We start from the raw sequence: 140,919 nt of genomic DNA, 5'->3' as shown, positions 1-140,919 counted from the left end.
CACACAATGAAACAACAATAAATGAACTGTGTGTTTTTTACATATGACCAATCTTCTTTTTGTTTTTTGGTGGAAGAAGTTACAGAGTGCCTCAAAGTTCTACAGGAATCTACTATGTTCAGAAGCAAGCATATTCACTAGTTCAGTGTCAACCGAATGTATTTCAAACATCATACAGAAATTTGGTCTTGATATCTACTTATCTAGTAAGCTCTATTCCTTCTGAACCTATTCATTTTGTATTAAATATATATACCTGAATATTATTCCTACTACTCATAGATCACAACTCATAGATCACAAGTCAATTACTGGTGCTGCAGTACTCTCTATCAGATTAGGTACAAGAGTGTTGGAAATCAGTGTGGGCAAATAATTAGTTGTACCATATTGTATAACTGATTCAAAGGGGCTCAGTTACCTAAAATGTAGATTTCTTGTATTAGTCAAGATATGTGTGATTTAGATCATGGTTTTGAGGAGCCTATTAAGGCACTGATGTATAGCAGCTCATGGATAGAACTGGCACTGGCACCTAATAGACATAGCTTAGCCTAGAAGACTATCTGATATTCTAGTAAAGGTTTGTACTTCCCAGCATTATATCTAGTCCTCGACACTGTGTGGTTTCTCCTTAATAACTAACAGGAAATCAAAGCAGAATCGATACACTAACAGGTATAAGAGAGCCTGAAATCTAGAACTCTAAATGCAAGTGTAGGCCTAAAAAAGGTTGCAATCTAAATAAAGCTATTATACTTTGAAGATATTGAATGTTTGTATATAGGTCTCAAATAAGAAAAAAAAGTTTACAATATAAGAATATTTTACCCTATGGGTAATCCAGTAGTGCCTCTCCCTCATCTCTATCACAAAAGGAAAAGTGGGAGGAGCTTTCCTCTCAAGAATGCTTTTCTTGCTATTTCTGCTTCGAGCTTCTAGATCGCCTAAGGTCACAGTTTGTACTCCTCCAATCTGTGTTTTTACAACAAATGTTATCAGATTCACACAATTTGCACTCGACAAAGCAGAGAGACAAGCTTGAATATTTATGAAACTGATTTAAAGTAGTTTTCTTACTGGTCCTGAACATTAAATGTACAAAAGCAAGTCAAACAGTTAGTAGCGTGTTGTTTGGAAATTCTGTTAGTGGATCAAGATAGTCTATGCATTTTCTTACGAGTGGGCTTATGTATCCCCTCATTAGAGTCTAATAATTGCTCGCAGTATTATAAATAGCCTTGTTATGTACTGGATGAGATGAGCAATGCAATCAGAGAACTAAAGTTTTTTTTATATGTCTTCATTTTATATTCTCTTTTCCTCAACAGAATATGCACGACAATAAACACAACTTGATGCTAATATATAACATTAACATGATTCTGGGTAGTGATGTTGCATGGATCTAATTGTGCTTCACCATTACATATACAGATAATTGTAAGCGAAAGAGAAAGGAACTGTTACAAGCATTTGTTAATCAATCAATATACATAAACTCTATCTAATAAGTTGTACATGTATGCACTGAGTTTTGGGGTACACTCAAAACTGTATGTTATTTACAAGTTCACACTAGTTTTCTTTCCGGATTATAGTCCTGATGGCGGAAAAGAAAGATCTGGACAAGAAGACAACATATGAATACCATCACAAGTAATTAATTAACTCTGACAAGTTGGATGGAAGAATTGGATTATTAAGATTTTCAAAAGACCTTGTAATGTGTCATAGCTCTTGCGAATAGAATTTAGCAAGATTAAACTTTGTGACAGTCTAGTACATCATCTTGATGCATCAGTAACAACGGTAGCATGGTGAATAGTGTATTGGTTGGTCTGGTTAAAGGCAATTATATTATTTAGCAAATAGAGTAATTATTAAGATGTAGCAAAGTCATGTGTATTCGAGCTTGTCAGCGAATGCAAGATATTCAATTAAAAATATGATCTAATAGATTTTGATTCGACTTCAAGTTGGCAATTAACTTCTGAAGACAAAGAAGTAAAAAACATAATGAAATATATATTTCCTATTTTTCGCTAGAATGGTTTCAGCAGAGATAAAAACCAACCAGACTAGACAGAGTAGGATTCTTTATTATATTTTCTAGCTGCTCTCCATGAGCTGTGCCAATAAGCATAACCCCTCTCTCAGCAATTGATCTACAAGCTTGAACTTCAGCTTCTGTACCAATCTCATCAACAATGATGACTTCGGGCATGTGATTCTCAACAGCCTCAATCATGACTTTGTGTTGCATCAATGGTGTTGGAACCTGCACTCTTCGAGCCCCTCCTATTGCTGGGTGAGGAATATCCCCGTCACCTCCTATTTCATTGCTTGTATCAACAATAACCTAACCAAGTTGTCAAAGTAGTTGTAATTTTTTATTTTTTTTTGGGTTGGGGTTGAGGGGCGGTGAGAATGATGCCATAAGCAACTAACCACTCTTTTGTGATGCTCGTCTGACAACACACGAGCAATTTCTCGCATAACAGTAGTTTTGCCAACACCAGGCCTGAAAATATATGGTATGATATAAGCTAATATAGTAGAAATGAGGTGGTGAAAACACTAGAACGCAATTAAACAAACATCTGTAAATCCCTTCTGTGAAATCTAAAATTCTTGTGAAAGAGGGGGCTGGATTTAGATGCAAGTTTATATATATTTTGGCCTTTTATATGTCTAATTGGTGATTGCTACTTGCTAAGGTTAACATAATGTTGTTACTTGCATTCATCCCATTTTATTAATAATTCAATCATGAGGTAAATACACTCGCTGGATCAAGTTTATTATATATTACCTGATATACTTTCAATTGTGAAGGTGTGGCAGGTGATGTGAAATTCCTTCCTTTATATTCCAATACTTGCATAGGTTCATGCCTTTACTTAATAAATTCAAAAGGAACTATGCAATTACTAACCTTCCGACAAACAAGATGCTTTCTCCATACTGAAGAAGATCTTGGACCATAGCAATATGACCCCTGACAGCCCTGCCAACTCGGCAAGTTAAACCAACTAATGAACCATTTCTGCTTCTAATTGCAGATATGCGGTGCAAGGTACCAGTAATTCCAGCTCTATTATCTCCCCCAAATTCTCCAACTGCATCTTGAGCATGCTCCAACTCTTGTAATGACACCTGACTAGTCGATATTACATGAATAAATTATAAATCCACTAACTAGTTCTTGGAGATTACCAGGTCATTAATCTCCATGTCCTTCATGCATGGCCAAGGCCCGCAATTACCCAAACAGTGTCATTTTTAGTTGGAATAAGGAACAAAAAATGAGCGAGAAAGGACATGATTTAATCTGTCTACACTTGTCTCTTATTTCAAATATTTGAAATGAAAGAAAATAAAATTGGCCTTTTCACAGGCTCCCTATAGTAAATGGTTGACTAGACCGGAAAAGTATATAACAGATAAAATTATGGTACAGTTGATTTTATACATTAACAGACTATATAAGGATACATTTGTAATATTAGGTAGAACTTATGTTATTTCCTCTGCTTCTGTTTTCACTTTAAATGGAAATAAAACAAAATGAAATGTGTGTGGTTATTTTTATATTTCTCTTCCATGCAGCTATCCAATTTTTTCTTTCATTAGTTACAATTTAAAAGGATCAGAAGGCAGACGTAAACATGTAACCTAATAGAGAAGGGATCACACATTAATACTAGTTAGGGGATGTGACACATTGACACCATGACAGAGGTGAAGTGAACTTCATGATCCACCAGGAAAGCAAGTGGAACTGCTCCAAAAGGGAACAACCAAGACTCTTTCTAAATCAAAATTCTAGGTCATGGTAAGTTTCTGGATACCAACTTAAAGCTTGGATTGTTAGAAAATGGACAATGACTTAATGAGCACTGTTGCTGAACAGAAAATTATGCGCCTGTGTCAATATTTAGTTATTATAATATCAGAAAAAATATAAAAAGAATAGCAAAAAAAATCACCTCAGAATTTCTTAGATACTGTCGACCAGAAACACCTAGATAGTGTGCTTGTGGTAAACGGCCTAGATCCAGTACTACCTACAGATACAAGAATAAATTGTAGGAAAATTAAAATTATAAAAATATCATTTTGAAGATTCTCAACTTAACAGAATGCACTTTGAATAGAATCCAGCACATAAATATATACTTTAACTAAAAAAATGTGTTTCCGTGTTGCTTTGAACTTTTTGAACTTACATTTTGACCCCATATGGCCATATGTAAACAAAAAAGCCAGTTTTAGATGCCTTTGAGAATTTAAGGAACTTAAACAATGGGTCTAATTTTCTGCATCCATAATAAATGTAGATTTCATCCAGATTTTGATTCCCCAGCCGACAAAAGCAAAAGTCTGATATAGACCAACCCTTGTACAAGGGTGGTCGAATGAATCCATCTCAAAAATGTAAATTGTTGGAGCAAAAAACATGTCACTGGTGTAAAAGATCACCTCTAAAACAAAACCAAATATTAAATATTAGGATATGTGCTATATCACTAAAATTTAAATATTAAAATCTTAAGTAAATATTAAAAGAATCACATGGAATATAAGCTAGTACTATTAGTCAAGTACTAAAACCCAGATACCAACCGACTACCAAACTTGCAGTACTATTAGTGAAGTTCTAAAACCCAAAACCGAGCAACAACAAACTTTGAATGGTAAAAATAAGATAATATAGATATATAGCATAAATACACCATCATTCACCTCTAAGAGTTGAGCTTGATTCGATCCCAAACGAATATTTTCATGTATATCACGTGGAAGAATCTGTCAATAAATAAAGAGAAAATAAATCAGAGAGAATTATCAAAACATATGCCCCAGAAAAAACATAGAGCCCGAGCAAAAGAATCCAGATTAACACAACATAGTGCAAATTGATATCACCTACCTATCTACACACTAGGGACCCGTCGGGCTAGAATCGCATCTTTTATTAAAACTGAACGTGCAAAATCAGTTTACCATTCTTATATCGAAAACAGGATTTCAACTTTAAAAAACATATAAAGGGTCTGTAATTAGAAATCATGAAGAGCTACTAAAGTTCAACATACCCGAGTGTAAAACACACAAGTTTTACCTAATGACAACAATCATCCAGTTAAAAATTTGGGTATAGAAATATCAAATTACTCGATTAATACGTGTCGGGTCAATTCAAATTAAGGTATAGAGCTACTAAGCTTTAACACATGATCATGTACTGTTGTCATTTTTATGTGAACTACAAAGCTTCAACAAATTAATCACACAGGCATGTAATTAATAGGAGTAAAAGATAAAAAGGAGGGTGAATTATGAAAAATGGGTGAAAATGTAGACCTGCAAGAGGGAGTGTAAATCATAATCATCATCTTCATCCTCCCCCATGACTGCAGCAGCTTGGGCAGTGAGAGACACACAATGAGTAGGTGAATATTTGTTCCATTTGCAAATAGGACCACCAATTTCACGTAGAGATGGAATTGGGTTTCTTGATAATTTTGAGCAACTGAAGAATAAGAGAGATGTGATGCTCATTCTTTGTTTCGTTTCAACCCAACATGATTCAAGATAAGTTTGGGTTTAAGAATGAGAGGAAAGGACAAGAACTTAAAATTTTCTTTTCCATTTTTTTTCCCTTTAACGGACAGAGGTACAGTTTTCAAGCGAGAAAAAACCCAAATATCACAAGTTAATGACATAGAAAATAATCAAATATCGACGCTGCATTGTACGAAAAGGAGGAAGATCCGGAAGCAATGTCAAGGAAAATCGGGTGAAGAAAATTGTAATGCAAATTTTGTTCTCAATTTTATTTTAAAAATAACTTTGACAGATATATGCCTAATTTTAATTAAGTGGTTGATGTGTATACAAGGATTCTCATTATTATTAGTGTGAGGAAAGTGACACTAAATATTCGTTAGCAATGTCTAGAGTAATGTTCAGAATAACAGAGTTAAAAAAATCCGAAAATCAGTTATTAACGTCCGATAATATAACGTCTTTAATTTGTGGAGAAAACGCTAAATCGTGTAATGTTTTGTTGTTTAAAATATAGGAAAACATTACATGATGTGGTCTTTTAACCCTAGAAGATGTAGTTTTTTTTTTTATAAATATCCAAAACGCTACTGTATCGTTAATAAATGATATTTGGGTTCATTTTTTCGAATCATAATATTTAAGACATTAATAATGGATATAATGATACGAGAGCCAACACCTAAACTGTATTAGATTTAGATTTAATATTTTTTATAAACTTCATAATGATTTAATGTTTTGACACGAAACGCTACATAAAATAGCATTTCGAGATTTTAACCTCTAACCAAATGGATAATAAAATTCAAACCATTTTGGAACTAGCCTTGCTTGGGGATTAACCGGTCATCCGTCCTGGTCATTTATTTGTATATGATTTGAGCACGGAGGTTAAAAAATAGGAATAAAGTGGCGGAAAAGAGAAAGAAAAATGGGTGAAGTGGTAGAAGTCATTTATTTTTAATGTATAAAGGGGAAGTAGTAGAGTAAAAGTAATATGAAAAGGGAATAAAAGTGGACTGGTGGGAGTCATTAACTATTTCTGGTAAGTTTTGAAATGTAAAAAATTGGACGAGAACCCCGGAAGGAACCGAGAAATAGGGGCCGTTTGGGTGAGCTTAAAGTAAGTGCTTATTGCTTAAAATAAATAAGTGGAGTAGAAGTTAGAAGCAAGATAGGACTTATAAGTGATTAAAGTGTTTGGGAAATAAGTAGAAGCCTTGAAACAAAAGTTAGCATTCCTAATTTTTTTTAAGTGCTTCTTGACTTCTTACACAAACGGTACGAAATAAGTGTTTCTAACTTATAAGTCGAGAAGTCTGGCTTATAAAGGGGGCCAAACACCCACATAGTTGGTATAAAGATGTACTCCCTTGTCTTGCCTAATTATTTACATTTAATTTGGACACGGAGATTAAAAAATATGTATAAAGTAATGGTAAAATGATATAATAGTGGGTGGAATGATGGGACCTATTGGTTTTTTGATGTATATAAGGGAGATAATTGAATACATTAATGCGGAAATAGAGGAAAGTGGGAGAGGGTAATGACTAATGCGGAAATAAAGGAAAGTGGGAGAGGGTGAAATATTTTCGCTAAGTTTTGAAACGTTAAGAATTGGAGGGGATAAAATGGAAATCGCATGGCCCGTGAAGTATTTATTATGAAGTCACGGGACCCCGCATATTGCTGTAATCATTATAACCGTACAAACTCCAGTACTCTATTATTTACGCGAAAGTGTATACTATACTTGGTTGACTCCCGAGTATAAACCATAAGCAGGGCTGTAAAATGATCCGAGTAATCCCGGATACTCCTCTGCTTAGGTATCGGATCATTTTATTTTTAAATTGTCCAGATTTGGGTTCGGGATCGTTTTATTCGGATATAAACTGATCCCGGGTATTTGAGATTCGGATCTGAACCGGATATAATCCAGTATCGTATTTTCTATTTTTTAACCGGGTAGTTTATGATCCATCGAATATGAGCCGAATATGATCCACTAACATCAAATATCATTATTATTTCAGTTGTTCAAATAACTATCATCTAGTCTAGTAAACATAATATTATAAAGTATGATAATTTTAAATTAAAACTTATAGTTATGTGTTGGTATATATCATTTATTAAATATACATGGAGATAATAAGTATGATCACATTAAATAAATCATATTTTATGAAGATATAAACTAAAATAAAATATTACAATTTTATACAATGATGACTATTTACTTGCAAATATGAAGGTGTTAAAATATAATATGTATATGAGTTTGAATCGAATATGAACCGTGGATCATATTGAGTTATTCAGGTAGGATCATATTATGAAAAATTATATGAGACCGAATCTGAGCGGGTATAGGTGTGCTCGTATCGGGGATCATATATTACACGGGCTTAATTTTTCCGCCAGATTTGGATCGTTTTTAAAACGAATATGAGACATTTATCATATTTTCGAGCCGGATATGAGCTCAGACACCGGATAGTCATTATCGATTTACAGCCCTAACAATAAGCCTGTGGTCTGAAAGTTGATCAAGTGAAGAAGATGAATAAGTTGGGAGGCACAGAAGGCGAGGTGCAGCATGAGATAGTCATAGTTGGTGCTGGTATTTGTGGTCTTGCCACTGCTCTTGCCTTGCACAGGTACTTTCTTTTCTGCTACTTATCATGTTCTCCAAGTGTTAAGATCATGTATGATCCTGCTTCCTCCTGGCACTTTAAGGGTTATTAACAGTTTTTCTGATACTGCTTTAGTAAAATTAGCTCAATTGGGTAGCGTGATCTGTTAATTTGATGCAGGAAAGGTATGCAATGCATAGTGTTGGAAAGATCAGAGAGCTTGAGATACACTGGAGGAGCCATTGGCATTATGGCAAACGGATGGCGTGCTTTACATCAACTCGGTGTTGATTCCATCCTTAGGCAAACTGCTAATCCTATAGTAGGGTCAGTATATCCAATTCCTGCTTATCATTTATATACTGTTTGTATATGCATATCACCAACTAACTAGGCGTCACAATTCTGGTAGTCCAGACATGACAATTTTGGGAGTCGGGGCGTTTTCGTGTCAATTTAGTGTCATTCTAAAATGAGAATGAAAATGCAAGCCTATATGCATTATAGCCCTTTTTTATTCAAAAAATTGAAATGAATCAGGTTGGTTTAGAATTTAGATTAAACTGTGCAAGATTTTAGATTTGATTCCCCTTGTTATGTAGCCTTTTATATTTCAACAATAATAGCTAGGCGCATTCAAACTCTTTACTCACTATCGCCAGTTGACCAGTTCTGTATTTTAATAATTTGTATTCACTAGAAAGTTACAAGGTTTTGGAGGATTATACGAAGATGCATCTTTTAAAGAGAAATAAAATCTTATGCTTCCATTTTATACTCATAATAACTTATGGTTTAGATGCTTGTATGCAGGACAAAAGATATATGGCTTGACAAAAACAAGCAGCGAGAAATGTCATTCATGTAAGTTCATTTGCTCTGCCACTTTTTAATAGTCTGAACCTTCTACACATTGCTTAGAATTTGCTTAACCAACATAAACTTAGAAGCAAAAAGTGCCTAGCTTAACCGTAAAACGCACTTATGAGTTTAAGCGACCATTGTCTTTGACTTGGGCGTGATTGACAAGAAGGTATGCATCAAGTCTTCTTATTGCAGTTGTATATGCTCTAGTGTGGCACTACAATATCCTAAATTAATATGTCCTCATGCAACTTGAGGTGAGGTTTAGCAACGGTAGGGTAGTGCAAAATTAAAATTATTGGTACAGCTAGCAGCTTATGGCATATGTAAAGTGAAGTATGCACATTATTCACTTTATATGCCTGTTAATAGGTCTAGTAAGAGCAGATCAAATTGGTGGCGAGCAGATCAAATTGGTGGCTTGCAGATCCACTGGTACCCCTCACCTCTACTGTGCCAGAGGCCATGGGTTTGTGACTTAGTCGAGGCATTGTGTGCTCATATTTAAGTTCCATTTTAGAAGATAACATTGACCATTCAATTTTCTTTTCCACTATAGATAATCAGTCGTGAAATTCGATGCTTAATATGATTCAATAGTATGTGCTTGCTATAATAAGCTTAAAGTTTGTTTTAAAAAATAGTGGATTGTAAACGGCAAGTGTCTGATGTCTAATGATGTCTAATGGATAATACTACCTCTGTTTTTTTTTATACGACACTTTGACTTTTGGCACACATCTTTTAGGTTGGTTGTGACGGCAATTTCGGGTAACGTGTCGTGTTCGTGTCAGCAATCGGGTCAATTTCGGGTCAAGCTAAAATCACTTAAAATTGAATGAAGCTAAAAATTGAAATTATTAGAAACGAAATTCTAATTTCGGGTCATTTCGGGTCCATTTCGTGTCAATCGGGTGATTTTCCGGTCACTTCGGGTTTTGTCTAAGTAAATCGGGTTGCGGGTTCGGGTCGTGTCTGATATTGCCACCCCTTAACCGTTGACTTTTTTTGTGAATTAAAATTTTGATTATATTTATTTATTCAGAAAAAGAAAAATTTTAAAATAATATTTTTAACTACCCCGTCAAAGCACTTAAAACTGTGTGCCAAAAGTAAAGCACCATATAAAAAGGCAGCGGGAGTATTACCGTAAGTAGTTACTACTTGCCAGTAAATAGGAATATTTTAGCATCTTACAATAAATCAAGCCCTTTTTGGTATTTGGTAGCATCAATTCTGCACGCTACATATTTATAATCTTTTCTATTATATATTAGCGTTTAGGAGTGACCCCCGCACACTCCTGTTGTGTCTGAAGTGCAATGTAGTAAAGATCAAATGTACATGGGGCTATAAATTACTTCAAAATATTAAAAAATGGAAGGACCTATTTTACTTATACTGTATGTTGTTTCTGAATATGTCGTTTTAGACATACTGGGAGCCTATGTATTTTGTGTGTGTATGTGTATGGAGCATGCATAACTGAATGGACTTATTAAAGATAAAGCTAGTGTTTGTTGTCCTTAAAATTTCTGTTTAGCATAATACTGTCATTTGTTTGACTTGGGTCTGAAGTTAAATCATATGTTTTATTATATAATGGTAAAAGCTTTCTGTTTTGACAGGAGTGGCGAGGCTCGTTGCTTGAGGAGAAGTGATCTCATTAACACCCTTTACAATGCTTTACCACCTAATGTGGTAAAGTTTGGACATCAAATTGTCTCCGTGAAACTGGATCCTCAAACTAATTTTCCCATTCTTCAGCTTGAAGATGGAAATTCTATATCGTCCAAGGTATCAACCCGATACATCAGTATTATGCACTATAGCAACTGGCATATATACATTATCTTAAAGCAGTGAAGATATGTCACAGTCACACATCGATCTATGTATAATAAATTCTAGTTTCAGTCATATTGTCTATATGTGTTCCTGTGGTAGTCAATTAGTGCTAGATCTGTTCATTACAGTAATAAACTATATTCATTAATCATTACCATTTGATCAAACTGTTCATTCGAAATAAAAACTTTGACCTCTTCTGAGACTTTGAAAATGATATGATGCTTTGGGGGGGGGGGGGGGGGGGGGGGGGCATGATTTGACAATGCTGTGCAATCAACAGAAATTTTATATTCTTATAATATAATTGGGAGTTTGTGAGAATCAGGGCCAACTGCATGTGTAAGTTTGTTCCATGGTATATCCAAATGTATCTAAGTCTTCGCTATTACTATTGATGATGATTTGATAGACTCAATGATATTGTTTAATATGCTAGAAGCTCTCTTTCCAGCCATTGAACTCGCCGTGTCGGAATATGATAGATAATATCTATTATGGATATAAAGATGATGGACTGCCTGGGAATTCTGAGATATTTTTTATTTCTGTAGTCATAAAAAATCTTGACACATTTTGTAAAATCCACAAATGGATAAAACAGTTTACATCCTACTCCTATAAGGTAAGAACTGTGTAATGTTTATATCCATTTATAGGTTTTAGTTGGGTGTGATGGAGCCAACTCGGTGGTTGCCGATTTCCTTCAACTGAAGCATACAAAAGTAGCTGTACTTTGCTCCGCTAGAGGGTTAACCAACTATCCTAGTGGGCATCCATTCACTCATGAGTTTGTCCGCATGAAGAGAAACAACACTTTCGTGGGTCGAATCCCGATTGATAGTAAGCTGGTTTACTGGTTTGTTGCTCACCCATGGGTGCAAACAGGTAAACTCTTGGTTTTCTTTCTTACAAGGTTTTGAGTTATGTATGACTGTATCCCTTTCTGACTATAAAAGTGTCCTTATGCCTAATACAGCTTATAGCTTTGTTGGCTACCAGTTCAGTAAGCTAAAGATTTTCTCCCTTTTGAAAAATCTTTATATCAAAATAAGCTTAATCATTGTTTTCCTTTTGTCAAAGGAAATATTTCAAAAGAAAAACAGCTTCTATTATCTCAAGAACATCTCTGCTATGCTTGTTTTCTTGGACCCCGGACTATCCATTAAATTATCCTGTGAACTACATTTGAATGACGTTCTAGTTCCTTCCCATTAAATTAATAGACAGTGCAAGGTTTGTTTTTAGTTTTTACTAGTCCCCCCAAAATGAACTAGGCAGTGAACAAATCTAATTTGACAGAAGGGGTGCAAACTATTAGTCCAGAGATATAATCATTGCAAACAGAGGCCAATGATGTCTTATGCTATTTAAAAAAAGCCTGACATTAGTTATGTTACCCAAGTGATCTTAATGCAGTGGACTTGCCTCGTCTTCTTTTCCACCTGTTGATATTTGTGCTTTACATGAACAGATACCAAAATTTCTCAAGACAAGGAACTTATAAGGCAATACACTCTGCAATTAGTTAAGAGCTTCCCAAAAGAAACTGTGGAACTGATAAAGGACACTGACCACGAGTCACTTTCTTTCACACGTATAAGATATCGTAGACCGTGGGATTTACTACTGGGAAGCTTTCGCAAAGGAACAGTAACAGTAGCTGGAGATGCCATGCATGTAATGGGTCCATTCATCGGACAAGGCGGTTCAGCAGGTTTAGAAGATGCCATTGTACTTGCTAGAAACTTGGCCAAGAAAATGTCGATGACTCCAACTGATCCAAGGAGTATTGAGGAAGCACTGGATGAATATGTGAAGGAACGCAGGATGAGGATAGTTCGAATGTCTGCACAAACTTACCTTACTGGTAAACTGATAACAGAATCTACTCCACTGCTAGTAAAGTTTGCTTGCATAATCCTTATGATTCTGCTCTTCAGGGATGCTAGTGGTCACACTAAATATGATTGTGGAACCCTTTGATCATTTGCTGTTAAGCTTACCTATTATTGCCTATAAAATAATGCACTTCCTTAGAGGAAGTCAGTTTGAATTTACGATACCTAGGGGCTAGTATTGCATCATGATTTTTAATGACTTTTATTGACTTTTAAAATCTAGGTGTATTCAATTAAGATTTTTAAATACTTTTTAAAAGTAAAGAGGTATTGTATCAGGATTTTTAAAAAGTCTTTCAAAGTTTGAGGTATTGAATTACAACTTTTAAAGAGTTATTAAAAGTCAGTTGTTATTCAATATATCAATGACTTTGGTGGAAATATATAATTGATAGACTTTTAATGACTTTCTATGGAAAATTGCATATACTTTTTTAGAAAATTGTCAGGTCATTCTTGAAAAGATTTGACATGACTTTATCTTCTCTCAATTAACTGGTCGCTCCAACCTAGGGTTCATCCTCTGCGAAAAGTCTCTCCAATTCATCCTTTGTGAAAAAGGTTCATTTTATTCTTTATTATAATTCTCTATTATCATTCTTTGTTTTTACATATATATAGATCTACTAGCTTCGGCCAATAGTAATATGTATACGTGACTTGTTTTTTTTTTTTCTTCTTCTTCATATACACATATATGTATCAATATGCATGCACAGAAAAATGGGCGATACATGTCAAGAGAATGGCAATTCAAAAGAAAAAAATGCTGGGTATAAGACTTGGATCAGTAATCAATATTATAGTATACATGAATCAGTAATCAGTATTATAGTATATATGATTCGGTAATCAATATTATAGTATATATAATACAGCAATAATACCTTGTACTCAATTTTGTAGTCGCCGGATTTGTGAACATACACCCAACTTGGGTATAGCAGAAGATCGAGAGGCTATAGCAAAAGGTCTGGAGGATTTCAGAGAGGCTATTTATGATTTTAATAAAAGTCTATCAAAGTATTTTAAAGTCATGAATTTGTAAGAAAATAGTCTGTTAAAGTTTTTAAAAGTCATTGTCTCGGAAGTCATGGATTGTTTTGAAATCTTAAGAAGTCAACGAGAATCATTAAAAGTCTATAAAATCTATTAAAGTCATCCTCCCAAAATTTGTTATTAAAAGTCATGATACAATACTATCTCCATAATTTTGTTATAATGTAACATAATGAGATTATGAGAACATGTTTTAAATTTATGCAGAGTGACGTTTTCAGAGGTAACTCAATGTGATTTTGTCTTCGATCATAAAGCTTCTTCGATCAGGATTTAAAATTTATCTATCCCAATTTTTAATTAACAATTTTGACCGTATAAATATATTACATTATCAACTAATTATAAAATACATCCCACCTCTGAAGTGGTATTAAATATATTTAGATAAGACGAATAACAAAATCAGTTGGCATATATGACATCAAATATAACTTATTGTTCATTTTATGTGACGCGTAAATTTTTAAGTCCCTTGTAATTCATGTTTGTATCAATTTTTATCTTATTAGACTCTCGTCTTTATATGCAGCAATGTACCTAGCTGAATTTATTATTATGCCACTTAATAATGATCTGATATAAATTTAATTCATATTTTACAACTTGATTGTTTTATTACTTCCTGTAAAATTATAAATTACATTTTAAGATTGACAATTGGTAGGATTAAATTTTCTTTTATACAAATTATTTATGCACGCATCGACTTTGTTCAAATTTGGCTTGAGTATAACTCGATTTGAATTGTTTGTAAATAAATTTATATTCAGCTCATTTTTAACGAATCAATCTTGAACATCATTTTTCATTCGGTTAAAAAATTTCAGATCACTTGATTTTTACGAGAAAAAAATTAAAAACGATTCTGTTCACGTCTTCAAATTCACATCCCTAACTGTAACCCATACTCAATTATTATTAGTTAAGTGTCAGCATGTATACCATTGCATCCTTCATGGACTATTTCCAAGATCCCATCAAAATTTTGGGTTCATGTATATCAAAATTTACATATATATTCATAATTTTAATGTATATATTCTATATATACTTATTTTATCATTTTAAAACAAAAAGGAATGAAATCCTAGCAAAATGAGCTGAAATTTACAAGAGATTTAATCATAATTTTTAAATTATAAAGAGCAATAAAAATTATAGTTTTCACTGGTCCTCACCCTGATCACCCTTCTAGATGTGCCCCTGGTTCCAAGTATAAACAGTAAGCTTCTGGTCTGAAACTTGGTAAAGTAAAGAAGATGAATAAGTTGGGAGGCACGGAAAACGAGGTGCAGCATGAGATAGTCATAGTTGGTGCTGGAATTTGTGGGCTTGCCACTGCACTTGCCTTGCACAGGTTCTTTCTTTTTTTGCTATTTATCATGTTATCCGAGTGTTATGATATAATACGATCATGATAAGCTCTCCTAGTAACACCTTGACGTTTAGTAGAGCCGGGAGCCGATAACTTAATACTATTATTTATGTTCATCATGTTATTGTAAAATAGGGTGACATGGGTATATTGTGATTTGTTAATTTGTTGCAGGAAAGGTATAAAATGCATAGTTTTGGAAAGATTAGAGAGCCTGATATACACTGGGGGAGCCATTACTATTATGGCTAATGGGTGGCGTGCTTTATATCAACTTGGTGTTGACTCCATCCTTAAACAAACTGCTTATCCTATACTAGGGTCAGTATATCCAATTCTTGCTCATAAGTCATAATCTTCATAATCTTTGTATATGCATATCACCAACTAAGTAGTTGTAATAATTTTGGGAGTCGGGGTGTGTTAGTGTCAATTTTGTGTCGTTCTTAACTTAAAATGAAAACGCAAGCCTATGTGAATAACTTTTTCAATTAATATGTTATGTTTTGGTTAATTGAGTCTTGCAGCTTCATTTTCTAGTATTGGATTTTCAACAAGGCTCTACAGGGGTTATAAAACGCTCCTTTGGCTGATCAATTGGACTTGTACAGGTCCGACCGTCTGATACATAAAACAGTTGGGTGCTATTAGTATAATTTATGCTTTAGATTTTTATTGGTCTTGATCTGACTTGATCATATTTACCTCCTTTGCACATGTAGGAAATCTTTTGTATTGGGCATACTTGTAATGTAGAGATTGCTAACAATTTCTTCTTGACTTGATACCCATTTACCCTCCTACATATTTTATAGATAGTATCTAGTAGCTTATCTGAAAATTGGAAAAGATTAGGTTCGAGTCAGATTTTGGATTGCGTCGACATTATGGTCTCTACGAATAAGTAGATAACTAAACACAAGGAGATGGTAGGTTTTTAGTTTTGCAATGGGGCTCCATGTTATGCCCTCCATTGTATATTCATAAAATCTTGTGCTTTTGTCTGGTCGAATGCAGGACAAAAGATATATGGCTTGACAAGAACAAGCAGCAAGATATGTCATTCATGTAAGTTCATTCGCTCTGTACCTTTTTATAGTCTGAACCTGATACATATTATTTAGAGCTTGCTTAACCTACATAAACTTGGAAGCAAACAGTGCCTAGCATAACAGTAAAACACATTTCTGAGCTTTAAGCAACCGTTTTCTTTGACTTGGGCGTGGTTGACAACAAGGTATGGATCGAGTCTCTTATTGCAGTTGTATATGCTCTTATTGTGGCACTACAATATGTTGAATTAATATGTTCTCATCCAATTGAGGTAAGGTTTAGCAACAGTGGGTAGTGCAAGATGATTCAAATCGATGGTACAGGATCTTCATTATTAAGCTTATATGCCAATAAATAGGTTAAGTCGGACAGATCAAATTGGTGGCTTGAAGCTCCACTGGTACCCCTCATTTCTACTCTTCCAAAGGCTGAGTGTTTTTGTCTCAGTTGACGCATTTTGTGCTCATTTTAAGTTCCATTTTTTATATAAAAAAATATATATATAGACTGTTTGATTTACTGTTCCACTATAGATCGTCAGTTGTGAAATCAGATGCTTAATATGATTCAGTAGTATTCGCATCTTCAGTTCCAACAGGTAAACTAAAATAAGCTTATAATTTGTTTAAGAGATTGTGAAATTTAAACAGCAAGTATTCGATGTCTTATTAAACAGTTAACTTAAGTAATTGATGTTGCTAGGTCCTTTCTAGTATTTAGTAAAATCAATTTTGGACTCGCCATATTTAGAATGTTTTCTAATAAATATCGGTGTTAAGGAGGAACAACCCCCCCCCCCCCCCCCCCCCCCCCCCCCCAACTCATGTTGGGCAAAGTAGTGTAGATAAAATGTCCATGGGGCTATAATTGTTTCTAATAAGAAATTCAAAAAATGCAAGGATGTAAACTAGTTATACTGTATGCTGTTCCTTGTATGTTGCATAGACAGTCTGTGAGTATTGTATATTGTGTGCCTGTGTGAGACATGCACCACAACTGAATCGACTTAACAGTGATAAAATTTGATGTTGCATGTTTTCTGATCTGATGGTAAAAGCTTTCTGTTTTGACAGGAGCAGTGAGGCTCGTTGCCTGAGGAGAAATGATCTTATTAACACCCTGTACAATGCTTTACCACCTGATGTGGTAAAGTTTGGACATCAAATTGTCTCAGTGAAACTGGATCCTCAAACTAATTATCCAGTTCTTCAGCTTCAAAATGGAAATTCTATAACAGCCAAGGTAATAACCCGCTATATCAGTATTATTTGCTATAGCAATTGGCATACATACTTTCTCTTAATGCAGTGAAGATTCGTCACACCTTGTTGATCCATGCATAGTAAATTCTGAGTTTCAGTCAAATTATCAAATATTGTTAATGTATTAGTCAATTAGTGCTACATCGGTTTATTTCTGAGTAAACTCTTTTCTTTAACCAATACCATTTGATCCAACTTTTCTTTCGAAATACACCTCCTCTGTGACTTCAGAAAGGCTGTGAATCAACGGAATAGTTCACTTTTTTTACTATATACATAGAAGCTTATTCCAGTTTCTTATAATGTACATGGGCCAACGGCATGTGTAAGTCTTCACTAGTACTATTGATGATGATTTGATAGACTCAACGATATTGTTTCAATTGCTAGAAGCTCTCTTTCCAGCCTGTGAGCTCCTTAAGTGGAAATATGCCAGATTATATCTGTTATGTAATTATATAAGATGATAAACTGCCAGGGAAATTTTATGAGATTTTTTTAATTTCTGTACTCGTGAAATGTTAATCTATTCCATATTTCCATTGATAGGTTTTAGTTGGGTGTGATGGAGCCAAGTCAGTGGTTGCTGATTTCCTTCAGCTCAAGCCTACAAAACTAGCTGCACTTTGTTCTGCTAGAGGGGTAACCAACTATCCTAATGGGCATCCATTCCCTCACGAGTTTGTCCGTATGAGGAGAAACAACACTGCCGTGGGTCGAATCCCAATTGATAGTAATTTGGTTTACTGGTTTGTTGCTCACCCATGGGTGCCAACAGGTGAACTCTTAATTTTCTCTTTTACAAGGTTTAAAATCCTGTATCCCTGCTTTACTCTAAATGTGAGCTTATTCCCTAAACAGCTTACATATTTTCTGGCAATCTATTCAGTAAGCTAAAGACTTTCAATCCCTTTATTATTGAAACAGCTTCATGTCAAAACAAGCTAATTCCTTGTCTTCGTAAAAAAATAATTTCAAAAGAGGAGCAGCTCCTATAATCTCAATATTTCAACGACGTTTTAGTACATTTCTATTCAATTATCTGTTAATTTTTGTGCTTTACATAAACAGATACCAACATTTCTCAAGACAGAGAACTAATAAGGCAAAATACTCTACAAGTAGTTAAAAGTTTCCCAAAAGAAACCGTGGAAATGATAAAGAACACAGACTCCGACTCACTTTCTTTCACACGTATAAGATACCGTAGACCCTGGGATTTACTACTGGGAAGCTTCCGCCAAGGAACAGTGACAGTAGCTGGAGATGCCATGCATGTAATGGGTCCTTTCATTGCACAAGGCGGTTCAGCAGGTTTAGAAGATGCCGTCGTACTTGTCAGAAACTTGGCCAAGAAAATGTCGATCATTCCAACTGATCCAAGGAGTATTGGAGAAGCACTAGATGAATATGTGAAGGAGCGGAGGATGAGGGTTGTTCGAATGTCTACACAATCCTACCTTACTGGTAAACTGATAACTGAATCTACTCCACTGCTAGTAAAGTTTGCTTGTATTATCCTCATGATCCTTCTCTTCAGGGATGGTAGTGGTCACACTAAATATGATTGTGGAACTCTTTGATCAATTTTTGTTATTAACCTTACCTATTGCCTGTAAAATAATGCAGTTCCCTATCCGTGGACAAAGTCAGTTTTGATTCACAATACTTTAATTTTGTTATAGTGTAATACCATGAGATTATGAGTACTAAGCAGTGGCGGAACCAGAGGGGGGCTAGGGGATGCTAGAAGCCCCCTAACCTCTAAAAAACAGTGTATATTTTTTTTTCCAGCCCCCGCTGAATTATTCATGTCAATATAATTTAGGGTATGTAGAGCGAGTTCAAGAGATGCCTTATAATATGTTCTAAATCATAATTTAGGACACTTGATAAAAAAATGTTGATCCAACAATGTTTTAGTGATGCCTTATATCATTAGCACAACCTCTTGAAGTCTTATTTATAAGGCACCCCTCTCTCCTTACTCTATCCTATATATTGTAATAAAATTTTATACATACTCTCTTTTTCTCTCTGCTTTGGATCACTTGCTCTTAATCTAAAGAGAGTCTGATTAACAAACACATACACTCATAAGTTATACGCACACACTTGACACTATCCTAACTCAGCTTCTCACTGTGTTCATTTAGCCGTGAATCCGCGACAACCTGCTCATCGGTTGCGCTCTCCGACTCTCCCTGCATTTAGTAGGCTTAATATTTCCGGCAATGGGATTCTTGCGGGAAGGACAAACCGGGCCCTTAGTGATCCTTATCTTATCACGCCACACATGGAGGAGACATCTTGGAAAGTGGAAAGGAATAGTGAATAGCTATGTTACTTGGAACAGGTTGCTTACGCTTTTTCGGAGGTCTACAGCCATTATGTGGCGTAAAAAAACGCTATTCTATAAGTCAAGTTTTTTTTCGACGTCGTTGCTTACTGCTGTATTAATGTTAATGCATTTTGACAACGTTCTCTTTGAGGCCTTTTAACCAATCAATACCTGCAACCTAGAAAGATGGTCGTCTCTCTTTGATGAATGTGGTATCAATGTTCGGTATTTAAATTTCAATCAGTTCTTTAGAATCTCACTTCCAAATTCGAGCCCCCCTGAATTTCATTCCTGGTTCCGCCACTGGTACTGAGTACATGTTTTAGATTGGGCTGAATGGCTATAATACTTATCAAACTCACAAAATTTCCAAAAGATTACTTCAAATAAGATGTTAAATAAAAATTCGTTAAATCCACCAAATAAGATGCTCACTTCAGGCCACCAACTCTGATTGATTACGACAATTTAGTTTTATACACGCGTTTGAAAGTATATCTATATAAGAATATCAAATAAAAATCAAAAGTAAAATTAGAAACTAAAAAATTTATATTTTACACTAGTTGCCCATCCCACTTTCATCCTCATCTCACGATCCTGCATGCCAAGCCCCGGCCTCTAACCCCTGCCACATCTCATCGTTCCTAGTTCCTTCCTTCCCCGTCATCGCCCTTTCATTAGGGCTGTAAAATGATCCGGGTGATCCCGGATACCCCTCTGCTCAAGTACCGGATCATATTATTTTTAGCTTGTCCAGATTTGGGTCCGGGATCGTTTTATTCGGATCTAAACCGATCCCGGGTATTTGAGATTCGGATCTGAACCGGATATGATCCAGTATCGTATTTTCTATTTTTTAACCGGGTAGTTTATGATCCATCGAATATGAGCCGGATATGATCCACTAACACTAAGTATCATTATTATTTCATTTGTTCAAATAACTATCATTAGTCTAAGTAAACATAATATTATAAAGTATAATAATTTTAAATTAAAACTTATAGTTATATATTGATATATATCATTTATTAAATATATATGAAGATAATAAGTATGATCACATTAAATAAATCATATTTTATGAAGATATAAACTTAAATAAGATATTAAAATTTTATAAAATGATAACTATTTACTTGCAAATATGATGGTGTTAAAATATAATATGTATATGAGTTTGAATCGAATATGAACCGCGGATCATATTCGGTTATTCGGGTAGGATCATATTATGAAAAGTTATATGAGCCCGAATCTGAGCGGGTATAGGTGTGCTCGTATCCGGGATCATATGTTATACGGGCTTAATTTTTCCGCCAGATTTGGATCGTTTTCAAAACGAATATGAGACATGTATCATATTTTCGAGCCGGATATGAGCCGAGACACCGGATAGTCCGTATCGATTTACAGCCCTACCTTTCATCGCCACACCTCCTACTCTATAAAATCTTTTTTTTCCTACAACTTTATTCAAATCTGTCTTAAAAATATGGTGATTAAAATGTCGTATGATTATGGTGATGGTGATGTTGTGGTGATATGATGGTGGCTGCGAGGTGTAATAATTTGAAGATATGTTAATTTTTGAATAAAAGACTTGACTATGAACCTATATTTTGGATATATTAGTTATTACATTTTATATAATTTTCAGGTTTCGGTTAAACCGAACTGAACCGAAAAACGTTGGTTCGGGTTTCGATTCGGTTCGGTTTTGAAAAATACTATTCGATTTGGGTTCTGTTTTCATTAAAACCGAACCATACCGACTATTGTCATCCCTAACGCTTTTAAGGCCAATTATGGAGTTTAAAAACATCATTCAAATAGGACTGTGTCCCCTATTATATGTAGACCTGGCAAACAGTTCGTGTCGTGTACTTTCGTGTTTTCGTGTACTGAACCCTAAACCCGAATCCGAACTGTTTCGGTTTCGTGCACCAGTTCTGGAACACGTACACGAACCGACTTATTTCGTGTAAACACGAACCGTACACGTTAAGTACACGAAAAATTTCATGTATCTTCTGTGTACCACGAACAGTCCGGATGTAATGTACACGAAATACACATTTGTACACGAAAGTACACGGATTTCACAATAAATATATTATTTTTACAATTTTTCTGTGACGAACAATAGATTAGACATATAATAAATTCATAAGATAACAGAAATGAAATAACATAACTGAAATTGATTAAAGAATATATATAAATAAGTATAATATATTTTTTAATTTATATTTATTTATTTAGTTCGTGTACTTCGTGTCGTTTGTGTACTTATACCAAAAACCGAACCCGACACTAATAGTAACGTGTACTTTTCGTGTTCGTGTACCGAATATTGAAAACCAAACCCAAACTTTTCGTGTTCGTGTACCGAATATTGAAAACCAAACCCAAACTTTTCGTGTCGTGTTCGTGTCGTGTTTTCTTGTCGTGTACCGGATTGACAGGTCTAATTGCATGAACAATTTATACATTGTAGTGTTTTTTTTATGCAGAGTAGGTTTAATATTAAAATTATATAGTCTATGCAAGTCCTTAGTACAATAGGCAAAATTATTTCTGAGTTATGTACTTATGCCTGAAAAAGTCACTCTGCATAAATTTAAAACATGTTCTCATAATCTCATGGTATTACATTACAGCAAAACCAAGTATCATAAATTTAAACTTACTTCCTCTAAGGAACTGCATTATTTTATAGGCAATAGGTAAGCTTAACAGCAAATGATCAAAGGGTTCCACAATCATATTTAGTGTGACCACTAGCATCCCTGAAGAGAAGAATCATGAGGATTATGCAAGCAAACTTTACCAGCAGTGGAGTAGATTCTGTTATCAGTTTACCAGTAAGGTAAGTTTGTGTAGACATTCGAACTATCCTCATCCTCCGTTCCTTTACATATTGATCCAGTGCTTCCTCAATACTCCTTGGATCAGTTGGAGTCATCGACATTTTCTTGGCCAAGTTTCTAGCAAGTACAATGGCATCTTCTAAACCTGCTGAACCGCCTTGTCCAATGAATGGACCCATTACATGCATGGCATCTCCAGCTACTGTTACTGTTCCTTTGCGAAAGCTTCCCAGTAGTAAATCCCACGGTCTACGATATCTTATACGTGTGAAAGAAAGTGTCTCGTAGTCAGTGTCCTTTATCAGTTCCACAATTTCTTTTGGGAAACTTTTAACTGATTGCAGAGTGTATTGCCTTATAAGTTCCTTGTCTTGAGGAATTTGGGTATCTGTTCATGTAAAGCACAAATATCAACAGGTGGAAAAGAAGACGAGGCAAGCCCGCTGCAACAAGATACTTGGATAACAAAATATAACTAGTGTCAGTTTTTTTTTTAATAGCATAAGCCATCATTAGCCTCTGTTTGTTACTTTGTTTGCAATGATTAGCTTACTCAACTGGTAGCCAACAAAGCTATAAGCTGTATTAGGAATAAGGTCACTTCTATAGTCAGAAAGGGATACAGTCATACATAACTTCAAACCTTGTAAGAAAGAAAACCAAGAGTTTACCTGTTTGCACCCATGGGTGAGCAACAAACCAGTAAACCAGCTTACTATCAATCGGGACTCGACCCACGGCAGTGTTGTTTCTCTTCATGCGGACAAACTCATTAGTGAATGGATGCCCATTAGGATAGTTGGTTAACCCTCTAGCGGAACAAAGTCCAGCTACTTTTGTATGCTTGAGTTGCAGGAAATCGGCAACCACCGAGTTGGCTCCATCACACCCAACTAAAACCTATTAATGGAATATAGACATTACACAGTTCTTACCATATACGATTTAAAGTGTTTTATCCATTTGTGGATTTGACGAAACGTGTCAAGATTTTTATCGACTACAGAAATAAGAAGAATCTCAGAAACAGATCTAGCACTAATTGACTACTACAAGAACACTTACAGACAATATGACTGGAACTAGAATTTAATAATAATGGATCGACAACGTGTGACATATCTTCACTGCTTTAAAAAAATGTATAAATACCAATTGCTGTAGTGCATAATACTGATGTATCTGGTTAATACCTTGGACGATAAAGAATTTCCATCTTGAAGCTGAAGAATGGGATTATTAGTTTGAGGATCCAGTTTCACAGAGACAATTTGATGTCCAAACTTTACCACATTAGGTGGTAAAGCATTGTAAAGGGTGTTGATGAGATCACTTCTCCTCAAGCAACGAGCCTCGCTACTCCTGTCAAAACAGAAAGCTTTTACCATTATATAATAAAACACCTTATTTAACGTCACACCCAAGTCAAAAAAAAATGATACTATTATGCTAAACAGATATTTATGGACAACAAACACTATTTCTTAGTATTAACTACTTAAGGTAGTATTATTAATAAGACATCCTACGCTGTTTGAAATCCACTATTTCTTAAAACAAACTTTAAGCTTATTATAGCAAGCATACTATTAAATCATATTAAGCATCCAATTTTACAACTGATGATCTATAGTGGAACAGAAAATGGAATGGTCTAAAATTTTTGAAAATGGAACTATGAGCACACAATGCCTCGACTGAGCCACAAACCCATGGCCTCTGGCACAGTAGAGGTGAGGAGTGCCAGAGGATCGGCAAGCCACCAATTTGATCTGCTCTTACTTGACCAATTAACTGGCATATAAAGTGAATAGTGTGCATACTTCCCTTACATAAGCCATAAGCTGCTAGCTGTACCAACAAATTAAATTTTGCACTACCCACCGTTTGCTAAACCTCACCTCAGTTGCATGAGGAAATATTCATTCAGCATATAGTCGTACCACACTAGAGAATATATACAACTGCAATAAGAAGACTTGATCCGTACCTTCTTGTCAATCATGCCCAAGTCAAAGAAAACGGTCACTTGAACTCAAAAGTGTGTTTTATTGTTAAGCTAGGCACTGTTTGCTTTTAAGTTTTTGTTGGTTAAGCAAACTCTAAGCAATGTGTATCAGGTTCAGACTATTAAAAAATGGCAGAGCAAACAAACTTACATGAATGACATATCTCGCTGCTTGTTCTTGTCAAGCCATATATCTTTTGACCTGCATAAAACCGTCTAAAAGCATAAGATTTTATGAGTATAGAATGGAAGGCATAAGATTTAATTTCTCTTTAAGAGATGCATCTTTATATAATCCTCCAAAACCTTGTAAGGTTTCTTGTGAATTCAAATTATTAGAATACAGAAATGGTCAACTGGTGATAATGAATAAAAAGTGTTTGAATGCACCTAGCTATTATTGTTGAAAATTGAAATATAAAAGGCTACATAACAAGGGGAATCAAATCTAAAATCTTGCACAGTATAATCAAAATTCTGAAGCAATTCTTTTCAATTTTTAGATAAAAAAGGGCTATCAAATTCAAGAGAACTTGTTACTTGTTAGCAATCTCTACATTACAAGTATGCCCACTACAGTTGGTGGTATGCATATACAAAGAGTATATAGATGATGAGCAAGAATTGGATATACTCACCCTACTATAGGATCAGCAGTTTGTTTAAGGATGGAATCAACACCGAGTTGATGTAAAGCACGCCATCCGTTTGCCATAATGCCAATGCCTCCCCCAATGTATCTCAAGCTCTCTGATCTTTCCAAAACTATGCATTTTATACCTTTCCTGCACCAAAATAACAAATCACAATACCCATGTCAGTATGTCACCCTATTTTACAATAACATGATGAACATAAATACTATAAAGTTATCTGCTCTCGGCTATCTTAAACGTCAAGGTATTACGAGGAGAGCATATCGGGATCGTATTATATCTTTAACACTCAAAAGAACATGATAAGTAGCAAAAAAGAAAGAACCTGTGCAAGGCAAGAGCAGTGGCAAGACCACAAATACCAGCACCAACTATGACTATCTCATGCTGCACCTCGCCTTCTGTGCCTCCCGACATATTCATCTTCTGCACTTGATCAACTTTCAGATCGCAAGCTCACTGTTTATACTCGGGAGTCAACCAAGGACGGGAGACTCGGGAGTCAAGTCAACCAAGGATAGTACTATATACTTTCACGTAACTAATACTTTTTGGAAAAATAAAACAAGAAAATGAATAACATCGGGACGGAGAGAGTATGAAATTTAACTGTGTATGAAACTCAGATTCTGCGGGCTTGAGGTTAATTTTTTGCACACAATTCTAGGTGTGTTGACCGCACACTTAAAATTATTTTTTTTAAAATTTTCTTTTTATAAATTAAAAAAAAATATATATATATATATATATCATATATTTTAATTTAAAAAAGAAAAATTTTAAAAAAATAATTTTAAATAAATGGCCAAAGCACCTAGAATTGTGTGCAAAAAATCTTAGTGGTTGGTGCCTTATTATAAGGACCAGAGAGAGTAATAATTGAACGCTTACCGATACAAATGGCCGTGCTGAATGATATGCATATCTTGATCTAATTTCATCACCCTAGCAAATTTTTATATTTTCTTTTCTTAATTGATGTATGTGGGTGTTTCTAGTGTGTACCCATGGGCAACACTAACAAGTGCTAACAAGTGTTTTTTGTTGAGGTGAAGAGTTTTTACTGGTCAGGCCATGATTATTAATGAGGTTTTGGTCAATAAAAGCCTTCCACCTCAACAAAAAAAGTTGTTAATATGTACTCATGGACACACACTTGAAAATCCGTTGATGTATATATGTATACAACAAAAACTATAGTAAATTGAAACATTCATAAAACATTTAAGAGTTGTTGTCTAGTCTAATCAGAAAAAATATTACAAATATCATCAGTAACAGAGATTAAAATTGTCCAAGCCCATCTTCTAACATTATGGAGAAGACACTACTGCCCTCGAACAACTTCAGCTACAACGAATATGCTATAATTTAAAAATCTTCTCTGCAAAAAATTAGTTCCTGCGGGTGCCTGTATCCCGAGCATCTCAAGTTGTAAGCAAAGTAACAACAAATCTCCATTTCGTCCTCAATCTTAATTTGGAAGATCATTCTGAAGGTGTGAAGGTATTTTGAAAGAGCCTGGTACAATATATCGATTTTCAAAAGTAGCACCTGAAAGCATGACATATGTCTAAATTCAGAAACAATTCCACAATGTAATAAAAAGGACTGCATGTAAAAAGAAACTGAAAACCAGATTGGTAGAAACTTACACATCCACCATGGCCAGAGAATAAGAAATAACAGATATAAGGGAATCCAGATATGATTAGATCTCATAACTGCCAGTAAATATAGGTTTTTTTATAAACTATAATGTATATTAATATATTTATTTAGATAGGCAAAGCATGCCAGCATTATGAGAGAATGAACTAATGGATGCTCACATGAACCAGATCAGCTTCCACCCTTCTGCTTAAGGGTGATCTTGTCCCCCAAACTTAGAGCAATTCCCTGAGTCTTGCTTCTAATCCGTATATATCCGCTTAAATTACCATCGCCTTGTTTTTCAATGCTCAAATTTACCAGAGCATCCTCCCCAAACACACTCTTAGCATACAAGTTTGCAGCTAGAAATCCACATTCACCTTCCAGAGCAGACCTGGACAGAAAAAATACAAGTTTATCTTATCAGCCACCGCCCAAAATTAAGATTGGGTAGTAACTAGTAAGATCATACTCTCTACCCTAGTCAATAAGTTCGCCATTGTTATACAACTTAAATTATTGTTCCCTTGACTATTTCTGTTACTATAAAAATTTCACAGGCAAACTAATTGTCTATAAAAACAGCTCTGTTTTCGGGAAACACTAACTAAAGGCATTATGAGTGTTTGCTTTTGTACTTCTTCAACGTGCAGTGTAAAATAAAAACTACCAACGTTCAAATTCAGACAACGGGAGGGTAAACTTCTGAAAGGCGGAAAACATATCTAGCTGTTTAAGACAAGTGACTTACGGTCCAGTAAGGCACTTCATGTTGGTTGCCTTAATAATGTGATCAAGAAAATCTTTCTCCTTTTGAATAACAGTGTTGACAGCGACCTGAAATAGTGGTTGCATAATTGCATCAGACTCAAATTAACCAACCAAAAAGTATACGCTTATAAAAACAGGACTCTGCCAGGAATTCAAACATCACAGTACTCGTACACTACAAGTAGAGAGAACTTGACAGTTCAAGTCGGAAGATACGTTGACTTTTTTTTGGTACCGCATGAGTGGGCTGGATAATAATGTAAAACTTCGTAATAATATATTACGGCAGACTGGCACTACGACATAGCCATGTGAACATCTGGATTTGGTTACTTTAGTCTTTGGATGAACATAACATATAGGATTGACTGAAATATATTCACTGTCAAGTGTCAACTATTACTTGACGTAATGAATATGTCTACAGAATTATGCTGCTGCAAAGATACAAACTTGTTTCAACAAAAAGGGAAAGTAGCTCACACAGGACCACATTTACCTCAATGTAAAAGGCATTATAAAATTGAATGCAGAAAATATAATCCCAAAATATAAGCTAGAAACCCAAAAAAGCAGACAAGCAAATCCGTTTCATCATTAGCTTCGTTGAATGATGAATTTCAGATACCAACATCGATTAGTTCAGTGAGCAATGTATGATAAACATTAAATCATTTTTCTAAAACTAAAAAGTTGGAGAAATTATGCCGAATCAATTGTTTTAGCAATTACACCTGTATAAATTGGGAAGTTAAGATTATGAAAACTTTCAAGCATAACATAAGAACTCAATAAAGCTGTTATAAATCATATGGTTTAAAAGTATGAGATGGGACAAATTAGATGAAGTAAATACCTTGTTTTCCCACTCAAACTCTGCCCACATAGTTCTAAAGGCAGCATCACTACATACTGCAGGAGAGATGTAATCCATAATATCAATGTGGATATCATTTAGGACAACCACAGACCGTTCAAGCACATTTGAAGTTTCATAAACAATGTTCCCAAATATGACTCCAGTCTCAGTAGAGGACACCTTAATATTTGCTTTAATTTGTTTGCTTGATTCAGGAGCTAGAGTATAATTCTGAGGACGCTCAACAAGTTTAAGGTCACCCATGGTTGCCAATTCCAAGCACAAGTTTTGTAGGGTCTCCTTGGTACGATTTATAATAGTAACATCAAGAACAATATCATAGTGATGAACTGTCACATAGGCCTCAGCATATACGGGGTCACTAAATCCAGTGAGTTGAATTATACGGTTCAGCTTGTTAGCATCATCTCCATCATTTACAAATTCACCAGTAGCGCGCTTCAGATCATCTTGAACCTCATCTTCCAATTCAAGCTGGCTCATACCCTAAAATAAATAAAGTAATGTTTATCAAATAAAACTGGTTAATCAAGACTAAACTGTGTATATGAACTTCGCTGCGCTCAAATTTCAGACACATTTAAAAAATCAATAAGAAATAAGTAACCATTGATTTGTACTCATAATATTTCCAAATAACGTCTGAAGTATGCTGGCAAGTGGTTGGGGTTAAATTATAGCATTATTATCCTACCAAAGAATAATCATTATGCTATTAATCACTCAGAAGATCTAATGAAGCCTGAAAAAAAGTCATTCGGGTGACAGGAACTTCTTATGCATTGTAAGAGAAGTGACAATCAGAATTGATATGGAATTCACTGAAGATTCTCTAACCTTCCTACTCTTCAGATGGTAAAAATCAATAAGGTCATCTGGTTGTGCATAAGAAACTTGGGCCTTTGCTTTAATCTCTTCCGTTTCACGAAGCTGTTTATCTGAAAGCATCTTAACGAAACTTTCACGACAAGACTGTAACCAAATTTTCCTGATTTCATCCCCTGTGTTGCATAGCAATCTTATGCAGAGAATAATTCTGTCATTTGAATCATTATCAATTGGGTGAGAGAGAAATGAAGATCGTCCTAGTTGCAGCATAGACACGATGATCAATAATGCTTGAGTCGATGCTTTATTCACTTCAACTTTGGATGGTTGAACCTCTTCTAGCCTGAGGATAAGTTTAGTTAATGTGCAAGCCACAACTGCCCCGAGAAAAAAATCACCAGTAAGAATAAGAGATCTCAGATTTCCGGTGCTTAAAGATCCTTGAACAACAGTAGGAGCAGCGGTTGCAGTTTCAGAGGCTGCACTCTGTGTCGCATAAGTACCATCAGCAAGTATGGCTGGTCTTTTTGATGAAACAGTGACAGAGCTTACTTGCTGTGATTTCTGTGAAGTATCAGCAGTCTCTCCTTCTTCTGATGCCACATAGAAAGGAAGATCCCCAAGGCATTGCTTAATGGTTGCTAGGCCACTCTCAACTTCAGACAGCGAAAGGCAGTACTCTCCGATGATCCAAAGAGCACAAGAACAAACTCTTGCAGCTCGAATCTGGTAGAAAGTGTCCAACAACCTTGTTATGATAGAAACCCTCAATTTGGGATTGGTTTCGATTATTTCTCGCACAAAAACAGCAACATCCATAGCAGAAGCAACGTTGCTGTCTCCCAAGAAGTCCATCAGTAGATGAACAACAGTGCTTGCCACTTCTGGAAACTTTATTGCACAACAATGAATGGCTTGAATAAGCATTTGGCGGGACTCCCCATTCTTCTCAAGATCCCCACCTTGAGTTTTCATGACTTCCTTCTTCAAAGTGAGAACAACCTCATTGATATTTCTAGGAGTAATTAATTCAAGAACAATATCAAGTGTTTTTCTTCGAATGTCAGGGTTTGGACTAGAGAGTGCTCTAAGCACATCCATAACCAATTCAACCATAATCTCTCTGTGAGAAGATTTAAGTTCATTAAGGCGATCAAGCACTATAAGTTTGACATTGTTGTCACTCTGAGACAAAAGAAGTTGGCAATAGGTATTGGCGGCAGCCCTGATTGCTGTAGGTGCAGATGACAAAGACACAAGTGTTCCAGCGCATTCATATATAACAGCAGCAGAAGGAACACTGAGTAGAGATATAATGATCTTTATATACCTTCCTTTCTCTCCCTTATTTGTTCTGCATACTTTCCGAATAAGTTCCAACACAACCATCTGTAGCAGCTCCCCCCAGTCAGATACTTTATCGACATGGGTCAGAAGATAATTAATGGCACGATCCTGTGCACAATTAAAAAGCATAAGAAATGCATTCCTCTTGGCTGATTGGTCCTGCTCGGTTGACAAAACCTTCTCAATCATTTCTGGAGCATCAACTAGGAGCTGTTCACCCTGTGGAAGTTTGTAAATGGCCATTACTGCAAGAATTGCATTCCTCCGAATAAACTGGTGTCGATGCTCCAGATTAGCTAAAACAGACGGAATCAAAGGCTCAATAATCTCGGCCTCATTCAAGCGACAAAGAAACCTCAAAGTGACACCCCGTATGTACTCATTTGGATGCTGCAAATTATTCCTCAGATTTTGGCAAATCAAAATCATTTCAGGCAGGACACGGCCTTTGGCATCAGTCTTGTCAATGATTTCAAGATAAAGAAGCAGTAGTTTCTGAACTGTGTGATCCTCAGAAGGTAAAACATATCTAACAATTGTTATAAAAAGCTGTGGCAGCGTTTCTCCGTTGAGCAAAAGCATAATAGCTTTCTTCATCGCGTCAACTTTTGCTTCCACATCATGCCCTTCTAGAGCTTCCTTGATTTCATTAGCAAGAGCAGGCGTCCCTTTATCAAAATAAACAAGCAGAGAGCAAGATTTGTCCATATCTCACCAATTATCTGATCGAACAACATAAAACACCTCAGTATTACTAACAGAAACAAACAACTATATCGTCATACACACAATACAGAAATTAACATTATTAGTACATTGAAATGCAAATAGATAACCGCAAAATTCCACATATACGAACATACATATAAAAGTTACCGACACAGAAAGTAAATCGAAAAGCACTGGTACTAACATCACCGCGATTGAGATTGATATAAAACTGAGTAATATCCAATCACATTGCATTGGTTGTTTACAATCAGATTAAAATTGATATCTAGGTGTAAATAGATTAAAATTGATATCTAGGTATAAGGATTTACAGCGAGATTTGAACATACATACGCACACTCACAACAAAGACAAGAGCAGGAATAATGTATGAATCAAATAGCGAAAATAGATGAAAGGAATCACAACCAAAGCGTAATTAAAAAAATGGCAAATGAAAATGCGAGATCTGTAATTAGGTCAAAACGTACATCAGTGTATATAATTAACTACTACAAGAGTGTGTTGATGATTACCGAGAAGCAAACGATTGATTGTCGGTGGCCGGAGAAGTGTACACACGGAATTCAACTATGGAATTATAGATCTGGTTTTCTTTCTTATACCACGCCTTCAACTAATTTACAAGGGATTCGCCGGTTTGTAATCTTTACTCTCTCTATGTTATGTTAGTATGGAATAGCTCTTATACTTTTCTTAAGATTTTTTAAAAATTTTGACTAAATTGCTCTAAAAAAAAAAAAAAATTGACTAAATATTTAAAATTATCTTTTTAAAAAAATTATAAATAAAAATAATAGCAGCATACCCTTTTTTTTTGAAGTAATTAATATCATACTTTTGTTCACAAAAATAAAATATCAAAAATAATATTTATAAATATGCGATTAAAATTTTTAGACAATACGTGGGGAAAAAATCAATAAATTATTATATCCCGAGAAGGAAGGAGTAGATTTTCAACGAGAAAGTTGATTTAGAAGTCGTTTGGCTACATTTTCAATGATAAAGTTGATTTAGGTACTGTTTGGGGTTGCTCTTGCAGACAACAACAACAGTTTTTTGCTGAAAATCAGGTGAAAAACTGTTTGGTAAATCTAAAAGCAGCTTTTCCGAACAACAGTTTTTAGCTGAAAAGCTGCTGTTAGAAAAAGCAGGTCCTCCCATGTTTTTACAAAAGGTTGCTTTTCAGCTTTTGCAGAATGCTGTTATAGATTTCATTATAAAACATCACCAAAATCATTATTTTTTTATATTATAACTCAAAATAAGTAAATATAAAAAAATTACCAAACAGTTATTTGATTTCTACAACAGCACTTATTTTACCAGCACTTTTTCCGACAGCACAACAATTTTTAACAGCACTCTCAAACAGACCCTAGAGATTGTTTGGCTGAGCTTATGTCTTAGGATTTAACGTGACTTAGGACTTAACATGACTTATTTGGAAATTTAAAATGTCTATTTGGATAATTTTGACTTATTAACTGCTTGTGGATTATTAAAAATCTAATGATAAAAATAAAATTGTTTTATGAGTAACTTATAACTTACGTGTAATTTTTATCAAAAAAATTAAGTCATTGAATTTTTAAAAAAAATGTAGTTATTATGTTGCATATATAACAAGTTAACAACAGTCCTCTTTGATAAAAGCCGAGCGTTTGAATATATAATCAAGAGACAAATAATTAATTCATAAAATCAAAATTTAGCCTCAAATTTTAATTTCTTAAATTAAAATATCGTAATTGGTTTAAAAAAAATTACTTGGGCCATCAACAACATAGGGGACTGAAGAAAACACAAGAGTCCAAGAATAGTACAAGACACGAGTATACTTGTGAATTAAACTTGAAAAAAACTGGCATTGAGGTGATTTCTTTGTATTACAGAAAGGACAGCATAAATGTAGAGAAACAAAGTCAGCACTTAACAAACTGGTATTTGACACTGAGATGGCCCTGAGCATAGCCTTGTCCATCAGTGTCTAGCTTCTGAAACATGCCAACATCCAAATCCAGACCATCGTTGCTGCATTGGTCGACTATTCTCACTTTTACTTTTGCATTTGTCGCCGTGTTAGTAAGCTGCATACAACAACATATCAAATCACAAGTACAAACTGATCAAAGCATGGCACAAAATCTTGTTAAACACATGAGTTTGTCTAATGTGTGTTCATGGGCACTGAGCACTATAGGTTTGGGCATGGGCGGACCATAGAAGGGGCTAGGGTTGGTGCCAGCCCTGGTAACATTCTCACTTTCTAGCAGATTTATTACTAACTTCTTTGATTTGGAGACTTCAGCCCGGGCAGTTCCTTCATGCTAGCCCAGTAAACTTTTTTGAATTTTGATTCACAATTTTGAATTTTGATTCACAAAGAAACAAGAATTAGCTGTAGTTGAACACATATTCTATTATTGTTGGTGTCAAAAGACTGTAAGTCTGTAACTATAATGTTGTGTTTGGTTGGGGAGAATGGAATGGAATGAAATGAAATGAGTAAAAAATACTTGAAACTAATAGAGATGTGAAGAAAGTTTTGAAAAATTTTGAAGGAGTGCAAAATTGCTATGATGAGATTTGAGAAGAAAATGAGAATGAGAGAGAATGGAGCATTCCATCTCAAATGGAAGGGGTGACATCTAACATATGATGTAGGGAATGGAATGAAGGAAGGAATGAAAGTTCTTAAAAATCATCCATAAAATAGTTCATTTTTCATTCCATTCCTTCCGGAATCATTCACCCCAACCAAACACAACATAAATCACTTTGAACTTTTTCCCTTTTGATTTAGGACGTATTTGTTCTCTAATTTTTAATTAGATTATTATATAATTCATTTTACATATATTAATATACACATTTGTTATTAGTTATGAAATTTCTATTTCTAAATAAAGATTCTAATTTGTGTTTTATTTATATTTACTACTTATTAGGTTTTTTCTAATTTTAATAATGATTCTCGAAAACTTGAATTTTTTTATGATATCATGTAATTATAATTATCTCCAAATTTTGCAATTATAAGATTTACTAATTCCTTTGTAAAAAGTATTTAGAATTAATCATAAAATTACGTCATCTTAAATTATCCAGGTTAAATAAATTCGTCCCAAATAATTAATTTTACTATTTAGACAAAATATCTAAAATTGTGTGTCAAAAATCAATTACCAAATAAAAAAAATAATTAATAAATAAATTTGAAATTGAATAAATAAAAATATTTTTGTAAAAACAGATAATCAGAATATATTATAACTACAAATGAAATATGGAAGTTTTTTTTTTACAGTTTTTTAAATTAGCACCGGCCAATGGATGATGATCACTGAACAGCCAGCCCGGGTGTGATTTGATGTCTGGGTCCGCCCCTGGGTTTGGGTCATTTTGATTGGTGTAGTTGTTGTATGCATGGGTCCACTATTATTAAAAAACAAAAACCAATCAAAAAGAGTCAAATTTATAAAATTTAGTGCCTAGCATTTGCATGGGCACAACTAGAAAAACCGTAAACGCATTAAGTCGTGAATAAACAAATCGTAGCGACCTATATTCATATTCAATTCTATGTGGAATACTATTATCGGATCAAATATCTTTCACACAATCCATATTCATCTAAATTAATTCGCAAATATCCAATCTATTAACAAACCTACCTGTTCTTAAATAAATAATTCTATTTTTCTATGACATGTCACTGAGACAAGCTAATCACTAAATTTTATAAGTTCAGCTTATTTTAGTTAACTCCCACTTGGACCCTTATATACAGAAACACACCAATCAAAATGAGCTAAATACATAATAAAAATTAATGCTTAGCATGTGTTCATGACTCCACCTAAACAGATCGTAAATTAATTATTGAACAAAAAAAAGAGACTTACTTTCAAACACCTTCCACAAGAAGAGCGACCATGAGGACCAGCAGGGCCGCAAAAAGAAGTCCAACCAAACTTTTTTCTCCAGGAAAGAGGCTTGTCAGCATCCCATGTTGCACAATACACACCTGCCTTCATATAATCCCATCCAATCTTCTGTGGCTCATATATATGGTATGTCGTTCTCACAGTCGCCTTTTGTGCAGCAGCTGCACCCAAAAAGCTCATCACCAACAACACTACACTGCAACTCTCCCACCACTTCATTTTCTTACTTTCTAAAAGTCCGCGATTAATCGACATTACGGCTCATCTTCTTATATACACTAATTTATGTCACATAATATCCTTTAGGTAATATTCTGCCTAGTCCGGCAGTTGTCGTTTACAATCTCTCTCAATCTTGTATTGTTTTTTTTCATGTTTTAGATTTATCGCAAAAACACTTCTCTTTTCAAATATGATACAAGTGTTTTAGTTTCTTTTCTCTAGCTCACTCCTCACTTTGTCGTGTTTCGTGCTATTGTCTACGGAACATGAGGCATATTGTATTGTAAATTGTTTTTTCCTATTTTCCAAATAATTATCTGTTTCATTCACAGATTAGCTTAATTACCACGATATGACCGATAGACACTGTCTTTGTATTTCCACAAATGGATGTCGTATTGCACACCTTCAAGCGGATGGTGAATGTTTTAAGTCATTACAGGACAGATCAATATATAACTGACAAAAAAATAATTTATACTTGCATCGCTTCACACCTCGCGGTGCTTACACCTCGCGCCTATCGAAGTTCTGTTCAAAAACCTCGTCCGAGTGGGGTAACTTCTAATCCTTTTGCCGCCGCAAGGACATATTCGTTGAGCCAAGTCACTTCTAATTTATGATCAAAATACGGACTAACCTATATACTTCTTTAATATCAAATTTTAAAAATTCACTAAAAGGTCGAGATTTTAAATTTTCAAATAATCAGTTCTGATTAATAAGATCTTCTGACTTATAAATCAGAATTTAACTCATAACTTATTGACATATGAATTTTAATTTATACTCCTCCGTCCCTCTCAATTATTTATCTTAGGAACGGGGCTCGACACTCATTCTGATACTCTAATAAAATATAATAATATTTTATATGCGTCTTAAAAGATAAGTTGAGCAATAAAAAAAGTATAAAGAAATGAGAGGGACGGAAGGAGTAAATGATAAGCCGGCAAAAGAGCATTTGGCAATAAGCTCTATATCTCAGTCCGTGAACATGACACGGTGAAAGTCATTTGTAGTCTCTGCAAGGCGCGTTTTAAAAGACAAGTTGAGCAATAAAAAAGTATAAAAAAATGAGAGGGACGGAAGGAGTAAATGATAAGCCGGCAATCAAGCTCTATATCTCAGTCTGTGAACATGACATGGTGAAAGTCATTTGTAGCTTCTATTTAGCTCTATATCTCACTAATTCACCATAGAGCCTAAACTGTAGCTTCTATTTAATTTTTATTTATGTAAGCGGACGATAACATGTTAAGGTCACAGATAAGTGGAAACCGAACCAAAAATTACATGAAATCACACCAAATAAAAATTGAACTGAATAAAAATCGCTCCGATATTTTGAATTTGATTTTGATTTTAAAAATTTTAAAACCGAATACAAATCAAATCGAACTGCAATAATTTTTATATTTATTTATTTATGTTATATATTTACATATAGAATAATATATAAATTATATCTATTATAAAATATATAATTATGTTTATATCCAAGTAAACACAGTTAGTGCCGGTCATTCCTCAGTCTTTCTAATTCTATAATAGCTGAAACGATTCCTACTCCCTGCAATGCTTTATTCATGTATTTGTATAATATTTGGGAACAGACGCTCAAAAATGAGATTAAGCAAAGACAATCAGTGTGGAGCAGTGTTTTACTTGGAGTTGATTGAATCTGCTGAGAAAATTCGAACACTAAGAATTTTTTTTATGTAAGGTTTCTTTTTATGGATGGTTGTAAAATTTGTTTTGTTTTCCGCCCCAAAGTGTTCATCTATGAATTTTAATATCTCGGATTTTTCACGGTTTGAAAATCGAAACGCATCATTTGATATTGGAACCGTTCATTATAAACCGAATCGCACCAATGATGTTTGGGTTGGTTTCGATTTTCATTTGGGTTGGTTTCGATTTTCAGTTTTAGAAAAATCGCTCTTTTGTGATTCCGATTCCAAACTGCACCACAAAAGGAAGTTAAGATGGATGTTTAGATTACGAGCATCCAATTGCTCTGCCGTGAAACAACATATCATCCATACGCAGCCTATGATATGCGCGGCTAGTGGTCTTAACTCTTAATTGTATACGTGTATGACACATCTTTGCACTTCCATTCCTTATCGGTCAAAAGTGCTCAAAATTTATTTTTGAGAAAAAAGAGCTTAATTCTGAAAAAATATATAAAATTCAATTTCTTTACGGAAATAAACTCTTATTTTTTTGTTAAATAACAAATATAAAATATCTGTTTAACACTAACCCTTATTTTTTAAAAGCAGATATCCTTAAAAACCATTGATCTTCATCATTTTGATTATTTCTCGCACACAAACACCTAGCAGAAGCAATTTTGGGTTGGTTTTGATAATTTAAACAACCTTTTTACGATAGGAGACCTCAATTTTGGGTTGGTTTCGATTATTTCCCGCAGACAAACAGCAACATCCATAGCAGAAACAACATTGTCTCCCAAGAAGTCCATCAATAGATGAACAACAGTGCTTGCCACTTCTGGAATCTTTATTGCACAATAATGAATGGCTTGAATAAACATTTGGCGTGACTCTCCATTCTTCTCAAGATCCCCACCTTGAGTTTTCACGACTTCCTTCTTCAAAGTGAGAACAACCTCATTGATATTTCTAGGAGTAATTAATTCAAGAACAATATCAAGTGTTTTTCTTCGAATGTCCGGGTTTGGGATAGAGAGTGCTCTAAGCACATCCATAACCAATTCAACCATACTCTCCCTGGGAGAAGATTTAAGTTCATTAAGGCGATCAAGCACTATAAGTTTGACATTGTTCTCACTCTGAGACAAAAGAAGTTGGCAATAGGTAGTGGCGGCAGCCCTGATTGCTGTAGGTGCAGATGACAAAGACACAAGTGTTCCAGCGCATTCATATTTAACAGCAGCAGAAGGAACATTAAGTAGAGATATAATGATCTTTATATACCTTCCTTTCTCTCCCTTATTTTTTCTGCATACTTCCCGAATCAGTTCCAACACAACCATCTGTAGCAGCTCCCCCCAGTCAGATACTTTATCGACATGGGTCAGAAGATAATTAATGGCACGATCCTGTGCACAATTAAAAAGCATAAGAAATGCATTCCTCTTGGCTGATAGGTCCTGCTCGGTTGACAAAACCTTCTCAATCATTTCTGGAGCATCAACCAGGAGCTGTTCACCCTGTGGAAGTTTGTAAATGGCCATTACTGCAAGAATTGCATTCCTTCGAATAAACTGGTGTCGATGCTCCAGATTAACTAAAACAGAATGAATCAATGGCTCAATAATCTCAGCCTCATTCAAGCGACAAAGAAACCTCAAAGTGACACCCCGTATGTAATCATTTGGATGCTGCAAATTATTCCTCAACTTTTGGCAAATCAAAATCATTTCAGGCAAGACACGGCCTTTGGCATCAGTCTTGTCAATGATTTCAAGATAAAGAAGCAGTAGTTTCTGAACTGTGTGGTCCTCAGAAGGTAAAACATATCTAACAATTGTTATAAAAAGCTGTGGCAGCGTTTCACCGTTGAGCAAAAGCATAATAGCTTTCTTCATCGCGTCAACTTTTGCTTCCACATCATGCCCTTCTAAAGCTTCCTTGATTTCATTAAAAAGAGCAGACGTCCTTTTATTAAAATAAACAAGCAGAGAGCAAGATTTGTCCATATCTCACCAATTATCTGATCGAACAACATAAAGCACCTTAGTTTATTAGTAACAGAACAACTACATCATCATACACACAATACAGAAGTTAACATTATTAGTACATTGAAATGCAAATAGATAACCGCAGAATTCCACATATACGAACATCGGTCTTTCTAATGTGTGCCCAAGGGCACACAATAATCATTAAATTTTATAAAAATGGCTTATTCTGATTGGTGGAGTTGATGTGAATGCAGGGGGGCCATTATCATTTATTATTCATCCACCAATCAAAAGAAGCTACTTTTATTGTAGTTCGGGACTATTGTGTGCCTTTGGGCACACCATAGAAAATCCCTACGAACATACATATAAAAGTTACCGACACAGAAAGTAAATCTAAAAGCACTGGTACTAATACCACCGCAATTGAGATTGATATAAAAAATTGAGTACTATCCAATCACATTGCATTGGTTGTTTACAATCAGAGTTAAAATTGATATATAGGATTTACTGCGAGATTTGAACATACATACGCAGTTACGCACAATCACAACAAAGACACGGGCAGAAATAATGTATGAATCAAATAGCGAAAATAGATGAAAGGATTCATAACTAAAGCGTAAGTAACAAAAAGGCAAATGAAAATGCGAGATCTGTAATTAGGTCAAAACATACATCAGTGTATATAATTAACTGCTACAAGAGTATGTTGATGATCTTGATCTAAGCGAGAAGCAAACAGTGAACACTGACAAAGGAATGAGGGTTCCCGCGGTTTGTGAAGTTCTATTACTAGCTTTTACAGTTATTTCATACCGGACTTTAACACGGTATATAATTAGTAATTTTTTATTTAAATTTTAATATTATATTTTAGTCATTTTTTTTTAGTTGTCATATTTCTATTTTTGTTGGTCAAATTGATCAAAATTTTTTCAAAAATTATAAGTCACTCTTTCATTATTTTCAAAACTGAAAACTACATCTTAAAGTAGATTAAATATTATTTCCGGTGACATATTTTTTTATTTTTTAGATTGATAAAATATTAATAAATTTCATTCAAACTTTGGTCAATTTGACCGGCACAAAACCAAAGGTGACAACTAAAAAAGGACGGAGAGAGTAAATTATATTAATCAACTGAGTATGCACGAAAAATTTAGTTTTTTTTATAATTTATTATCTATTTATAATTTTGTTTCTTTTATTAATATGTGATGATTATTATTCAGTTAATTTTAAATCAGATTTATCACATTTTGCATATCTTCATATGTATGTGTTAACGGAGGATTTTGGTTAACAAGAATTTTGTGGGTTTCGGGATTAGGTTTTATGGAAAAAAGAGGAGTTGATCTTGAGAGATGTCTCGATTTGTCTCGTGTATCGGACTCATATCCCAAGATGCCTGCGTACCTATGTTTTTATAGGATCAAGCCCACGCAGTTCTGTTAGGATTGGGCCTATCCCGAGAGACTTTAGGGATAAGCAACGTTAAATGCTGAGATAATTGATTTTAATCTGATATAATCTTCGAGTTGTGATATCTTTCTCGATTTAAAAGATATCGTTTGGAGATATTTTCTGTAATTGTTGATTCTTTCCTCATTTCAGAGAGAGGATAATTACTTGTGGTCAAGTAATTAATTAATAATCTGAATTAATAAAAGAATTTGGGAGATTAATAGAAAAATAGGCTATGCCAAAATATGGCATAACAACACCCCCCAGTTCATCAGTGTAGCTTGCTGTAGTGGAGAACTAAAAATCTTTAAGCTTCCAAATTCCTTTAGTCGCTGAAATAACTAGATATAAAATACTCCATATGTCCCTCTCATTTCTACTGTTACTATTTTGGGATGTCCTCTCATTTTTTTACATTACTATAAATAGTAAGTTTTACTCATCATTACACCCACTATCTTCCCCTCCTATCTCATATTTAACAATAAAAACTACTATTACACCCACTACTTTCCTCCACTATCTCAATCTATTATTAAATATTGATAGGTCCCACCACTTTACCCACTTTTCATCTAACTTTACTCATTTTTCATACATTGTCTTGGTCTCCGTGTCCCCCTCCAATGTAAATAATTGAGGGGGACGGAGGGAGTATCAGTATAGCATATGGACATTATGGTGCTAGCAGTATATGCGTAGATGCAAGTATGACATCATGTAAGGACCAAAATCGGATATAAATCTGCCAAGATTTTTAAAAGTGCGAGCTATATAGTTTGAAAATCCATGCGGACTTTATTGTCAAGTTAGGACCTTGGCATTTGTATAGAACCCAAATTGGCGCACACGCTCCTCAAGTGTCAAAGCGAAACACAGGATGCAGCAGACACAAGTTTTTTTGTCAATTGGATATACCTGAACAAATGTGTGTGACACATTGACAGGCCTTCGATCATATAAAATAACCCTATGCTCGTGAGAGAGCGAGGCCTTCAATAAGATAAGCATGTAACCCCTGTGCTCGTGAGAGAGCGGGGCTTTCGATAAAATAAGGATTGTATCCGCTCGATCTATCCGGTAGTTGCTGACTCTTTTTTGGATAGTGTAGCATTGCAAGACTTACAAGTTTTCCCAGACTACCCTACTTGACAAGTTCAGCTCGCAAATTTGAAATACCTTTTCTTTTGATATATATATATATATATATATATATATTACCGCGACAATATGCAAAATATTTTACAAGCGCAATCAAACATATAATAAACATGGTGATTGAAAATTGTCGCAGTATAGAATATTTCTTGAAAATATGCCCCTTCTAAAATCCTTTAAAATTGCGGTTCTCACTTGGAGAATGAGTTGATAAATATTTTTTTAAGAGATGCAGCTCGTACAAAATTTTAAAGACGTACAAATCATCCAAACATAAATATCTCTTACGATTTTTTCAAAAATAGATGTGTTACCCGAATTTGGGCTCACGAATAATTTTACAAGCATAAAAATAATCCTCGCACAGATTAAATATTTTTTAATAGCAATATTTAATAATAAAGATTAAGGCATGCATGACATAATATTTAATTTCACAGAAATATTAAGATAAGAATTAATACTTATCTTATAATTTCGGACTAAACTGATCGGCGAGTACTCCCCATTGTATGTTTCGTTGCTGGCTTGCTTTGTTGTGCGATTGAATCCACTATCATCGCGATCCATTTTGATGTGAAAAGGCATTCACCCCTGCCTATTGTTTTTAGTAAACGAACTACTGCCATGTCTCATGTCTGCTTCGTCAGTTTGCAATTTTGCAATTTTGTCATGTCAAGCCCGATATGCGATCCTTAATATTAATTCATTCGAGTAAATCATGAATCCAACAAATTGATATTTAGTCTCTCAATCAGCAATTCCCGTGGGTCATTTGGCAAATCTGAATTAAAAATATCTGATTGATTATGTTATCTGAATGATCTGGATCGATAAGTTATCTGAATTCAAAATCAATAATATCATTTGATAAATATTTTTTGAAATATCTGAATGAGATTAATTTATATTTCTACTTTGCTAAATAATTAAGTGTCAAACATAAAATATTTCTGTAATATAAAAATATCACATTTAAAGATAATGTTGAATTCAATTAGTTTCCAACTAATTAAAATTAAACTAAATTAAAATATAATTTTTTGTTATAAGTAGAATATTTTAAATTAACACGTGATATTATAATATTACACAAACTTTGAAATTTTATACCAATGTCCACGTCCACGTTTTATAAAATTTTGATGCTTATATCAGTGGGTTACTTTTTAATATAACAGTGGTCTTTTGTATGTATGTCAATATAAAATTATCTACTGCTATTTGCTATACATGCGAGATTGTGCGGTGAAAAATTACAGCTGAATCTCTAGGTTGTAATTGTTAAACTGAATCATTGAGCCGTATCTGATTCGTACTGCCTACCTTAGAATTATTTTCAAACAAGCTGATTGTCTTGTGCGCTCAGAAGAGTGCTCATTCAGCACTATTAGAGCAAGTCCAATAGTGTTTTAGTTGGAGCCCTAAATATAATATAAAAAATTATGTCTTAGTAGTTTAGGACATATTCTACTGACTTCAACTCCAACAATGTGCCTTATTTTCACTATATGTTTAATATTTTATTATTAAAAGTTTACTTTCATCATTAAAACATAATATAAAATAGAGAGAGAAAGAGAGTGTTGGTAAGAATTTATTATAAAATATGAGATAGGGCAAGGAGAGAGAGTGCCTCAAAAATAAGGCTTGAATGGGTTGTCCTAGTGATATAGGGCATCACTAGGACATTGTTGGATCAAGTTTTTTCATCAAATGCCCTATATTATGACTTAAGACACTAAATAGGGCAGCTGTTGGACTTGCTCTTAAGACACAAACAAATGACCCCTTTGGCTATGAATTATTCATCCTCCTCGAATAATAAATTAATCTCCTACTGTGGTCGATCGCCAATTGTTAACGGAGGATTTTGGTTAACAAGAATTTTGTGGGTTTCGGGATTAGGGTTTATGGAAAAAAGAGGAGCTGAGCTTGAGAGATGTCTCGATTTGTCTCGTGTATCGGACTCATATCCCAAAATGCCTGCGTACCTATGTTTTTATAGGATCAAGCCCACGCAGTTCTGTTAGGATTGAGCCTATCCCGAGACACTTTAGGGCTATGCCAAAATATGGCATAACAGTATGAAAAGGATATTTATTGTAGAACAGATTGAGTTATCAGATAAGGGATAAGGGTTACGTAATGGTTAGTATTTGTATTGAAATAGAAATAGAGCATGTTAGAGTTAAAAAATGTTTTGTAAAAAAAACAGATATTCAAAATTAGATATTTATAATTTTATTTTTAACATTATTCTAAATTTTTTTATAAGATATTATTATTTTAACTATTTAAAACTATTTAATAATGTAGGATTAATATACTTCCACATGTTGTAGACTTGAAATTTTAGAGGGACAATACCCAAACCAAAAAATATAACTAAAAACTTGGATTACAAATTATACCCGTTTATTAGTTTAGGGTTTGTCCCAATTATATTATGTTCTCGTTAATAAAATTATTTTTATTTTGTGTCTGAAAAATAAAAATAAATTATGATTAATTTAATATATTTTATTTAAAATTTAATTAGATTAATAGAATTTTCCAAATAAAATATTAATTATGATTAAATTTTTTATCAGTTGTAGGTACTCATGAAATTAATATATATTATTTAATTAAAAATATTTTATTTTATTTTGAAAAATATTCTTATTTTTTCTTATTATATACAATATTATTATTATTCTATTTATCCGACACTCTTTACTATCAAAATCGGTCGCTAAAAAATAGTGGCTAATGATCCCATCATTTTTTTCAAATTTTTTACGGGGACTAACTAGCTACCGATTGCGGTCGCTAAAAAATAGTTGACTTGACACTTTTAGCTAGGGACAGCAGTAGATGATAAATTTCAATCGCAAATGCATGTAACAGCAATTTTTAGCGCTCATTTTTGGAGGAAAAAATATTATAGCTATGGGTTAGCTACCATTTTCAGTCGCTAAAAAGTATTAGCGACTACATGTCATCTCTGTCGTTATAATCCATCGCTGATCAGAAACAATATCAAGTGATTGCCGGTTGCTGATACTTACTTTTAATTGTTGATGCCGGTTTTTTTTAGTGAGTATACTAAACAACCAGACTTAAGTCACTTAACAATCAAATATCCTCCTTAGACTTATTGCATATAAGAATATAATATGAGTTTGAATACAAAATTTAATTTTTTATGTAAAAAGTAAAGAAAAAATTGACTATATTTATTAACAAAGTATAAAATAATAAAGTTGTACCGCTCTCAAACTATTTTGAGTAATTTAACTCATGTTAATTTATTAACTATAAAATTTTGTGTAATGATATAAAATTTGATTTTAACTATTTTACAAATATTTCCACTCAATCTAGTCATATAATTTCCTCTCGAGCACCATGAGAAGTATGATAAGGCATCCCAATAACTTTATTTCAGATTTCAGATATATTTTTCTTTACAAAATTAATGTTTTCCAAAATAAAAATTGAAAATTAAAAATAATTGATATTGTTATTATATTTATCATTTTCTTTTCTTTCATCTTCTTTGTGCTATTACTTCTCTCTATTAAAAATCAAAACTCAGACCATTAACCCAACATTTTTTTTAATAACAGTAATAAGATTTGTCAAGTCTTAAAAGAATTATTTTGATTTTCTTAGATAAATAATAATGAAATGAGCCACATACGTTATACATTAATATTTTTATAATTTTATATGACTCTGTAGAGTAATAACTATCACCATCAACGAGAAAATAAAATAATGTTTCCGAGGTTTTTTTATCAGATATCAAAATTTAAATGTTAAAAAAATTCATATTAATTTTAATTAATTTTCCTGACAATTTTTTTAAATAATTTGAATTAAAATGCTATCTAGTAAGATGTATATAAGGACATATTTCACTTTTTACAATATAAATATTATTTTTATTATAATTAAATAAGTATTTAAAAAATGATAAAAACAATAATACAGAAACAAATTTAACAAAAAACAATAGTCGAAACATAGTTTTTCAAAGTATAACATCTTTCATTAATGTATTAATGCTTTATCCTTTCGAATAATCTTATGAAAATATATTTATTTTTTTGAAGAAAAGGAGATAATTTAATAAATAATAGTCATACGGCATCTACAAGAATGACCGAGTCGAACAAACATAGAAAAAATTAATATGTCTGTCTTCATACCCAAGATGAGACAAATAAGCGAGGTTGAAATTGACGATGGTACATGTATAGATCCTTGCTCTGTGCTCACCATCTTTTCCAAAAATTCCGTTTGAGCTATCAACCACAAATGCAATTCCCGAAAGGCTTTTATCGATGAATTCAAACCACTCTCACAAAAGAAGGAGAGAAAAATCACACACTCTCACTAGGGAAAAAATCAAACTATAATCAAAACAAACTAAAATAATTAGATCTGCACCACGACGCTTAGGAGATACTCGATCTACTCACAAATCCAAAAGGGCCTCTGGAAGCGAATAAGAACGAAAATCGAAAGTTTCGGTGATATAGATCTAAGAAAACTTTTCCCAAAAAGGAAGATTTATTAAGAAATCAATGAAAAAGCAAGAACAATCAAATAAGTAGCAATTAAACGGAAAGATTTGGGGCTTTCCACCGGAAAACCGATGGAAGCCCGTCGGAGATGAAAAGAGGGAGGCGGCTAGAGAAAAAAGAAAAAAAAGAAAACTAGGGTTTTCTTTTAAATATATTTTAAGAAAAGACGATTCTCAATTTAAGAGATAAATCTGTTTTTCAATTTTTGAATTTTGAATATAACATTGAGGAATAAAATCTTTAGTGTGTTTTTGACGTCTTTCCATACTTAATTGAAGAAAGATAGCAAGTGAATAATTTTAAATAGATAAACATATATTTTGGGGAAAAAAATAGACAGATATATGAATATAAACGTATAGATATGAATCAAGTTGATAAAATAATTATTTAACTCTTACCTTATTTCTGTACGAAACTACAATCAAGGAAATTTGAATATCAATCAAATAAATAAATTCATCATTAATAGAAAGTTTACAAATACTTACCATATAACAACGATAATAAATTCGTGATTAACATTAAATTCAAAATATTCAAAAATATGTAAAAAATAAAGGTTCACTGGGTAAAGGATTTATTATTATAGCTTTATTTTTATTGAAAATCAAAACTCTTCACTAGCACTCTTTATGAAATATATTAATTTAAAATTTTATTTGCAAAAATAAAATTTTTAAATATAAGTAATGTTGATATGTGGTCGATGAACCTTAAAATTGTGTGTCCAAAATCAACCGAAGCCCGTTACTGTTTGTGTACTTAATACATTACATAAATATGGATATTTAAGTATGACAGTAACTTTATCATTCACATAATAACTTCTTACCTATAAAAGGGTTGTCAAAGTTGCCTACTTTCAAATCAATTGATCAAATCATCTCATATATTTTGTTTTGTTTTGGTAAGCATCGTTACCAAGCTGCAAAATGGCCTTTACAAAGTATATCATTGTATTTATGATTCTCCTACCTTTCATTGCTGCCATCCCCATACCAGAGCCCCCAACTCCAAGCAGCCCTCTAGGTACCTTTATTATTTTCTGATCCATAAAATAGGATTTACATATCATTTATGCGAGTATATTGTTTTGTTTTGACAGATGCTGTCCCGGGTAATTGTAACCGACCATGCGGTTTATTATATACGTCCGGTGATTGTAATAGAGACTGCATAATTAAACAGAGGCAAAGAGGTGGCGCTTGTCAGATGTATGATAAGATCTTATATTGTTGTTGTAACTAATAGTATCATGTATAATTTGAATAAGTTATTGTCTCTTCTTAATTCCCATTTCTGCATTTAACTAATAATAAAGCTGGTCATTATGATTTTCTTTAAACATATATGAAACATACTCACTGTCTTAATGTATTCATGTTGCTCTGTCTTATTAATGTATCCATGTTGCGTTGATAGGTAATGTTCTTTTTACTGTTCTTGCAAATTGTAAATTCATGGCTGGTATTTGCTATTAACGGGAAAAGTTGTAACAGTTTCTCAGATTTAAATTTGTAGGATTTTTTATCATTTAACTGATGTTTGACTTTTGACATATATAGTAAAGTGTAAAATAATAATATTCAACAAAAAGTTTTAATTGTTATACTAAATAAAAGTTTCGATTCTTATAAACTTTTATTTGATATAAATTTTACAAAGAATAATTATGTTTAGATGTGATTTTTTTACACTTTAAAATACATGTAAAACGGTTAAAAGTAATTAAACTGGGACAAGTGAATTACTAATTTTAACAAACTCATACATAACAGAGGAATGGACAATTTCTTGATTTAATAGTATTTTTTAACGTGATGTCAAGAGTTTAAAACTTATTAACATGAAGACATGTCCGTGAATGTGTTTAATACTTTGATTAAGAAAAATAAATAAAGAGCAAAAGCTCTGCTTTTAGTTGAATGCCAGAGCTGGTAATTCAAGTCTGGTAAAAAACAAGGTGGGTGGGTGTGTTTGATTAATGTATTTGAGTAATCAAGAAAGATGATTGCGATATTTAACATGGACGGAGGTAAATATATAGAAATGGCTCCAATATTAGAAATTCTGAAAGGATCAGCATATAGGGGAGGAAGCAATTGATCATTATTCATTATCTTGTGCTTTTGCGCAAAACTGCTGGAGGATTGCTGATCTGGGTTTTACCTAGGGATGGATATTCACCCCGCACCGCTCCACCCTGATCCGATCCCCGCCCCTTTCGGGTTGGGGATTCGGGGAATTTTTCTGGGCCGGGGCGGGGATCGGGAAAAGTATTATAAAAAATTCGGGGATTGGTGTCTCCCCACCCCGATCCCTGACCCCGATTGTGTATATATATAAATAATAATATATTTATATGTATTATAATAAATATATTATTAAAAATAGATTACTTTTATAATATAATTAAAGTTAAAAAATGATCTTTATTTTTATTGATTGATTATAAATATATCGTAATATAATATATTTTAAATTGTCGTTTATTTATATTATAAATTAATTTTAATATGATTTGATACTGAAAATATAAAATAATATTACATTATTAGTATATTAGGAGTTAGTAGTTTGTTTTTTTATTAAAAATATATTATATATTATAAAGTTATTATTTCTATATTAAAAATTAAAATCCCCGAATCCCCGCGGGGATCCTGTTCCCCGTTCGGGGCGGGGATCAAGGAGGAAAATAATCCCCGTTCGGGGTTCGGGACGGGGTCGGGGATGGGTATTGAATTCAGGGATCGGGGTCGGGGATAGCACTCCCGACCCCGAAGTGCCCCCGCGCCCATCCCTAGTTTTAGCCGAGAATTTGAGTGGTTTGGGGACTGATTTTTCAATATTTGTGCTCGGTTGAGTGAAATGGAGCGTGGAAGGGCTCTTATCTTTTGTTGGGAACTTTGGAATGCTAGATTGAAGCACTGCAGCACAGGTTTTGTAAGAAAAGATATATTCATGTTTGAACGATGGAGGAAAGCCCGTAAACGTGTTCTTTTTCGGTCTGTAAATTCTTGGCAAATGACGGAGGGGTCTAAGCTTTGGTCGAAACCAGGGCTTAATAAGTTCAAAGTGAATATTGATGCTGCAATATTTAAGAAAAATATGATTTCGGAGGGATTATTCGGGACCATTCAGGAGGTCTTGTATCTGCCATCTGGGGGTTAAGTGAGGGATGGCTCATTCCAGAAATAGAGGGTATGGCCTTAAAGGAGATCCTCTCAGAATGCAGGAACCAAGGAATTATGAGGTGGCAACTGATTGCTTAGTCCTCCGGTTTTGATGAAATCTTGTTCAGGATTTGCAAGGAGGTGTTAAATTCATGGAAAGAGTTTGATCTTCATTTTGTTAAACGGTCTAAATAATCGTAGTAAAGACAATATTTAAAAATAGAAAGAAAATCTCTAAATTGTAGGAATGACAACAAAGGAAAAATAGAATTATTTTCTAGATTCGAAATTACTTGAAAAAAAGTTCTAGACGGATAGATACGTAAAAATAAGTTAACAATAAAAATTAAAACAACTCACTAAATTAATATGTAAATGTATTTTATATTTTAATTTAAATTTCAGTTGTAGAATATTTTGTACGAATTTGATTTACTCAAATTCGTTTACATTCTCAAATTCCGTATTATATTACACAAGAATAAACTTATCAGCTAAAATATATAAATACACTAAATTATATGATTTATTCATGTACGTGTTATTCTGACTAAGATAGTAAGATATGACTTCATTTATCTACGAACTTATTTTATAAAAAATATTATAAATATTACTATGAAACGCGACTTATCAATTAGTTTAATGAGAAAACGGATCTTCTAATTTCTAATGTGTTCTAAAATTCAAAAAGTCTTGATTCTGTCTATCTGTAGCTTAACCCAATGAGAAGCTCAATCTCCCTCTATCGAGTTCCGGAATAGAGCCTTTGATGAATAACTTTGGACATGTTTCCATTGTACAAGGTACTGCTTTGCTGATGAGACAACAATATTCACCTGAGAGTGTTTTTGATCCCAAACCAGGCTATTTCGAGCCTTCCAAATTGCCCAACAGACAGGGGCAATTTCTGCACGTCTGTCAAAATCACTAAAACTGAGAGCTTTAGACAGCCATGTGTAAAAATCAGCTCCGTTATGTCGCCTCAGTTCTGGAGCAGCAAGGTCCCAGCACTGATCTGCAAAAGAGCAACTAACCAAAGCATGCATTATAGATTCCTCCTCTCTGTTACACACTGGGCAGATACGATCAATAGGCACAAATTTTTGATGCAAAATGGTTTTAGATGGTAAAACATTTGACAGAGCGCGCCATAATAAATTCAACACCTTAGGAGGTGCCTTAATTCTCCAGATTTTCCGCCACACACTATCATTATCCTCCACCCTCCATATTTCCTTCTGAGCTTGCAAACACCTGTATGCACTATGAACCGAATAAAGGCCTGAACTTTCCTTGTTCCAATACACACGATCCTCTGTAGTCCTGACTGAGAGCTGTGTTCAAAATACACCGAGAGTCTCTTTCATTAAACATATCTCTAATAAGATCTTCATCCCAGCTTCTATGGTATGGAGAGTCCTGACTGATAGCTGTGTTCATGCTAGAACACCATATTCAAACATTTAGTTTAAGAGTTTAATTTTGAAGTGAAGCAGAAAGAGACGATGATATCACAGCAAGTTACGGTTTGTGCACCTAAACATTAATACATTACATAACTATTGATATTTAAGTATGACAGTAACTTATTTTTCATAAATTAACTCCTAACCTATAAAAAGGTAGCCAAGGTGGGCTATTTTCAAAGCAATTCATCAACTCATTTTATATTATCTGTTTTGTTCTGTTAAGCATTGTTACCAAACTGCAAAATGGCCTTTACAAAGTATATCATTGTATTTCTAATTCTCCTGCCTTTCATTGCTGCTATTCCCATGCCAGAGCCCCCAACTCCAAGCAGTCCTCTAGGTATATTTATTATCTTTGCGACCGCAAAATAGTTTTTAATTTGCATACCATTTATTCGAGTATTTTGTTTTGACAGATGCTGTGCCGGGTAATTGTAACCGACCATGCGGTTTATTATATACGTCGGGTGATTGCAATAGGGACTGCATAATTAAACAGAGGGCAAGAGGTGGCGCTTGTCAGATGTATGACAAGATCTTGTATTGTTGCTGTAACTAATAATATAATTTATTTGAATAAGTTATATATCTCCTTCATTCCCATCTACACATTCAACTAATAATAAAATTGGTTATTTATATTGTCTTTAAAGATCTATGAAACACACTCTAGTCTTGGTCTTTAAAGATTATGAAATACGATTCATGTTTTGATGTATCTCTTTTGTCTTTAAAGATCTATGAAACAACCTCTTATGTCAAGAATTAAAACTTGTCAAAATCAAGACATGCTTTCATGTATCCCTTGTCTTTAATGATCTATAAAACAACCTCTTATGTCAAGAGTTAAAACTTGTCAAAATCAAGACATGTGTGTTTGATTAAAAAAATATGAGTAGAGCTACACATTCATAAAATTGGATAAATCTCTTTTGCACAAAATGACATGATATTGAGCTGAGATGCTTTAATTGGTGTTATTAATGCATATACGGGGCTATTTCAATCAAAACTTTAATACATGTCATTTTACGAAAAATTTTGTACCCGATTTTGTAAGTGGAAAATATAACAAAGAAAAGCTCTGTTTTGAGTTGAGCGCCAGAGTCGAAAATTCAAGTCTAATTAAAAATAAGGTGGGACTTACTGCATGTGTTTAGTCTATATTCTTCTGTAATCAAGAAAGATGATTGCAGTATTTGACATGGATGGAGGTAAATATATAGAAATGGCTCCAGCATAGATATATGAAAGAAGGCTTAAATTTAAAATAACCATCCAAGTTTGTACAAATGTACACACCAGCCACCAAACAAAAAAACTCGATAGTTTGGGCATCCAGCTTTAGCAGACCCAACACATTGGCCAGAACCATCGATTTGGAAAGGCAGTGTAGCTCAGATGCGACTTACTGAGAAGATTGAAGCGAAGAGAACAGTGCAGCTAGGATCTAATACATGGCTTTGTTTAGCCATCGACTGAGTTATTTATAAATAAATAATTAAAAGCAAGTTGGTAAACACATGGACCGCCAAATTAGTTGGTAAGCATCATTTTTATATAATTATCGTCAGCAGTCTAATTCCTTAACAATCATCACAATTGTTTCTGCAGTTGACTCCAACCAAATTCATTCATGTCATTTTCCAAAAATCATGATATTAAATAATCTGAAGCCTGTTTTATTTCGAACAGTTTTCCTGCCCTTATTTTTCCACTTGTAATACAATTTTTAGTCATTCTGAAGAATCTGAGCCATACATAAACACTCTAAAAAACACAGGGAAGTAATTAATCAAAAAATATATATTTACCACTGAGAAAAACTCACATACAGATACCAGGTACTGTGAACATGAACCAAACAAAAAGTGGAACTCAGGTCCTCGGGTATTTACACATACACACATATTTTTACTCGAGCAAGAAGATCATAATCCGAGATTTACACGTGCTGGCGGCCTCCTGCTCTGATACTCTCCAAGATTTCCAGCAAATTGAATGGAGTGCATATAATATACAAATGAAAAACCCGGAAGAAATGAGCAAAAAAGACCACTCAGAATGCAATCCTCAGAGAGAAACATGATTATTTTCGTCAAAATAATCTACCACTCAGCCGCAAACACAAACCAGGAAGCTCCAAGCAATTGCATGATGCACATATAGCTTATATAAGGAAATCAGGCTATGCTTCTCTTGCCAGACTAGGTCCTTTTCCTTGCAATTTTGCAGACATCAATCGTAGAGAATAAGTTATCTCAGTAAATGATGGTCGGACATTAGGGTCAGCGGACCAGCATTGTTCCATCAAATTCTTCCACTCACTATCACACCGTACTGGAATGGGGGGACGAAGAGTGTTCTTCACAATTCCACCTACATTCATAAATTCAAATAAATCAAACCAATACTGACTAGCAGAAGCTGGGGTGGACCAAAGATTTAAATCTAATGGGGTTCAAGTAGCAAAAATTTAGTACATGCATTGTGTTTTCAAAATTGGAAGTCGAATTTACCGGATACACAAAAATCAAGTCATTACTGGTTATAGGCTTATACCAGGTCAAAACAAAAATCTCCTTACAATTTGAACTAGATCATAACAAATTTTTAGAACAAGACAATACTAGTGGATCCATTCCCTTGTACGTAAATTATTGCCCACCGACTCAATAACTCAAATCAGTAACAACAAGCACTATACACAAATAAATATCTTGTGCTACCTTCAAACCTGAACTACCAAATATGGCAGGTCTTACGTCTTAGATTACAAATTTCTATTATAAAAATGCAAGATGCAGGTTTGTGTTCATTTGTTTATTCATTTAACAAAGACAAATAGATAGACCAGAGCATTTGGCATTAAAATTCATAACAAGATGATCCATTCATGAAACTTAAATGAAAAAGCTACAAACCTTGATGGTTGTCATGTTCACCGCTGTTTCCAACTAGGTTCTTCACCATTCACCTGCAGAAACCAGAGAGTGTAAAGCACTCTCTCACGAACCGGAGTCATTAGCTGTGGAAATGGCCGTACTGTACAAATTCAGAAGCTGGATGCCCAAGCTATCGAGTTTTTTTGTTTGGTGGCTGGTGTGTACATTTGTGCAAACTTGGATGGTTATTTTAAATTTAAGCCATGAAAGAATCAGCATAGAGAATAAGCAAAGCAGGTGCTAGCTAGCTAGATTAGTTATTTAAAACAAACTAAGTAGCTACTAATTAAGTAAAGTAGTACTATGCATTCTCCAGTAACCCCAGAATGGAGAAGAATGGGTCTTCTTAAAATTTGATAAGCAGCATTAATAAATAATCCTACTTACAGTCCAAAGCAGACTTGATCTAAGAGTTCATATTAGAAGTATAATAAAGTACTTGCACTGAAGCAATTATATAATTGAAGTTCTTGAGACAGAGGTTGACATATCTATAAAGAGGAGCACAAGACGGGTGACGAGGAAGATGAAGTTACCAGAGTCCTAACCATGGTTTCATCAAAATGTTAAGAGAAAGAAATAACCCAAGAGTATGAAATTATATCCCAAGGGTTACTTTTGGACCTCTTACATATAAAAAGAGGCCTAAATGCAGGGAAATATAGATAAAAACACAAAACCTCCACCTATTGTTGCTGTGATTTTGGCTAGAATTTCAATAGTTTAGCCAAGAGGATCAAGAGAGAAAAAAAAGACATTAAGTGCAGTAGTCAGTGAAAAATCAGTCATTTCTCCTTGCCCTGAGAAGAGATGACAGTTTTGTTGCCCTTCAGGGAAAATTTACTAAAAATTACAAAAAATTTTGGAAGGAAAAACAAACTCTCACATTTTTATGTATAAGATTCTTAATAGTAGATAAAATGAAGTTGACACAAGACAAAGAGTACTTGGGACACCTCAATAGTTACTGAACTAGCTACTAATGATAAGTTTTGGAAAGAGTTTAAAATCAGCCAATACAAGATCAACATTTTTGAAGTAGTTTACTACTAAGTAGAAGAAGCTCGAGACAAACGGGTCAAGATATGGTAGAATTTTTCTTAGACAAACGGTGGCATCATTAGTAGTCTAGTTTAAGGTACATAATTTTGTCATTCATTAGTGTTTTTTTTTTGGAAAGATTATCATTCATTAGTTATTTTTAAATATATATAAATAATTAGAGATCGGGTCTTCTTATTTCTAATATTTTCTAAAAAATTGAAAAAGCCATCATGATACAAGGCAATTAATATCCTTTTTTATTAATGAAGAATAAAAATATGAATAATATTATTTATAATTACAAAAAAATAAATGAAAAGTAAACTTACCATCGATAATATACAATAATATTATAAATACATGCAGATGGATGGTAAAAAATTTATGTCATTTCTCAAACTCATTTATAATATATAAAAATTATTGTAAAAACTAAATATCTAAAAGAAATATGAACAATCGTTTAATAATATTTAATCAAATTTCAGTATATTATCATAAATTTCTTAGGTAAAAGAATACAATAAAGTTAAAAATTAAATAATTAATAAAAATTTTAAATTACATTTTTTCGAGAATTAAATGTTAACGAGAGAGCATAACCTCTGTCGGTTAAAAATACGCTTTCATGCTAGACTATTATTATTCTAGAGAAATGAGCGCACCTTTGTGAATTTAACATCATATTCAAACATTTAATTTAATTTAATTTAAAAAAAAAGTAGAAAGAAATGATTATAACACATCAAGTTACGGTTTGTGCACCTAAACATAAATACCTTACATAAATATTGATATTTAAGTATGATAGTAACTTATTTTTCACAAAATAACTCCTAACCTATAAAAAGGGTAGCCAAGATGGGCTATTTTCAAAGCAATTGATCAACTCATTTTACATCATCTGTTTTGTTCTGCTAAGCATTGTTACCAAGCTGCAAAATGGCCTTTACAAAGTATATTATTGTGTTTCTAATTCTCCTGCCTTTCATTGCTGCTATTCCGATGCCAGAGCCCCCAACTCCAAGCAGTCCTCTAGGTATATTTATTATTTTTTCGACTGCAAATTTTGGTTTTAATTTGCATATCATTTATTCGAGTATATTGTTTTGTTTTGACAGATGCTGTTCCGGGTAATTGTAACCGGCCATGCGGTTTATTATATACGTCGGGTGACTGCAATAGAGATTGCATAATTAAACAGAAGGCAAGAGGTGGTGCTTGTCAAATGTATGACAAGATCTTGTATTGTTGCTGTAACTAATAATATAATTTATTTGAACAAGTTATATATCTCCTTCATTTCAATCTTTACATTTAACTAATAATAAAATTGGTTTATTTATTTCGTTTTTAATTATCTATAAAACAAACTCCTTACTTGGTCTTTAAAGATCTATGAAGTTGTACCACTATTATCTTTAAAGATCTATGAAACAACCTCTTATGCTAAGAGTTAAAACTTGTCAAAATCAAGACAGACTTGTCTGGTGTTATTAATACATATATTGAGCTCATGCCAATGCATGTCATATTTTATGAAAGATTTTGTACCCAATTTTGTGCATGAAACATTTTCCAAAAAATATACAACAAAGAAAAGTTCTCTTTTTAGGTGATCGCCAGAGTCGATTAATTCAAGTCTAATTAAAAATAAGGTGGGTTCTTGACTTCCTGCATGTGTTTAGTCTATGTTTTTAAGTTATCAAGAAAGATGATTGCAGTATTTGACATGGACGGAGGTAAATATATAGGAATAGCTCCAACATAAATATATGAAAGGATCAGCATAGAGAATAAGCAAAGCAGGTGCTAGCTAGGTAGCTAGATTAGTACTAATTTAAAACAAACTAATTAAGTAGCTAGTAATGAAGTAAAGTAGTACCATTCATGCTCCAATCACTCCAGAATGAAGAAGAATGGGTCTTCTTAAAATTTGATAAGCAGCATTAATCAATAATCCTACTTACAGCATTAATAAAGCAGAGACTTGATCTAAGAGTGCATATTAGAAGTATCATAAAGTACTTGCATCTGAAGCAATTATATAATTGAACTTCTTGAGAGGGAGGTTGAGATATCTATAAAGAGGAGCAGAAGACCGTGACGAGGAAGATGAAGTTACCAGAGTCCTAACCATGGTTTCATCAAAATGTTATGAGAAAGAAATAACCCAAGAGTTTGAAATTATCTCTCAAGGATTACTTTTGGATGCATTCGCATGAGATCCACAGCCATCAGTGGACCTCTTACATATATAAAATAGAGCTAAATGCAAAGAAAACTATAAAAACACAAAACCTCCACCAATGGTTGTGGTGATTTTGGCTAGAACTCCAATAGTTTAGCCAAGAGGATCAAGAGATAAAAAAGACATTAAGTGCAGTAGTTAGTGAAAAATCAGTCATTTCTTCGCCCTGAGGAGAGATGACTGCAGTTTTGTTGCCCTTCAGGGAAAATTTACTAAATATTACAAAATGTTTGGAAGAAAAGACAAACTCTCACAATATAAGATTCATAAGAGTAGAGAGAATTGAAATTGACACAAGACAAAGTGTACTTGGGACACCCCATGTGCTCAATACTTACTGAACTAGCTACTAAATGATAAGTTTTGGAAAGAGTTTAAAATCAGCCAATACAAGATCAACATTTTTGAAGTACTAAGCTTATATATCACTTCACTTGAAGTTGATTTTAGAAAACATTTTTGTAAAAGGGCTGCTTTTGACTTTAGCCATTCCATGGCAAAAGTGGTTTAATTTCTTAGCCATTCCAATGCAAAGAAATGAAGTTAGTGATGTTGGAACCAACTTAGCTGTTTGGCTTAAGATGGTAAAATGCACATGCATGCTATGCTTTTTTGTTTCTCTTGTAGGAAATCCTTATTCCATAAAGAGAAGCAGTGGTGGAGTTGTTTTTCTCCAACTTTGATGTAACCCCTATAGGGGGTTCTCAATGTTCAGGGAAGAGATGGAGAACCATGGTTAAGGCCAAAGTTCATGATGTGTATTTCACAACTGAGATTCTTCTGAGGGAAGTAGTTGCATGTAGAGTAGCTAGTTTTGAAGATGAATCTCCCCTAGCGATTCAGAACTGGTGCTGGGAGAGCCATTGTCATGCCTGCGGTATAGCAAAACAAACTGTCAAAGATATTAGTGTTAGATTAACATATAATCATGACTCCGGTATATTTGTGTGCATTAGAATGTTAAATGGAAAAATAAATATATATATTATGAGGTTGACAATGTATTATGCTTGCCATTCTTGCCTTTAATTACTGTCAATATAGTAGCACATCAAATGCAAAATGCACTACAGAAAAACCTTTAAATTCAACACCAAGAAAGTTTATCCAAACCTTTCATCATAATCATGTTTGAAGGAGCAACATGCTGATACAAGAAATTTATTGGTTTCTCTGTTAATTCGTTTCAAATAGATCGATCAGTATGATTGTTTGCGGGTTTGATTACTTGCCAGTTTTTCTGCTTAGCCTAAATAACATATATGGCAATGTTAAAGCATCTGCTTTAGTACACAATAAAATAATATCACTGTCTCCACTGAGAAGGATTTTGCAATATTGGAAGCGAAACTATATACCTTACGAACTAAGGACTTGTATTTGCATTGTTATCCACTTGAATTAGATGAGGATAAGCATTTGTGAGACAATTTTAAATTGTACAAACCTGATTGCATTCCGGGAGTAGTAGCAAGAGACATTGGAGCACCATAATGCTGTGAATAAGCAGCAGCAGCGGAGTTGAGTGATGAGTACTGATAGAGGTTATGGTGCGGGTACTGAACTCCATAGCTTTGGCCTCCAGTATAGCCGCCTGCAGGGGTTCCTCCGGTGGTTCCTTCCCCGAAGTTCAAGTAAGGGTAAAAGGCTGCAGCTGCCGCAGCTGCACCAGTGATCATTCCACCAGTACCCCCAGCTCCATACAAGGGATATTGAGCATGAGCTGCCCCTCCATACACACTATAGTAATTCTGCACGGGCAATAAATAATTATGTAACTGTATTTGATCCTCTTACTTCAGATGTATAAAAAGAAAGAAAAAAGATAAGTGAGTTTGTACAAACCGTAGGATAAGTGTAGTCTGCTGAGTATGGGGAGTACCTGGAGATTTTGAACAGAAGAAAAAGTAGATCATCATAAAAGACAATGTCGCAGAAGAAAACTAATAGAAAAAGAAGTTTGTGAAACAATAAGGTAACTAATAATGTTCATGCTCTGTGTTCTTATAAAGATCCCTGATTTATTTAAAAATCCCCAAATATTATACCAATTAACTGATTATACTCCAATTTAACTAAAAATTCGTAATAAATTTGAATCGGAAGTAGATAATGGATATGCATGGAGAAATGAAATAATAGTAATAATGATACTCCAGTAGTCACGTAATGCTACTGCCTGCTGGTGGAAGCACATGCATGTTCAACTTTAAGCAACTATGAGCTGTATTTAAGTTAGAGATGGTCCTCATCTCTGCAGTTTGACCATTGTCAGAAACAGTCAACAACCACAGAGAAATATATCTGCAGAGCATATATAAACCAAAGTTTTTAAGACTGTGTATGCACATTTCTTTATTTTTTTACTATTTAAGTTTATAAAATAAAAGCTCTAATGAATGTACATGGGTTATATAGTTAAGCAGGCATGCATGAGCTAACACTACTGTATATGGGTTGGCAATGCACATGCAGGGCAAGAAAGATAAAGAATAAAGAGGAATAAGCATGAGAGTGTATAAATAAAAAAAATACCCATAAAGGTTGTAAGGGATGCCTTGTTGAATGGCATAATGAGGGTAGGTTGTTGGTGAAGCAAAAGCTGTTCCCATCCCACTTTGAAATCCTGTCGCCTGGAAACCGCTCATTACCCTAAAGCTCTTCCCTCCTCCTCCTCCTGCTCATCATCATTTCACTTCTTCATTACATTTAACTACATAATCTCTTTATACATATACACGGGTCAAGTCCACAAAAGACGTAACTGACGAAATATATACACCGGAACTATTAATCTTTAATATGTACTTATATAGAAGAAAAGGGCTTGTTTTTGCACATATATACAGTGCAATGAGCTGTCATGCTTTTTTATAACATGTATCTTAAGCATATTTGTGGCTGTAAAGTAAATTCTTAGGCAAATGGGCTACCACACTCATTCTTCTCATTCACAATAAGTTACAACTATTCTGTGAGGGGAATTACTTTTCCTTAACTAGGGGAATATCCCAATTAAATCTGCCTGGACTTGTGTAGATATGTACTTGCAAGTTCCGGTATAACTTCCCCAACTTCATTACCAAATCAGACAAAAGCAAACACATTTATATTGAATTCATGAAAAGTGAGTATATATAGGTTGATTAAATAGCTATGACCTATGAAGTGAAAGGCAAGTTATAGGTATAAGTAGCTAGAGGGTTTGGTGGTAGATTCCAAAGATGGGCGCCCTGACGTTCAGGTTTTAGGAGAACTGATCACTTAATATGATAGATCTCGGTAAAGTACTTTAACCTAACACTACTAGAAAAACAGGATCAGACATCACAGATTAGACATCGGTTAAAAAAACCACCGATGTTAAAACCCTTTTTTACATCGAAATTTTAAAAACCGATGTCTATTAAAAAACTAGACATCATCTTAGTGTAGAACCGATGTCTAAAACATGTTTTTAAAAAATTGGCCGCGCTTCCCCGCTTCTATTCCCCACTTAGCCAAATTTTTCACAAACAAAAAAACCCCGCCTTTAAAACCCCGCTGCTTAGTTGATGTGTTGTCTGAACAAGACATCAACACCTGTCTTTAAACATAAAATTAAAAGGAAAAAGACATAAAACTAATAAAACTACCTAAATTAAATCATTTGTACAAAATACATTCTCTCTCCCCGTTCTTCCCCCTTTCTCAGCGAGCGAACCCTAGGTTCCAATTCGGCCGATTTCATCCTTAAATTTGTGCGATAAAGGTTGATTTGTACCTAATAAACTGATGTTTGTTCGATTACAATACTCATTTGCTTCTTTAATTCGTTTTTTCAACAGATCTCAGAGTTCAGTTCGAGTGTGGAGTTTGTGGGTTTAGTGGGTGCTCGTACTTCAGTTCGAGTTTGTAGGGAGTTCGAGCTCGGAGTCTGTTCAAGCTCTGTTCAAGTCTATTCAAGCTCTCTTCGAGTTGGAGGAGGTAATTTCTTATTTATTACTTGAGTTTGGGTATCCTTGTGGTTGTATGTGTATGTATATATGTATTTCAGTGTGTGTTTTTGGAAAATGAGATAGTTTGTAGTTGTGGTTTTTGGAAAATGAGATAGTATGTTTATATGTATTTGTATGTTTATATGTATTTGTATGTTTGTAGTTGCTTATCATAAACTGATTGGAGTGGTTTTGTATATTGAATTAGCTAGCTAGTGTCCTTTGTTTTTGGTCTTACAAAGGATAGCTATTTTATATTGTTCAATGTCGTATATATATGTTCAGTAAACTTACAGTAAACTGGTTCTTATATTGTTCAGTGTCGTAGCTGTGAAAATTAGAATATTGTAGCAGTTAGATCACCTTGAATGTGGAGTATACTGAGAAGTGGATTTAAATTATACGTGTTACACAATTTTATGCTATCTGTTTTCTCTTTGGTCTTGTTAATGTGCACAATTTTCTTCGAGGTTTAAATGATTGCTATGTTGTTAAGACCTTAATTCTAAACTTAATACTGGAAAATGGAAATGGAAGTGTATATAGGTGATACACTTGTATATACCTTTTTTGCTTAATTCAGAATAATTTGCAAGATAGATTGGTGTTATTTTAAATGTCACAAGCATGTTAAGGTTAACATCTATAGCAGTTATTTTACCTTGAATGTGGTGGTGTACAGTGAGAAAAAGCAGATCAAAATGCTCTGTTTTAGACTGGAACAAAAGGTGTATATTGGTGATATACTTGTATTTACCTATTCTGCTTAATTCAGAAGTCTGCAACTTAGTGATTATTTTATAAGGATAGGTATTTTATTTTATATTGGAGTGGTTTGTGCTCATATGATATGATATATATATATGTTCTATTATGTTATGTTTTTCTTAGTAACTAGGCTGTTTTGATAATAAGTAGGCACACTCACAACCCATCTGTCATTTTAGATAGCAAATTTTAGCAAGTTATTTGACAAGTAATTTGACAATCAGGTAGTACTTTGGGGACAACATGGACAAGTCATGGATTGCGAAAGATAGGGATTCACTAGAATATGAAATGGGGGTCGAGCAGTTTTTGATATTTGCTGAGGAGAACTCTTGTGACCCCAAAAAAATCCCCTGTCCTTGTTCACGTTGTGTCAACTTCAAGAAATATCCCGTAAAGATTATCAGGGGTCATTTGTACGAATATGGGTTTAGTTTAGGGTACGTTGATTGGATTTGGCATAAGGAAGAGTCTAGGACTAGGTCAGTAGTTGATAGTAATTGCCGAGGTCCTACCCCTGTCCCCGCTGCCCCCGTTGCCTCAGCTTCGGAAACAGTTAATGTTTGTGATGCTGCGTATAATTCAGGGGACTATGATAATGAATCGTACGAGTTTAGGAGGTTCTTGGCTGATGCTGAACAACCTTTATTCGATGGTAGCGAATGTACCAAGTTAGAGTCGATGCTGAAATTACATAATTGGAAAGCTAGGTTTGGAATCAGTGATAGTGCATTCACAGATTTGCTTTCTTCTGTTGGATCACTCCTTCCCAAAGATAATGTCCTGCCACAAAATGCATATGCAGCAAAGAAAACCTTGTCTGATTTAGGCCTAGAGTACGAAAAAATTCACTCTTGTCCAAACAACTGCATACTCTATCGGGGTGTATATTCTGATGTTTTTCAGTGTCCTAAGTGCCATGTATCTAGGTGGAAGGTAGGAAAACATGGTAAAGAAAGAGTCAATGTTCCGGCAAAAGTCATGTGGTATTTTCCAATTATTCCTAGATTTAGACGAATGTTTAAATCTCCTACCACCTCCGAACAAATGACTTGGCACGCAAAGCATCGAATACAAGACGGGAAGATGCGACATCCCGCTGACTCGCCTTCATGGAGAAATATTGATTATAGGTGGCCAGAATTTGGTAGCGAAGCAAAAAACATTCGCTTGGCTTTGTCGGCAGATGGGATAAATCCACATAATAATGGACTAACAAACAGATATACTTGTTGGCCGGTAGTTTTAGTAATATATAACCTTCCTCCCTGGTTAGCCATGAAAAGGAAGTTTATGATGTTAACAATACTAGTTTCCGGTCCGCATGAGCCTGGTAATAACATCGACGTGTATTTACAGCCGTTAATTGATGATTTAAAGAAGCTTTGGGAAGAAGGCGAACCAAATGTGTATGATGCGCATAGTAAATCATATTTTACTTTGAGAGCAGTTTTGTTATGGACAATAAATGACTTTCCTGCCTACGGAAACTTGTCTGGCTGCGTTAATAAAGGTTATATGTGTTGTCCAGTATGCGGGGATGATACCGTTGCTAAATATTTGAGCCATAGTAGGAAGATGTGTTATTTAGGTCATCGACGTTATTTGCCTAGAAATCATCCTTATAGGAGGCAGCGGGCAGCATTTAATGGAGAACAGGAGTTGGGGCACGCACGGCAACCTCTTTCTGGAGAAGAGGTCTTAGCGCAGCAAGAACGGATTAAATTTGAATTTGGGAGGGAAGGAAGAAAGTCAAAGAAGGTGGACTGTCCATGGAAGAAGAAATCGATTTTTTTTGAGTTGGAATATTGGAAGTTTCACCATGTTCGTCATTGTCTTGATGTCATGCACGTCGAGAAGAATGTGTGTGATAGTGTGATTGGCACATTATTGAATATGAAATTTAAGTCTAAAGATACGGCTGCTTCTCGTCTTGACATGATTGATATGGGGGTCAGGGCTGATTTAGCTCCTGAAGTCGGAGTTAGGAAGACCTACTTGCCTCCTTCTGTTTTTAATTTGTCAAAGGCTGAAAAAAAGGTAGTTTTATCATCATTAATGCATATGAAACTTCCCTATGGACATGCGTCGAACATAAAAAATTGTGTTTCGATGGATGAATTGAAGATGTTTGGGATGAAGTCCCATGATTGTCACATCCTACTGCAGCAATTACTTCCTGTCGCAATTCGTTCGGTTCTTCCCAAACATGTGAGGGTCACAATAATAAGACTATGTTTCTTTTTTAATGCTTTATGCTGCAAAATTGTAGACGTGTCGAAACTAGATAAGTTACAAACAGATGTCATAGTGACCTTGTGTGACCTGGAAAAGATCTTTCCAGCATCATTTTTTGATGTAATGATACATCTGGTAGTTCACTTGGTTCGGGAATTACGGTTATGTGGGCCAGTGTTTTATAGGTGGATGTATGCTTCTGAACGGTTTAATAAGGTATTGAAGAGTTACGTAAGAAACCGTTATTATCCCGAAGGTTGTATAGCAGAAAGCTACCTCGGAGAAGAGTCGGTAGAATTCTGCCAAGAGTTTGTTAATCAAAGTTGCACCACTGCTGGTATTCGCAAAGATGCAGGAAAGCTAAGTGGTCCATTATCTGTTGTGATAATGAAATCAATTGAAGAAAAAGAGCGAGATGAGGCTCATTTACATGTGCTTCTAAACAATCCTGAAGTACATCCATACATCGTGTAAGAATTTAATATCCTTGTAAATTCTTCACTTTTTTGTCCAAGTTTTGTATTGTTGTTTAATTATAATCATTTTCACAGAATGCATAAGGAGCATCTAGAGGAAATATACCGAGGAAAAAAGAAAAGTCTGCATTGGCTCTTGAGAGAGCACAATCGGCTATTTGCTGATTGGTTTGAGCAAAAAGTTAGTTTTTTTAGCGTTTCCTTTTGTGCACACTTTAGTGGCTGCGTAGTAATTAATATAGAATTGAGTTGATTTTTTGTTTGTTACAATTTGTAGGTTAGTAGTGAAATGATGAAGAATCCCCAAGACATTTCAGATACCATCAGATGGCTAGCCGGAAAGCCATCATTTTCTGTTTTTACTTACGAAGCTTATCTAGTTGACGGGGTTCGATACTTTACAAAGGATCGAGACCATGTCAGGGTTGTTCAAAACAGTGGCGTGTCATTAGTTGCTAAGACGGTCCAAGTGTCTAGTGCCAAGGATAAAAATCCCGTGGAGAGTGATATGACCTTCTACGGAGTGATTTTAGAAATATGGGAGCTGGATTATCATGCATTCAAGGCCCCATTGTTCTTGTGTAACTGGGCAGACAATGACAAAGGCATAAAGGTGGATGACCTTGGGTTCACACTTGTGGATCTAAGTCGACAAGGGCACAAGAAAGATAAATATGTCTCTACTGATCAAGTTAAACAAGTTTTTTATGTTGAAGATCCGGTCGATGCCAAATGGTCTGTTGTATTAACCTCTACCACCCGAGATTATCAAGAGGTGTATAATGATGATGATTTAGGAGACACAATCATGGAAAATCCCCCATTCTGCTCAGAAATTCCTACGTGTGATGTACCTGATGATGTTCAGCATAGTATTAGGAATAATATTGAGGGAACTTGGGTTAAACATTGATATGTGTTTAATTCTCGTATCTGTTTTTTATTTGTGTCCAAAACACATTGTCTTTCCCCGTTATTTAATTCTTGTATCTGTTTTTGATATGTGTAATGATGTTTTAGACTTTTAGTCATGCATCTGCTATTTAATTCTCGTATCGGTTTTGATTTAACTATTACTGCACATTTGCTATTCAATTTAATATATTACTATCATGCATCTGTTTTAATATTCTTGTATAAATACATGTGCATTACTATTTGATTAATATGCCATGGTTAATGATTTTATGGTCTTGTTTTTCAGATTGAAGAAGAAAAATGACACCTAAAAAGCAGAAATCCAAAGTACAATTCCGAGAAGGACCTGATTCCAATCAGGGAGATGAAGAATTAGATAAAGGTGTTGCAGAAATGGAAAATGCAAAGGCATCAAGTGAACCTCAACCTGAAATGTCAGAACAAACAGCAGCAACAGTTACAAGTACGGAATCTGCAAAAAAAAGGTATGGCAGTGCCCGAGGTGTTTCCGCTATGTACAAAGTGGTAGTGAAGAAGGCACAGGGAAAGAAAACTAAGGTCACATGCAATTCACTTGGAGTTCCCATCGGGGAGAATAGGCACGTACTACAGTCCTATACCGGGATGCTTGCTAGGACGATGATTCCCATCAACCATCCGAACTGGCCAAGTGTAGATGCTGAATTAAAAGACAAATTATGGCTTGATATTCAGGTTTCTAAATTCTTGAATTCTTATGTTTTTAAATTATATAAGCTGCTGGATATGCTTTTGATCGGAATAATGTTGATTGCAGGACACATTCAAAATTCCCAAGGAACTCAAGAATGCGGTGCTAAAGTCTGCATCCGCAAAGTGGAGACAATTTAAAGCGAATTTAACTAAGGATTACGTGAAGCCGAATGTTGGAAATAAGAAAAAGTTAAGAAAGCCTCCAAAGCAGTATGCTTTTATTGGTAAAGAGGCTTGGAAAAAATTTGTTGCTGAGAGGACCACTAGGGACTGGCAGGTAATATTACATCTTTCCATTTCTACAAGTTTTGTTAATTTTTCCATTTCTGGCAGGTAATATTTCCATAATATGCAAATATTGTTTGTAATTTTTGTTGCAGGCACTTAGTGCAAAACAAAGTTTACGAGTGAAAAATAGAAAATACCATCACCGCACGTCGAGGAAGGGTTATATTGGATTAATAGAAGAAGAAGTAAGAACAACTACACATTGTAATTGGATTGCTTCATTTTACCTATGTCAGTACTTTAATCATGTGTTCATTTTCATCAGCAAAAGAATGGAAATTTGGAGCCTGGAGAAATTCCTGATCGTGCTGTGTTGTGGAAAAAGGCTCGCAAACTAAAACCTGAAGAAGAGGTTGATTCAGATCTTGAAGACATATGTAAAACAATTGTGAGTATTTAAAAAGTAAATAGCATAGTCATTATTAATCAGCACTGCGAATGCAATTTTAATTTGAATGCAAATTTTTTTATGAAAGGATACTTTATTGGAGAAGCAAAGTAAAGGAGAATTTAATCCTTGCGGAAGTGACGATGTATTGACTACAGCCTTAGAAACTCCCGAACATTCAGGAAGGGTTCGTGGAGTTGGTAGCTTCGTCAGCCCATCAGTATTCTTCAACATACCGAATGGAAAGCGCTGTAGAATAACCAAAGCCGAGTTGTTAGCCCGTGATCGAGAGAGGGACGAAGAGTTGAAGAAAGCCAAGCAGGACATGGCTGAGGAGATTGAAAAGACACGGAAGGAGATGGCTGAACTGAGGACAATTCTTAAATCAAATGTTTCATCTCCTATGTTGTCTGATAAAGCAAGTTGTGATTCGAAGGCAGAAGATGCGCAAAAAGCTAAGCCTGAAAAAACTAAGCCAGCAATTGCAAAAAATCTTCTCGATGATGATGTAGCTATTATTGAGTATGCTGCAGTTCCACCAGAGAATAAGGTAATATAACTTGTGCATTTTGTAGTTTGTCAAAGGTATCTCCTATGTTCCTATTATTTCTTTAATTTAAATGTGTGCAGGGGCCGAAGAAATGTGAGTTGGCAGTGGAAACCATAGAAAACAAGGTGGCATTTGGCTTGCTATTTGATGATGAAAACATGAACAAGTCTATACATGGAGTGGCTTTGCAGCCCGGATGTGCTCGTGTCTCGGTGGATGGCGCAATTCAAGGAGACGCCTTGATTCCAATCCCCATAAAGGGTGAAATCGAGACAGTGGACCAAGCTGTTGGGTCTTATGTGTCATGGCCCCGAGACTTGATCATACTCCCAAATGCCCCAGTTGTCGAGGTATGCATGATTATAGGTTCTTTATATTTGCAGAAAAATAGGAGAAAAATTAGTGGTCTAAGTTATATTGAAATCATTTGCTTTATATATGCAGAAAAAAAAGAGAAAAGAAAAAGAACCTAAAACTGAGTTGGAAAAGGTGCAAAGATTGTTTAAGAGTGTCGAGATCAATAAGAAAGTTCCACAGCGCTTTCGCTTGTTGTATAAACATGCAACAACATTCATGAAGTCCAGCGGGGGTTCGATACAAATGCCATGTGATGCCGAGGTTTTTGGTGCTGAGAAAACAATTTTTATATTGGCTGAGAATATAATTGCTTTGCTCGAGTTCCAAATGATTGGGCAAGGTGCACTATCTGCATACATGGCGTAAGTAATCTTTCCAATTTATTCTTGTCGCTTCTGCCCTGTCTCATATTATTTGCTTGTGTGCATATTTATTTTGAAAAATAAATATTTTTTTTGATTTTTAATGCAGGTACTTGCATACGGTGGTTCGTGACAATGACGAATTGGAAATGTATGCTTTTTGTGATCCCGCAACCATATTCACCAACAGTACAGATATTGAACGTAACTTGGTGAATCGTTTGAAAGAGGGTAATCCTGACCGGCTTTTCCTACTACCCTATAATACCAAGTAAGTACTCCGTCCTTATTGGCCATTGGATATTTTTCTAATCCTGACCGGCTTTTCCTACTAATTAAAATTTTTTTGTAATAAACATAGTTGTCACTGGATATTGGTCATATTATGGGCTGGAGAAATATTTGTACTCAATCCTTTGCCTCGAGGAACTAATTTTCCTGAGTTGGAAAAAGCACTGACTAGGTATTTCCATTATTTGATACAGAGCTATATTTAATTATTGAAATATCGTTTATTTTGCACTAATTAATGTCACCACCACACGTGACTGCAGGGCGATGATTACTTTTAATGTTCAGGCTGGGAGGGGAAATAAAGCCCCTAGTATCAAATATATGCCGGTATAACCTTTGTTTTTTCTATTAATTAGGATCAGTTAATACGGTATTATTATATAGGTATGTTACTATTCTAATTTTATTTTTAAACAGGGATGTCCCAAACAACCTGGTGGGATTGAATGTGGCTATGTAGTTATGCGCTACATGAGAGAAATTATAATGGACCATGAACTGTCATTTTTAAAGAAGGTATTTACATTCCTTAGATTTTGTAATTGTCATATATATATATATATGTGTGCAGTTGGATAATTTATAATTTTATTTGTTTTACATTTCAGTGGGCTCTTAAGACGCGTAAGCTGATTTGTTCGGAAGCCGAGCTTGATGAGGTCCGGTTTGAGGCTCTTAGCCATATTGAATCATTCATGTAGTTGCAATGACTTTAGGAGTAATCTGACTTTAGGTTTCGTTTAGAAGTCTACTGCTGATTTTGGGAGTATAATGTGTAGTTAATGGCAATGCAGACTTGTGAATTGAAGTACTACTAGTATTGGTTGTGTTGTGGATAATTTGAATTAGTTGGCATCAGTACTAGTATTGCTTGTTGGTGAATTATGTAATTAGTTGGTGGATTAATGCAAATATGTTTGGTAATTGGTGATATTGTTGCTTGGGAAATTTGATTGTTGATTTGTTTTGAGATTTTAATTTTACATTTGGGCATGTTATATAAGCAGGTGGAACATGGACTAAAAAATGTGAAATGACATCACTTCTTTGAAAAACTGATGTCTAAACTACAGAAAGACAATGGATTTAAAAGTAACCTGATGTAAAAAAACACTATAGACATCAACCGATATAAAGAGATGATGTAAAAGAAAACTATAGACATCAACTGAAATAAAGAACTGATGTGAAAGACGAACATAGACATCGTCTAATTTAAACAGATGATGTGAAAAAAAGTAATTTACATCGGTTAGTTTAGGTAACTGATGTTAAAAATGAATATTACATCAGTTCCACTGCAAATGTGTTCATTTTTCTCTTGTGTGTCTCATGTTTAAGATCATATTCAGCCTCTATTATTACCATATTTCATATTAGAATCATGTAAAAAAAGATGATTTTCAATGCATAGACATCTGGTTCTTTAGTAGAACTGCTGTGAAAGGTGGTTCTAGACATCGGTCATAAACCGATGTCTAAGACCCCTACCTTTTACATCACATGCGAAGACATCGGTCCTGTTTTCAATAGACATCGGTTTTTAGCCGATGTCTAAGCCCTTTTTTCTAGTAGTGTAATTACCCCAAGACGAAAAAGATTGGAATGAGTACCATGTTTTGGAGTGGAAGGCTTGGATCTTTGGACACCCAAAGAAGCAAGATTACAATTAGCCCTCCTTCCATCGATCACAGGTGCAGCATCCACGCATGCTCTCATGGATGCCTCCGCTTCACGAAAAGTTACCTGATTTCACAACAACTAGAGTCAACCATACTGATCAAAAACATCCACCAAAAATGAGATTATAATTTCAACAATATCCCCATCATCTAGATCTTACACTCTCTCTAGTACATATATGTGTACACATATATTAATAATTATGATAGAGAAAAAATAAAACTTACAAAGCCATATCCTTTGGATCTGCCGGTGGTCTTATCAGTAATAACAACAGCTTCCAGGATGTCACCAAACTGCTCAAAATACATCTTCATGGTTTCTTTCTGCGTCTCCCAGGCTAAACCCCCCACAAACACTTTTGTGTAAGTTGTGTCTCCAAACTGCCCACCTGTATTTGCTGGAGTCATTTTCTTCAACAAGGATCTTTGTTGTTGTTATATGTATACAAATTTAGATGATGGTGTGATGATCAGACAAAAGAGAGTTAGAGATCCAGGGAGGGAGGGAAAAATAATCAAGATTATATGGAGAGAGGAGAAAAAATGTGAGATTGGAGGGAAGAGAAAGCAAAAGGTGGAAAATAACAAAGGACATGAATTATATACACAGCATCTCCAACTTGCTTATTACACTATCTGTCACATCTCACTCGCCCTAGACTGCGTGCTCCGCATTTAGTGTGTCCGGTTTCCTATTTCACTCGAGCAAGTCCAACAATATTTGTTTTATAAATATAATAAAAAAAATAATGTTTCAGTGATCTAGTACATCATCTTCATTAATTTTGTATTAATAATGTTTCATTAATACAAAATTAATGATATTAAGGATCAAAAGTGTGTATTGGCAAACGTGCTAGAGAGAAACAGGAAAAGTAATAAGAGACTGAGGGAGTAGAATATTTTTGGTTGCTTACAGAACTATATGTACTTATTTGATGATAGAATGTGCAGTGAGTGTAGTGCAGTGTGCAGAAACAATTAGAAATAAAGCTTTATAGTTCAAATCAAACGACTCACATTACTAGTTCTTATGATTATATATCATGGCGGAAACATGATTTTTAATAGTTATTAGTGTATTAAGATTCAGCTGTCCACCTTAGTATGATGAGAATATCTGCACTCTAAAAGCACCTGATATTTTGTATCGGTGCAGTGTCCTACGTTATTGCTAATTGTATACAACAAAATGGTGCAAAACATATTTTGGATTATGCTTATCTTGCAAATTTTTCAACCCGATCAACCCTACCCTAACCAACCCAACCCGTCATACAATTAGTAGGGTTAGGTTTCTAATTCTTTTTATGATTAATGGGTTAAATTTTTGTAACCCGTACTAAATGGGTTGGGTCGCTTGAATGGCGAAACCGACCCAACCCAGCCCATGTGCAGCCCTACCTGTATCATATTTAAGTTAATGAAATCTTGTTGCATTTGTAAAAAAAAAAAAATTTAATTCAAATTTTTATTTTCTATCACTTGTGTAAACCGCACCTTATTCTAATTGTTTGCTAAATATTGGCCGACATTATACATTCCCACGTTGAACACCGTAATTTGCTTCTAAAGCAGCCTCGATTATTGACCACGATCTAATGTTTACCTTTTTTGCTGGGTCGATACTTTTTTAATTATTCATTGCATCTCAAATCCATAACTTTAAAGCCGGTTTACGTAGGGCAAGTGGGCAACATAAATTTATAGCGTCCGATAATTCCAGTATGGCAGCATTTCACAAGTATTATATACACTTAGCTATATAATATATGGAAAATGCTAGGGACCACAAAATATTTATCCCAAAAATTTTTCCCAAATGACGTGGTGAAATCTTATTGGTTGCATTCATTCCCATAATAATGAGGCACCCCCTGCAGATGCATCAATCACCCAATCAAATTCCGCCACTTGTTAGCCACGTCATTTGGTAACAAATTTTGGGGAAAAAATTTGGGGTCTTTAGCATTGCCCATAATATATACTTCTTTCGTCCCATTTTATTATAATATTTCTATTTTTGTCGGACAAATTGACCAATTATTTGATCAAAGATTGTAAGTCACTCTTATATTATTTTAAAAACCCAAAATAAATATTAGAGTTGATTAAAAACTGTATTTGGTGACATATATTTTTTTATTTTATCAATTGATAAAATATTAAAAAATTTAAGTTAAACTTTGGTCAATTTGACTGGTCAAAAGTCAAATGCAACAACTAAAAAGATACGAAATGAGTATTAATATAAAATTTAATACTTTCTTCGTCTCTTTTTAGTTGTCACTTTGACTTTTTGCACGTAATTTTGGGTGATTAAAAAATATATTTTCACTTATTATTTTACAATTTTTTTTCTAAATTAAAATTTATAGTTTATATTTTTATTCATATAAAAAAAATGTTAAAAATATTAAGCAGAATTATATTTTTTAATCAGCTTAAATTTGAGTGTAAAAGTCAAATTCACAATTAAAAATGGACGGAGAAAGTAGTAACTAAAAAATAAAAATAAAATTTTACAAGTTAAAACAAATATTATAAAAAAATAAATAACTTTAAGTAATTTAACAAAGAGGGAAAAAGAAAAGAAAAGGGAAGCCAGTCACAACTTACGCTGAAGAACAGTGTCACAGTCTACCCTAAGTCATCCTCACTGACTGCCCACAATCACAACTCCCTCTCTAGATTCAATACGGTGCCTTACGATCTCACTTGTTTTCCAAATTTCAAGGTATGATATTTTGATTGATTTTTGGATAAATTGTTATTCTGTAATCTTTTTGTATCTTTTGTGATTTTGTGTAAAGAGATTGATAATTGGGGGTTCCGGGTTCCTTTGAAATTTGAATTGTGGTAGCCTAATTTGGAACATCATCCTGATTAGAAGTAAAATTGTCAAAACGAAATCAAATAAAGAAGAGGTAATCCTCAAAAATTAGAAGTTCAAGTATACATGTCAGAATGGAGCAACAAAAGGAGCCGTAAAAGATTTACAAGAATGGAGCAACAAAAGGAGCCGTAAAAGATTTACAAGTTTCGTACCGAAACAATCTCAGACCATTTTAAAGTGAAGGTTTCGAATTACACAACAGAGTAGCATTGAGTTGATTACTAATGTAGCCATTAATAATTGTTGTGTCCCTATACTGTCAGTCTGTGAAGGGAATAGCATGCCTAATTGCCTACAATACAATCAACAACTAAGCTATTAAAATAGGGAAATTCCTAATGGTACCATTGTAGAATTGGCTTTTCCAAATGGTACCCATGACTATTTTGGGCTTCCAGATGGTAACACCCAACTTTTGACTTCATCCATCACATACCACTCCGTTTAGTTAAGGTTAATAAAACGTTAATCCATTATGATTTAATTAAAAAAAGTAATTAAAATAAAATGAATTAAAAGTAAAAAAAACATGAATTTGGGTCATTAGTCAGGTTCGAGAGTTTAATGTCACAGAACCAAACACACACACAGAATTAGGGTTCCATGGAAAGAGGGGATCGATCGAGATAGTGAACAATACAGCCACTCACCACTTAATTCAACACTGATTAAAGTATAAGGTAGCATTTCACCTTCAATTACTCTATATAATCGATACATATATATCTTTCGCGGCTTAATTTATTGTTTTAGGGTTTATTTGTGTATATGTGCGAGTTTATCAGTGTATATGTGTTTATGTATGATAGTGAACAATTTTTGACTCCCCTATTAATGAGGTTTTTTGGGTTTGCATAATATACATTGATATGTATAATACTCATAACTGTTAACTGGTGCATTGGGTGTAATATGATTGTCAACATATGTGCAGACGGAGAAAGTATTAATTTTTCACTGGATGGGTACTCATGTAGAGGTTAAGGTTGATGTAGATAAAACCTCACTGCTGGACATTATTGTTGAGTATGAGGAGTTAGGGAAAAAACAGAGGTTGAAGTTAGATTATGCTTATCCAACATTTGATTATGCATTTATGATGAAGCATCACAAGTTAGAGTCAGATAAGGATTTAATGAAAATGTTTGAAAGGTTTTCTGATCAGACTAAGAAGGGCAACATATCACAGTCCACTGAAATCAACATGTCTCAATGTCCACCATCTCAATCCCAGCCTTAAATCAGACCTGTTTTATTATGCTTATTATGCTTTAAATGGTTAGAACATATTTTGGGAAATTTGTGAAACTCTTGTAGTTCATTATTGATTCAGACTTGTTGGTTGTTTTGGATATTGTATTAACTTGCTGGTAACAGTATTTTGGAGGGAAATATTGTTTTAATTACTACTTAACAGCTTGATTAACGTTTGATTAACATAGTGGTATGTGATGGATGAAGTCAAAAGTTGGGTGTTATCACTTGGAAGCCCAAAATAGTCATTGGTACCATTTGGAAAAGCCAATTCTACAATGGTACCATTAGGAATTTCCCTATTTTAATAGCTTAGTTGTTGATTGTATTGTTTCACCAGTGTAAATTATATGGTTTGGATTTCTCAAGTAGGGGAAATAGTTTGCTTGTTCTTGATGGTTGATTTGAATTTTAACCCTTAAAGAAATTCAGTTTATCTACTTATATTTTTAACAATTATTTGAAGACATGCCACTAAACTATTTTTAAACCATGCCTAAAACTCCCTAGAGCCGATCCTGATCATGAAACATAGCTATTGTACAAATGAATTGGGTGTGGAATCACTAAAGTAGATTCTTTAAACTCAAATCTCTAGTCTTTATCGTAACCACCCATCATTGCTGTTTTTTTTGACAAAGATGAAGTTGTAATTACCTAAAGTATCCAAGTCCTAGTTGATTTCACCGGGCTCTGTGGAACTTGTTTAGAATCTTGATTCCAGATGACCCGGAGTTTTGATTAGAACTTTAGATTTTGACCAACACTGTTATACTTAAACTATCAACTAATACTTCTAGCTGTATGCTGTTTTTCATTTTCCCGAACGTTTTGTTTTGGTAGAGCGTCCTTTTCCTCAGAAAATTAAGACTTCAATATATATTGAATTTCAGTAAATGCCAAGTACAGATAGAAACATCGATAAGGAGGAGTATTGGAAAATTATTCACATTCCAGACAAGGCACCTATTCCACCACATTTGCAACCCACAGGTAAACATTTATGATGTACTTGATAATTTTGGCAACATATGATAAAACATATTTGTGTGTCTTTGGTAAATCATAATTACATCTAAAGGGCTGTTTTAGCTTTTCCATCTCAGTCGAGATTGTTGGAGACTTGGAGTAGTACAAATTGAAACTTTAGACAAGGGATTGTGTCTTTTAATATGTGTAGTGGTCAGTTATAGTTTTCTGTTGTGTGTGTATGTTTGTGTATATTTATCTATGCATTGAATTCTTATAATGCTTTGTTGTTGTACTGGTACAGTGAATGCCTATGCGACAGTAATTAATCCAAAACATGCTAACACACTTATAAGGTATGTGACTGTTATTTTAGGTCCTTGTTGATTTATGTTTACCTAATCTCTTCATTTCACAAAAAAAATTGTATTTTAAAAGTTTTTTCTTCAATGTAACAACTTGTAAGACTATTAAAAAATGATTTTAATCTCGTGCCATCAGTTCTTACTAAAGTCTGTTAAATGATTTTAATCTCGTGCCATTAGTTCTTACTAAAGTCTGTAATTAATATGGATAATTTAAAACAAGAATTACTTTTTTGCGCCGAAAAAGTGACAAATGAGATCATTTATTTATTAATAGAAGAGAATTTTTTTTGTCTAAAGCCAAAATCTGAAATTTGCTGCCATATTGCACATTTGTCATAGTTATATTTACTTGAAAAAAGTGCATATTACTTAAATTTGGATTGTTATAGCTTGACATGTGAAACAAATTGTATGTTATTAGGAGGTTGAATAAGATTTTTCCACTCGAAGATCTTCGCCATGTGAAGCGCATATGCAAGAAGTGTGTTGAAGGTGTGCTTAAACTCTGATACCAACGTATGCGATATCATATGCCTTGCTTCCTGTGGGTTTATAATAGATAAACATCAAAGTAAGGATCTGTAATCTGTTTATGCTCTAGGAGATAAATGTGTCGATTGATTTTGGTACTTTTAACTTGTTATTGAGTACCAATGGGACTTGCTTTCTTATGAATGTCAAATGCAAAAAAATTGCAACATAAAAAAAAAACTAAAAAATAAAGAGGATACAGGAGCTGCATTCTTTCAATATTTAATTTAGTATATGTCTGATCATGCATATGTTGTGACCCATAGGAATACGGTGGTGACTATAAGCATTTAAAAATCTACAGGAAACGTTCAGTTATTGGTGATATTATGTCTGGCTTCTGATGGGAGTGACCAGTCGGAAAACATACCCAGTGAAATGGTCGAGCTAATCAAGTCATACCAGTTGAGTACATTTATCACAAAAGTAGGTCACCCTTTAATTTTTACTTTATATTCCGTCTTTTCTTTTTATTAGTTTCAGGGTTGTATCTGTTCGTGCAATTAGCTGTCCAAAGAACTTTGAAGTGTTTTAATCCATTAGATTACTAACAGAGTACGGGCTGTTCCTTGAGATATTAGTTTTATCCCTAGTTATGCTTTTGGTTAGCGATAAAATGTATTATTTGTATTTAGTACATTTCAGTTAGTGACTGATTTCATCGCCATATTGTGCTCACACTTGCATAATTATAAGCGTTGTGATCCTTCTGTGGTCATATCACCCTGGTCTTTTTGATTTCTTGTAGTCATTGGTATATGTGATTCATGTAATTATCCTACACATGTGATTCATGTAATTATCCTACACCACGCATAAGCACATTGATTTGGGAAGGGCTTGAAAATAGGGATAATTGTAAATGATAGGATTGACTGCCTTATACAGACATTTTCAAGAGTCATTGATATGCTTGATGAACATAATTTATGATCGCTGCTGACTTCTTATTGCATCTTCTTGACCTTGTAATTAAGTTTTTTTTATCTAGCCACTTTTCTAGTCTCTATTCCCGATTTATGCCGTATCAGTAGTTTATGTATGTCGTATTAGTAGTTTATTCTGGTAATTAGTGGTAAGTTTCTTTGTTTTTGTCACAACTTGTTAGGTATCCAAATATGCAGCTACATCAAAAGAAGAATGGGAAGAACAGTGCAAGCTATGGCCAACTTCATATCATCCACCAACCTAGTATGTGGTTTGTGATCTTAGCTAAGTAGTTTCTTACAAAATATAATTACCTTGCTATTATTAAATCACTTAAAGTATCAGTTTGTTTGGCTGGATCATCTAAATTTTAAACTTTTTCCTCTTAGGCGTTAAGTTTCTTGCCTCTGTTGATTTAAGCTAATTTTTTTTTGGAATCACCATTTATCTTTATATTGCTAATGAACTATACCACAACTCTCTTTGAAGAGATAAGTGCTTTTTTTATGTCTAGACGATTCTGGCAGTATTTCATCACATCGGTAACCTACTTTCTAGTTCAAAATATTAAAAGTAATGGTGGTTGGCAGAAAATTTGATGGAACATTTCAACAGAACCAGTAGAAATGCAAACAATTTTCAGATTTATCCAGTAAATTTATTATAGTGATCATATTCTCTAATAGTGAGATTACAATTTACAACTGTTTCTCTAAATATTATTACTTGGAAGTTGGAAACCAAGTAAATTTCTAATAAAAAGAAAACTATATGAAAGAAAACTATATGTATATATACTTTCCATTGTTAATTTACTGCTGTGAGTATTAAAGAAAAGAATTTCTTTGTTCCATTATATAATCTAATATATTTCGAATATATACATATTAATATAATTATATATCACCAAATTACAATTAATTATTTTCTGAAATAAAAACATAAATAACTAGTAATTAAAATTTCTTAATCCCATGATTAACATCAGCATTGTATAGCATCTGTACCTTTTCAACAGGTGTAGTATTGCCAGTTAGCTTCTGCAACTTTAATTCTCAAATCTCTAACTGTGAAATTTTTTTTGTTCTCAAAGAAATATTGTCAGAAAGTTTTTAGGATTTAAAACACCTACGGATATAGCAAGACCTTGTTTGTCATAAGCTGAATTACTAGTTACTTGCCCTTTGTAATGTTTTCAGTTGATTAATTGGTTGCGTAATAAATCAGTAATGAACATATCATTTGGTATCTCGTTTGTATTAGTTTCACCTTTGTTTTACTATACCCAAATTTTTGGTTTGCAGTTGTGCATGATACGGTACATATTTTTGCCAGTATAGTTAGTTTTGCTTAGTAACTGGCAAGTGCTGAAAAGGTCAAAGATTAGTAATTAAATTGAACTTGAACATGAGATGAACTGATTTTTAACTGTCAAAAGGTTCATTTACTGTCTAAATTGTATCCTGATTAATTGATATGTATTTGTTTCATTTTTTTGCACAGCAACATAGACGGCATCACTGGATTTAGTGAAGAAAACTCACAATCAGTTTGTGAGTTCATGAAATTAGCTATTGATTTGGCAAAATCTGTTGATGGTCAGGTTGATATCTACCTTTATCACTAATTATACCATATTACAGATGCTTAGGGGCTGGACCTGAAATCCTTAATTTAGTTTTATATATCAGAAAGAGGCCTTGTCTTTTCCGTACTCTTAATAATGAACAGATGAATATATAGGATTAGGTATGTAGTGAACAAGTCCCTTTGTATTTTGTGTGCATTTTAGTCTGAGATAATCAGGCATACACTTGCAATTTCTCTTATTACAGAGATTTAATTTGCATACAAGTCAACTTTATGAATATCATAAAAGTACCCTGTTCCTGGAAACTATATTAAACTTTCAATGTCCATATATAACCCCATGCGTGAAAAAATTGACCAAAGTCCCTTGCAGAGCCATATAAAAGTCAAATGTAAGTTAAAACTGAAAGCTGGACCCTTGATAACGTCAAACATGCATAGCTACCATGTTTAAATTATTACCTTTATTAGTGGACAGCTTATTCTTTTGCCACATGGTATCTGCTTCTGCCTTGCAGATTGTAAATGCTGCTGTTATTGTTAATCCAGCATCTAATCAAGTGGTAGCAAGATCGTGTGATCAGGTTTTTTCGCAGAATAATCCTTCAAGGAATAGTGCTGGAGAAGGGTACCTAGAACCATGTAAATTGACATCTTCTTCCATCAGTAATGGACTGCAAACCTATACAAATTCAAGTTCAAACTCTTCCTTCAATGAACAGAAGAGAACATATGGTGGCGTTTCTTGTTTACATCCTTGGCAGTGGGCTGAACAACAGTCCCAAGCAAGTTGTTTTCGCCACCCTTTTCACCATGCTGCTATGGTTGCTATCGAGAATTCTGCTGCCAGAGATAGATATCTCTTCCCTGCTAGTGAACATATAGTTGATAAATGCTGGCAGGCTGAAGTTATGGATTCACCTTCTACAGTATCTCCGTCTAAAAAGCAAAAGACTGAAACAAAGGTAAGCTCTATTATGTTTTGTTTTATCGTAACGTAGAGTGATTTAGACAGCATCAAATTTGGACCCTCTTACAACATAATGAGCCAACTTTTATGCATCAGTCTGCCATTTCATATGTCTTGCACAACTATATTCTACTCTGTTAGTAAAATGTAATGGATGAAGTGAATATCCATGTCACTTGAAAGGGCCTTTTTTATAGAAGTAAAACTCATATCTGCAGTATTAATCCCTAAGAATTTTGGATCTGGTAGTTATGATGGAATGCAATTCTTTTCCACACAAGTTTTGAGGAAAAATGGGGTATATTCTGGTTAGATTTATGAACTTTTAGGCGTCGTCTTTAATTTGTGGAATATAGTTTATATTTATATAATTTAATATCTAATATTCAGATAATAATATAAATTATGAGAACATTGTGCGGAAATGAAGGAATTAATTAATAGTCTCGCATAGAGGTGGCAATTTCGGGTAATGAGTCAGGGTTTCTTACCGGATCCAGTCTTTGGGGCAACCCGAACCCGAAATGGGTTAAAAAATTTAACCCGAACCCAACCTATTCAGTACCTGATTAACTCGAAAATGACCCGATTTGACCCGAAATTTAATTAAAGTTAATTATTTTTATTATAGGAATTGATGTTTTTATTGTACTATATTAAAATAATAGTAATAATTTAATGAAGTGGATAATTTATTTAAATATTATATAAATATGACAAATGGATGTATTTATGTATTGTATATTTATATATTATACATAATATATTATATATTAAAATATTTCGGGTTGGGTTCGGATACACCGGTTCAACCCGAACCTGACCCGAGTTTTTCAGGTAAAAAATTACCCAACCCGAAATATGAAAACACTGACCCTAATTTGTACTTTTTTGAGTGGGGTTTATGTTGGGTTTCGGGTTGTGTCTGATTTTGCCACCCCTAGTATAAATTTGACTTCATGCGCCGTTAAAATCCGTTAAAATGAAAGATTTAAATGGAGTTACTGGAGTGCTTAAATTTCTCACTCAGCTTAAGGTGATCTTTCAGGTGGAGGATTCTGGAATACAAAATAGCGAACATAATGCCTGTGGTTCCATGCCAGTCAGACCCTACTTATGTACTGGTTATGACATATACCTTGTTTGGGAACCATGCATTATGTAAGTTCTCTGATACTTCATGTTATCTCTTATGTACTTCTTTGTTACAGAAAGAGTTGCTTGTGGCTGCGACTTCAATACTTAAATCAAGTATTTACTGGAAGTTTGGAAGAAAGGTTTACCTATGCTGTAGGCTGCATGTTATACTAACCTTCTCGATTCTCCTACCCACCTTTTCTCTGAGTGTTTATTAATTATTTCATGTGCCAAATGTAAGGTTGTGTTCCCAATGAACATGTCCTCAGGGAAGCCCAAGTATAAAATGCCTTTCTTGGCAATCTGACATACTACTGTATCTTTGTAGCCATTATGATCCATAGTAGTATCACAATATCATTAACGACGACAACTTAGTTGCGATACATGCATAACGTCAGACATCTTTATCATGTACAAATTTGCCAGGAAGATGTCTTCAGGACCAATTATTTTGCACTTTTAAGGAACTCATATCTTCAAGTTGTGTTTGATGTTGCTGTTGCGTTTCCCTCCCCGTCTCTCTTTTAATTATTTTTTGGATTTCTGATGCTTTGTGGGTTTATCTGACAGGTGTGCCATGGCACTTGTTCATCAGCGGATTAAGCGTATATTTTACGCTTTTCCTAATCACAATGCTGGGGCGCTTGGAAGTTTGCACAGATTGCAAGGAGAGAAAAGCTTAAATCACCACTATGCTGTTTTCAGAGTCTTTTTACCAGAATCTATATTGGATAGAGATGATGTTGTCACTGCTGTTTCTGGAAGTGATAAAAACAAAACACATGTTCTATAGGAGGTATGTACTTGCAATTAATTATGCCCCTTGTTTTTGATAGGAGGGAACACTTCCATACTACCATGGTAGCAGATCATCTCCAAGAGACTCTCTAATTGAGCTCTTAAGTAGAAAAATAAAGAGCCATGTCCAAAATAGAGCTCCAAGAGACTCTTAGAGGCTCTTTAAAAAGTAAAGAGCTCACTCTCTCTCCTCTCTTTAGGAGCCGCAACTTGGCTCTTAGGGTCTGTTTGGGAGTGCTGTTAAAAATTGCTATGCTTTCAGAAAAAGTGCTGGTAAAATAAGTGCTGTTGTACAAATCAGATAACTGTTTGGTAATTTTTTTGATATTTACTTATTTTGAGTTATAATATAAAAAAAATAATGATTTTGGTGAGGTTTTATAATGAAATCTATAATAGCATTCTGCAAAAGCTGAAAAGCAGCTTTTTCCAAAAGCATGGGAGGACCTGCTTTTTCTAACAGCAGCTTTTCAGCTAAAAGCTGCTGTTCGGAAAAGCTGCTTTTAGATTTACCAAACAGTTTTTCACGTGTTTTTCAGCAAAAAGCTGTTGTTGCTGTTGACTGCAACAGCAACCCCAAACAGTACCTTAACTTATATTTAACAATAAAAAATTCTTTTCCTCCAATTATCCCCACTTTTCCCTCTCTTTTATTTCAGTTTCCTTCTCTTTCTATTTAAATCTTTGTCATAGTAGAGCCCACTAAAAATAAAATATGAAATGGAGAATAAATATAGAGAGCATTGTTGGAGTTCACACTCTTAATTTTGTACTAAATTGCTAAGATCCATATTTTTTATATTATGTTTAGGAGCCAACTAAGAGACTGTTGGAGATGCTAATATATGTATATATCATGGTCTCACATCTATATTTGTGCTGTTTACAGGTATACTGTACAAATTATCTCACTTGTGAATTGTGATTGAGCCTCTATACTGCAAGAAGATGTTTACTTGGGTAGAAGGGGGCAATTTTCCCCTATAGCTGTTAGGAAAATTTTCCTCTGTAAAAGAGGGCAATAGAGCCTAGAGCCTAGATATTTAGTAAAATGAACTGTACTACATAAGACTAGTTGATATGTGATTGGTTAATGTACTGGCATTAGTCTAGACTCAACTTTAAATCCTTGAGCAATTTTTGGGTGTTGGCCTTGAGTATCACAATTTGTAAGAAAATGGCCCCAAACACCGGTGCTGGTGCCGAAGAAGATGGCCACGACTTATAATTTTTATATTTAAAACGCTAAATCGTGTAGCTTCTATCTTTTTTTTTTGTTTTAACGTTACACGATCTAACGTTCAGAAATCCTAAGAGTTGCATGATAAAGCTTTAGAAGCCTTAAACGCTAATTTATGTAACGTTTTACTCCTAAATTGCAAGATCATAAGTGTTTTGCAGGGATTTTCAATTTTAAATGCAACACCATCACGATAGATTATCAAATGTTATTAAATGATATTTGGGGTCATTTTTTTGAACTCTGCTATTTTGGGCATTAGCTATAAGTTTTATGACATCTAAGACCTTTTCTCCAATTTTTGTTGCTATTAAAAAATGTTAAAATAAATGGAAACTTTGCAGTAAAAAACATGTATTTCTTACACGAAAAAACCTTGGTGGTTGCTTGGCTTCATAACTAAACAAATGTGTTCTGTTTTAAAAACAATTAGAAAAAGTTTTCAGAAAGCAAAAGCAATGTGGCGTTTGACCCTGTTTTAAAATTTTTAAAGGAAATATACAACCAGATAACAGGAAACATTAAAATTGTTGTTTCCGAAAATCAAAATACTGTAAACAATGTCAAACAATACCTTAACCTTAAACTCTGCATTAACAGAATGCAAAGATAATTAATGTTGGTAATATTCATGTTACTCAGCAAGTTCGAATTCAGTTGAAGGGTGTATAACTAAGCAGAAGCGGTTCAATCTAAAAGATACCTTCCATCCATTGATTTCACAGTTTAAACAGTTCTGATGCAATCCTTAATGTTGGAACCTAATTAACTAAATGAATTTAAAAAGAAATTCTCAAGGCTTTACATGCTCTCGGATGAAAAGCTCCAATTGAGTTATTTCTCCTGTCCCGCCAGAAGCTTCAGCAACAGTCACCTTGTTACGACAGTGAGAAAATGCAAATGTCTCTCCAGGTATACCAAGTGTGAACTCATTAGAGACGTCAGCTTCGGACACCACATTTCGAGATGCTCTAAGTTTGTCACTGTTAGAAACGAAAAGTAGAGCACTAAGAAATCACAGAATTCAATTGAATGTGTCCCACAAAATGCAAGATACATTAAATATCAATTTGTAGGCACTTCATATATCAAACTGCATGCAAAGTCAATCACTCAGACCGGATATGAATTAAATATACAATATGACAGATCATTGCAAAACAATTAAATATAACTTTTCAATTCATTTCTAAACTTGCATAGTGCTAACAACTAATCAAACAGTAGAAGAAAAACTAAAAGGGATTAGTGTAGACATTTCAAATCAAATAATATGATTGAAATTTGTGAGTGTCTTTGTTTACTGGAAAAAAAAACATAACTGGCATCTCCCTGCCCATTTTCATTTAATCATTTCATACAAACTAACATATTTCATTAAAAAAGCATGTACATGTCAGAACAAGATATGCCATAGTGTGAGAAATTTTCTGACGAAATTTGTGAAGGATTTCAGTGCGAGAATCTCAAAATTGGAAGAAATGAAGTTCACAATATACACAAGAAATAAGATATTATGTATCTGTTAATAGAACAACTTGATTTCATCCCATCCCATTTATTCTAAACACAAATTATGAGAAATGTTGGCATGTCAACTAGCAAAAAGAAAAGTATGAAAACATGATAAGCTTTAGAAGCAAGGGCATACATTTCCTTTTCCAGTTGTTTTCTGATGAACTCTTTGGTATGTGCGGTGACCTTGTCCACTTTGTTACATAAGATAAGTACTGGTATATTTTTCTTGACCACACTTGCTTTTGTCAAAATGTCATATAAGTACCTACAAAAGACAAACTTAGAGAGGTAATTTTCACCCAAACTTTTAAACTTACACATTTTATACAAACATACTCTGACACAGCACGGGATTTAGGCAGAAATTCTACAGCATCCACCACAAACACTACTCCAGCTGCTTGAGGCAAGAAGTCATCAAGTTTAGTTTGAAGGCGAGAGTGTCCAGGAACATCAACTAAGTGTACAGGTTTTACCTTGCCCTTCTGCAAATGACAAAAAGGGGAGCACCATAAAATACATGTCACCCGTAAGCTAATGCAGACACTGCTGGAGATGTACATATCAACAGAGCGAGCTACTATACTCACTGACAATCAGGCCTCGAATTATTTACCGACAGAACATGCTTGAAATATGTTTCAACGCTATACCAAAGGGAAACCAGTTTACCTTAGTGGTCTCAGAGTGTAGCACAAAGCTGCCCTCATTTGGTTCCATTGACGTTACAGTACCCTGATGAGCAGAACCATCTCGAAGCTGGCATATGATTAAAGTTGGGTCATATAAGAGCATTACCGGAAAAAAAAAAAAAAAAACCTGTACTAAAATTCTGGTCAGAAACAAGAGCAGTGAAAACTTCAGCTCTAGGTTCTTACCTGATAGAATAGGACAGTTTTTCCACTTCCACTTAGCCCAGTGAGTAATATGGTATTAGATGTCTTGCGGTTGAAGAACCGAACTGCAAAGTAAAAGAACATTATATGACAAGCCAAGAAAAATTCGTGATGCAATATCATCCAAATTTATTGTTAAGAGGTAAGGTAATCTTTTTGTAAGACAAGATACTGAAAGTAGATTCGCCAGGTCCACTAGCCCCTCTAGCACCCATTTCCCAGACCCCTAGCCCTACCTTCAGCTTCTGCACCCATAGAAACCAAACCACCACTATCTGCTCCAGATATTAAAGAACAGAAAAAAAATGGCCTAAACAAGTTGAACATACCGGGATGCCTTCCAGTAGAAGCTATACATTTACTGTATAACAAATATCAGGACCAAAGTTAAGGTTACTATATATTAATAGCCAAGGATATTTTAGATGGACTGTGCATAATGATGTGAATGATCTTTAGTTTTGGCATTAGCTGTTTTACATTATTTCTAGTACATACCACCAAGTTTCTTATGCTCCATATTAGAAGCACAATCCTTTCTAAACATATCAGCAAGCGCAAATTAAGAAGACACCGTGAAGCTTAACATCAGCCTTACCCCCACCTATCTAATGTATCATTGTGCTCACTGCTCACTAACATAATGAACATAGTCTTGACCTGTTTTAAAAACATTATATACTGTGCAAGGTTTATATAATGATCAAAAATATTAAAATTATGCCTAATTTATGATTAGAAGTCCAATCAAAGTATTGGGCTTTATGAGAGAGGCAGAAGAGTGGAATATAAGGTGATAATGTGGGCAAGTACCGGGTTGCATATAATAATGCTACAATAATTCTATTTCAGCACAAGCAAAGTATACCTGTTCCAGAAGCAGAGTTGAAGCGGAACAAGGAATAATAAAGTTAATTATATTTTTTATACATTATTATTCAGTTTTATAAATAAAATTATAATTCATTAGGTAGTTTATTTATATTAAGTATAAGTATATTTATTAGGAAGATTCTAGATTATAGTTGTAGAATAATTCAAGGGTTGTTTCCTTCAACAGAAGATATATAACATTATTCACTCTTCTTTACATTACGAAATTACTTGGCTAGTTGGCTTCCAAGTAACAATTTTGCTACTTAGATTTTAAACTCATGTAGTCGTTCATTATTGAACAGAGACGAATATGAAAACTGATATTACTGCATCTTATGAATTATATTATTGGATAAATCTTATGATTATATGCGACTCTAGTACTCCACTGACTCTGCAGAGATAGGTATTAATCCCCTTTGTTCAACCCCTATTTCCCCTTGTCCTGCATCATGATTTAATTTCATTATCCATCATATATTTATATATAGGATTATAGGGTCATGTTGCGTAGAAATACTACATTGTACAACAGCTTCAAGTCACCAGGTACAGTAGCAAAAATCATAGGTGATTACAAAAAATCACCACTAAGTAGTTTGCAACTGTGTATACATGATATTTAAAGAAGTGTAAACACAAAGATGAGTAGAAAAAATATAAGGTTACCTATAAAGAAGAAAAACATGGTGAGGAACAAGACCACAAGTGCAACATAGAGTTGAAGTGGAGGTATGTTTTGAATAAAAGGGGGCAACTTCTGAAACCACTCTTGTTTATTCATCTCCACTGATAAATGTTGCACCCAAGCTTGTCCATCCTTTGACAGCTTTTGAAATTCTGATTTTAATATCTCTATTTTCTCATTCATATCCATTCCTGCAAGACAAAAAAAACCACAACATAACAGAGCTAAAGATCCAAAATCCAGATCATAAATAACTTGAACAATAACCATAATTCGTAAAGTAGGTATACCCAAATTCAGAATTTCAAATCCTTGTGTGTGTGTGCGTGGGTGGGTGCGCTCATCTCCACATAGATATTCAGTTTTAATCAGGAGAGCAACTACCAAGAAGTACAATGAGAGAAGCTACTAACAAGTACTCCCTCCGTCCCCCTCAATTGTTTACATTGGGGGACGGGGACTCGGCACGCATTCTAATACTCTCATAAAGTATAGCTTGATATGTTATTTTGAACTTTTTTTCCTTTTGAATAAAAATTTAGTGTTTAAATTTTTATACAAAAAAGAAAAAAATTGAAAATAAGTTATGGAACTATGTTTTATATGCGCCTTAAAATGCGTGTCGAGCAGTGTAAAAAAACTGTAAACAAATGAGGGGGATAGAGGGAGTATGATTTATAAATGAGACTATGAGAGAAACAACCAACAAAGTGCAAATGAATTTGCGCATGTAGTTTCCTACATAGAAGCACAAGATTTTGAAAGTAACCTATACAAGTATACAAAATATTGAAATATAAACAAAACTTATGATGCCAAGAGCATATACACAAGGGGTATTTATATTGGAATCATCAAAAGAAATGTGCACTCAACGATGGTGCGAAAGTGCATATGATAGACAACTTCAGCAACTTCTGAAGTTAGGCCAGAAGTTGGAGAGAACGAGCTGGACCGTAGGGAAGCCATATCTAACACAAATCTGTAGAACAAGCACAACTACTAAATATACTACAGATCGTAATTAGACCATCTTTCCCATCCATTCAGCAATTCAATTATCAAGAGGGTGAAAAGCACACACCACACATTGAATCAATATCAAATTTACAATAATAACAATAAAAATACAAACTTCACTAGAACTCCAATAAAACAGTCAATTCAAAGCAAACCCAATCCATATAAATCGAAAAAGACTCCTCCCCACAAGTAAATACATGACAAAGAACCGATAGATGCTCCAAATCTAGCAAAAAGAGGGGAACTTAAGCAGCAATTGAAGTAAAATCAATGAATTAAAAGGCCAAAATTGAAGAAAACAAGGCAAATCTGAGCTGATAAAATGAGAAAAGTGAAAAGACCTAATGCTCGAAACATACCTTTCTTAGCGTACAGATATATACAAGCGATTGGGGGTGGGTTATTTAAGCTCCCACTCCTGCTGTTGATGTTTTCTTGGGCCTCGTTCTGTTGAAAGGAATTATATAGTTACACAGTAGTAATAAGAATTCATATAGAACTAGGTTACACGTACGGTTAGAGTGGAGCTTTAAAAACGTTTCCTGTATTTAGTTGATATAAGCATGTAATTATGTAATTAAAATTTTTATTATTTATGTAGTAAAAAACTAAAAATGGGTATATAATTATATATATATATAATTAAAGGTATTTGATATGTAATATTAAATAAAATAATTTAAATTTTAATATAGTATTGAAAGTAAAAAGCATATATTGAGATTTTTTTAAAAAAAATTATAAGTAAACAAATGATTAGAATCATTTTCTTAATTTTAAAAATATCTAAAAATTCGAAAGATATAGCAAAAATCAGAAGGTTGACATATACAAGAAAATGTCCAGTTGAAGTTGATTATTTTCTTTTACATAATTTATATTTTTTTATATAACTATAATCTATATATCTTTCATTTGTAATATATTATTTTTTACGCTTTTAGCTGGAGATTATCTCCAGGTATGCGCCATACTTCACTGAGTCACTAGGCATCAATGAAGTTACGATATTATCCAAAACTTCAGTTTGTGGTGACTTGTCCTTGTTGGGGTCGATGTTGATTCTGTGTAGTTAAAAGTCCTAAGTCCCAACTCCTAACACCTTTTTTAGTTACACAAATGTTATGGCTTCTCGTGACTTCATTCTAGTGTTCTAGCCCTGTATATATGGTCCTTGCATGTCGGTTTGGTCCACATTTTATTGTTGGTAAGCCTAAAGTGTCTCACATGTATTGAGTAATAGCTAGCACAAGTTGGCTATCACAATACTTCAACGTAGAGCTGGCAATTTCAGACACGACCCGATAACCCGACACGAATTCGACCCGCAAAATACGAATTCGGGTCAGGATATTTCGGGTTCGGGTCGATTTCGGGTTGACCCAAAACTGACCCGAAAAAATCGGGTTATTTTCGTGTTGGGTTCGGGTAACCCGAAATTGACCCGCATACATTTTTATATATTATATAATATATGTTTATGTTTATAATTTTATACTTTAATATACAAAAGAAGAAAACCCTAACCACATATTCACCTTTGGTGAACGCAGCCGCTTTAATCCTAACTCCCGATCTCCCAAGTTTCTCCCTCGCCTCAACCCCTAATCTTTCTCAGCCTCCAAATCCAAAACCAGACCACCACCACACCCCCCCCCCCAGCCCCCTCCCCTCTCCGATTCAAATCTTTAACTTCTCCATCTCCTCCCCTCTCGCTCCGATTCGAATCTCACTCCCCTCTCAACTGAATTTCAGTTTCGAAATTGGTAAGTCTCTCTTGTTCCGATTCGAACTCTCCGATGTGAATGGAGGTGAATGGTTAGGAGATGTAGTCCTGCTTTTAATTTAAATTTGCAGACCAAAGATCTTCGCTTTCTTGTGAATTTCGGGTTATTTCGGGTCGTGTCGGGTAACCCGAAATATAATCGAGTCGTGTTCGGGTTAGGTACCTGTACTGTGACAGCCCCAAAATCCGGGGGTCTGACAAGAGATCTATATAAGCTCTCAAACCGAGAACTATACACCTGGATTCTCAATCTAACCAACAAATCTCATACTCCTTCTATCACTCTATAAAAATAAAGGATTAACCTCTACCCAATATTCTAGAAGTGGTAAAGATAGTAAGAAACATCCTAGACTAGACAGGTTTCTCCACGAGTCTAGCTGGCAATGGTTACACAGAGGTCAACCTCAAGCTCAAAAAGGTTAGAACTAAAGGTATTCTATCATGTTTCTCCTGAGATCCAAACTCACTAGTTCTCAAACTGGAAACTAGGATATCACAAATGATTGCTCAAAATCAATACTTAAACTCAATCTCAGTTCCATTGACAAAGACTATACCAAATAGTCTTGACTTACCTTTATATGAGGTTCCACTCGACACATTCTTATCACTATCTACATTCTGATTTCAATAACTTTAACCTACGGCTCTGATACTAACTTGCCACTCCCTGCAGAAGCTCCGGCGAAATCACCGTCGCGACTCCGCCTCAAACGCCGGCCAGCGCCTTCTCCGATACAGCCATCGACTCCCGGCCACCAACAGGAGCCCAGCCCCCCAACGTCGCAAACACGACACGACGACACATAAACACACACACACACACCAGTCACAGCCTACCAGAACACACACACCCAGCAGCTACCTATACAAAACAGTAGGGTCACGCCCAGCATACTTCTGTCAAAACCCGCGCACACACAATACTACACATCTGCAGCCTTTCTACGACCTTTTACAACACCCGCCTAGCCTCCTCCCTCAATATCCAATCCACCTACCTTCCCTCACCTCTGTTTCTCCGTACAGCACAATCACAAGCAAGTAATTAATATGTATGTATGTATGTATGCACACAAGTATACAATCGCACATAAGGGCGTATATAGACAAGAAGAAATCAAAGGAAATCAGCGATTGGTTACCTCGGTTACTCGCTTGAAATCACCGACTGAAAATCCCTAAACCCCCAAATTCTTTCTGCTCAGCGTGGTGAGTGAATAAAAAGGAGAGAAACTGGCTATTTATATTTTTAAAACTTGTAGCCCCCAATTTGAAAAAGAATGCTAGTTTAATCATTTTATAAAATTTAGGGAGTCGAAAATAGTTTCGAAAACTTAAAATAAATTTTTCTAAAATCTTTAAAAATCCGAAATACAAAGAATGTGCAAAAATAATAATTTTTATACATCCTCTAATTTTACAAATAATTAATGAAGTTTTCACTAATTAAAAATAATAAAAATATTCATTTGCAAAACCATCCAATACTTTTAAAACACACAGAAATATAAAAATACCAAAATTGGAATATTTTAGTAGTTTGTATCGGATAAAATTTTTGGATATAAATAAATACAGTTTGATTTAAAATAATAGACAGTCTCGATTTATTAAAATAATAAAATAAATCGAGTTTTTAATCTACCCGCTCGAACAAAATAAACAATAAAGTGCACATATAACAGTTATCACAATTAATCCAAATAATTACATCATTTCACATTTTGCACGTAAAATATTAATATTCACATAATTGCAGCAACTCATAAAAATCATTTTTGAAAACTAATAAATTGGAATAAAATATAAAAATTTATTCCTCTTTTAGAAAATTAATACCAAATTAATAAATAATTGTCAAAAACCCGAGTTGTTACAGACTTCCCCCCTTATAAGGATTCCGTCCTCGGAATCAGCGAAGAGAGAACTAAAGCATGCTATTGCTTACAAGTAGCATCGTGATCCGCTTCTGTAGTTGTAGTTATATACGAAATCTCGAAATGCGTTAGTTGCATTAGCTCGTTCAAATTTGGCTGGCATATCCTCAAAATTGGTCGGAAAGTAAGAATCATGGAACCTTGGAATTTATCAAATTTTAGATATCAAGGCAAAGGGTATAACTATGAGTTTGCAAAGCAATACCAATTTGAAATTAAAAATTACTGAGAGATCAATATGATCGACAGAACTTAATGTTGCGTATCTGAATAAAGATACTACTAAAGGTAATTAGCCTTCTTGTAATTTACAACACACAAGTGATGGCGTCCCATCAAATTTTGGGGCTGTCACATGTACCCATTAAATTTTCGGGTCGGGTTCGGGTTGGGTAAAAAATACTACCCGAGAATGTTGACCCGACACGAACCCGACCCACTACCCGAAATTGCCGGCCCTACTTCAACGTGTGCCTGTGTCGATACCGCAAAAAATAAAAACTCGGACTTAATTAGTAAAAACACGGAACAACGATTACTCAGAGATTAATTAGATTGATCAAAAATTACTCGGATGATTAATCAAATAATCATAAATTTAATCAGTTCGGTAAATTACAATTAATCACCAACCAACTTTTAGAACAATGGTATGTAACTACAATTCCACCTAGTCTTGTTCATAGTACAGGCCATTTAGGCGACCTAAGGCCCCCATGTACAAGAGGCCCCCATTTTACTAGTATATATGTATAAGTATACATAAGAAAAAAAAAAGTTTCATTGTATTAATATAAAAATAAAAAATAAGATACGAATTAATATCTAATTTTTTTGAAAAATTTAGTGTGATCACCTTTTTTTAAAAAATAATTAAAATACTATTATTAGTATTATTAATCATATTTTATTTTCTGTGCTAACTTAATAAATAATTTACTTGAATCTATAACCTAATAAATATGTAAATGATTGTTTTATGTGGATGTAATCTCATTCTTGTGAATATAAATTTTAGTTGCCCGAAATGAAAAGAAACATTAGAAATTTTATAGTTTTTCTCTTCGGTTTATTTAATTTTTAAATTTAGATTTAATAAATGAATATACTAAAATATAATAACTAAATAAAAGTTCTTATTTTGAAGTTAAATCCTAAATAAATTATATATATATATATATATATATATATATATATATATAGGGTAGCACTCCATAGCATACCCTCTTATATGGAGTTACGTAGCACACCATTATAAATATATACATAATATATATTCTATTATATTTTTATGAAATATAATTGCAAATTTTGATTATTTAACCGAAAACGAAGTTATACAATTTTTTTATTCCAAAGATCATCTAAAATTATGCAATATCTCAACATGATTCTATAACATAATAATAATCATCCAGAATTATTCTGTTGTAGAATCAGTTTCGAAAATATACTTTTTAATCAAATTTTAGGTGTTAAATTACTTAAAATAGATATATTTTATAGTATTCTATATTAGAATCACGTTTTATATGTATTTTATAACAGAATTTATAATAAAATTGATAATATATAGTGCCGCGCTATGTAACTCCATATAAGGAGTCCCTCTAGAATATTGACATATATATATATAAATAAATATATATATATATGTGTGTGTGTGTGTGTGTGTGTGTGTGTGAATATTATATAACTAATTTAGTTTTATTTAAATTGTTGTTTATAATTCTAGCCTCTACTTTCTTGTTTATAAATTACTTCTTTGAAGAAAAAAATGAATTTGGAAGAGTTAATATGACGAAACAAGTAAAGGTGGACAAAACTACTCTAACTTCTGGTGTTTGCTGCTGCTTGTGTTGCTGCGGCTTGTGCATGAAGACCGGTAAAACCTGATATAAAAATACTATTTTGTAACAAATAATTTTTCTGTAACTGTTTCATTTTAAATCTACTTCTACTTATATATATTATAGCAGAACAGGTACATGTCAAGCCTCCCTCCTGAGCAAATAAATTACCTGATTCCTAAGCGAATATATAAGCTACAAGCCTATCCGAGCCTACGCTCCAAACCTGCTCAAACCTGATATCTTCTGAGCCCGAGCCAAAGTCCTATGCCCAAATCTGATGTCTCCTCATAAGAAAACGTGGTAGACTGACAGCCTTTCAAGCCACAGTTCGACGCTGCACAACTCTGAAATGTTCCGGACACGATGTCTGCTCTTCTCCTGCGGTGTGCCGCAGTAATATCTGGGTTCCTCATCTCTGTGATTGGTGAATTGGAAGCACCTGCTATATGCCATTGCTCTACACAGGCCTTGGTTTGAAGCGCTTGCGTTGTGATCGGATATATATATATATATGTATATATATATATGGCCGATTGTGAAGGTTCGTAAGTTTATACCTTTTCTTTATTTGTGGGTTGAACCAGTGTTATATACACTTGTACTCCTGCAGTTTATTGAATTTGGTCATATGTGTTTTTGGTCTTCAGCCTTAGGTTATTGTCAAGGTATTTTGGGTGTTTGATGCGAGTGATGATCGGGTTTCGTTTGCTTTTGAAACCCCCCCCCCCCCCCCCCGGTATCATTATAGAGGTCGTCAATCTGCAAACCGTTTTAATCAACCATGTTGATTGTGCATATCTTGGCAAATTAAGAAATCAGACCCAATATTGCACACACTCTTGCATCGCTGCAGTTTAATGAATTTGGTCATAGATATTTTTTGAGTTCCGCCTTAGTTTATTGTCAAGATGTTTGTGGTGTTTGATGCGAGTGATCATCGGTTTTAGTTTGGTTGCATTGTACTTAAATTTTCTTTCTTACAGTTCTGCAGGATCAGGTCCGGGTATTCTTCCTCTACCGCGTGGTGGGCTATCTGTAGGTATATCTACTCTATATGTTTAGTGCATCGTGCATTGTATTTTGTTTTTATTTTTGGTATATTATTTGTGGATGGGTGTATGTGCTAGAATTTTAAGGATTTGAATTTAGTTTTGTGTTGACTACTGAGTATACTAGATAAATAGATATGTTAAGTAATTAAATAGAAGGAAAGAATGATAGAACTAGGCCTCACCTGTTGCTTATAATGAATACCCAATAAATTTTAACTTACAAAGTCCCTAATTTGCAAACACATTTCCCTGTGTTAGATAGGTTCTCAATGAGTTCCAAGAGAATTGATGTCTATCTTACACATATATGTAACCTTTTACAGGTTTATTAATGGCCCTTCTTAACAGGATTGATGCTGTTGGTGGCCTCAGGGGCTAAGCTAGAGTAATTCTCTGAAATTCTTAAAGTAATTTTGGACTAATCACTATTGATTAACCGCCATCGCCCATGTAATTTGTGTATTTGATTGTATTCAGTGCCTTTTTGGTATGGTCGATGATCTCACCAGGCTCCCAAAATGGAATTTTGATGGATCAAGTACTGGTTTTGCAGCTGAAGTTTCCATGTGTGCTTTTAAATTCTCAGTCTTCCATATTTATCTTTGATAGTCAAACTGAAATTCGTATTTTCCAGGACTTGTATTTGTTCTAAAAAATGTTGTCTTTGTGATAGGTTTGGTATCGAGCAAGAATACACCCTATTGAAGAAAGAGGTCAACTTTCCTATTGGGTGGCCCACCGAAGGATATCCAGGACTGCAAGTTAGCTTATATATATCTTTAGGTTCAATATCTTCTATGCTTCTATCAATAAATTGTCACGGTCCTTAAATTGTCATGATCCTTGTATGCTGCACTTAAATTAAACTGATGAAAAATTTCTATCTTTAAGTAGATTTTACTAATTCTTAGTTTAATTATGTGATTACATCAGGGTCCTTGCTACTGTGGTATTGGTGCTGATAAAGCCTTTGGACGGGACATAGTTGATGCTCATTAAATAGCATGTCTGTATACTGGTATTAACATAAGTGGCATAAACGGGGAGGTTATGCCTCGACAGGGTAAGTTTAACTTCTTGCAACCTTGTTGCTTCTCTGGGTGCCAATTAATAATAACACTCCAGTCTAAGGTTAGAACTTCAGTAAGCAACTATATAACTGAACTGTTAAAGTGCCACAACTTTCTTGGACACACTAAAACCTTCCCCTTACCAATGGCGCTGGACAGTGCTGATGGATTGTCAAAATATTATAGCTCTTTAATCTAATCTAAGAAAATTTTGGCACAAAAAGACCTATTTAGGATTCAAAACTAAATCAAACCGCCACAGTTATTGGTATATATTCATTTTTGCTACAGGGAGTGTCTGGTATTTTTGGCTGTTACTATTGCCCCCTGTTGTGTTGCTTTCATTCATGACAACCAAAATAGAATACACTTAGATAGCACTCACAAGTGTGCACTCTGCACAATGTGTAAATGAGAGAGTATTCTAATCTCTACTCTACCCCCATGCTATAAACTTACCCTCCAAGCCCAGCCTCAAACTCTCCAAACCTCTGTCAAACATATGTAATCTTATCAACCTTTGTGAATCATTGCGCTTCTAAATGAGATTAACCTTAATTACCTTAAACTTTATAACTGTAATTCATCTTTTTTTTTTTTTTTTAATTTTAATTCTCACAATTTTCTTAATCAATGTATAATTCTACCTGGTATAGATGGTTAAAGGAAACCTGTGTCCTCGAGCCTACTATAGGTGCACCATGGCTGTTGGCTGTCCAGTTCGGAAACAGATGATATAAGGAAGAGTCTTAGGAGGTTTATGTGACATGTCTTACATTTCCCCGAACCAATTTTCTCAAACAGTTTAAGTTACCAAGATGATCAACTATTTGTAAAATTTCTTTTGAATTAACCTCTGGTTTCATATTCTATTGTAATTTTTTAGTAAACAAGTTCTAAATATTGTTGTTAGTCATTCTCTTTTCGTTGCATTTAGAGCTGAATTCAACAGATTTTCACATATTGCACTTGCAATAAACCTCTTTTTGAGGCAACAATGGGTTTGTAAATATCAGTTTATAATTAATTATGTGTGTGCAAGTTGCTGATGCGCAGAGAAGCATAGGAACTGTGAAAGCAACAGCCGTTTATCCTGCTGCGCAGCAGATGCTCATATATCATGGTAAAGTGCTTAAAAGTTAAAGATGGCAAAACATTGCTTGAAAACAATGTTGCCGATTAGTATAGTTTTATCGTAATCACTTTATCGGAGGTAAATATAGTTGTCAATTTCACTTAGTAAGTATGGAAATAATTTTTAGAGCTATGAGCCTGGGTATGGGAATATTTCATTTATGACGCAGCCAAATTTTGAAGTAATCAGACTCTGTTTCCTTTTTTCCTGTATATAAACATTTATTTATGTGCTAAATGGGATTGTATTTTCTTAACTTTTAGATATATATCAAATTCTGTTTGTTTGCTTTCTTTGGGAATTTATTCCAAAAAGTGATGTTATATTTATTTTAATTTTTGAGGGTCTCCTTTCTAACGTGTATGTATATTTTTTTCACTTTCAAAGTTACATGAGATGTCGCCCTAATCTACTAAAGAAAACAACTAGATTGAAATATAATTTTTGATTCACCCTTACACTTTTTATAGGTAACAATATTTTTTTAAATTCAGATAAAAATTCTCAAAAATTGTAAATCATCTTAACAGGATTGATGTTGTTGGTGGCCTCAGGGGCTAAGCTAGAGTAATTCTCTGAAATTCTTATATTTGATTGTATTCAGTCTCTTTCTGGTCCGGTCGATGATCCCATCAAGCTCCCAAAATGGAATTACTTGGATCAAGTACTGGTCAAGCACCAGGGGATGATAGTGAAGTGATCGTAAAGTAAGTTTTTGTCACTTACTGTGCTCTTGTGTTTGTTTCAATTTGGATTGTTGTTTTAAGATTGCGTAGGTAATTTCTTTTTTGTTTGTGTTAATTTATCAGTCCTTAAGCAATATCTAAGGATCTATTCAGAAGGGCTAACCACATATTGGTAGGCTATGTTCACTTTCTTTTGTCTAAACCATTTTACTGTTAACTTGCACAAAAAAATTATATGAAAAACAAACAACCTGGTTTGAAGTTGTAGTGTACAAGATGAACCGGTGAAGCCAATAATTATCGGTCCAATCCCTATGATACAGGTATACACACCAGCTGATGAGCCAATTCTTACAAACAACAGATGTAATGCGGCTAAGATTTTCAGCCACCCTGATTTGCAGCTGATGTTCCTTGGTATGCTTTTTAAATTCTCAGTCTTTCATATTTATCTTTAACACTCAAACTGAAATTCTTATTTTCCAGGACTTGTACTTATTCTGGAAATGTTATTTTTGTAATAGGTTCGGTATTGCCAATTGAAGAAAGAGGTCACCTAGCCTATTGGGTGGCCCACCGAAGGATATCCGGACCGCAGGTTAGCTTATATCTATCTTTACGTTCAATATCTTCTATGCTTCTATCAATAACTTGTCACGGTCCTTAAATTGTCATGATCCTTGTATGCTGCACTTGGATTAAACTAATGAAAAATTCCTATCTTCAAGTAGATTTTACAAATTCTTAGTTTAATTATGTGATTACATCAGGGTCCTTATTATTGTGGTATTGGTGCTGATAAAGCCTTTGGACGGGACATAGTTGATGCTCATTACAAAGCATCTTTGCATTCTGGTATTAACATAAGCAGCATAAATGGGGAGGTTATGCCTGGACAGGTAAGTTTAACTTCTTGCAACCTTGTTGCTTCCTTGGGTGCCAATTAATAATGACACTCCAGCCTAAAGGTTAGAACTTCAATGATCAACTATAAAACTGAACTGGTAAACTGCCACAGCTTTCTTTGACACACTAAAACCTTCCCCTTACCAACGGCGCTGGACAGTTCTGATGGATTGTCAAAATATTATAGCTCTTTAATCTAATCTGAGAAAACTTCGGCACATAAAGACCTATTTAGGGATTCAAAACCAAATCAAACCGCTACAGTTACTGGTATATATTCAATTTTCCTACAGGCAGCTTATATTTACCCCTACAATTTTCAGTTCAAATTGAAAAGGCACCCTATTGTCAGCGTCAGGGACAACGGTAGATCCTCTATTTAGCTTTGAGCCAAATAAATTATCTGATACTGTTTATATCCATCAACCCAAAATTCAGTAACTGGTAAAACTCAAGGAAAAAAGTAACCCCTACATAACTTAAACATTTTTTTTTACATTAACTCTTATTCCATTTCTGTTGCTACTGGTTATAGTTTCTGCCATATTTTAGCCAGCTGCAATTGGCATGCCTATGCTCAAGCTGGTGAAAATATATTATTGATGAATAAGAGTGTTAGATGTTTAGTGACTAGCAAGGGATACATATCAGGAACAACATTAACAAGGAAGTTGAGACACTATGGACGATTCCGCTGATCTATCGGCTGTTGACGGTGGGCTGTTTCATGGCTGGCCTAATATACAAAGAACCTATAAAACTTTTAGAGCTGCCTTATTATTAACCTTTTATTATTGTGATTACTATATAGTACTCTCCCCGTCATGAATGCTGTTATTTCTATTTCTTGGCTCAAAATTGAGGTCCAAAACCATATCATAAATAACATTTTAATATTCATTCTTTCAATTAGGTTTTAGGATTTAGATATTAATTTTAAGAAATAATCACCGGTCTTATATTTCTTACACCGTAATAGGTGAGTGTTGTGTTTGCAAAATTGTGCTAATGCATGTATTCTGATACTTTGGATATAAGGCATTCATTACTTACAACCCCTACCCCAGACACTTCTCTTCCACTTCCCTTCATTTCTGAAGCAGATGGGTTTGGGATTGATCTAATTATTTGGGTTTTTAATGGCCGACGTAGTGTCCACTATTGGGCTTGTGATACAAAAGCAAGACAGCAAACCTTCAGATTAGTTTTACCTGAACTTTGAATGTTTGGTTTTATTGAGTTGCATTATTGTTGTTTTGGCCACTTTAACTTGGGCTGAATAATGAACAGAAGCAACTGTTTCTCATTATTTTTGGATTTACAAAGTGACTTATAAATTTCTGTTATATGTCAGAGATTAGGATGTTATCAAAATTAAATTTCATTGTTTTATGGTAGGCTTGTATACTGTAGGGAAATGAAAATAGTCATAGAAAGGTTTCTCTATAGGTCAGACACTTCATCCCTTTACAGCGTAGGTGCTTTATTAGTACCACTGTGTAGTAAAATTTGCAATATCATCTTATTTGTTACGTGATATATATAATTTTTTTTCATTGCAGATATTATTTCCGATCTCCGCACTGAATGCTGGGATAACAACTGTTCATCCATGGCCGAAGAATACAAAAACATTTTTAATGGGATCAACTTAAACATCTGCTTCAATCTGGAAAGGAGAAGGTACATGTTTTCTTTGATGATACAATTTCATAATATTATTTCACAAGTATTTTAAGATATTTCTAAAATAAATTATATCTTTATATAAGTTATTATTAGAAAAGAATTTTTGAATGAAAATTTAATATTTAAACATTTATACGAAAAGATTTTTCTAAAAAATAATAATTAATGAAATTATATTTTATATACACGTCAAAATATGTGTCAAATAATTGGAAAAAATTAGAAAAAAATGTGAGGGACGTAATAAATATATATATACTAAATTATACCTTAATCTCCCAATTTTAAATACCTTAAAAGGACAAGAAAATATTAGAAAAAGAAAACGAAAATGTGAGTGAAAGTAGTTGAATATGATCCATAATGCTACTTAAGGTCTCAAAACTAAATAAATATCATAAACAAATCATAGTAGGTTGAATAGTAGCATACATTCACATACCAGCTATGTGTCACACTTATTGAGAAGAAAATGATTTTTGATTTATTTACAGATTTAATCTGCATTTGAAGGCCTGAGTTATGCATAAACCTAGAACTGTTTTGGATACAATATGACATGTTTATACCTTGATGTATATTCAGGAAAATATCTGTTGTTCTGGTTGTCTCGGCACATACAAACCTCCACCTCGACAAGACTCCATAACTCAAAATCACAAATTATCTGAAACAAATTGTGTGTAAAGTAGGTAGAAAAGGAAGGTCTGGAATTCTCAATATTTTGAGCAAAACCCATTGAATCCCCACAGTCTCAGCTCGGAAATTATTTAAATCAGAGGCACCAGTTCTGTTCAAGAAATGTGCTCACACTTCATCTTAAGGAGAGCACTCCTCACAGACTCAGCTCAAATATTATTTAAATCAGAGACGCTTGGGACACATGTATCAGTCAAGTATTAATCAACTTGCTGTTATTATTGTTGTTATTATGTTAACACTCTGAAAGGAATAAATGAAATTCAGGATAATAGCATGTTGGTCCATAAATAGTGTAAAAAATCTATTCCTCAAATAAACAGGTGACATAATGTTGCTATAACATAATAGTTTTTACAGAGGTCCTATTTTCTTGTGAGCATACTTTGTATGTCATTCGTTATTACATAACATTTAGACAGTCATAATGATGATTGACCCTTACGGTTTTCAAAAAAATTTGGATGCCAGAGGGATTTCACAAACCTTCTGCATAATTACAAAAAAATGGAAGAAACAATATTTCGTCTACCGTAACATACAAACATTTCAAACTAGCGCCCCGTGCCTTGCACGGGCTATTATGCTAGTTTATATATAGTAGTGTGTTTAGGGTGATTTTATGTTTATAATATTTAAATACTGTAAAATTTTGTATTTATATTATTAATATAATATTAGTTTTTTGAAAAAAAATTAGGCCTCATTTTTTTTATTCGCCTAAGGCCTCAAAGTGTCTTGAGCCGGCCCTGATTATGTTTTCCTTTAACCTTGATTAAAAGGCACAAGGGTCAAGGGGTAACAGGGTTTGTTTCTGTTTTCCTATTATAATATTACATTAGCTTAAGGGCCTTTTTGCTACTTAATTGAATGGTACTTGTGAAATGCATAAATCAATATTTGAATTTCTGTTGCAGGTTCCTATAGTTGTTTGCTTTCTCCGTAAAAAGGAGTAATAGTGATGACCAAACTGCCAAACTATCCTCCAAGCCTCCAGGTTTAACAGTTCATATATAAGAAACAATAAGCTAAAACAAACTGGCCTATGGTCAACAGGTGTAAGATTGAGAATCAGCAGTCCTGGACCTTAAACTTTATAATAAAGCACAACAGGCAAAAATTACTAGGAAGGCATCAAATTTCATGAAATTTATTTGATATTATCAATGTTGTACTTCTCAAACAAAACTTAATGGTTTAATAGTTCTACACTCACACTTTTTACAAGCCATGCACAACTGTCAGCATGAAGAGAGCCGCTTCACAAAGCTAATTTCATGCTCTTTCCGGACCTGAATTTGCTCCATCAGACTGAAAGATCAATTAGACTTTGCTCTGCCTTCGCAGGCCTAGCAATAAGTAGGCCGTTCTGGATTAGAACCATTGACAAGAAGCTACTTCTTGCATTCAACTGCTAGTTCCAGATCTGATTCCTCCTGGCGAACTATGTTTGATATTTGTTCGTGGGTTGAGGATCTTCAGAAGGCTGTGAACTGCACTGAGGAGACACTTCATCATGATTTTCTACATCAGCAGATTCAGGACTTTGGAAGTTTTCATTAGTTTGCTGAACTATATTAAATATCTGTTCATTGACTTGTGGTTCTCCCGAAAGCTGAGAACTGCTCGGAGGAGAGTTTTCATCGTGATTTTCCACATCAGGAGATTCAGGACTTTGATCCGTTTCATTTGATTGGCTATCTGTTGGTTTTTCTGATGCCCTGGAAGCTAATAAAGACAGGCGGCAAAGAGGGCAGGTGGTGTGGGTGGCAAGCCAGAGATCAATGCATTCCATGTGAAATGTATGGCCACATACAGGTATCTGCTGAAGTTTATCCTCAGCTTGGTAATCACCAAGGCAAACTGAGCATCTACACCCAAAAATGAGATATTAAAGTGTTAAGAGTATTTCATCAGCTAATTAAAACAAAATCAAATCAACAAGAAATTGCACGTGGCTAAAATTCATGTATTCTCTTCAATGAACAATATTTTTGCATGCGCGTGTAAAAGTGCTAGGTGTGTAAATTAACATGTCAGCAATTTAGTAAGAAAATCATGTACGTGGATGTCTGGACGGAGCAAGTCAAGAACTAACATTTAGAGTGTTCCTTCTAATTAATCTTGTTACCACAAGAACATAATCTAATTACTGCTGTTTAAGTAACAGAACTCCCTATTAAAATGTGTTTAAATTTTAAACACGCTAGAACCCATATCAATATTCTTTAACCATTCGTGCATATCCTTGAGAGCAAATACACTATCAGTTATTCCATAAACATAATAGTTGGGCACAACATGCAAAAAATTCATCTCGTCACTATCTAGTACAACATATATACAACTAAATTTGAATAGTTCAAGTGACGTAATGAGATTCCAAGTAAAAGGAAGTCCTCCCTCAGATATTATTACAGCTTTCAAGCGATTATTGTACTGCTTTAAACGATTCTAGCTACATTAAGCACACAACTTTTAGCTGAAACATATCTAAAAGAAATGAAGATTACCGTTTTATCTTTAAAGGGTTATCAAGATTAAAAGAGGGGCTCTTACCCTGTTAGTCTGTAACTCACATAAATACCTCGACTTAGGATTATAGTTATATCGATTATCTGACTAGGCTAAGATGCCAGACTGAAGACAGATTATTGTTGTCACATATAACTACATAAGATACATATAAACATTCATATTGTTGTCATACTAGTAATAATGGGATCCCCTGTATGCACATACCACCCAATTAAAATTAGCCATTTGTTTGCCACGTCGAATCGTCGATCGTGAAAATTTTTTTGGAATACGTAGCATTACTCACAAAACAATGTCTAAAATCTATACTAGAATAAATAATGGAGCAAGAAATAAATACATAAATCCAAGGAAACCAACTCACTGTGTATCTTTGACAGAAAAACTTTCTTTAAATACAATAATGGGCAGCATCTCCCTCACTTCTTTCTTCAACCCCATTTCACACTGTCCATCAAAAACAACAAATTATCACAAATTTCCAAAAAGAAATCAACAAGTCATAATCAAACAAGAAACACTAATTACAGTGGATATATTATTTTGAATGGTGGCCAGCCTAGCAGTCCTCATCCTGAGCGAAGACCAGTCAGCTCTGCGGCGGCGGAGATAGAACAAATAGAAGAAGAAGAGAAGGATGAAAGTGAAGAAGATTGGCACAGAAAAGATGAAAGCTTGGTAAAGCTTCAGCTGGGCTGAGAGAGATGAGCAGCAACCAACGCTTGTAGTGGGAGGTGATTTGGGGGAATAAAAGCTAGTTTGAGACATTGTGAATACTGGTATGTTTTGAACAAAGGGATCCCATATAATGAGGACTGGGACAGAATTATTAACGGGGTTTGCGTAAACTGCAAATCCCAGATTTGGAAACTGATATTTTCAAGATTTGTGTTTCTTGGCTGGGAGAGAGGGAGAGAGAGAGAGAGGGGTGAGGTGGGGTTTCTATAATTGTCAAGGGAAGTAGATATAGATATACAGAGAGAGAAGAGAAGTATGATTAGTAGGTGAATATGTAGGTGGATAAGGAAGCAGAAAAGTGTGTAAAAATGAAGTTTTTAACTGCAGATGGATATGAATGGCAACTTGTACAGCAGTGTCATGAGTTGATCATACTCTCCTTTACACAGCTTCTTAGATTCTCTGTCCACTTATAAATTGTGCGTACAAATTATAGTACACAAGGTATAAAAATCTCCGATTCGATCGATCGATTCTTTGATAAATTTTTTATATTAATATCTGATTATTTATTTCCCTTCTTGTCGTTACACCATCATAGACTTATTATATTTTGCATTTGGAGAGTTACTGCTACATATGTTAAATGTGTTCGGTTTAACAGCTAAATTGTGTGAGTGACGCACACAAGTTTAGAGGAGCATGTAAATACTAATTTATGTTCCAGCACGCATCAGGCCCGGTGCACCTCGGGCTGTCCATGTGAAACTGTCCGGCATCTCGACTATTATATTTATTATTATCACCATCAGTATATACTATTTTATGTGAATTAAAAGTTTATAATTTATATTAATCGAATCTAAGATTTGAGATTATCTTCTTTCTACTCTGCCACTTTGTTCTTAATAATATCATTACCAGCTTTTTCTTTAGATATAAATTGTGTCTCATCTATGAATTTATTGAGGGCTCAACTATCGCTTATATTAAACTCACTAGTCGATTATTTCTTTGTTACGAAAGGAATCGTATTCTCTCTTCATCCGAATTTTATATTTTGCATATATCACCAGAAAACAAAATATAATTAAGATTGGAGATCACACATGATATGAATGGAATGTATTTTTCTTCTTTTTTTTTTCTTTGTGAAACTAATGGAATGTATTCTTAAAAAATGTTATATAAAAAATTGAAATACATAATATAATAATATTGAAAGTAAGCAGGATTAAATATAGTATAAAAAACCCCGAGATAAGATTGATTCCCGAATGTACCTATTTGGTACTCAGGTCTAGCTAACGAGGCATTACTTGCTTCATCTACCACCAAATAAAGTATTTGTAAAGATTAAGACAGCACCAGAAAATACCAAAATCAAATATTTAATTATAAATTCCGGGTCTAATATCTCCGATTAAAATAATGGGGTGAATCAAATCTAGCGGCTTCTGTTTTAACAATGTTTGTACATATAAGTTGGAAAATGACATTGCAACCAATATGGATGGAGCCTCTCGGTCTCGGATCCAAACCTTTGGTAATACTGCAAAAATGATATTCCATGAAAAATTTATCACCTTGCAAGTATTATCATGCAATGATAAATTAGAGATAACATGGTGATAATATATGATGTAAAACTTTTTGATTATCTATATTTTAAATAGAAAACTGTGAAAAAAATTTAAAAATCACAATTATAAATAAATGACCTCAATGTCATTTCTTGAAAAATTGACCTCAATTGTTGTTTTAAAACACGGTATGAAGTTGCATTTTTATAAACACAACAAAAAATTACGTTTTAAAATGACAGTTGAATCATTTTTTCACAAAATGACGATACAGATCTTTTATTGTCAAATAATGATATTTGAGAATAACACCGGAAAAAGTATGTCCAAATCTAATTAATAATATAATTAGACTAGTCACCTGAAAGTATTTATCATATTTAATCTATTTCTTAAATTTTTTGATATTATTTTGAAGATGTTTTATACTTCAACATTTATATTTTAATACTTATATTAGTAATTATATTCTTAGTATTTATTAGCTTGTTATATATCTAGCCAAAGGATCTCCCTTTGGTTAGATATATTTTTTCTATTTTTTTTCTATTTATCTTCTTTTTTTGATAAATTAATTTGGATTTATCTTATTTTGAGAATCTATACTAATTTTAATAGTTAAATTTATTATTATTATTTTCTTTTTATTAATGAATTGTATTTGTTTTAGCGCGGTCTTGCAAGTTGGGATTTTTTTTTCGAACATTAAATTTTATAATTTAAACTTCCAGAGACATTTTCATGTTTTTCGGTTAGATAATAAACTTTTGAATGAATAAAACTCCTCGGATTACCGGTGTATCTCGTTAGTGCAATTCTCTAAAAAAAACAGTCACTGAGAAAGGTGAAATAATGACGTACGTGGTACGGAGACTATGGAGAGAGATGACTACTGAATACTTATTATCCAAAAACAAAAATAGAGGAACAGTGATCTCTAGAATATCATTGGTTTAACACCGTCTTAAATAACACTCCCCTGTATGAGCTTGGAAGCTCATTGAAAAATCGTTTGACTTGCTCTTGAGTCTTAACAAGAAGTGTAGAAGATTCGACGTACATGTGGTAGGGAACATTAACAAATGAAAAAGGCAAAAACTACTGCTTCCAGTAAGTAGTAACTCAGATGTTTTGGTAGAATATTTACGTATATTATTGCAAACACCATCTTAGCCTATCCTCAACAACTATACCCCAGAGAATCACAAATCTATTTCATTAATTGCATTAGTAAACCATACTTTCACTTGCAATGTTATGTGCAGAACACAAAAGTCACATGTCTATTCTCCTGCCATGCATCATTTCTGTAATTTACAGTCACATTTAAGCCATTCCAGTTTAATTCTTTAATTAACGGCATTGCAATGATCTAGTTGGATATATTGACTACTACTACAACAATAACTCTTATAATTCTTTATGAATTTTCTAAAATCATATATACAGTTTACGTCCCCTAATAAGACTGTCATCGATCCACAATTTCCATCCTAAAAACTTGCTACAATTGTTGAACATAATATAAACACTACATCAGTATTGTCATCCTTTTAATAAGATAGCTGTACTCAAGTTCAGCATATAAGCAATTGGCAGTACTGAAGTTTACTGAATTACCATGGCTTTGTCAGTTTTCGTCCTTTCTCTTTTTACTCTTGGGAAGCGACAGAGGAGGAGTAGGGTGAGGTTCAGCCGACATGCTCTCTTTTAACGACTTCAAAACAGCTTTGGAAGCAAGTTTCTTGGCTTCTGCTTTATTAGCAGCAGTGCATGACTCTCTGTGTATGATGCCATTGGCTTCAACTTCGACTGTAACAGCGGCCACACCCTTTTCACATGACACAACAGACTTTTTCAGCACATAGTTCTCCTTTTGGCACAACTGATGCAATTCTCTCACTGGTTGAAGCTTAAGGGTGTCGGGAGATACCAAGGGTTCCAAAAGCGGTCGTATGCTGTCGAATACAATATCCTTTCGGTAACCTGAATCAACTAAGATTGCTCCTGCTAGAGATTCTATTACATCTCCAAGAACCTGTATCCCATGCACAACATAATTGAATGAGTGCCAAAATCAGTATCTCAATAGGTTTTCATTCACAAAACATACTGTGAAGGGAAATCTAAAGAATACAATAATCACGTCAAGCTTGAAACACTAACCTTAGGAAGAGAGTTCTCAGACTCCCATCCAAATGTTGATTCCACTGACAATGGATCTAAATTATGAACAGAGGACTCTATTTGCCGGTGAAGTTTTTGCGAGGCATGGAGAATGTGTTTCTGCAATCCAACCTTAACCGCAGATAAAGAATAACAATCATTGTTAACAGAAGCTGATCTCAGATCAGTTAGCAATCCAGGTGACATTTTCGGATATTTGTTGTACAGATGGATTGTTATGATATAATCCAGTACGGAATCTCCAAGAAACTCAAGACGCTGTGGATGCAAAATATAAATATATAATTATAAATTTTAGATTTAAATATGAGTTCACTTGCTAAAATACTAAGCAACACTTTCAATTGCAAAAACATATATGTGCCTTGATCCCTATTTAATATAAGTGAAACATAATTAAACCGGAAACATGAACAAGATTATGAAAACAATTTGTACCTGGTAACACTGGGGAACTTGGGGTAGCATGAAAGAACCATGTGTTAATGCTTCAACAAGTAGTGAAGCATCAGTAAATGAGTAATTAAGTATAGACTCGAGATAACTAATGTTAATTAGCTCTTCTGGATGTGCTGAAAAGCTCCTCTTATATGGTATGTTAAAAAAATCAACCTCAATACCAAGCCAATTCATCATTGACAAAGCCGCAGTTTCACCGTCACTGCTGAGGAACACGCCAATCAATGCCTCAACTGCATCAGCTACAACTTTACCTTTTGTTTTTCGTACTCCTTTAGTGAATACTTTTGTAGTAGTAGATAGTTGAACTTCATGAAAAGCCTCCATCTGATCACCAGGAATGATCCACATCTTGGGATCAAAGGGTTCATTACGTATTAAACCCTGATACATTAGCATTGAGTTACATGGTACAGATAAAACAATAGTATAATTTTAATGTGAGAAAATGGGATAATATATGGAAGCAAAGCAATAGTATTCAGTAACAGAACACGAATCACTTATTCGTAATAATGCAAACCAGTTGCCTTGTACCATCCTGACTGAGAAAAGTAAGTGGCACTATTGAAATATTTGTCCCATTGGGTGATATTACCCCATGTGTACCAAGAGGGAGATATAAAACATGGGAGCTTTGGAGGGTCTTAGGCTGATGTTAATTTTGAAATTCATTCAACAGACTAGCGAAAGAAAAAACAAGAAGCACTTCATATTTCAGTGTACCATGAACTTCAGTGGGGATTAAATAAAGTACGAGTGCAGGCATCAAAGACCTGTGCCATTGTACGTATATGCAGTTTCAATTAGTTCAGATGTTGGACACATACCAATAAGAAGTTCTTGCACTCAGCCAGTTGAATTCTATATAAGGCTCTTAGATGAAAATATACTGATGATAAGCAAATTCAGTAGTTCCCCAATCAAACATATATAAATGTATTTTTTAATAGAGGGGAAAAACATTATGTACTATCTTTAGCTTTTAGGGTTTAAGAAGTGTACCTGAAGTTTACGCCTGCAGCCTAGCTTGCATAGGTTAGCATTAGATATAATTTTATTCTTTTTTATACTAAGAATGCCTTCATGTTTATCTTGGTGCATTTTAAACACCTGCTGACAAGCAGCGTATTTCAGAAATGAGTCCCCAAGAGTCTCCAGTGACTCTAGATTAAATTTCTCCTGGCATTTCTTAGTAGTAATAGCTTCCAACACCTGACATTCAAGAGTAAAAACTATAAATTTGGATAATTTATAACTAATAGTTCAAAAGTTGCTTCTGCGTGATAGTTCATGATCATATGAAATAACATAAAATGGAAATGCTGCCCATTCAGTTTAAAAATTATTTGCAATCCTATTTTACAATGTAAAATCCAATAAGTCTCCAGTTTTCTGTTTATTCCGCAAACCATATCCTTTTACAGTTATTTTGCACCACAAAGATCACTTGGGCACTATATAAAACTGGAATTCAAAGGCTCATGCATTTTATATTCATCAAAATCTACCTAGATTTACATTCAATGGTTTTTCTGCACATTAATAAAACTTTAACAATTTATAAAGCATCCAAAAAATTAAGGATAGAACATTGTCGTTTAACCAACTAATTAAAACCCACCAAGCAATAGATACACTTGTATAATCTTATCGAAATAGAAGTTACATGGTTCTTTAGACAATGAGACAGCATTATAATTACCTTCATAGTTGGAATCTTAGGTGTTGCAATAGCATTTTGAATACAATAATCTGCGTGCATCTTTTTTAAGCTGCTAGCAATGAGCAAAGACTCTATTCGATGCATAATTGCTGAGGCAAATGAATAGGAATAACAGGTGCCAACAGATATAGGTGACATGATTATTGAACAAAGTTCAGGAGGCAATTCCACATACGCAGTGCTTTGTTCTACAGTTGGTAAGAAAAACAATCAGCACGAAAAAAGTATCATGTTTAATATAATAACTATAATTATTGGAGCTACTAATTTGGATTTGTAAAGGCACCACTAAGAAAATTACACGGTCACATAGATCCTACAAATGTAGTACTTTTAGTGACATTTATTACTTGCATATTACTGCTGGCAGTAAGACGATCTCAAAGATATATGTTTGATGTTACTGTATATTTTTCTGGTGCATTTATTATTGCATTGGTTCTTCTTTTTTATTTTAGATAACAAAAAAAGGACGGGTGAGAATAAAGGGTAATTTAATAGTGATCACCACTAAAAATGGCAGTTGTATAGAGGCCCAAATCAGCCAAGTATAACGACAATGGGTGCAAGCAAGATGATACTTATACATTGCATGCTTCATTTATATGATATCGGTTGCTATTAGGTCTCTGTAACAGATTGAAAATTTATATATGAACAGGCCAACATTAAGTCTAAATGTCGGTTTCATTGGATACTGTTCAGGATTTTCACACAAACTTATCAGTTAACATTGTGGACAAGAATAAATAGTAATAACTTTTAAACTCTTACCTGGTTCCTTTTGCTTTGTATACTTGTGAAGGTGATTCTGTACCGTAAAAATATGTCTTCCCTTAAGAAAATGTTCCCGCTCAAATTGCAAGTTGATACCATGCCTGTTTTTGTCATGACAAAAGAAATGAATTACTCTATACTGGTATAAAGTCTCAAATTAAATGCTGATACGCAAAGACTTGACCGACCTTTGTTCATAGTAGTCTTTGTAAGTTGAAGATTCTCCGTCTCTTAAGTTAAACACTGAACTTCCATTCACACCATATAATGTGCCCAGAATGCAGTATATATAACCATTGTGAGGTGTGCAGACTAAAGAATTCTCTACAACACACCGACAGACCAGACCGCTTCTTGTGTACACAATATTATATTGGTCTTTAGGCAAAGGGCACCTTGCATGATCATGGATGATATTTTCACTTCTAAACAGAACAGAATCAACAGATCTCCAGTCAATATACAGTGACTGCTGCGAGCCAGTAGTTGGGAGTAAGAGATAGTCATAAACATCAAGGTCTTCCGGTGGGTGAATAACATCAAGTCTCTCCTTCAATTTATTATAATTTTTATTATGGAGAACACTTAATATATTTACTTGGAACTTCTTGCACTTGAGAACCTAGCAACAAAACAGTTGACAGTCAACATACAGATGACTTGTCATCATTATGAGTAGTTGAACCAATAATATAAGATACATTACCTCTTCAGAAGTGAGACTTATAGGAGTAGCATATTTGATGCGAACTATTACAATGCCCCTTTCAACTTCCAGTTCAAAGGCTAAGTTGTTGCCTTCATCAAATTTAAGCTCATTACGAGCAGCAAGCATCAGATTATCAATTTCAATATCATAGGTAAAATTTCTTTCCAACTCTAGCAGATAACAGTAGTATCTCTTTGCACCACTGTTAAGACCTTGACCAACAAGTTCTGCTGGAACATAGATATCATGTTCATCAACGTAATTCAGATGACCTACACAGTTCAATATTAGACCAATAATAAGATAACATATGGAACCAAAATGGTAAATACAATCTCAATGAAAAGGAAATTTTGTTTACCCAGTTCTTCAGCATCTTCTTCTTCCACCATATCTGGTACAAGATTGTCCGTTAATGCTCCCAATATATGCAACTTTTTGCATGCTTCTAGGCACGCAAGTTGTTTCAGTGTTTTGAAATTTCCATGAACAGTGATACTAGGCAGTGGACAACTTTTGGGAAAATATAAGGTGCATTTCTGCAGCTCCTTGTCAATATTACATCTCGGAAGGGGCTTAAAGTACCTACATCGTACAAAAAGATATCAAATGGGAAAACAAATAATACTACTAGGTGAATATGAATTAACTATTCAAGACAAACCCGTCGGAGGGTAGGCGAGAGCAATAGAAGTAAATAAGAGACACGCTAGAGCTCAGTGTCACAATAGCTCCTGTTGAGTCAACCCGGTAGAACACTTCATTGTAGATTTCAGTATCAAGTGGTTGGCAAGGCAGTGCAGCATGCCTCAATGATTCCTGCCTCATTACCTGGCCACTAGAAAGGTAGTTGTCTACTCTGGTGATAGAAGAATTGTCGCCACTACATTCAAAGAAAATAACAATGAGAGCAACCCCCAATTTATATATAGAAAAGTTCACTAACTTGTCACCTCTAACACATATTATGATATTATAGATAAAATGAAAACAAAAGGAGCCTCACCTTTTTACCAGTATCAAAAATTCTGAGTTGTGCATCCTAGCCCGACCTCGAGACTGAATAAAACTGCGTACTGTAGATGGCGGGTCAAATCGTACCACCAGATTGCAGCTCTGTACATCCAACCCTTCTTCAAGAATTGATGTTGCAACAATTATGTTCACCTGCACATATCATTGGTGAACATAAAAACAATTAACTAAAAATATATATTTTACAAAAGAGTGTACATTGCACATAATAGATACCTTGCCCTTGCGAAATTCTTCAACAATTATGTTTTGGGCCTTCCTACTCTGTAACTGAAGACGAGTATTGCTGCCTGCCAAATATTCTGTTCTCCATCCACTTAGGCTAGGAAGCACAACATTCAATAGGCGGCAAAGTGCAATGGCCGTTATAACCCTTTCTACAAAGACTATGCATCTAAGATCTATTAAGCCCCTGTGTGGATAAAGATGCAGGAAATCTATCAAGTAAAACTGTGATACAGTGATAAATATAAAAACTGGATGCACACATAAAAACTCATACCACTTTCCACTGGAAAATAGGACCGTCCAATACGACTTACATTTGAAAAACAGAGGCATATAAGTTATAAAATAAACCCAACCAATTTTTTTAAAAGAAACCGATCATGTTGAAGAACCACCTTTTATGAATTCCTGTAGTGTTAGCAAGTTATTCTTCTAAGACTAATAACACTCCACCAAGATATAATACTAATTCTAGCGTTAAAAATACTAAGATGTGTAAGAAAGCATGATTTAAAATTGTGTTGGCTTATAAGCACAGCATCATGTAACACCATGATTTTTATACTCAAGGAACACTGATTAAGATTTTGTTTAATGTAGATTGTTAAAAAGGTATTATTTTAGCACAACATAAATTATATTTAAAAAAAAATTAATTCCAAAGAAGAAACTTTTATAAATCAAACAAGGAACAGCTAAGCATTTCAACCAAACCTGCGTTGAAGAAGAGAATCAAAGAGGCAGATAACTTTCGTTGACAGATAACCATTCCCAACATTTGCTTGCATATCATCACTTATAGACCAGTTAGGATCTAATAAATAAAAGATAAAGGGAAACAATTAGGAGCAACCACAGACAGGGCTCAAATATAGTCTAGATTCCAATAGCTTAGTTCTTGTGCTAGGAGCAAGCATACCAGAAGGAATATAGCCAGATAGAACTTTAAATACATCCGAGCTAAAATCTGTTATAATCCTCTCACCAGACTTATCCAGTTGTTGCCATATAAGCATCTCACTTCCTTGAGATGATAAAGAATCTGCCGCCTAGTACAACGACGAAGTTGCTGCTTAATACATCAACACTACAACTTTAAAGTAAGAAAGTGCAGCCAAATACCTTTAGTGCTAGCCAAAGTCCAAGTTCACTCAAACAGAAGGAAAATGTTGAACATAGTTTAGATAATCTTTGCCTTGTATTTTCCTTTTGAGAATCCTCCATGTTTGCATTTTCAATAACACATATAAACTGGTAGAAATATAACGCAAGTCAAATCTCATGAAGTGAATATTATAATAGTAATTATTATTTTAGTATTAAACTAGATATGATAGTAATAATAATAATAATTATAATAAATAGTTATCATTATTAGCATTATTACAATAATAAAATTATAATTATAACAAAGTATCTAATTATACAGTACTTAGGACATTTAGCAGTACCTTTTCGTGCAAACTCTTTAACTGAATAGATATTTTGCTGAATAACGAGCATGGAAAAGCCACATGTCCATATGTCTTAAGCTTCGGAGTTGACATTTCAACGTACTCTGCTATCGCAGACTCACTACTGCAAGTGAATACCTATATTGGAAGGAAAACATACTTATATCTCTTGGTCGATGCATGTGAATGAAGAAACTTAATTCCATAAGGCCAGAAATTGAAAATTAGAACACACTTAATACCATAAGGCTAATTGTCAAAAAAAATACCATAAGGCTACAAATTTAAACGAATACAAAAACTCAAAACATCTGTCTTCGAAAGAGTAACAAAAGGTTCAAGTACATGATGCCTTATGCATCACTATTATATCCAATCGCTACCCATCATTCATTAAGGTCCTAACACACAAAGAAAGATTGACCAAACACAAAACAGAAGGCAGAAAAATAATAAATATATTTGACCTTTGAATTCATTAGGTTTTCAAGTTCCCGGATATCATTCCAGCACCTTATTCTGTCACTTGAACCTAATTTAAAAAAAGGAGGTAAAAATATAAAAAATTGAGATAAAGTATTTTGTCCGTAGATCTATCCAGGATTAATAAAAGTCAATTAATTTATCTTCAAGAATATCAATATATACATATATAAGACAATGCTTGCTTACCTTTATTGTTGATAAGGGAAGCGGTCAACCCCAATATCCTAGGAAGTTGCAAGTCATTAGCTTTCACGTGATGGTGATAAAATTCCTGTGATGCATCATTGAGATATCAAGGGTACATACAATTCAGATATACATATCAAACAAGATACAGGGAATTTCTACTACACAATGCAACCATATAGTTGGATCATTATATATTTCCAGTAAATATATGTAGGCAAGTCTAGGCTATCACATTGACCAAATGATAAATTTCAGTTGATTCAAAGTTATAGCGGACTCAAAATTAGCATAGTTTTTAGGTATAGACCGCATAAGTGAGAGACAAGTCTGCATAGGTAACCATTGATAGAAAAATCTACTGTTTATATGAACAACTCCGTCAACTGGTCTCTAATGTATTACAGTAAAATTAATCGACAGTACTGCATAGATTAACTTACCGTCATTATGCAAGCATAAGGGTGTCTCCTTCTAGCATGATGGCACTCATCAAATATTAGGATCCTTATTGTCTCAAGCTTTATAAAACTGTGCCTCAAGGCATTAAGCAATATTTGTGGTGTCATCACAAGCACCTGAAAGACAAACAAGAGGCATATTTGGGCCATAAAGTTAAGAGCAAAAAAAATTCAGTAAACCAGATAGAAGAGCTGATTTATGTGTTTTAGCATACACACGACACACTACAGTTCTGCCAAGATTAAATGGTAATAGGGATTCCTTGATTCCTAATTGAATTTATTTTACCAACCTTTCTGTCATATCTAATTTATAATTTGGTATTCTCTTTGAGTATGTTCACTGTTGATTAGTAATATGTAAATAGACCAAACTTATTATTAGACAATAATGACTCATACTGTACCACTTTTTAAACCAAGCAAGAATCCAAAAGAAATTTCCTCTACTACAAATTAAGCTCACCTCAAATTCATCCTGCTGCTTCTTCCAGTCAGCAGCATTCCAAAAATCCACTCCCATTTCTCCCCAATACCTTCCAACTTTCAAGTCGGTGTGCATTTGCACAACCTCAGCTTGCTATTCAAAATTTAATAAAAACATTAATTAAATTAATTCCCTGCAAATCAAATTCAAACAAATCACAAGTCCACTATTTTGACTCACTTGGGAAACCAGCACCACAGTGGGGACGAGAAAAACAGCAAGAAAAGTCGAGGGCTTGCGCAAAAGGTGAGCATAGCTGCGCAGAAGCATGATAGCAATCAGGGTTTTGCCGGATCCAGTTTCCAAGTAAACAATGGTATTCTGTCCCTTTGCCATTTCCAAGGCATCCAGTTGATAACTAACAGAACAGAAAACAATCAAAACAAAAAAACCCATCAATAAAAACAATTTCTTTATGAACTAAATCATCTAACTTATCCTACAAAAAAGAAAAAAAAAACAAAATACCCATGACCAACAATATACATAAATACATACCTCCTAGCAAAAGGAAGATGATCAGCAGGCAATTGCTCAGCTTTCTGAACCAAAGGCATATCAACAGCCTGATTCTTCTGAGAATGATCAGCCTTGAAAATGCAAAACACATATAATTTGAATCAATATAAACATAAGTATTTGTTTGTTTGCTTGTGTGAAAAATCAATAAAGTTTCACTTAACCACAGAACCTTTAAAATGCACAACACATATTACATATAACATCAAATCTTTACATATGTGTTCTTAATCAACCATGAAAATAATCAAACACAACACACATATCTGAAATGTTGACTAAAAACACACAAACACAGAAACATAATCATGAATCATGCAAACTCAAGAGGCAATGAGATAGAAAAACATACAGTTGTTTCAATGAGAATGGTCATGATAGAGAGATTATGTACCAACAACTCAACAACACTTGTCAATGTTTTTTGTGCGGAGTCACAATCTTGCTACTCATGTTATATTTATAGGCTACACTGGAGCTGGCACACGTGCAATATTTGTTTGGCAGGAGATTTTTTGTTTTTTGCTATTAAAAATCTTTATCTTTTCGTCAGATTTTCCTTAATTATACATTCGCCAGATATTAAGTATAATTATGCTGAGATTTTATATTTTTGTTCTAAATATTAAGTGCTCAGCGATTCCTTGAGCGTAGGCAGTCCAGGTCGTTCAATATTACGACTCCTCGTTACCTGCATATGGGCCCATTTTGTGTGGGCATTTAATTTTGACCGGAAATGAAACTCATGTACAAAAAACTTTCTTCCTGTGTTTCTTCAACTCGTGGACTTGATTACTGCTACCTCCATCCTAAATTAGATGTCCCCGTTGACTTTGGGCACGTAACTTTAGGTGCATTGACCGTCTACTTCCGAAATTTATTTTTTTATTTTTTCTTTTATAAATGAAAATTCCATATTTTAATTTTTATTTGCAAAAATAAAATTTTAAAAATAAGTCACGTATCTATGCGGTCAATGAATCTTAAATTGTGTGCCCAAAGTCAACGGGGCCATCTAATTTGGGATGGAGGGAGTATTATTTTGAGCTTTTAGCTGCGATCATGATCGCGATACTTCATTCGTCCCACTTCTTTTGTCTCTTTCTTTTTGGGATCAAATTAATTAAATTTTAACTGACATTTATATATATTAAATAATTAAAAAATTATAAAAAATATATTACTAAAATCTACATTTATTATTCTTTAAGATGTATATTTCAATTTTTTAAAATCATGTAGGACTAATCACACATTATCAGTCAAATTTTGATCAGTTTGATCACAAAAAATCAAATTAAAAAAAAGAAGGAGGATGAGTAATTATTAAGAGGATATCACATTAAAACTTTCAAGATTCTAGGATGTATTGATTCGGGTCTACAGAAACAAAATTATTCAAGAAATTTATGAGTATTGAATCTGGATATGAAGGAGTATACTCAATTAAGATTTCAATTAAGATTTTAAAGACTTTTTCATTCAAGAAATCTGAAGATATTTAATTCGGACTTTAAACAATGTATCAGAATTTAAATTGTTTATTATATATTTAGGGAATGGCATTTGCTTCACAATATTATTTTAAATTTGCATCATAAAGACAGGTAACATAAAATGGAATAGGTTCGTCCCCCAAGCCCCAAGCCCAAGCACTTGCATGTACATAATAACGTCATAATTCTGAGATGAAAGCACATAAAAAGAGAGAGAATAGAAGAAAACCTTAATATTAACTTTAACTAGTAGGCTATTCCAATCCAGATTTACATACATACACGCATATATTCTAACAGATATACAAAAATTTTATCCGTCATCAAATTCTGGACGATAACATCCCCTATAATTGTCATTTTTCAACACTTTTCATCTTAAACACTTCTAAGTTCTAACAAGTGTTTTACAAAAAAAATAATACTATATCAGCAGTTTTAGTAAAGAATTCAGTACCAAAGTTCAGCATGCAAGGAACTCACAGTAGTGAAACATACAAAGTATTATTCCTTGTCTTTTTTCTCACTTGTCTTCCTTTCTCTTTTTACTCTCCGGAGATGAAAGGAAAGGAGAAGGGTGAGGTTTGGTGTACATGCCCTCTTTCAACAACTTCAATACAGCTTTTGAAGCAAGTTTCTTGGCTTCGGCCTTATTAGGAGCATTGCATGACTCTTTATATACAACGCCGCTGGCCTCAACCTCAACTGTAACGGCTGCCAAACCATTTTCACATGACACAACAGGCTTTTTTAACACATAGTTCTCCTTCTGGCACAACTGATGCAATTCTCTCACTGGCTGAAGCTTGAGTGTCTCAGGAGAAACCAAGGGTTCCAAAAGCGGACGTATGCTCTCGAACACAACATCCTTTCTGTAACCAGAGTCAACAAAAATTGCTCCTGCTAGAGATTCTATTACATCTCCTAGAACCTGTACCACATGCACAACAAGATCAAAAGAATGCCAAAATCACTCTCCACTGTTTGGATTCTCAAGTGCAAAAATAGAATATTTATTTGTAAAAATTATTTACATGACAAAAAAGAAGTCCAATGTAATCAACAAATACTTATATAAAGAATATCTTATTTTCAGTTTTTATGCCATCACATCATAAATGGACACCTCTTATTGTGTCATCAATCTACCAGAGCGACAGTTAGGTTCTTAAACTTCACTGCTGAGGGAACGCCAATTAAAATCATAGATAAAGGAACACCAGATAACACATCTAACAACACAAATCATGTTGCAGAGGGAACTAAAAAACGAGATACAATAATCGTGTCAAGCTTGGGACACTAACCTTGGGAAGTGAGTTTTCTGACTCCCATCCAAACGTTGATCCCATTAATGATGGATCCAAATTCTGAACAGAGGACTCTATTTGTCGGTGAAGCTTTTGTGAGGCATGGAGAATGTGTTTCTGCAATCCAACCTTAACCGCAGATAAAGAATAACAATCATTGTTTACAGAAGCTGACCTCAGATCAGTTAGCAATCCAGGAGACATTCCGGGATATCTATTGTACAGATGCAAGGTTATGAGATGATCCAGTACAGAATCTCCAAGAAACTCAAGACGCTGTGGATGCAAGATACATATAATCATCAAATTCAAAATAAGAGTGCACTTGCTAAAATGTAAGTAACGGTTTTAGTTGCAGTATAAATTTTCTTTTATTTTTGCTAAATACACTATAACAATTTTTATCTGAAAGATACATTCCATCTCACATAGAAGGTTCACTTCATTCAACAACACACACACACAGACACACATACTTGAAACTGGAAGTAGCTGTAAAAAAATGATTTTCCCTTTTCCGCCAAACAAATAACACAAAGGACTGACATCATACAAGTCCGACATAGTGGATCCAAAGATGAACAAATCAACACCAAAGAAGGCATACTGAATATATTCATCCATCTTAATAGCTTTGATCCTCGTTTTTAACAAAAGTTTTGATTCTTCATCATTGTATCATGTACTTAGAGATCGGCTATACAGACCAGAACCAGTGGGCATGGAGTTATAGGAATTTATGAATACATGAACCAAGTCAAAAACATATACATGTACCTCGATCCCTATTCAATCTACAGTGAAACATGTTTAAACTGAAAACATGATTACATGAACAAAATGATAAAAACAATTGGTACCTGATAACACTGGGGAACTTGGGGTAGCATGAAAGAACCATGTGTTAATGCTTCAACAAGTAGTGAAGCATCACTAAATGAGTAATTAAGTATAGACTCGAGATAGCTAATGTTAAGAAGGTCCTCTGGATGTGCTGAAAAGCTCCTCTTGTATGGTATATTGAAAAAATTGACCTCAATACCAAGCCAATTCATGAATGACAACGCCGCAATTTCACCGCCACTGCTGAGGAATACACCAATCAATGCCTCAACCACGTCAGCTACAACTTTACTTTTTATTTTCCGTACTCCTTTAGTAAATACTTTGGTTGCATTAGATAGTTGAACTTCATAAAAAGCCTCCATTTGTTCGCCAGGAATGATCCACATTTTGGGATCAAATGGTTCATTACGTATTAAACCCTGATACATTAAAAAATAAGTTACTTGGTACAGATTAAACGATTGTAAAATATTATTGTTTGAGAAAGTAGGATTACATATAGAAGTAATGCAGTACTATTATTTATCAATAAAACAGAGACAACTCCCGTGGCAAAAAGAAACAGGACAGCTCATCATAATCACAGATACCAGTCAACTTGTACCATCCAGACTAAGGAAAGTAAGGGGCACAACTACAGGGATTCTACCAAGAGGGAGCTGCAAACTATGGAAGCATAGGAGGGCCTCTGATGGATGTCAAATTTTAAATTCTATCAAAAAACTAACAAAAGGAAAACAAACAAGGAGCACTTAATTTTGTGGTGAACCATAACTTCTGTTGTGCTTCAGATTTATTCAAGAACAATTATTAAGCATCAGATAAACCACAAGTGCAGGCATGCAAGCCTGTGCAAGTGTACGCTTATGTGGTTCTATTCAGTTCATATGATGGACAGACAGTGACAAGATGTTCAAGAAACAGTTTTGCTTATAAAGTTCAAATATAGATGATAGACAGACACTGAAAAGATGTTCACGCCACAGTTTTCCAGATCACAAAATTTAAAACATGCAGTATATCTTTTTACTGGTTAAGAGACTAACAGTACCCTGCACTCTGCCGGTTAATATTTTCTGTAAAGATGTCTCAGATAATAATATGCTATATCTTCCAAAACAGAAACAGCATTTTGTTCTATGTTTAGCTTTCAGGGTTTAAGAAGTATACCGGGAGTTTACGGCTGCACCCGAGCTTGCATAGGTTAGCATTGGATATAATTCTATCTTTTTTTATACTGAGAACACCTTCATGTTTATCTTGGTGCATTTTAAACACCTGCTGACATGCAGCGTATTTAAGAAATGAATCTCCAAGAGCCTCCAGTGACTCCAAATCAAAATTCTCTTGGCATTTTTTAGTAGTAATAGCTTCCAATACCTGACACCAAGAGTAAAAAAGTTATGATTTAGATATATTTAAGCTAGTAATGAAAAGTTTCTTCTTCATAGTAGGTCATGCTCATATAAAAAGAGACAAACTGGACATTTTGCCATTCTACTTTGAAAATTCATTGTAATCCTATCTTACAATGCGGAGCTGCTGACAGTTTACACCACATATTATTGGTACTCATATGATGACAATCTCACCTTTCACTATAAAGTTCAGCACATAACTAGGCTTCAACAACAAAACCCATGAAAACAGGAATGACATTCACACATCTATACATTTAATGGAGTAGTCAAGTCTGCTAAACTTAATTTTGGGAACCAATGATAACATACTAGCCTCCACTTTGTTGCTTATTTGGCTATAGGTATCTAACAAGTCCGCATACAATATCTTTGAAACTAATCTGCAACATACATATCACTTGGGCACTATATCAACTTGAGAATCACAGGCTCGTGAATTTTCTGTTTATCATAATCCACATAGATCCGGACACAAATGACTTTGCTGCACATTAATTAACATATATATTCATAAAGCAGGCCCCCAAAACAAACAAAGATATGAAGACTTTATCTTTAATTAATTTAACAAGAAGCGCAAAACACTAAATGAACTTATATACTTTTACCAAAATTAACTGCTAAATTTCGAGTAATGAGATGACATTAGAGTTACCTTGATGGTTGGAACCTTAGTTGTAGCAATAGCATTTTGGTTACAGTAATCGGCATGCATCTTTTTTAAGCTGCTAGCAATGAGCAAAGATTCTATTCGATGCATGATTGCTGAGGCAAATGAAAACGTATAGAAGGTGCTGACAGAAATAGGTGACATTATAATGGAACAAAGTTCAGGAGGCAATTCCACGTATGCATTGCTTTGTTCTACAGTTGTAAGAAAAAATCAGTCAGCAGGAGAAAGTATCATGGAGGATGTCGACTCGAATATCATATGTTTCAGTAATTCAATATAATATACTTTCATGCAATTTCAAATCATTAGAACTACTAGTGTTTGATTTGTCAGAAGCATCACTAAGATATGTGTATTAACTTTTATGACAATGTCAGAGTGTTTTATGTTTCTGTAAATTTTTCTGATTTACTTATTACTGCTTTTTTCCCATAGATTTACTAACATGCATATAAAGAAAAGGATGGGGGAGAACAGAAAAATAAAATAAAGGTATTAATCATTATAAATTTGTAACTGGAAATCCCGAAAAAGGCCTAGAGTTGCTGAGTATAAATATAATGGAATAGAGAGATAAGACAATGCATGCTTCATGATTATGCTATCAGTCGCAACTAAAGCTGTGTAAAAGATTAGAAATTGATATATGAACATGCAAAGATTAAGCCTCAAATCCGGCTTCATTTAACACTGTCTGAGGATCTTCACATACAATTATCAGTTAACATTGCGCCCAAAAAAATTTAGTAATATAAATTTGCACAAGAAAGAAGTGGACCTTGCTCCTTTTGCTTTTTATACTTATGAAGGTGATTCTGTACCGAAAAAATATGTCTTCCTTTGAGAAAATGTTCTCGCTCAAATTGCAATTCAATGCCATGCCTGTTATTTACATGACAAAAGGAATGATTACCATATACTGGTGTCAAGCCTCAAATAATAGGTTGATACACAAAGACTTGACCTACCTTTTTTCATAGTAGTTTTTGTAAGTTATTGATTCTCCGTCTTTATAATTCAACACTGAACTTCCATTCAAACCATCTAATGTGCCCAAAATGCAGTATATATAACCGTTGTGAGGTGTGTAAACCAAAGAATTTTCTAGAATACACCTGCAGACCAGACCATTCCTTGTGTGCACAATATTATATTGGTCTTTAGGTAAGGGGCAACTTGAGTGAGCATGGCAGATATTTTCACTTTTATACAGATGATAAGAATAGACACATTTCCAGTCAATACGCAGTGACTGCAGTGAGCCAGTAGTTGGGAGGAGAAGATAGTCATATACAGTAAGATCGTTCCACGGGTGAAAAACATCAAGGATCTCATGCAACTTGCTATAATTGTTATTGCAGAGAACCCTGAAAATTGTTACTTGAAACTGCTGACACTTGAGAACCTAGCAACAGAATGTTGAGGATCAACAAAAAAATGCCATGTTTTTTTATTATGAGTAGTCAAACAGATATAATAAGAATTATTACCTCTTTAGAAGTGAGACTTATAGTTCCAACATATTTGATGTGAACTGTTAAACTGCCCCTATCAACCTCCAAATCAAATGTAATGTTGTCTTCATCAAAATTAAGCTCATTACTAGCAGCAAGTATTATATGATCCATTGTAACATCATAGCTAAAACTTCTCTCCAACTGTAGCACATAGCAATAATATGTTTTTGCACCATTGGGTAAACCTTGACCCACAAGTTCCGATGGAACATAAGTATCATGTTCATCGACATATTCCAGATGACCTGCACAATTTGATATTGGACCATTAATAACAGAATAAGATTTCACAGAGATACACAAATGTAGACACAATTCCGATTAAACTACAAATTTGATTTTGATTACCCATTTCTTCATCTTTTTCTTCCACCAAATCTGGTACAAGATTGTCCGATAGTGCTCCCATTATATGCAACGTTTTGCATGCTTCTAGGCATGCAAGTTGTTTCAGTGTTTTGACATGTCCAATAACAGTAACACTGGGTAATGGGCAACTTTTAGGGAAATATAAGGTGCATTTCCCCAACTCCTTGTCAATATTACATCTTGGAAAGGGTTTAAAGTATCTGCATAGAAAAGAAAATGTGGGAAAAGAAATACAGGTACAAGTAAATACAAATTAGCTAATCAAGACAAACCCGTCAGAAGGTAGCCGAGAGCAATAGAAGTAAATCAGGGACACACTGGAACTAAGTGTTACAATAGCTCCTGTGGAGTCAACCCGGTAGAACACTTCATTGTAAATTTCAGTATCAAGTGGTTGACAAGGCACTGCAGCATGGCGCAAGGATTCCTGCCTCATTACTTGTCCACTAGCAAGGTAGCTGTCTACTCGAGTAAAAGAAGAATTGTCTCCACTACATTTGTCACAAAAAGAGAATAATATTCAGAGCAACCACAAACTTTGTACGACAAAGTTCAGAAACTCGTCACCTTGCATGTAACGATATTATAGATGATAATGATTAATGATATGGAAACAAATTACGACTCACCTTTCCACCAATAGTAAAAACTCTGAGTTCTGCATTCTAGCCCGACCTCGTGACTGAATAAAACTGCAGACTGTAGCTGATGGGTCAAACCGTACAACCAGATTGCAGCTCTGAACATCCAGCCCTTCTTCAAGAATTGATGTTGCAACAATGATGTTAACCTGCACATATTGTTATAGAACAGTATGCAATTTGTTAAAAAATATATTGCTCTTCCAAAAGTGGGATATCTACAGATACATAGCACATATTAATACCGTGCCCTTGCGAAATTCTTCAACAATTTTATTTTGGGCCTTCCTACTCTGTAACTGAAGACGAGTATTGCTGCCTGCCATATATTCTGTTTTCCATCCACTAAGGCTAGGAAGCAAAACATTCAAAAGGCGACAAAGTACATTCGCCGTTATAACCCTCTGTACAAAGACTATACATCTCAAGTCTTCTAAGCCCCTGTGTGAATAAACATGCAGAAACGATACTAAGTAAAACTGTCGTGCATGATAAAGTATACTCCCTCCATCCCTCCCATTTGTTTACAAATGGGTTGGGCACGAAGATTAAGAAAAGTATATGAAGTAGTGAGAAAGAGAAAGAAAAGTGGGTAGAGTGACGGGACAGTTTATTAAGGTAGTATAGTTGAGGAAAGTAGTGGATGTAGTTGATTTTAATATTATAAAATTTTAGTATTTTTAGTAAGTTTTGAAATGTAATGAATCAGAAGGGACATCCCCAAAAGGAAAGTGTGAAGAAATGGTTGGGACAGAGGGAGTAACAGATTGAATGTACTTATACAAAAACTCGATCCAGATTCCACTAGAAACTCAGCCCTTTGACACAACTTTCTTTTGATCAACATAAGACGTTTTAGAAACCAAACAAGTTTGTTTTAAAAAAAGAATTAAAAAATCATTTCGGCAGTAGTAAGTTTTGCAATTTGTGTCTTTTCCTCGATGTAGCAACCACTCTATAGGATTATATAAATAAATCTACCATTCGTATTTCTAATTATCTTGAATATAAGAAATATAATGATTTCCACCAATTCTCTCTCTATATATAACTGATTCTGTCTTGCGGTTTTTACTTCTCAAATAATTATTAATACCAAAAGTTTACAAAAGCACATTCTCACGAACTTGAGTTCCTGACATGTGTTCAGGAAACTACCAAAAGAAACTACCATTTAATAAGCATCTTCTTCCTCCAAGACTAATGATATTCCACCGCGATATTATACTTATCCTGACATTAATATACTATCATGTGCACAAAAAGATGATGGTAACTTGTGTCAGCTTACAGCATAGTATCATAATACACCACAATATTTATACTCAGGGAACACCATTTTTGAATTTAACGTTTTTCGATTACTGTTAATAAAGAGGTATTATTTTAGTTACAACCGTAACTGAATAAGAAATTGAATTCTAATGAAAAAAATTATATGTATTAAACAAGGATTAGTAAGTGTTTCAGATTAACCTGCGTTCAAGAAGAGATTCAAAGAGACAGATAACTTTCGTTGATAGATAACCATTCAACACGTTGGCTTCCATATCATCCCTTATGGACCAGTCAGGATCTAAGGAATATAAAATGTAGGGAAAATTAGTAGCAACCAGGACCGGGCATAAATATAGTCTAGAAACTTCCAGTAGCTTATCTCTTGCACTAGACGGAAGCATACCTGAAGGCATATAACCAGAGAGAAGTTTGAAAACATCCAAGCTGAATTCTGTAATAATCCTCTCCCCGGACTTATCCAGTTTATCCCATATAAACATCTCGCTTTCTTGCGATGATAAAGAATCTGCCGCCTAGTATAATGACAAACTTGATGCTTAGTACATCTTACACAACAATTTAAAAATCCAAATGTGCAGCAAAATACCTTTATGGCCAACCAAAGTCCAAGTTCAGTCAAGCAAAAGAAAAAGGTTGAACATAGTTTAGACAATCTCTGCCTCGTATTTTCCTTTTGGGACTCCTCGACGTTCGCTTTTTCGATATCACATTCAAACTGGTAGAAAATATATTGCAAGTCAAATCTCATAAAGCGAAGATAATAATAGTAAACAGTATTATAACAACTTAACAAGTACAATATCTACTATTAATAATATTCCGTACTCGTTGTGGAATATCATAATGAGTACAGACTATTAATAGTATTATAACAAGTACAGAATATTGTTAACAGTATTGTAACGAGTACAGAGTGATTATTATCAATTGTTAATAGTGTTACAACAATAAGTACCTTTTTTTTTAAAGTCTTTAACTCCCTAGCTATATCTTCGAATAGCGAGTATGGAATATCCACATGTCTATAACTCTTGAGCTTCGGAGTTGACATTGCAACATAATCTGTTATCACAGACTCGCTACTGCAGGTGAATACCTATACCAGAAGCCAGAAGGGAAACAAATTTAAGTCACCGGCTCGATGCGTAATTGCATTCAGAAAACTAGTAAGTTATAAATTAAGAACATGAGTTACTTTTTTCACGTAGCAGGTATGTGATATAATTACCAACTTGTTCCCAAGAAAAACAAAATATGTGTTCATCTGTGTAAAATGATAAAATCTTAGACAAGCTACGCTATAGAAAACAAAGACTTGAACATTTGTCTTCAAATGACTATAACAAAAAAGTCAAGTAAATGATGCTTTCTGCATTAGTATTTATATGCAATAGCTACTCATGATTCATTAAGGTCCCAAAAAACACACACGCGCACACTCAAAAAACAGATGGATAGACTTTACAACCACAAAACAACAAGAATAGAAAAAAGAAAAGGGAACAATAAATATCTCTACCTTTGAATTCATTATATTCTCAAGTTCACAGATTTGCTTCCAGTAACCTTCTTCGTCACTTGAAGCTATAATTTAGAAGAAGAAAAAAAAAAGAAGTTAAATTAAAAATAAACATAAAGATCAAGTATTTTATCCTCTGGAGATGTCCAGGCTCAAGGACATGTAATGAAGCTGTCATTAAGAGTAACAAAATATATATAGTATAGAAGGCAATGCTTGGGTACCTTTAGTGTTGATAAGGGAAGCGGTCATCCCTAATATCCTAGGAAGCTGCAAGTTATTAGATTCCAGTTGACGGTGATAAAATTCCTGTGGTGATATTAAAAAATTAAAGGTAGATACAATGACATGCAATTCAGATATACATATCAAACAACATAAAGAGGATTTCTAGACAATGGCAGGATCAACAATGATCTTCTAGGCTGTAGCCACTGTGTACCTCTTATCCATTTGCTTACTCTTTTGAGGGCATACTGTTGTGCATGAATTACAAGTTCCAGAATAGTACTAATTTATGGGCCCATTCATTACATTTTCAAGACAAATTCAGTTAGTCATCTCTAGAAAGATACTGCAACTCAATTATATCCTCTTTACGTGTTTAGGAAAAAGAAAACAATGGCACTTGGTTTAAATATTAAACAATAATCAACGTATTATTGCCCTGAAAATTTGGAGAAGGGGACACCAATACGGACACTACAATAAAATGTATGAACCTGGCAGAGTAAGAAATTAACTGTCTTACATTTCTAATAATGTAGACAGGTTCATAATATGTTAAGATTCATAACCTCCATGAACAATCCAGAAAGTGCTTTACAAATTCAGATTTGGTTATAAGGTTTCAGCTTAAAGTTTTATCAAATAAAATGTTGTAATTGATATGTTAAACTAGGACAAGGCTAGTCACAATGGTTATCTTCCATCTTCAAATTAAAATTTCTAAGGTGATATCCTATTAAATAATAAGAGTGTTTTACGTAAAAAAAAATATTCACTTAAACAAGTTTAGGTCAACTCTAGCACCATTAAAGTTAAATACACACAATTCCAGCAAATATAAGTAGGTAAGTCTAGGTTATGTGGACCAGATGATAATGTTCAAGTGGATTCTCAAGTAATTGAGGAGTCGATATTGGCATAACTTATAGGTATATACAGCGGGCGTGGGAGCCAGGTTGCATAGGTGACCATTAATTTGAAAATCTACTTCTGATATAAAGAAGTCAGTCAAATGGTCCATAACAAGCATGGTTGTCATGTCGCTCGACTAGTCGCGACTAGTCGATGAAGTGGTAAAGAGATGTCAACTCAATATGTCGACTAGCTTAATGTGAAATTTCGATCGACTGGTCGACTAATCAGTCGACTAGTCGTGTTGCTAAGTCGTCCGGGTCACTGACTGGTTATAACCCGGTCCAAACCCTGGTCAAAACCCGTTCAATGTTTAATTAAAAATAAAATAAATAATCCTAAACACCACTGCCTCCACTCTCGATTCCACGACAATCTACTGCTTTTTTAACGTACAATCAATGACAAACTACTGCTTCTGCTTTAACGGGTAAGAGATATTTTCCTTTCATTCTTCTTCTCTTCTTTAACATCTACATTCTCCATATCTATATTCTCTATATCTGTATGTATATACTGTGTATATACAATTATACCTACATGCATATATGATTAAATATGTATGCATATATACAATTTTATATACATGTATGCATGTATATTCAATTGTACACGTGAATCCCAAAGAAGTGACTGAAGAGAGGCACAACAAAGTTCCATCTCAAAGTAGCCTTGACCTTGAAAGTTGCACAAAGAGCGAAAGAAGAGCAGAAGAAGAAGGGTGAAAAGGCACATAGCACACTTCTTTTATGAGAATGGGATACCATTTAATGCTGCACATTCCAGGGGTTATGAAATAATGGTGGAGTTTATTGGACAGTTTGGACTGGGTTTAAATGAGCTAAGAGTACCGTTGCAAGAAAAAGCAAAAAAAGAGACAGATAAATTGAAAGAAAGCAGGAGAACAATACAGTTGCACACTTATGTCAAATGGATGGGCTGATAAGCGGGGCAGGCACGTAATAAACTTCCTTGTTAACTGTCCGGAAGGGACTTTTTTGCTGAGTTCAGTCGATGTTTCAAGTAAATTTCAAGATGCGAGAATGCTAGCTGATCTTTTTGAGGAGCAGATACATTTAATTGGAAGGGAAAATGTTATTCAGGTAGCCTTTTTTTACAATTTGTTAAAAATACAATGTGGGTTGTTAATATTAATCTACTTGTAGGCTTGTACTATTAATATTAATATGCTCGTATTATTTTTAAGATGTGACAGACAATGGTGCCAATTTTAAGGCTGCTGGAGGTTTATTGTCTTGTAGAATCCCTACGCTTTACTGGAATCCTTGCATAGCAATTGTATGGACCTTGAAGGTCGTCGTAGTCAAAGGAGGGCTACTGAGTACTGCCTCTTCTTCACAAGTTGATGCCTCGTCCGAAATTGAAATGACGGAAGAAAGTGTACCAATTATATTAAATGATGATGAAAACATTGATGATGATTGTGGACATATATCACCAAACAGTATTAGTCAGAGAAATGACGAAGCACTCGCGCAAGATAAAATCTTGGATCTCTATGATGATTTCTGAAGTCTAGTGTTTTAACCAAGTTATTTGCAATCTGCCCTGTTCTCATTATTTCCATTCCAGGATTTTGTTTGAATCTACTGGATCTGCTAAGTCTTAAATGTTATGTTATGTCTATGTACTGCACTGCAATCCCTATTTTAACCTTGTTTCTTGCACAGCACTACCATTACCACAATTGTCATTACAAATTAGGTCAAATTAGTACATCACAGTGATAATTATGTTAATTGCTAGAACTTAGAACTTAAAACCTAAATTACATAATGTATAATTAGACACACACACACACACACACACACATATATATAGATATAGATATAGATATAGATACAGATACAGATATAGATATATATTAGATTTATTTACTTTTTATCAACTAGTCTACGACTTATCGAATAGCCGACTAACCGGAGGTCCATCGACTCGCTTCGACTTATCGACGTGACATCCATGATACCAAGTCATTTTAAATATTAAATTCGATAGAACTTAATAGAACTCAGTCAAGTCTATAACATGTTACTGCAAATTCAATCTATAACATGTTACTGCAAATTTAGTAAGATAGAACTGCATGGATTAACTTACCATCATAATGCAAGCGTAGGGGTGTCTGCCTCTAGCATGATGGCATTCATCAAATATTAGGATGCGTATTGTCTCAAGCTTTATAAAACTGTGCCTCAAGGCATTAAGCAATATTTGTGGGGTCATCACAAGCACCTGAATGACAAAAAAGGAGTTGGTAAATCTTATGCAGGCCACAAAATTGAACACCTAACCAAATTTCAGTATATTGGAAAGAAGAGCTGCTTTATGAGTTTTAGCATAGACACGTGATTAAGAGATAGGTAGACAGGATATGTAGGAGTAGAAGGACAGAAGATTACTCAATTCCAAATTGAATTTATTTTACTCATCTTTCTTAACTAGTAAATTTTACTTTCCCTTGATATCTGATCTATTTTCAGCTGCTTACATCATTAGCAAACAGAAAAGACAAAAAGAAATTGTTGTTCATTGTAATGATTCAAACAAAATATGATGTAACAGCTACTAAATAAAAAAAATGATCAAAACAAAGACAAACACATTGATCCTTCTTTTTTTCAAAATGAAGAGTAACTAATCAAAAATTATACTGACCTCAAAGTCATCCTGCTGCTTCTTCCAATCGGCAGCATTCCAAAAATCCACTCCCATTTCTCCCCAATACTTTCCCACTTTTAAGTCCGTGTGCATTTGCACAACCTCAGCTTGCTATTCAATATATAACAAAAACACGAATGAAATCCAACATAATCAAATTGTAACAAATCACAAATCCACAATCCTGACATACTTGGGAAACCAGAACCACAGTGGGGACCAAAAAAACAGCAAGGGAAGTCGAGGGTTTCCGCAAAAGGTGAGCATAGCTGCGCAGAAGCATAATAGCAATGAGGGTTTTCCCGGAACCGGTTTCCAGAAAAACTATGGTATTTTGCTTCATTGCCATTTCCAGTGCATCTAGTTGGTAACTAGCAAAACAGAAAGCATTTAACCAAACACACATCAATAAAAACCATTTAAACATTACTATCAATTTATCTTACTAAAAAAAGCAAAAAAATTAGCAAAACACACACATATACACACACCTCCTAGCGAAAGGATCAGCAGACATTTCTTGAGCAGTCTCAACCAGAGCCATATCACCACTCTCCTTGTTCCGAGAATGATCAAGCTTCAAAATACACAATTCACACAACAGTAAAATTATATATTCAAAACAATAAAATATTTAATTAAAAAGATTGAAATAACCACAAAATAACACAATCAAGAAAGCCCAAACATAATCTTGAACATATATACAAGAATCTTGATTATATCTATGTAAAATAATGAGGGGAAGAAGAGAAAACATACAGTGTTGTCGACCAAGATAGCCATGAGTTAGTGAAGTGAATAATTGTAAGCAGCAAAACGGCTTGTGTTCTGTCTTAACGTATATCAACATCAACGCTGATACTCGTGTTATATAAGGCAAGTGTATTTTATACGATGATGTTTTTTTGGACGGATGGGCGGGCCATAGCACGTGAATACCGTATGTTTACACACACGCTGCACTGTGTTACGACTTGCGAGCGTATCCGTGCACACAAAGAGAGTACCTTGTTTAGGTAATGAATATAAAGATTCAAAAATTAGAAAAATCTTGATTTAGCTTTTCAAATTGGAATGAAATTTTAAACCAAGATAGTGCAAGAGTGTGAATTAAAAGTTTGGTGGGAGATATTTGAGATATATTGATTTACTATTTATTAAATTTGATGCTTGTTAAAATTATAAACCAATTGAAATTTTGAAGTATCTCACGAATGTGTTGATATTTAATGAAGATTTCATATGATTTTTAAAATTTTGATGATGAAAAAATTGTTTTACAAAATAATTAATTTACATCTACGGAAAATTTACAAAATAGTCGTATTTCCAAATATATATTCAAAAAACAGGTCATATGAGGTGCTAGGGCTGATTATTCGGTAAAAACCGAACCGAATTACCGAATACCGAAATAACCGAAATACCGAATAAGCTCAAAAACCATAACCGAATAGTGAACCGAATTAAATTCGGTTATTTTACCGAACCGAAATTTTTATTTCGGTTAAAACCGAATACCGAAAAAAAAAAACCGAAATTTATAAAACTAAAAAAAAAACATGAAATTGTTTGAGTTCCATTGAATTGACACCCAAATCAAAGGTGAGTTGAATTCAATGATTTCAACTGATTTCCCCAAATCAATTACACCTACCTTAATCGATGAAGATGTATAAGACGCTGCGTGAAGACCGGAGAGAAAGAGGCATCAGTGATGCCATCGAAACCCAGAAGACAAGATTGAGGAAGATGCTGGATGCTAGTGACGAGTGAGGTCTGGTCAGTGAACTCTGGTGAGCGAGTCGGTGTGTTTTAACCTTTAATTGAACAAGAGATAGTATTAAGATGTATTGGAAAAATAAACTTTTATGTATATATATAATATATATTTTTTTTTAATTTTAAATATTTCGGTTATTCGGTTTTTGCGGTTCATTCGGTAAAAAAACCGAAAAAACCGAAATACCGAAATACACAGAAAACCATAACCGAATTAAGAACCGAAATATTTCGGTTCAGTTAACCGAACCGAAATATTTCGGTAATTTCGGTTCGGTATTCGGTTAACCGAACCGAATGCTCAGCCCTATGAGGTGCAACCTAGTTGAAAGCATTTGCATTCAAGTTATAATGAAGGCCGAGTTGGAGCATATTTTAGAGAAAAATCCTACAGCTCGAGCATTTTTAAAAAAATTCCAAATTACAAACTTTTTTGCTAGTTGATTACACGCACGCACACGTGGGGAGTCGAACTCCCGACCTCCCGCAAAAGGGTACAAGAGTTCTACCACCACACCAACACCTTGTTGGCAAATTACAAACTTATGGGATGTATTCGATTGATATTTAAATGGATTATTTTTAGTCCATGGATTTTAATGGATTGTATGTGATTTTGATTTTGTGCGAATTATTGATGAAATGTCGCAGAGTTGATAGAATTTAAGCACAATACTTCAAAATCTCATTGATTTTGATAGGATTTCAAAAAACTTAAAACACACTAAAGAATGCCACAAAATCCATCATTTTATGAAATTCAAAAAATTCCATCAGCATTCGAACACCATCAGATTTTAATGGATTTTAAATAATCTCAATTGAACACCATCGGATTTTAAAACATAATCTAAAATCCCAATTGAATACCACCAGATTTTGTGGCATAATTTGAAATCCCAATTGAATAACTCGAAATTTTTATTGATTTCAAACAATCCCAATCGAATATTCTCAGATTTCATGAATAAAAAAATGCTTTAAAATCTTAATCCAATACACCTCTCTTAGCATCGTAGGACACATTATAAAATTTTATGATTTTTTAAAAATTTACTTAAATCTATAGAAATCCACATTACCTCCTCAAGCAATAAAAGCCTACATCAATATTTTTAATGTACTTCTTCCGTGCCGATTTATTTGTCTTATTTGTACTTAAAATGATGTATTATATTTTAACTATAAAAGCTACTTTTTAATACTAAAATATGATAATAATTCTCTGTTTGCAATTGCTGTGACCGTTCATTTCTTTTGAATAATGTGATCGTTGTCGGTATCAAAAAACTTTACTTTTGTATGCTGAGTAGCACATTGCTTTAAGAATATGGACAAACTGTGATCGGACGACTCGACCTCTTAGATGCATTTGCAATGTCTGTGGGTTCTTCTACTGCTCAGGGCTGGGCCTTGTCGCATTAAAACAATAATGCTAAGCATACTTCATGTTCATGCTCGCTTAGCCGCTTGTGATGTGACATGTACCTGAGCTTCACTTTTTTAGTGGAGTTTCATGTCCTTTTGGATGTTGCGGAGAAGAGGTCCAAAACTTTACTTAGCATGTAAGCAAGTTAATGAAAAAAGTCTTCTCGGTCTCATTCTGTATACAGATTTCTTTTCTGAACGTCCTGTATACGTTTCAAAAATAATAAATTTTTATATAATATAAAACATCCTTACATCAATTACTTTCTTACATTATTTTTATTTTATAATAATATAAACACTATTACATCCAATATTTTTTTCCACTATCTCAACTTTATTATTAAATATAAATAAATCACACCATTATATCTATTTTTATTGAAATTTAGTTTTTTTTTTACACTTTTTTTTGATTTCCTTACCCAACTAAATGTATACGCGGTTGGTTGGGACGGGGAGAGAGCTTTATAATTTTATAACTTGTCCCTGGTCAGGGATCTAGTTTTTATAATCGAATCCGTGTGGCACCCAAGATCGAGAGGCGTTTAAGAGCGGATCAACATCTTGTCGTCGCTATTGTTGCATTATACTTTTAGCTGCTTTCGGTTATCAACTTTATAAAGTGTTTTAAATACATGAGCAACATTTATATATTACACGAATCACGATCAATGCGAAATATTAGAGTATGCAATTTAGAATTAGACATAATATATTATATAATCTGCATTAAAACTAAGTAACTGTTATGAAAATAACTACAATATAACTAGCTCAAAATGTATAGAAAAGAGGGAGAAGGAAGACTTGTATTATCATATTGTTGTACCTCTCAAACTTACACAAATGGCTCTATATATAGGCCCTCTAGATTAAGTTAGAAGGATAGTGAAAAGCCAAAAGTTGGCTATTGATGAGAGAATACAAAAGGTGAGGATAACACAAGAGTCATCCACACTATACATAGCACTCCCCCTTGGATGACTTGTATCAACATCATGCCTCGTTAAAACCTTACTAGGAAAAACCCAGTGGGAAAAATCCTAGTGAAGGAAAAAGAGTACATGAGTTGGACAAAATAAAAATATTTCATTTATGTCTCCCCCTCATCAGGATATGAATATAAAAATTAGCAAATATGACGAAGTATACGCATCCCGATCATGTGTACTGACTTCTCGAACAAATCACCGATTTATCTCGTTTGTCAAATTTTATGAGTAAATAAGAACTTCGAGTCTATATGTTCCCTCATGTCACCTTTCATGTATCCTTCCTTGTACGTGATGCTGCCTGCAATTTGTTTCATGACAAAAGAAAATCTCCACGATAATTTATTCAACTTTTGATCCCCTATTCTTTATGCCTGCAAAAATTATAGCTTAAAATTTATAAAATAGGTTAGTGCAGATCGAATAAAATTTTCACTTTGTAACTTGAGGTTAACACGCCTTTAAAGCGAATGATCCCTTAACAATGAACACTAACCGAAAGCGGAGACTTGCTTTAAATAATTATGTCAAAAACGTGTATGATAAAACATGTTGTAGTTTACTTAGATACGGTACTTCAGGTTCGAGAATTTCTTTCAAGTGTTCACAAAAGTTAGTGTACTATCGTGTATAATCCTTCTGGGATTCACATATGACAATATATCATTCATCAAAGGGTAATCCTTCTTTCAATATATATACCAAGAAATACGTTATCACATAATATAACATATAGTATTTTAATCAGGTGCAACTCAATTCAATGTTAACTAGAAACACATTCTAGTTTCCATCTGCTCTGGCCAGAGACTTTATGAGTTGTAACCTATAATTTGATATACAATGATAACATGTATTTGTCAAAATAATTTTGTGTTGGACTGCTGGTCCGACACTACGTCATATTTGGCCTATTGCAAGCCCCAAATGATTAATGTTGCATAAAGTGTTGCAATAGACTAAATATTTTCGTCCCTACTGTAACAGTTTGTAATATGTTGCAACAGACAAAAAAATGTTGCTCCGATCATAACATTTTTTGATGAAATTACAAAATCATTGGCAGTTGCAATACTTTTCGAAAAGTGTTGCAAGAGAGTGTACGCTTTGGTCAACTTGACCGAATTTTAGTTTAAGCGGGGGTTTTGATTTTTCATTGGGCGGGTGCTTTTTAGTACCAAAATCTTTCTAACACCCAAACTCACTCATTTCTCTTGTTTCTCTCACACTATCACGCTCTTCAGTCGACTCTCTCACACTCTTAGGTATATCATCTCTCATCTCTCTTGTTTCTCTCATCTCTCTGTATTCTCTCAAGCATCTATGTCAATTAGGGTTCATCTTTCTAATTAGGGTATACTTCTCACATGCACATATGTTAGTTTGTGCAGATTAAGCTTGAAGACTTCAGTGAGCTTGAAGGTTGAGGGTTCTCACAACCGGCCATTTGCTCAATTGAGATAAATTTGCTCAATTCGGCTATATGCTTTTGATTATATTTGCTCTGTTGAGGTTATATGTACATTTTCTCTGCTGGGTTATATGTTTATGTGTTTGTTGGGTTTGTTTTCTTTGTTAATTGCTTTGTTATGTTTATACTTGTTGGGTTATGTGTATTTGCTTTGCTGGGTTATGGGTTATGTTTATTTGATGGGTTATGTGTATGTATTAATAAGGCCGATTTAAAGAGAATTGATGCTCCTGCTAGATTATTATAGTGGATGTGATACAATATATTGTGTGTTGTCTCTAATTTCTTGCTGATGTGGTGTTGAGGCCCTGTTTTGGTGGTGGTGGTGGTGTGGTATTTGAAGCTTTAATATTATATGTTTTATCATGCAGAAAATGGATTTTGAAGGAGAAAGATGGGTTACATTTCCAAAGTATAGTGAACAGTATAGGAAGGGGGTCAAAGAGTTTATTAAAAATGCTTTTACCGAATTTGGGTTGGGAAAAGAAATGAAATGTCCTTGTAGAAAATGTGCTAGTCGTTATTGGAATAGTGAAAATGGTATCCATGAACACCTCATATGTAATGGTCTGTGTCCACAGTCCATTCAGTGGATTTATGAGGTGTCAACCCAAAAGAAAAATGACATTGAGGATGGGATGGATATTGAAAATGGTTTAGGTTTAGGAAATGAGTTCGAGGAGATGATACAACATATATATGAGAATAATATTGGTACTGAACATGGAGGCAGAAAGGGGATGGACGATGAAGCCAAGAAATTTTATCGGCTTGTCGAGGAGGGTGGGCAGCCTTTGTATCCTGATTGTACAACATTTACTCGACTTAGTTTCATAGTTAGATTGTACCAATTGAAATGTGTTCATGGAATGACTGAGTCGGGAGTTAGCGATTTACTTAAGTTGATTAAGGATGCTTTTCCTAATGTCAACATACCATCCACTTTTAATGGTGCGAAGACTATGATTAAAGATCTAGGCCTTAATTATGAAAAGATACATGCATGTAAAAATGATTGCATGCTACTTTGGGCCGAAAATGAGAAATTGGATGTTTGCAAAAAATGTGGAGCTTCAAGATGGAAAGAGGTGGAAGATAAGAACAACGGTGTTGAGAGCAATAAGGTACTGGTGAAGGGACATAAAATCCCATTAAAAGTGATGAGATATTTTCCTTTAAAGAAAAGGCTACAAAGAATGTTCTTGAGCTCAGAAATGTCTAAACTAATGACATGGCATGCTTTAGCACGAAAGAAGGATGGACGACTAAGGCATCCAGCTGATGGTCAGGGTTGGAAGTCGATGGATAACAAGTATCCAGATTTTGCGGGAGAAATTCGAAATGTTAGGTTGGGTTTAGCCGCTGATGGATTTAATCCATATCGTACAATGAGCATTTCTCACAGCACCTGGCCCGTTGTTCTAGTTAATTACAACCTCCCGCCTTGGTTAATCATGAAACCAAAAAACCTTATTCTTTCAACCATAATCCCAGGCCCTACCCAACCTGGTAATGATATCGACATATATCTACAACCCTTAATTGCAGAACTGAAAGAATTATGGGTCGATGGAATACAAACATATGATACAAGGTCTGACTGTACATTTAAGCTACAAGCCGGCCTTCTTTGGACAATAAGTGATTTCCCCGGATATGGAGTTTTATCAGGTTGGAGCACTAAAGGTCATCTAGCCTGTCCTTCGTGTCACTATGATACCTCATCAATATATTTGAAGCATAGTAAAAAGGTTGTGTATTTGAATCATCGAAAATTTCTAAGTCCCGATCACAAGTGGAGGTCTGATAAAAGACGGTTTAATGGTGAAGTGGAAATGGGAGAAAGGCCTGAACTGTTAACAGGCATGGAGATTCAGAACCTGTTGTCTCGTTACGAGAATTGTTTTGGTAAGGGAAACACGAAGCAGATGGGTTGTTCTTCAGATTGCCCTTGAAAAAAATTATCCATTTTTTTCGAACTACCATATTGGAGTAGTCATATGGTTAGACATAATCTTGATGTGATGCATATAGAGAAGAATATATGCGATAAAATTCTGGGGACTTTGTTAAATATTGGGGGAAAGACAAAAGATCATCTTAATGGCCGTCTCGATTTGCAAGAAATGGGAATTAGAAAGATTCTTCATCCTTACAAGTCTGATGTTAATGATACTCTTGAAATTAGAGCATCCTGTTTTGATATGACCAAACAAGAAAAAGAGATCTTTTGTTCGGTTTTAAAGAATGCTAAATTCTCACATGGATCTGCATCAAATATCAGCCGTTGTGTTCAGGAGCGTAAAATTGCTGGTTACAAGAGTCATGACGCTCATTATATTCTCCAATATTTGTTGGAATTCGCTGCAGTAAAAACACTAAAACCTGAGGTAGCAATACCTCTGTAAGTCTAAATGTAAAGACAACCCTATCTGTTACATAGGGATGATAACTCAACAATAGAACAGGACAAGTAAATAACACTACGCCTGCACCGGAATCGGAAGATACGAAGACAAAGGTTGAAGAAGCCATCTACAGTCTTGAAGGAATAAGTTCACTGGAAGAAGTTCATTAATATGTTCATGCCTCAGTGAAGAATAAAGATTGAAGTATTCAAGATTGTGGAAGCAATGAAGATGTTGTCCAAGTACTCGAAAGATTTCAGTGCAACCCCTGAAGCAAGATATTTCTATATATCTTGGTTGGTTATTTATAATCAACAAACTGAAGCATAAACTAACCCGGAACCGACTGATCAATGTTTGCTGACAAAGACGGTACAATGTTCAACTTCAGTGTTAGTCGCTTGTGAACCAGACCAGTGCACTAAGCGTCAGCACGTACGGAGCTTTGCAAAGTATTTATCGATCGAAGAATTGATCCAGTCATATCAAGTCATTTGTTCCAAAGCCAAGTCAAGCCAAATGCCAGCTATGCCAAAGCTTACTGCTCAAATGCCATATGTCAAAGCTTCCACAGAAAGCCATATCAGGAAGTGACACTTTATATATGTGTGCACTTATATATTTGTATATGTACAAATATAATTATATATGTATATATGTATATTTAATTAAATATAATATATATAATATATATGTATATATGTTTTTAAACATATGTATATGTATATTTATATGTATATATATTTAAATAAATATATATGTATATAGTATATGTATTTATATTTTACATAAACATTTATATATTTAAGTGTATATATATATATTATATTATGTGCATAAATATGTGTATATTTATATCTATAGATAATTATATATATATCCCTATATATATTTATATTTATATTTACATATAATTTTATGTATATTATATATATTTAAATATATGAGAATATATTTAAATATATGTATATATATATATATTACTATATGTTTATATAAATATTATTTATATACATTTATATATATATCTTTATTTATACATATATTTATATAATATTATGAATATAATATAAATATATGGATGGAGCAAACTCAAGTCAATCTCAGTCAAAGGAGTGATAACAAGGAAAGCTCTTACTATGTGAGGAACAACATTTGACCGAAGTCAACAGCTCTTCCTCACTTAGAAAATTCTCTAAGTACATCACAGTGAAGACATAGCACTCTTGAGGCGCAACCTT

The 140,919-nt window shown here is 34.2% G+C and overlaps 16 protein-coding genes across 33 annotated transcripts in view; 5 read left to right on the top strand and 11 right to left on the bottom strand.

Moving 5' to 3' along the window:
* The window catches only part of LOC108210841 (uncharacterized protein ycf45), a 7,118-nt gene extending 1,438 nt beyond the window's left edge, over positions 1-5,680 (bottom strand). The window contains exons 1-7 of one of the 2 annotated variants that reach the window (XM_017382274.2): positions 5,371-5,680; positions 4,750-4,812; positions 3,993-4,070; positions 2,939-3,159; positions 2,452-2,524; positions 2,078-2,362; positions 832-975 (exon numbers count right to left, since the gene is read on the bottom strand). In XM_017382274.2, the coding sequence (XP_017237763.1) occupies positions 832-975; positions 2,078-2,362; positions 2,452-2,524; positions 2,939-3,159; positions 3,993-4,070; positions 4,750-4,812; positions 5,371-5,568 (1,062 nt within the window). In that variant the 5' untranslated portion in view covers positions 5,569-5,680. The remainder of the gene's footprint in view (positions 1-831; positions 976-2,077; positions 2,363-2,451; positions 2,525-2,938; positions 3,160-3,992; positions 4,071-4,749; positions 4,813-5,370) is intronic. The other variant, XM_017382275.2, reaches the window with a different exon arrangement.
* Positions 5,681-7,293: 1,613 nt separating this feature from the next.
* LOC108210397 (monooxygenase 1) lies at positions 7,294-19,396 on the top strand. Of its 4 annotated transcripts, XM_064090664.1 has the most exons (7): positions 7,294-7,356; positions 8,108-8,243; positions 8,400-8,546; positions 16,287-16,337; positions 17,396-17,564; positions 18,134-18,362; positions 18,656-19,396. In XM_064090664.1, the coding sequence occupies exons 2-7, from the start codon at positions 8,146-8,148 to the stop codon at positions 19,165-19,167; spliced, it is 1,206 nt and encodes a 401-aa protein (XP_063946734.1). In that variant the 5' UTR covers positions 7,294-7,356; positions 8,108-8,145; the 3' UTR covers positions 19,168-19,396. The 4 variants fall into 4 exon arrangements, with proteins under 4 accessions (XP_063946734.1, XP_017237149.1, XP_017237144.2 ...); XM_017381660.2 differs by lacking the exons at positions 7,294-7,356; positions 16,287-16,337; positions 17,396-17,564; positions 18,134-18,362; positions 18,656-19,396 and adding exons at positions 9,033-9,083; positions 10,712-10,880; positions 11,591-11,819; positions 12,406-12,991 and having other exon boundaries at positions 8,085-8,243; XM_017381655.2 differs by lacking the exons at positions 7,294-7,356; positions 8,108-8,243; positions 8,400-8,546 and adding exons at positions 14,866-15,251; positions 15,444-15,590.
* A 3,146-nt stretch (positions 19,397-22,542) lies between these two features.
* LOC108210571 (monooxygenase 1) lies at positions 22,543-26,065 on the bottom strand. The gene is made up of 6 exons (XM_017381912.2): positions 25,791-26,065; positions 25,448-25,594; positions 24,961-25,011; positions 23,995-24,163; positions 23,473-23,701; positions 22,543-23,189 (listed from the first exon to the last, which is right to left on the bottom strand). The coding sequence occupies exons 1-6, from the start codon at positions 25,886-25,888 to the stop codon at positions 22,678-22,680; spliced, it is 1,206 nt and encodes a 401-aa protein (XP_017237401.1). The 5' UTR covers positions 25,889-26,065; the 3' UTR covers positions 22,543-22,677.
* Positions 26,066-26,660: 595 nt separating this feature from the next.
* LOC108214507 (coatomer subunit beta-1) lies at positions 26,661-32,342 on the bottom strand. Of its 2 annotated transcripts, XR_001805701.2 has the most exons (7): positions 32,192-32,332; positions 29,607-31,666; positions 28,746-29,255; positions 27,870-27,955; positions 27,298-27,512; positions 27,121-27,189; positions 26,661-27,019 (listed from the first exon to the last, which is right to left on the bottom strand). XR_001805701.2 is itself a non-coding variant. In XM_017386526.2 (6 exons), the coding sequence occupies exons 2-5, from the start codon at positions 31,650-31,652 to the stop codon at positions 27,308-27,310; spliced, it is 2,847 nt and encodes a 948-aa protein (XP_017242015.1). In that variant the 5' UTR covers positions 31,653-31,666; positions 32,192-32,342; the 3' UTR covers positions 26,661-27,019; positions 27,298-27,307. The 2 variants fall into 2 exon arrangements, 1 of the variants encoding a protein (XP_017242015.1); XM_017386526.2 differs by lacking the exon at positions 27,121-27,189 and having other exon boundaries at positions 32,192-32,342.
* Positions 32,343-33,604: 1,262 nt separating this feature from the next.
* LOC135151386 (pathogenesis-related protein PR-4-like) lies at positions 33,605-35,884 on the bottom strand. Its single transcript, XM_064089815.1, has 2 exons — positions 35,588-35,884; positions 33,605-33,769 (listed from the first exon to the last, which is right to left on the bottom strand). The coding sequence occupies exons 1-2, from the start codon at positions 35,882-35,884 to the stop codon at positions 33,605-33,607; spliced, it is 462 nt and encodes a 153-aa protein (XP_063945885.1).
* A 2,253-nt stretch (positions 35,885-38,137) lies between these two features.
* LOC135151129 (coatomer subunit beta-1-like) lies at positions 38,138-40,322 on the bottom strand. The gene is made up of 2 exons (XM_064088730.1): positions 40,212-40,322; positions 38,138-39,556 (listed from the first exon to the last, which is right to left on the bottom strand). Exon 2 carries the CDS (start codon positions 39,540-39,542, stop codon positions 38,196-38,198), a length of 1,347 nt encoding a protein of 448 aa, XP_063944800.1. The 5' UTR covers positions 39,543-39,556; positions 40,212-40,322; the 3' UTR covers positions 38,138-38,195.
* Positions 40,323-50,651: 10,329 nt separating this feature from the next.
* Positions 50,652-71,192, bottom strand: LOC108214052 (uncharacterized). Its single transcript, XM_064089814.1, has 7 exons — positions 70,888-71,192; positions 70,591-70,723; positions 60,165-60,303; positions 59,475-59,511; positions 59,077-59,380; positions 53,593-53,768; positions 50,652-51,254 (listed from the first exon to the last, which is right to left on the bottom strand). Exons 1-7 carry the CDS (start codon positions 71,068-71,070, stop codon positions 50,652-50,654), a joined length of 1,575 nt encoding a protein of 524 aa, XP_063945884.1. The 5' UTR covers positions 71,071-71,192.
* Positions 67,969-69,991, top strand: LOC135151254 (uncharacterized). Its single transcript, XM_064089099.1, has 7 exons — positions 67,969-68,314; positions 68,409-68,683; positions 68,793-68,954; positions 69,045-69,146; positions 69,238-69,304; positions 69,395-69,493; positions 69,586-69,991. The coding sequence occupies exons 1-7, from the start codon at positions 68,123-68,125 to the stop codon at positions 69,676-69,678; spliced, it is 990 nt and encodes a 329-aa protein (XP_063945169.1). The 5' UTR covers positions 67,969-68,122; the 3' UTR covers positions 69,679-69,991.
* A 2,048-nt stretch (positions 71,193-73,240) lies between the features above and the next one.
* Positions 73,241-83,371, top strand: LOC108210576 (tRNA-specific adenosine deaminase TAD3-like). Its single transcript, XM_064090390.1, has 11 exons — positions 73,241-73,399; positions 75,706-75,805; positions 76,086-76,137; positions 76,571-76,641; positions 76,985-77,106; positions 77,789-77,871; positions 79,111-79,210; positions 79,716-80,162; positions 81,216-81,328; positions 81,878-82,103; positions 82,995-83,371. The coding sequence occupies exons 2-10, from the start codon at positions 75,709-75,711 to the stop codon at positions 82,098-82,100; spliced, it is 1,308 nt and encodes a 435-aa protein (XP_063946460.1). The 5' UTR covers positions 73,241-73,399; positions 75,706-75,708; the 3' UTR covers positions 82,101-82,103; positions 82,995-83,371.
* A 660-nt stretch (positions 83,372-84,031) lies between these two features.
* Positions 84,032-91,400, bottom strand: LOC108215189 (uncharacterized). 2 transcript variants are annotated; one of them, XM_017387575.2, is made up of 8 exons: positions 91,281-91,398; positions 88,706-88,793; positions 87,305-87,514; positions 85,742-85,824; positions 85,536-85,622; positions 85,200-85,348; positions 84,997-85,128; positions 84,032-84,328 (listed from the first exon to the last, which is right to left on the bottom strand). In XM_017387575.2, the coding sequence occupies exons 3-8, from the start codon at positions 87,510-87,512 to the stop codon at positions 84,139-84,141; spliced, it is 849 nt and encodes a 282-aa protein (XP_017243064.2). In that variant the 5' UTR covers positions 87,513-87,514; positions 88,706-88,793; positions 91,281-91,398; the 3' UTR covers positions 84,032-84,138. The 2 variants fall into 2 exon arrangements, with proteins under 2 accessions (XP_017243064.2, XP_017243065.2); XM_017387576.2 differs by lacking the exon at positions 88,706-88,793 and having other exon boundaries at positions 91,281-91,400.
* A 2,738-nt stretch (positions 91,401-94,138) lies between these two features.
* LOC108214740 (glutamine synthetase cytosolic isozyme-like) lies at positions 94,139-101,437 on the top strand. Of its 11 annotated transcripts, none has more exons than XR_010290336.1 (14): positions 94,144-94,469; positions 94,912-94,967; positions 95,304-95,365; positions 95,458-95,546; positions 95,654-95,763; positions 95,914-97,173; positions 97,790-97,892; positions 97,995-98,043; positions 98,195-98,288; positions 98,396-98,469; positions 98,642-98,770; positions 100,176-100,226; positions 100,340-100,460; positions 101,052-101,437. XR_010290336.1 is itself a non-coding variant. In XM_064090388.1 (14 exons), the coding sequence occupies exons 10-13, from the start codon at positions 98,279-98,281 to the stop codon at positions 100,430-100,432; spliced, it is 306 nt and encodes a 101-aa protein (XP_063946458.1). In that variant the 5' UTR covers positions 94,167-94,469; positions 94,912-94,967; positions 95,329-95,365; positions 95,458-95,546; positions 95,654-95,763; positions 95,914-96,043; positions 97,093-97,173; positions 97,790-97,892; positions 97,995-98,043; positions 98,195-98,278; the 3' UTR covers positions 100,433-100,460; positions 101,052-101,437. The 11 variants fall into 11 exon arrangements, 8 of the variants coding, with proteins under 8 accessions (XP_063946459.1, XP_063946458.1, XP_063946456.1 ...); XR_010290335.1 differs by having other exon boundaries at positions 100,176-100,251; XM_064090388.1 differs by lacking the exon at positions 100,176-100,226 and having other exon boundaries at positions 94,167-94,469; positions 95,329-95,365; positions 95,914-96,043; positions 97,093-97,173.
* An 858-nt stretch (positions 101,438-102,295) lies between these two features.
* On the bottom strand, positions 102,296-104,742 carry LOC108211161 (RING-H2 finger protein ATL7). The gene is made up of 3 exons (XM_017382685.2): positions 104,232-104,742; positions 104,068-104,150; positions 102,296-103,036 (listed from the first exon to the last, which is right to left on the bottom strand). Exons 1-3 carry the CDS (start codon positions 104,469-104,471, stop codon positions 102,610-102,612), a joined length of 750 nt encoding a protein of 249 aa, XP_017238174.2. The 5' UTR covers positions 104,472-104,742; the 3' UTR covers positions 102,296-102,609.
* A 2,630-nt stretch (positions 104,743-107,372) lies between these two features.
* Positions 107,373-115,283, bottom strand: LOC108211916 (endoribonuclease Dicer homolog 2). 2 transcript variants are annotated; one of them, XM_017383635.2, is made up of 18 exons: positions 115,212-115,283; positions 115,007-115,071; positions 114,537-114,677; positions 114,208-114,336; positions 114,005-114,134; positions 113,800-113,899; positions 113,074-113,269; positions 112,829-112,989; positions 112,487-112,705; positions 112,184-112,407; positions 111,820-112,094; positions 111,302-111,735; positions 111,111-111,214; positions 110,316-110,524; positions 109,616-109,825; positions 108,590-108,994; positions 108,131-108,409; positions 107,373-108,002 (listed from the first exon to the last, which is right to left on the bottom strand). In XM_017383635.2, exons 2-18 carry the CDS (start codon positions 115,016-115,018, stop codon positions 107,595-107,597), a joined length of 3,636 nt encoding a protein of 1,211 aa, XP_017239124.2. In that variant the 5' UTR covers positions 115,019-115,071; positions 115,212-115,283; the 3' UTR covers positions 107,373-107,594. The 2 variants fall into 2 exon arrangements, with proteins under 2 accessions (XP_017239124.2, XP_063944628.1); XM_064088558.1 differs by having other exon boundaries at positions 114,071-114,134; positions 115,212-115,282.
* A 159-nt stretch (positions 115,284-115,442) lies between these two features.
* LOC135151385 (endoribonuclease Dicer homolog 2-like) lies at positions 115,443-117,366 on the bottom strand. Its single transcript, XM_064089813.1, has 6 exons — positions 117,031-117,366; positions 116,658-116,749; positions 116,340-116,517; positions 116,139-116,252; positions 115,655-115,789; positions 115,443-115,541 (listed from the first exon to the last, which is right to left on the bottom strand). The coding sequence occupies exons 1-6, from the start codon at positions 117,052-117,054 to the stop codon at positions 115,443-115,445; spliced, it is 642 nt and encodes a 213-aa protein (XP_063945883.1). The 5' UTR covers positions 117,055-117,366.
* A 1,026-nt stretch (positions 117,367-118,392) lies between these two features.
* On the bottom strand, positions 118,393-132,510 carry LOC108214165 (endoribonuclease Dicer homolog 2-like). The gene is made up of 23 exons (XM_064090381.1): positions 132,354-132,510; positions 132,083-132,168; positions 131,785-131,962; positions 131,589-131,702; positions 131,031-131,165; positions 127,994-128,078; positions 127,770-127,834; positions 127,206-127,346; positions 126,837-126,965; positions 126,633-126,762; positions 126,428-126,527; positions 125,197-125,392; positions 124,940-125,100; positions 124,583-124,801; positions 124,290-124,510; positions 123,915-124,186; positions 123,393-123,829; positions 123,203-123,306; positions 122,407-122,615; positions 121,501-121,710; positions 120,345-120,749; positions 119,482-119,760; positions 118,393-119,105 (listed from the first exon to the last, which is right to left on the bottom strand). The coding sequence occupies exons 1-23, from the start codon at positions 132,375-132,377 to the stop codon at positions 118,698-118,700; spliced, it is 4,308 nt and encodes a 1,435-aa protein (XP_063946451.1). The 5' UTR covers positions 132,378-132,510; the 3' UTR covers positions 118,393-118,697.
* A 5,134-nt stretch (positions 132,511-137,644) lies between these two features.
* LOC108212297 (uncharacterized) lies at positions 137,645-139,225 on the top strand. Its single transcript, XM_017384022.2, has one exon. It carries the CDS (start codon positions 137,645-137,647, stop codon positions 139,223-139,225), a length of 1,581 nt encoding a protein of 526 aa, XP_017239511.2.
* Positions 139,226-140,919: the final 1,694 nt, after the last annotated feature.

The sequence above is a fragment of the Daucus carota genome, chromosome 3 (assembly GCF_001625215.2).
Source record: "Daucus carota subsp. sativus chromosome 3, DH1 v3.0, whole genome shotgun sequence".
In the NCBI taxonomy this organism is placed as follows: domain Eukaryota; kingdom Viridiplantae; phylum Streptophyta; class Magnoliopsida; order Apiales; family Apiaceae; genus Daucus; species Daucus carota.
The sequence above is the reverse complement of the archived record's forward strand: the minus strand, read 5'-3'. Positions and strand labels throughout refer to the sequence as shown.

Bases quoted from the DNA above. Each gene is read 5' to 3' on its own strand.
- LOC135151385 (XM_064089813.1), bottom strand. From the start codon at position 117,054: ATGACCATTCTCATTGAAACAACT. The intron at 116,518-116,657 runs GTATGTATTTAT...CTGTTCTGTTAG, and splicing joins CATCTTCCTTTTGCTAGGAG to TTATCAACTGGATGCCTTGG. The intron at 116,253-116,339 runs GTGAGTCAAAAT...AATTTTGAATAG, and splicing joins CTGTGGTGCTGGTTTCCCAA to CAAGCTGAGGTTGTGCAAAT.
- LOC135151129 (XM_064088730.1), bottom strand. From the start codon at position 39,542: ATGGACAAATCTTGCTCTCTGCTTGTTTATTTTAATAAAAGGACGTCT.
- LOC108211916 (XM_017383635.2), bottom strand. The intron at 112,408-112,486 runs GTTTGTCTTGAA...TGTACGATGTAG, and splicing joins TCTCGCCTACCCTCCGACGG to GTACTTTAAGCCCCTTCCGA. The intron at 108,410-108,589 runs GTACAAATTGTT...TTGCATCCACAG, and splicing joins AAGTTCCCCAGTGTTACCAG to CGTCTTGAGTTTCTTGGAGA.
- LOC108211161 (XM_017382685.2), bottom strand. From the start codon at position 104,471: ATGTCTCAAACTAGCTTTTATTCCCCCAAATCACCTCCCACTACAAGC. The intron at 104,151-104,231 runs GTAATTAGTGTT...TTTGATGGACAG, and splicing joins TTCAAAATAATATATCCACT to TGTGAAATGGGGTTGAAGAA. The intron at 103,037-104,067 runs GTGAGTTGGTTT...TTTTGGGTGTAG, and splicing joins TTTTCTGTCAAAGATACACA to ATGCTCAGTTTGCCTTGGTG.
- LOC108214507 (XM_017386526.2), bottom strand. From the start codon at position 31,652: ATGGACAAATCTTGCTCTCTGCTTGTTTATTTTGATAAAGGGACGCCT. The intron at 29,256-29,606 runs GTTAGAGAATCT...TATTTATTTTAG, and splicing joins ACCATCTGAAGAGTAGGAAG to GGTATGAGCCAGCTTGAATT. The intron at 27,956-28,745 runs GTATTTACTTCA...CCACTATTTCAG, and splicing joins AGTTTGAGTGGGAAAACAAG to GTCGCTGTCAACACTGTTAT.
- LOC108214740 (XM_064090389.1), top strand. The intron at 98,470-98,641 runs GTTAGCTTATAT...TGATTACATCAG, and splicing joins GAAGGATATCCGGACCGCAG to GGTCCTTATTATTGTGGTAT. The intron at 98,771-100,339 runs GTAAGTTTAACT...TTTTCATTGCAG, and splicing joins GGGAGGTTATGCCTGGACAG to ATATTATTTCCGATCTCCGC.
- LOC135151386 (XM_064089815.1), bottom strand. From the start codon at position 35,884: ATGTCGATTAATCGCGGACTTTTAGAAAGTAAGAAAATGAAGTGGTGG. The intron at 33,770-35,587 runs GTAAGTCTCTTT...TGTTGTATGCAG, and splicing joins CTTGTGGAAGGTGTTTGAAA to CTTACTAACACGGCGACAAA.
- LOC108212297 (XM_017384022.2), top strand. From the start codon at position 137,645: ATGGATTTTGAAGGAGAAAGATGGGTTACATTTCCAAAGTATAGTGAA.
- LOC108214165 (XM_064090381.1), bottom strand. From the start codon at position 132,377: ATGGCTATCTTGGTCGACAACACT. The intron at 124,187-124,289 runs GTAATCAAAATC...CAAATTGTGCAG, and splicing joins AGAAAAAGATGAAGAAATGG to GTCATCTGGAATATGTCGAT. The intron at 121,711-122,406 runs GTAACTCTAATG...TCTTGGTGTCAG, and splicing joins CTAAGGTTCCAACCATCAAG to GTATTGGAAGCTATTACTAC.
- LOC108210576 (XM_064090390.1), top strand. From the start codon at position 75,709: ATGCCAAGTACAGATAGAAACATCGATAAGGAGGAGTATTGGAAAATT. The intron at 77,872-79,110 runs GTATGTGGTTTG...TTTTTTGCACAG, and splicing joins TCATATCATCCACCAACCTA to CAACATAGACGGCATCACTG. The intron at 81,329-81,877 runs GTAAGTTCTCTG...TTTATCTGACAG, and splicing joins GTTTGGGAACCATGCATTAT to GTGTGCCATGGCACTTGTTC.
- LOC108215189 (XM_017387576.2), bottom strand. From the start codon at position 87,512: ATGGATATGAATGAGAAAATAGAGATATTAAAATCAGAATTTCAAAAG. The intron at 85,825-87,304 runs GTAACCTTATAT...TTTACTTTGCAG, and splicing joins CATGTTTTTCTTCTTTATAG to TTCGGTTCTTCAACCGCAAG. The intron at 84,329-84,996 runs GTATGCCCTTGC...CGTTTCTAACAG, and splicing joins AAACAACTGGAAAAGGAAAT to TGACAAACTTAGAGCATCTC.
- LOC135151254 (XM_064089099.1), top strand. From the start codon at position 68,123: ATGAACAAGTCTATACATGGAGTGGCTTTGCAGCCCGGATGTGCTCGT. The intron at 68,315-68,408 runs GTATGCATGATT...TTATATATGCAG, and splicing joins CAAATGCCCCAGTTGTCGAG to AAAAAAAAGAGAAAAGAAAA. The intron at 68,955-69,044 runs GTAAGTACTCCG...TAATAAACATAG, and splicing joins CTACTACCCTATAATACCAA to TTGTCACTGGATATTGGTCA.
- LOC108210397 (XM_064090664.1), top strand. From the start codon at position 8,146: ATGAATAAGTTGGGAGGCACAGAAGGCGAGGTGCAGCATGAGATAGTC. The intron at 16,338-17,395 runs GTAAGTTCATTC...CTGTTTTGACAG, and splicing joins CAGCAAGATATGTCATTCAT to GAGCAGTGAGGCTCGTTGCC. The intron at 17,565-18,133 runs GTAATAACCCGC...TTCCATTGATAG, and splicing joins GAAATTCTATAACAGCCAAG to GTTTTAGTTGGGTGTGATGG.
- LOC108210571 (XM_017381912.2), bottom strand. From the start codon at position 25,888: ATGAATATGTCGGGAGGCACAGAAGGCGAGGTGCAGCATGAGATAGTC. The intron at 25,012-25,447 runs GTGAGTATATCC...GGTTTTATGCAG, and splicing joins ACTGCTGATCCTATAGTAGG to GTCAAAAGATATATGGCTTG. The intron at 24,164-24,960 runs GTAAGTTTGTTT...CTGTTTTGACAG, and splicing joins CAGCGAGATATGTCATTCAT to GAGTAGCGAGGCTCGTTGCT.
- LOC108214052 (XM_064089814.1), bottom strand. From the start codon at position 71,070: ATGACTCCAGCAAATACAGGTGGGCAGTTTGGAGACACAACTTACACA. The intron at 59,381-59,474 runs GTTTGTACAAAC...TTGCCCGTGCAG, and splicing joins CAGACTACACTTATCCTACG to AATTACTATAGTGTGTATGG. The intron at 51,255-53,592 runs GCAAGAGAAGCA...TTTTGAACACAG, and splicing joins AAGGAAAAGGACCTAGTCTG to CTCTCAGTCAGGACTACAGA.